General features: G+C 42.2%; 5 protein-coding genes across 9 annotated transcripts; 3 read left to right on the top strand and 2 right to left on the bottom strand.

The window, feature by feature from the left end:
- Positions 1–24,858: 24,858 nt before the first annotated feature.
- LOC307022752 (zinc finger MYM-type protein 1-like) lies at positions 24,859–36,863 on the bottom strand (the record flags this gene model as incomplete). Its single annotated transcript, XM_079655645.1, has 3 exons — positions 36,645–36,863; positions 34,625–36,300; positions 24,859–24,969 (listed from the first exon to the last, which is right to left on the bottom strand). The coding sequence occupies exons 1-3, from the start codon at positions 36,796–36,798 to the stop codon at positions 24,859–24,861; spliced, it is 1,941 nt and encodes a 646-aa protein (XP_079511771.1). The 5' UTR covers positions 36,799–36,863.
- A 5,348-nt stretch (positions 36,864–42,211) lies between these two features.
- On the top strand, positions 42,212–59,252 carry LOC307021325 (uncharacterized protein). 3 transcript variants are annotated; one of them, XM_079653340.1, is made up of 9 exons: positions 42,212–46,228; positions 47,543–47,642; positions 49,139–49,252; positions 49,605–49,661; positions 52,037–52,174; positions 53,383–53,430; positions 53,585–53,698; positions 56,160–56,249; positions 58,234–59,252. In XM_079653340.1, the coding sequence occupies exons 1-9, from the start codon at positions 46,008–46,010 to the stop codon at positions 58,339–58,341; spliced, it is 990 nt and encodes a 329-aa protein (XP_079509466.1). In that variant the 5' UTR covers positions 42,212–46,007; the 3' UTR covers positions 58,342–59,252. The 3 variants fall into 3 exon arrangements, with proteins under 3 accessions (XP_079509466.1, XP_079509465.1, XP_079509467.1); XM_079653339.1 differs by having other exon boundaries at positions 42,213–46,228; positions 47,540–47,642; XM_079653341.1 differs by lacking the exon at positions 53,383–53,430 and having other exon boundaries at positions 42,214–46,228; positions 47,540–47,642.
- Positions 59,253–71,547: 12,295 nt separating this feature from the next.
- On the top strand, positions 71,548–75,008 carry LOC307022232 (uncharacterized protein). The gene is made up of 9 exons (XM_079654923.1): positions 71,548–71,585; positions 71,679–71,725; positions 71,812–71,856; positions 71,972–72,036; positions 72,128–72,233; positions 72,386–72,424; positions 72,727–72,880; positions 72,973–73,074; positions 73,179–75,008. Exons 2-9 carry the CDS (start codon positions 71,723–71,725, stop codon positions 73,265–73,267), a joined length of 603 nt encoding a protein of 200 aa, XP_079511049.1. The 5' UTR covers positions 71,548–71,585; positions 71,679–71,722; the 3' UTR covers positions 73,268–75,008.
- Positions 75,009–81,348: 6,340 nt separating this feature from the next.
- LOC307022851 (zinc finger MYM-type protein 1-like) lies at positions 81,349–84,271 on the top strand. Its single transcript, XM_079655752.1, has 2 exons — positions 81,349–81,567; positions 81,920–84,271. The coding sequence occupies exons 1-2, from the start codon at positions 81,414–81,416 to the stop codon at positions 83,974–83,976; spliced, it is 2,211 nt and encodes a 736-aa protein (XP_079511878.1). The 5' UTR covers positions 81,349–81,413; the 3' UTR covers positions 83,977–84,271.
- A 21,245-nt stretch (positions 84,272–105,516) lies between these two features.
- On the bottom strand, positions 105,517–114,042 carry LOC307022143 (uncharacterized protein). Of its 3 annotated transcripts, XR_013803312.1 has the most exons (7): positions 113,522–114,042; positions 112,342–112,431; positions 109,754–109,918; positions 108,475–109,462; positions 107,611–107,769; positions 107,402–107,497; positions 105,517–106,561 (listed from the first exon to the last, which is right to left on the bottom strand). XR_013803312.1 is itself a non-coding variant. In XM_079654756.1 (6 exons), exons 3-6 carry the CDS (start codon positions 108,616–108,618, stop codon positions 106,259–106,261), a joined length of 702 nt encoding a protein of 233 aa, XP_079510882.1. In that variant the 5' UTR covers positions 108,619–109,462; positions 109,754–109,918; positions 112,342–114,025; the 3' UTR covers positions 105,517–106,258. The 3 variants fall into 3 exon arrangements, 1 of the variants encoding a protein (XP_079510882.1); XM_079654756.1 differs by having other exon boundaries at positions 112,342–114,025; XR_013803313.1 differs by lacking the exon at positions 109,754–109,918 and having other exon boundaries at positions 112,342–114,037.
- Positions 114,043–121,896: the final 7,854 nt, after the last annotated feature.

Below are 121,896 nucleotides of genomic sequence, written 5' to 3'. Positions count from 1 at the left end.
TCCAGTGTTTTTTTGGGTAGATTCAGCGTGTGGGCTGTGGCTCGCTGGAAAGCAGCCGACCCACGACCGCAGGGTTTGCTTATAGAAGCTACAGCTAAATGAGATAATGCAGTTAATAAATTTATTCCTGATATGGTTTAGCCTTCTCAGGCTACAACGTGGTTAAGTTTATGAATAATATTAAGGAATACGAATCCCTCTTTGCAATGTTTACCAGCCTCCTATAGGCTTTTCAATCACAATCGTTCAACTGGAATGAAAACAATATTGTTAACATAAAAATAGGATTTTATGTCCGTTGTTTAGAGTTATTCTAAGGCTTTACTCATTGGGAACTCGGTATGAGATAGAGCGCAACTGTTGAGATTTCCAATTTGCCTGTTTTACACGCTTTGACCAACAGGGGTTTATGTTCAAATGAAGCCCATGATGAAGCCTCATGACATGAACCCTTTGCGAACCAATTGCTGGAAAGCTTCAAAGCTTCATAAGGCTTCATCTCGCCATCACTACCTGCTTGCCACCTAAGACGCACTTAGAGACCAGTACTGCTACTGAGCCGGAAGGAGAAGTAGCTTCGATGAGATGTAGCTTGAGCCCTGCCTGCCTGCAAGAGGGGTTGTGGTTGAAGCCGGAAGTGGGTGAAGCTTCGCAAGCGATGAGGGCCCGTTCCGCGTGAAGGCCGGAAGCGCCGCATTTGAGCGGCCCTGATGCCAGTGATGCCCTCTCGAGAGACTGAAGGCGTGTGTCAATTGTTTGCCTGAAGTAGCCCTTTTCCATTAAGCCGGAGGAACTTCCGTGGAGCTCAGTATCCTTGTCTTTTCCTTCCGCATCCGGGTTTGCGGGGTGGCCGGCTAGAACCGCTGGCCAACTGGGGAACGCCCCCTGTAGCTTAATCCGCAAGACTGCGGAGCTGATGAATAAATACCCGGAGCTGGGACGAAGCCCTGCTGCTGCTTGCGCGTTGACACCTGGAAGACAGCTGATGGAAAAGGGGAGAGCATATATAGAGGGATTAACAGGTGCGATGATTAGGCTTGTGAATGGAGGGAAGTGATAGGTTAGCTGAGGAGTGGGGAGTGGCGCTCCCTATCCTTTATTGAAGGGAGCGAGTATTGCCATGACGCGCAATACGAAGTGATAGGTCTTCCTGCCTGAACTTGCGCTGAGCTTCATATATATATATATAAGCTATAAGATGGCCTGCTATAAGATAGTGTTCTTTATTAATAATATGACATAGCGACTCGTTTACGGTAATATGAGCCCTGGAGTGTTAAGAGGGGATTAAAAGGGTCATCTTGGCAAGTTTATTTAAAAAAGAAATCAAAAATATAAAAATCATATCTCCCCCTTTCTTTTTTCCTTCCTCCACCCCTGCTCCACCCCTGCTTGCTATCCCTCCCACCCTCTCTCTCTCTCACACACACCCCCTCACACACATCCCTCCCACTCTCTCTCTTGAGTCCGCCCTTCAAGGCTCTTGGAGCGGATAAAGAGAGGTGTATTTACTGGTATGTTTCCCTGGATGATGTAAATAGACTAAGTGCCATTTTTAGGGGACTTTACGGAGCTCATGAGGCCGCCCTTTGAGGCACTTGGAGCGGGGAAAGAGAGGTGTATTTACTGGTGTGTTTCCTTGGAAGATGTAAATCAGGGGTGGGGAACCTCCGGCCTCCGGGCCGTATATGGCCCGCGAGACCATTTGGTACGGCCCGCGAGGTAATTTATAAACACACGCAAAAAAGAAAAAAATTAAAGAAATCAAGACCGCAAAAAAACAAAACAAGCAAGTGCCTGTTTTTCCTGGCCAAGGTCAGGGTCCTTGAACACAACACGAGCCTAACGTGTCATCAGTGGCGGCGCCAGAGATTTTCTCTAGGGGGTGCTGCTTGACGTTTCATAGAGGGTGCTCAAACTTTAAGGGTTTCCCATTAATGCACCAGCGCTACAGTTGAATTTTCTACTGCAACCATACTTGTCAACCCTCCCGATTTTCGCGGGAGACTCCCGATTTCATTGCCCTCTCCCGGTTTCCTCCCGGGGTCATATTTCTCCCGCATTTCTCCCAATTTCTGACAAAATCTGATTTACTCAGGACTGTTTCCACTCGGACTTTAATACAGCTACACCATTGTTTGGTTTCCATGGTAACACATCTCTTTAGTAGTGCACGCAACTGAAAGTCTGAGAGGGTGAGGCAGATAGTCACAGAAAACAGAACAAAAATCAACAACTACTTTATTCTCTGCTCACTCCTTTCCTGCCCACACATATGCTCCATCAAGGATGGTGCTGCAGGCTGTAATATAAGCATGTTTATGTTAATCTAACAGCTCCGGCGATTTCTGAGGTCTCAAGGTTGGCAGTATGAATGCAACACTCCCCACACGCACACACAGTGTACCCGCGACTGTTACAATGAAGGCTCGGTAATCAGCTCACGGCATATAGGTGTAAGCAGGGGTAAAGTGCTATTTTTACAAGTGGGGAGTGACCTCACCTCCTTTAGGAGGGTCCTCACCTCCTCTAGTGGGGTCCGGGGGCATGCTCCCCTGGGAAGATTTTTTTTAAATATTGAAGTTAAAAGCATCAATCTGTTGCACTTTGAGAACAAAATGAAGATATCTATGGATACATCTCTCAACATACATATGAAACAGAACTGTAAACAGATTTACTATTTCTTTATAGATATTTTACAAATCACTCCTCTTTTAAAACAAACCGTTTGAGTCCCACTGAGATAACTAGACTAAAGTTAACTATCTAAACCCTGAGAGTCCTTTACTTCACCTGAGCTGAGGTTATCTGAGACTCTCAGTCTGACAGGAGAGAGTTCTCCCTCCACCTTGTTGTTGAAAAAGCTCCTTATATCCGTTAGCTTGGCTAGCTAGCACCAGATGCTAACCACAACGATCTCTGGTAGAGACCCACCGGTGCTTGTGCACGCACACAAAATGGCTTGTGCCACACTGACACACAGAGCAGAGCTTGAATGAAACACAGAGAGCCAGAAGTGAGCTACTTGTACTCACGAGGCCTATTATGTGCAGAATCCCTCTCGCTTTCAGGTGGTTTTGATTGAGTGTCCACACGTGGACGTTTAAGGACTAAAAAACGATCCATTTGTCACTTTGCTGTTAGCAAATAATTTGGCGCTCCAGCTAACGGGAAGTCACTCAAGTGTCACAAAGTAATTTAGCCTATGGGTCGGTCAAAAATCTAATGGGTGCTGGCCATTGGCCTAATCCTATCACCTGTGTTGGCTTTATGTTTTTGGTCAAACATTTGTTTGTTTCACATTTGCATTGATGTAATCAATACATTTTCTAATTTAATAAAAAACAAAATAATAATTTTCGAAAAAAAAGAAAAAACATATATTTCTTGGGGGTGCTTAGGGGTTGCTTTGACACCCCCTAGGGGGAGCTAGGGGGTGTCAAAGCAACCCCTAAGCACCCCCAAGAAATATATGTTTTTTCTTTTTTTTCGAAAATTATTATGGCCGTGCGTGTCATCACGTGGTATATCTCGTCTGACAGGGGTGCAGTTCTGACGGAGAGCACCAGAACACGGCTCCAACACTTCACAAATTGCAGTAGGCCTACCCATAAGGAGCCGTACACATGCCGCGGTTTTTGCGTGGCTCGGTGGCTGTGTCTTTAGTTGAAAGCCCAGAGGCGATCTGTTCATCTGTCATACCGATCATACAGTCAATAACTTTCTTGTTATTAGCATCTGGTTAGCTAGCTATGCTAACGAATATAAGAAGCTTTTTCTCCAACCAGTGAGGTAAAGGCACATCTTTATATGGTCATTATAGTTATCACAAAATAAGAGAATAAAGTAAACAGGTATAAAATACTATATGACAGTAAAAAAAATTGTTATTAATAAACAAGAATACAGTTTGAAAGGAGAGTGATTTGTAAAATATCCATAAAGAAAAATAAATCTGCTTACAGTTCTGTTTCATATGGGTGTTGAGAGATGTATCCATAGATCTCTTCATGTTGCTCTCAAAGTGCACCAGATTGATGCTTTTAACTTAAAAATAAAAAAATAAAAATCTTCCCGGGGGAGGATGGAACCCCCCTAGAGGAGGTTCGGTTCCCCCCCCCCCCCCCCCCCCACTTAAATCATGTTCACATGGATAGGATACTAAATACATTTGCACACTTGTGTTCATATCTTTCTGTTTTGGTGGTCATGCCACAACCGAGTCATGGTGAGATATCTGGATTCAGAGGTTGCTGTTTCTTTGCACAGCATGAAAGAAAGGCGAAATGAATGGGCTGTGATTTTAGTATTTTTAAGCAGAGGTCAATAATTTGTACGGCCCTCGGAGGATGTTGAAAAAATTGAAATGGCCCTTGAGAGGAAAAAGGTTCCCCACCCCTGATGTAAATAGTCTAAATCCCATGTTAGGGGACATTACGGAGCTCATGAGGCCACCCTTTGAAGCTTGAAGATCGGACAAAGAGAGTTGTATTTACTGGTGTTGATCCCTGGATGATGTACATAGTCTAAGTGTAATGTTAGGGGGACATTAAGTATCTCAGGAGTCAGCCATTTGATGCTTTGTTAACATTAATGCTTTTTTTGCTTTTAATTGTGTTACTAAGATACTTTTAGATACACTTTGAACTGTGCAACACTTTTACAACTGGTAGAATATGCAGTACTTTGTAAGGAATTTGGTTTCTTGGTAGAATATGAAGTACTATTTAAGGAATTGGGTTTCTTTAAAGGCAGTTTGTGATTTTTAGGGCTGTTTAAGTGAGACAATGCAGTTTTGATAATTTCAAGTTTCAAGGCTTTATTGTAATCTGCCCATTAGCTACAGTGTAGATATGTCAATGAAAAACGTAGGTCACAGGCTCCTCCAACAGCGCAACATATATATATATATATACATAAAACAGATACAATGCTGCAACAGAATGTTTTGAGATGACAGATGTGTGCGTAATTCTCTCACAAAGGAAATGTAAGATATACGTTTATGTATGCAAAAAGTTCAAACTAGAAAAATGAAATACTTTGTCAAAATAGATGTTATTTAAGAATGTGACTTTTATTGACAGTTTTTGATTTAAGTAAGACAATCCAGTTAAACAATGTATGTGAACCCTGTTAATATCTTACTAGGTCATGATCGGTCAATGATCAACCAAATAGTATAGCCTGCTATATGATGGCCTGCTATAAGATAGTGTTCTTTAATAATATGACATAGCGACTATTTTACGGTAATATCAGATCATACAGATGTAGCACCTAATTTCAGACTCCAGTTTACAGCTTCCTGCCTACGACCTGCCTAAGACCAGTATAGAGGAATGTTAAGCCCTCCCACTATTTTCCAAGAGGGCGTTGCCAGATTTTCTATTTCAGGTTTTAACCAGGAGATGGCGCTTCATTCACAAATACAGAAAGACAAGTTTCATGGACTTTCAGTTGTGTTTTGAAGAGCATTTGAACACATCAATATTTTAGATCAACTAAAGTATATCTAATCTTGTAATTCAATAACATATAGTCTTTATATATTAAATAATCATAATAATAATGTAAATGTCTACATTACACTTCTTTATGTGTTATGCTCATACTTTTACCTTTACAATCGTTTGCTTTAATATGAAGTATATTTTTTGTATATTTTTGTGTTTGCTTCCTCCTGCTCCCTTTCGGACACATACTGTATGATTTATTATTAATATGAAGATATTATTAAGATAAGATGTTACTTTATTGATTGAACATTTTAGTTTAGAATGTGCTGTCCCACGGTAATTAAGAAGGCTCACAGGTCACATTCCGACAATTATTTAAAACAATAGGTGCTTTCACACCGTCTATAGTTTGATTTGTATAGAGGGAGCTCTGTGGCTGAATGGCCAGCGATTAGGTGTGGCGCATTTATCATAGGTGATCAGAGCTAACTGCCTGCCGTCAGATTTCATTTAAAAAACAGATCTGAATTTAAGACTATTTCTGCGCTCATAAAGAATGATAAGAATAAGAATAATGTGTATTGAACTGGTTTAATTAATTAGTGAGTTTATTTAACACTAGAACCGCCAATCGGGTCAATTTGTGTGATGTGTGTTGTGTGTGTGCAATGTAACTTTTTTTCAATCAAATATTAAAGTCTCCCAGTCCGTGACTTTTCCTGAAAGTGTGTTATGTAGCACCCTATGTTGTTAAAAATTGCATTCTAATAGCGGGATTTGACGGGTTTAGGTAGGCCTATACAAAAACCTCTGGCGGTTCTAGTGTTAAGGTAATTAGGTACAGTAGAAGCCCTTTTTTATCAGTAACGAATTTAGCAGTTGAACATATAAGTCAACTAACTAAGGGTCACTTGCAATGACAGTGTTGTGTCTAACTGTAAGCTTTTCACTCAGAGTAACCTACAGTTAATTTAGCTGCTGGAGAAGAAAGATCAGGGCGGAGTATATTCATACTTGTGTGTGTGTGTGTGTGTGTGTGTGTGTGTGTGTGTGTGTGGGGGGGGGGGTGGGTGTTTGTGGGTGTGTGTGTGTGTGTGTGTGTATATGTGTATGTGTGTGTGTGTGTGTGTGTGTGTGTGTGTGTGTGTGTGTGTGTGTGTGTGTGTGTGTGTGTGTGTGTGTGTGTGTGTGTGTGTGTGTGTGTGTGTGTGTGTGTGTGTGTGTGTGTGTGTGTGTGTGTGGGGGGGGGGGTGTGTGTGGGTGTGTGTGTGTGTGTGTGTGTAGAGGTGTGTAGAGGTGTGTGTGGTTAAAACACTTTCATGAAGTGAAGGAGGTTTTCCTTCTATAAAACAGCTGTGGGCAGCAGTGAGTGTCATGGACATGAATTCATAGATCAAGGCAGACTAGTGCACACACTCTCCTGTCCTGCCAGGCGACACGCCTGTTCTAAGCCGTGTCCCTCACTCCTCACATCTCAAGCTGCATCCCCAAAAAGTGTATTATCTTGTTACATCGTTTCAGATGTTATGTTTCAGTTGTGCTCTGTCTAATGTTAAAAAGCCTCAGTCACCTTAATTCATGTAATAAAAACATCTCAGGTCAGTAACACTCAAAGCTAAATGTGCAATACCATGTTCAGCTATGTTACTATTTATAATGTTATTGTTGTTACATCCGAAGATGTACATATTGGAATGATTTATTAACTTACAGTAGGCTATTTTTTACAATGTGTGTTGGAAGGATTTATTAAATTACTATGAATATTGTCATTGTTGAAGGCTTTTAGAGAAGGGTGAACTATAAGCCTGAATTACATAACATTTTGTTCCTAAAAACATAAAAGCCACAATAAATAAATCACAATTATTCTAGTTATTTTTACCTCCCGTATTGCTTTCAACCCACCAGCTTTTATGGTGTTGTTACGTCACTAACTGTAAGCTTGTCACATACAGTCTATGGTCACTCAGAGTAACCTACAGTTAATTTAGCTGCTGGAGAAGAAAGATCAGGGGGGGAGGGGGGAGAGAGCTGCCGTTTCATTCAGACTGTTTAAAAAACGGTAACAACGGACTATTTTTCTTAGCGGATGCATGTCAATTTAAATCAATACATACAACTATTTTTTAAATCAATAAAAATATTTTCTAAATCCATAAAAGCATTTAAATTAATATTGGGAGTCATATCGTTACTTTGTTGAGAATGTGGTCATGTAATAAGCGGGATAATTTGCAGCGACTTGTTCCTTACGGGGAAAATAACACCCGTCATGCAGATCAGGATCCCTCCGCTACGCTTTGGGATCCTGATCTGCAGACGAGGCTCCATTAAAATATAAATATTTTTAGTGAATTACTGAGTTTAGGCACGTTAATAACGTTTTAATGAAGTTGAATACAGTATATTCATATGTGTCAGTGATTTCATGTCAATTCGGCGAACATAAACATAAATGATGGTGGTGCAGATGATTATTAAATTAGGATTAAAAATCGAGAGCCGGGCTGCATTTCCTCCCGTTCTTTTTTTTTCGACTAAACAACATTATTTTGTTAAATAACAACATGGTGATGTTTTCGTAAATGATTACATGTCTCTTATTTAGCACAGAGTATGATATCCGTGACATATGGATCTTAACAAAGTTCCGCTGTACATCCAGCGTACTGTATCTGACTTTATTTCACATGAGCTCCAGTGTGGAACCCCACTGCACACCCTGGTGGATCAATGATCCATTGCAGCTGGCTTCATTATAATTAAATGTATCTATCACGGGGGCGGTCTCAAGTCAAACCGGAGGTTTTCCCTTGAGCGAGGGCAGATCACGTACCAATCACGGCCCTCGCGTTTCAAACTGTCTGAAATGAATCGCTACATCTGTACTTTACCTGTACCTGCTTTTCTTTTTTTTGAAGGGTTCAAGGATATTTTGCACTTCGTGCATAAAACCACTCATCTTTCTTGAAACTGACATACATTTGAGAAAAAAGAGATGCTGTCCTTTTTACAAACAAGTTATTTTTCTGCTTCTTCCTCGCCCGTGTCTCTTCCTTCAAACAACCCAACAATCAAGTCAGATCTAGCAAATGAATCCTCTACCTCTTCCTTTCCCCCACCCTTGGGGCCAGAGTCAAAACACCTTCCCCTCCAGACCCTCCCCCTTCTTTTTATATCCCTTGCCTGTTTTATGGTCAGTCCCTGTGACTCTGTCTCTGGCAGGTATCCCCACACTGTTGGTTTAAACAAAAATAAGTAATCCTTCAGATAATCTAGTTCCTTTCTCACAGTATGGGTTTTAAAAAAGAAGAAGAATAGACTGTAAAATCACAGTTTTAGTGAAAATCCTTTCTTTACATGTCACAGTCTCTTTACTCACAATGTTTTTGAGATAACAGTGTCTCCCATTGTCCCCCCCCCCACACACACATACACACACACACACACACACACACCAAACACATGCAAACACACAAAAAGAAACAACAAACACTATACTGTGACTCTAAAGGCCCAGATACACCGGCCAGTCACCTGAGAAGTCGCCGACGCCGACACCGACACCGCCGTCGCCGGACTCTCCTGCGTATTTGCCGACTTCGCGCACTGGAACACACCGCACATCCGAGCCGAGCACGTATGAACTGCGTATGCGTGAGTGGCAATAACTCTCCTTACCAGCAGGCGGCGGTAGTGTGTATTCATCATTCAAAAGAGGCAACAACCGGAACAACCGGAAGACAGAGAAGAAGAACAGACTCCGTGATATAAACAAACAACAAATAGCGTTTTCTTTTCCATTTTCACTCTCGTCCATTGAAAACATGAACGAACAGGAGCTCTATAAACCGATGAGGTGAAATAGCCGTCCGTGTGTGTTCCATCTTCCATTTTAAATCATTTGTTTACCTCCCTCACTTCCGTTCACGCTTCTCATGCACTGATTCGCGAGCTGAACAGCCAATCAGTGTTATCCCTTTGTCCGACTTCCGGTGGTCTTCCCGACGCCGATTCAACATGTTGAATCGGCAAGAAAAGGCGTCAGGCCGGCAGAAAAGACCCAACGGTGCGGCGCACACCACTCCGAATAGAGCGTGTCCACGCTCATGTTCGGCCCGACTCCCATTTACTGCCGATTTCGGGCCGGTGTATCTGAGCCTTTAAAGGCTAGTTTGTGTGACCTTCTGAAATACCATACTATTATTAGAGCCAACTGTAACTTAAATCACCAATCTCCATAAGAGTTAGCCTATATTATTAACTCAACCTCATTTAAAGCTATTGCTTTCAAGCTTTTAACTTAAATACGCTATGCAATGTTGGCTAAATACTGAAAGGTATGGTGTGAATATAAAAACACCCCAGAAATAAAAGCTAGGTCAGAGCAAACGAAATGATAAGACCCCAATGTTATATGTTGTTAGAAAACACTTGCGACCACCAGAACATAAAAACTAAACATTTTGGCCACTGTCAGTCATCAGTTCCAAGATTCAAGCAGTTCGATATGTACAGACATATCCAAGATGCCCGACCACAAATACTTAAAGAAAATAGGCCATGATACCTGGATATACCACACTAGTACTTTTTAGTTTTTTTTGTTGATACATTCGAAAATATTATAATGAGTATTTGACATATACCAGGGTTATGCGATTGGCAGAGGTAATATATATACAGGCCCTTTGAGTAGAATGTTAAAAAGTAAGCTAGTTCCTGACTGTAGTGCCCACTCCTTAGGTTAGCTTCACTTAGGTTAAATTACTTTAGTTACAAATAGTGAAGTTCTAGCTATAGTTCAAATGGAGTAATTTAAGCTGTCTGATGCACTTTATAGTTTGACTTTTTTTAAAATACTGAAGTGTTTATTCAAAACCATAATGCACACTGGCCTGTTTTTTAGTTTAGTTTACTTTGCACTGGTGTGTGCACTAACATTGATGTTGATAGTTAAATGAGTTAATGGTTCACATGTACTGAGTTCTGAATGTCATCTAAATGTAGGAATGTCTTGGGCATGTGGTTCCCCGATTTTTGTGTCATGCTTTTACAACATACAATATAAGCAATCCTATGTTGTTGTTGTTGTAGTACACTACTTTATCTGTAGCTATTAACATGATTGCTCATATTTCAAGGCATATTTTTCTTGAGCCCTTATTTTGGATCAGTTCATCAACTGCCCCCATTCAAAAACTATTCAATAGCCCGGCTATATACTACGACTATTCTTTACTTATTTAGAAATATGGTTTGAATGGAGTAATTTGAGTTGTCTGATGCACTTGATACAATTTGACTTTTTAGCATGATGTGTTTATTCAAAACCATTTCAATCAGGAGAGACTTCATTTTGTACAAGAACATTTATTGACACATGTCACATGACAAATGTTAAGTCTTTGGCAATTAGACCCCGATCCTGAAATCGTAGATCTAAAGGGGGAAATGCAGCCGTGAGCATATAGGGAACCCCCCGGGGTCTAGACACTGGTGATGATGCTGAAGATCTGGATTTGATGAGGAGATGGGATGAAGAGGAGGTGTGATGAGGTCTTTGGATTAACTCTCCTGGCACTGGATATGATGAAAGGAGGTGGATGGGGAGGAGGCGGGCGGCAGCATGACAACCTGAAATCACAGCTGACTGCAGGAGAGAGGAGAACCATTTTAAAGTTTGGCTGCAGCACGGTGATTGGCTGCTGGAGAATGAGGTGAATGTGATAGGTTAAAGAGAACGCCCGTGATGAGCTGATTATAAGCAGCTGCGGACTGAATGTATACCAGTCTTCCTGAAAGAACTTACGCTAAGCTTCATTTCCACACACACAATGTCATGATTTTTTCAAGATCTTTTAGACAAACTATGACTTTCTTTAATATGTTTAGAAATCCTATACTGACATTACAGACAAACTATATAATATAATTCTTAACTACATACTATACTTGGACTTTTTTCAAGATACTTTTGACATACTATACTAGTACTTTTAAAATAAATGTTCAGACATTCTACACTGTGACTCTTTTTTAATTAAAAATATGAAATACTATACTATGAATAGGATTTGTTCAACATACTGGTGTATACAATAACCGTTTTCATATTTTGACCTCCTTCATGATATATTCATAATATTCTATTATTTTACCTCTTTTTCTCTATATTTTCAACACATTTTCTTTGTCATTTAATAATAAGATGTCCACAGGTTTTGTTTTTAATAATAATATTTTAAATTATACTATAATAATAATAGGATGGTATTGTAGTGCCGGTAAGAAGGAGTCGGAGGCGGAGTATTTAAGAAGGATTTCCACTCTTTATTTTCCATTAAGCAATAGTGATATCAGACATGTACTCAGTGATGAGAGTCAAGTTAGAGTGCCTTGCTAGCTCTAGCTTGGCAACCTAAATCTACGGTGTTACACTAAACAAAGTCCGTTTAGGAACTGTGACCCAAAAGTGAATTATGGTTAACTAGAGTCACCACACAAGTCCCCACAGAATTCACAGATAAACAAAGTCCGTGCGGCGGGGAGGAACAACACGCCGACCCCCTCTACTCCTGAGTATGGGGGCAGGCAAAACAACTCCTGAACGTGAGGTTCCCGGCAAAGTGGGAACCGGGACCACAGGACTCGAACCTGTAGCGGGAATCGAAGACGGGGGTCGAGCCCGTCGTGGTGGACGGGCCAACACCACCGGCTGCTCCAAGTCCAAATGAGCAGCCTTCACACGGTCCACCGAGACGGTCTCCGCCTTGCCACCCATGTCGACCACCAGGTGCTTGTCCCCCTGCTCCAAAACCCGGAAAGGCCCATCGTAAGGGGGCTATAGGGGGCCCCTGTGCGCGTCGTGGCAGATGAAAACGTGCCCAGCCGAGCGTAGCTCTTCATAGAGCGATGGAAGCGCTCTCAGAGGCCGTTAGCCTGTGGGTGGTAAGCGGTAGTCCTGTGCAGTTTGACCTCCAAACTGTCTGCAACCGAGCCCCAGAGCCCTGAAGTGAACTGTGAGCCCCTGTCCGAGGAAATGTCTGACGGGGTGCCAAAACGACACACCCACGTCGCAATAAAAGCCCTAGCCACGTCAGCGTTTGAAGTCGACACAAGAGGAACCGCCTCCGGCCAACGGGTCATCCTATCCACCATGGTGAGGAGGTAGGAAAAGCCCTGAGAGGAGGGCAACGGACCTACCAGGTCGATGTTAACATGATCAAATCTCCTCTCTGGCACTAGGAACCGCTCCAAAGGGGCCTTCGTGTGGCGGTGCACCTTAGCGCGTTGGCAAGCCACGCACCCCCCGGCCCAAGCCACGCACCCCCCGGCCCTTTTTCAGCCCACGCCAGACAAACTTCGAAATGTAGGAGAGCTGCCACTGCTGACGTGCCGACCAAGGCTCCGGCACCTTTGACATGGCGAAGGTGAGCGGTTTGTGGTCTACAAACGCGTGAACTCACGGCCTTCCAACAGAAAACGGAAGTGCCGCACAGCCAAATAAAGACCCAGGAGCTCCCGGTCAAAAGCGCTGTACTTGCATTCCCTCGGCGTCAGCTGCCTGCTGAAAAAGGCGAGCGGTTGCCAAGCTCCGTCCAGCCACTGTTCGTGCACCGCGCCGGCTGCGTAGTCCGAAGCATCAGTAGTGATGGAGATGGGAGCCGTGGACGAAGGGTGTGCCAGCAAAGCCGCTTGAGCCAGCGCGGTTTTAACTTCAGTGAAAGCGACTTCCGCCTCTGCTGTCCAGTCGATCGCCTGAACGGGGGTCTTGCCTTTCAGAGCCTCATATAATGGCCGCATGATGTGGGCGGCCCGGGGGATGAAACGGTGGTCGAAAGTCACCATCCCCAGGAACTCACGCAGCGACCGGGCTGTAAGCGGGCGAGGAAAAGCCGCAACCGCCTCCACCTTCACCGGCAGGGGTGTTGCACCGTCCTTGGTGACGCGGTGCCTGAGGAAGTTAATGTCAGACACCCCGAACTGGCACTTTGCAGGATTGATGATCAATCCATGTTCGCTGAGCCGCGTGAACAGGGCCCGGAGGTGAGACAGGTGCTCCTCCACTGAAACGCTGGCGACGGGGATGTCGTCCAGGTACACGAACACGAACGGCAGGTCCCGCAGCACCGAATCCATCAGGCGCTGGAACGTCTGGGCGGCATTCTTGAGCCCAAAAGGCATCCGCAGGAACTCAAAGAGTCGAAAAGGCGTTATTACTGCCGTTTTGGAAATGTCCAGGGGGTGCATGGGCACCTGGTGGTATCCACGCACCAGGTCCACCTTGGAGAAAACCTTTGTGCTGGCCAGATGCGCTGAAAAGTCCTGTATGTGCGGCACCGGGTAGCGGTCAGGTGTAGTGGCATCGTTGAGTCGGCGGTAATCCTCGCACGAGCGGAAACCGCCGTTCGGCTTGGGCACGACGTGCAGAGGAGAGGCCCAAGGGCTGTTGGAGCGGCGGACGATGCCCAGGCGTTCCATGGTTGCGAATTCCGCCCTCGCTACGGCTAGCTTAGAAGGGTTCAACCGTCGGGCCCTGGCGTAGACTGGAGGCCCCTCGGTGGTGACGTGGTGCTCCACGCCATGTTTGGTGGTGGTGAGCGCGGAGAGATCAGGAAACTCGGCCAAAAGTCTGAGAAAAATGTCCTCCCCCGACAGCGAGCCCGACAGCCCGTCGTACGCTGCGCTGCCGAGTGTGCACACGAGAGAAGAAAACGTTAAGGCATCCACTAAATGTTTATTTTTAATGTCCACCAACAGCCCATGAGCACACAAAAAGTCCGCCCCAAGAAGAGGAAAAGAAATGTCCGCTGTTACAAACTCCCAGCTGAAACGCTGTCCACCGATGCAAAAACACATAAGCCGTAATCCGTACGTGCGAATGGGTCCGCCGTTAGCTGTTGTTAATCGTTGGCCGTGCCCGCCTCGAGTGATGTCTTCTCTCGACGCGGGAACCACACTCCGCTGCGCACCCGTGTCGCACAGAAACAGGTTCCCTGAAACACTGTCTTTGACGAAAAGGAGCCTGCCCGTGCCGCCGACACTCAGAGCCACTACTGGGCGTCGGCACCCCTGTTTCCCGGAGGGTTGTAGCTGCATGGAGCGATGCACCTCTTTGCCATCGTCCCGAAACGTGCATGGTAGAAGCACTCACCGGTATCCCTTCGCCGACTCGGCGCCGCTGTGTCCGGCCTCCGCCATGCTTTCGTGCCCGCCGAAGGGCCGCTGTGCGCCACAGCCAACGCCTCCGCACCAGACTGTCGTGTAGCCAGGAAGAAACGGTCCGCTTCTCCGGCCAGCGCGCGGGGCTCCGTGATGGGTGTGTTGGCCAACGCCGTCTGGACCCGGGGAGGTAAGTGTTGAAGAAACATCTCCATGAACAAAATCTGGGTATCTTCCCCTCCTAGCAGGCTTAGCATCTTCTCCATTAACTGAGATGGCTTGCCATCTCCGAGGCCCTGAATGTCCATAATTTGGCAGGCTCTTTTTCTCGTCGATAAACCAAATGTCTTCAGGAGAAGAGCCTTGATAGCCTCGTATTTGCCGAGGCGTGGGGGTGCTGCGATGAAACCCATTAAGCTGGCTGAAGTAGAAACCCCCAGCGAAGCCACCACGTGGTAATATCTCAGCTCTTCGTCGTGGAGATGCTTGCAAGCGAAGTGAGCCTCCACGTGTGCAAACCATGCCTCCGTGGCATGCTCCCAAAACTCCGGCAGCTTAACAAAAACATCTCGTTCAGCCATGTTCAAATTTTTTTCGGAAACTATCTCCAAAAATGCAGGGTCACCTGCCAGTAAGAAGGAGTCGGAGGCGGAGTATTTAAGAAGGATTTCCATTCTTTATTTTCCATTAAGCAATATTGATATCAGACATGTACTCAGTGATGAGAGTCAAGTTAGAATGCCTTGCTAGCTCTATATTGGCAACCTAAATCTACGGTGTTACACTAAACAAGGTCCGTGGAGGAACTGTGACCCAAAAGTGAATTATGGTTAACTAGAGTCACCACAGTATATCAGAATTTCATAAAAATATTAATAAAAGGTCACACAAACTAGCCTTTTAGAGTCACAGTATAGTGTGTGTTGTTTTTTTTTGTGTGTATGCATGTTTTTGGTGTGTGTGTATGTGTGGGCGGGGGGGGACAATGGGAGACACTGTTATCTCAAAAACATTGTGAGTAAAGAAACTGTGACATGTAAAGAAAGGATTTTCACTAAAACTCTGATGTTACAGTCTATTCTTCTTCTTTTTTAAAACCCATACTGTGAGAAAGGAACTAGATTATCTGAAAGATTACTTATTTTTGTTTAAACCAACAGTGTGGGGATACCTGCCAGAGACAGAGTCACAGGGACTGAGCATAAAACAGGCAAGGGATATAAAAAGAAGGGGGAAGGTCTGGAGGAGAAGGTGTTTTGACTCTGGCCCCAAGGGTGGGGGAAAGGAAGAGGTAGAGGATTAATTTGATAGATCTCACTTGATTGTTGTGTTGGTTGAAGGAAGAGACACAGGCGAAGAAGAAGCAGAAAAATAACTTGTTTGTAAAAATGACAGCACGTCTTTTTTCTCAAATGTAGGTCAGTTTCAAGAAAGATGAGTGGTTTTATGCACGAAGTGCAAAATATCCTGGAACCCTTCAAAAAAAAAAAAAAGCAGGTACAGGTAAAGTATGTTGAAATATTTCACAAACAGCGAGTTGTATGTTGTAATAGTTGTATGTTGATAAAAATCTCTGTGTAGTTTTTAAAAATATAATGAACAAAGTCATAGAGGGGAAAAAATAGCACAGTATGTGGAAAATATGAAAACAGCATGTTGAAAAAGTAATGTAATGTTAGAATAACATGAAATAATTCACAGTAAAGCATCTAAAAACCATTTAAGAAAGTCAGGTTATTAAAGTTATCAAAACTGTATTGTTAAATCAGTGTTAAAATCACAAACTTTCCATTTAGAGTTTGATTCTTTAAGAAACTCAATTCATTACAAAATAATTCTTATTTTACCAAGTTGTAAAGTTTTGCATCAAATCTGTTCATAGTCTTAGTATAGTATTTCATATATATATATATAAAATTTTAAAAGAGTCACAGTGTAGAATGTACTAGTATAGTATGTCAAAAAGTATCTTTAAAAAAAAAAGTCCAAGTATAGTATGTAGTTAAGAATTGTATTATTTAGTTTGTCTGCAATGTCAGTGTAGGATTTTTAAAAAAAGAAAGAAAGTCATAGTATAGTTTGTCTAAAAGATCTTAAAATAAAGTCATGACATTGTGTGTTGAAATGGTTTTGAATAAACACATCACGTCAAATTGTATCAAGTGCATCAGACAACTCCAATTACTCCATTTGAACCATATTATAAATAAGAAAATAATGGTCATAGTATATAGCAGGGTTATTTAATAGTTCATTTAGAAATCACAAACGTGCCTTTTAGAGTCAGAGTCTTTAAGAAAATACATTTGTTACAAAGTAATTGACAATCTACCAGTTGAAAAATGTTCCTACATAAAAGTGTATCAAAAAAAGTATCTTGGTAGCAGAATAATAACTAAAATATGTAAGTTTATCAGAAAAAAACCTACATTGTTCAACTGAACAAGTGTTAAATAAAAAAACAGCCATTAAAAGAAACCCAATTATTTTCAAAGTACTTCATATTTTACCAGTTGTTAAGTGTTGCATTGATGTTAACATTGATTGTTCCACTGAAATAGCGCCTTTTAACGAAAATCTATTCAGACAAACTTTTAAAGAAAATCTATTCAGACACAGTATTTTTATTTTCTAGTTTTTTTAGGGTTTTGCATACATAAAAGTGTATCTTACAGTTCCTCTGTGAGAGAATTACACACAAATCTGCAGAGTGTCAGTAAAAAAAGTGTTAAAATCAGAAACTTGCCTTTTAGAGAAACAGTCTTTAAGAAAATCTATTCAGACCATGTACTTCATTTTCTAGTTTTAAGGTTTTGCATACCTCAAAGTGTATCTAAAAGTATCTTGGTGAGAGAAAAAAGCCAACATATGCCTAGTGTCAGTAAATAAGTGTTAAAATCACAAACTTGCCTTTTACAGTCAAAATAAATGTGTTACAAAGTGATTGACATTCTACCAGTTGTATGGTTTTACAAACTGTATCTGAAAGTATCTTCAAATTATTCCCTACAACAAAAGCTCCTCCTTTATGCTCACACAGAAGTCGGCCAGGGTGTGTGTGTGTGTGTGTGTGTGTGTGTGTGTGTGTGTGTGTGTGTGTGTGTGTGTGTGTGTGTGTGTGTGTGTGTGTGTGTGTGTGTGTATGTGTGTGTGTGGGGGTGTGTGTGTGTGTGTGTGTGTGTGTGTGTGTGTGTGTGTGTGTGTGTGTGTGTGTGTGTGTGTGTGTGTGTGTGTGTGTGTGTGTGTGTGTGTGTGTGTATGTGTGTGTGTGGGGGGGGGGGGGTGGGTGTGTGTGTGTGTGTGTGTGTGTGTGTGTGTGTGTGTGTGTGTGTGTGTGTGTGTGTGTGTGTGTGTGTGTGTGTGTGTGTGTGTGTGTGTGTGTGTGTGTGGGGGGGGTGGGTGTGTGTGTGTGTGTGTGTGTGTGTGTGTGTGTGTGTGTGTGTGTGTGTGTGTGTGTGTGTGTGTGTGTGTGTGTGTGTGTGTGTGTGTGTGTGTGTGTGTGTGTGTGTGTGTGTGTGTGTGTGTGTGTGTGTGTGTGAGAGAGAGAGAGAGAGAGAGAGGGTGGGATGGATAGCAAGCAGGGGTGGAGGAGGGAAAAAAGAAAGGAGGAGATATGATTTTTATTTTTATTTTTTTAAATAAACTAGCCAAGATGACCCTTTTAATCCCCTATTAACACTCCAGGGCTCATCTATGCTTACCTTCCTCTACAACTTTAAAATATCTACTTAAATCTCATATGATCTGATATTACCGTAAAATAGTCGCTATGTCATATTATTAAAGAACACTATCTTATAGCAGGCCATCATATAGCAGGCTATACTATTTGGTTGATCATTGACCGACCATGACCTAGTAAGATATTAACAGGGTTCACATACATTGTTTAACTGGATTGTCTTACTTAAATCAAAAACTGTCAATAAGAGTCACATTCTTAAATAACATCTATTTTGACAAAGTATATCATTTTTCTAGTTTGAACTTTTTGCATACATAAACGTATATCTTACATTTCCTTTGTAAGAGAATTACGCACACATCTGTCATCTCAAAACATTCTGTTGCAGCATTGTATCTGTTTTATGTGTATATATATATATATATATGTTGCGCTGTTGGAGGAGCCTGTGACCTACGTTTTTCATTGACATATCTACACTGTAGCTAATGGGCAGATTACAATAAAGCCTTGAAACTTGAAATGATCAAAACTGCATTGTCTCACTTAAACAGCCCTAAAAATCACAAACTGCCTTTAAAGAAACCCAATTCCTTACAAAGTACTTCATATTCTACCAAGAAATCAAATTCCTTACAAAGTACTTAATATTCTAACAGTTGCAAAGTGTTGCACAGTTCAAAGTGTATCTAAAAGTATCTTAGTAATAGGGGTGCAACAACTAATCGACTTAATCGATTAAAATCGATTACCAAATTAGTTGCCAACTAATTCAGTCGTCGATTCGTTGGTGACGTCATCACGTGTGTTTTACGCGCCGTTAAGCTCCAACGTTATTGGTCTTTTTATCGGTACTGGAGACATTTAAAAAATATTTGTCATGTAATATTGCTACATAAACATTATATCGCAGTCTGAGTGTCACCAACTCGTTTCTAATATGCAAAAAGACAAATAAATGCGTCTATGATGTATATTTTCGATCAGACGAGGGTTGCGTTCGGATAGTTTAAAAATCAGCTCCTAAGTTCTAACCGTTCTAACCCTATCTCCTATTCCTTGACCTCTGAGTGAAACGTCACGGGGTTAAGGGATAGTGGATACGAGAATTCAAAAGGATTTAGGAGAAGAGACTGCGGTACTTTAGAGAATCCGAATGCACTTTCACTATCCGACGTGTTTATGATGCGCCAGCGGACGTCATTGTGTGCGTCTGCTGCTATGGGGAAACTATGGAAACTACAGTTTTCTATACAGCGGACTACAACATGGATGTTTAATAAGAACGACGGACTCATCTAGAGACTGCACCGTGCTCTGATGCTGTTGCTTTATGCTTTATGAACAACCGAGAAACATATTCTTCATGACCAAAGTTGGAATTGAAATAAAAAAGTGAAACTTATGCTCCACAACAGCCACACCCTCTCCCAGAATGCACAGGGGTAGAGGAGACGTCCTCACCCTCCTGAAATCAATGACCATCTCTCTGGTCTTGGCCACATTCAGAATACTCACAACATTAGGCTGAGGTTCATCTTCCGCTCTTCTTGAAGTGGTTGTGCTTCTTGTTGCTTCCGGCTAAAATAAACATAATTAAAGACATTTTGAGTGTTTAAAATGTGCTGTAATACACAACACAATATTTATTCCTAAACTTGCAGAAAGAAAAACTTAAAGTGTGACATTTAAGCACATATTTATATATCAATCTTATACACCTTGAATTCTTGTTGGCCAATGATACACATACCCTTTGAAGATGAGCTGGGAAATTGAATACTGTTGGCACAACACCATCTTTAAGCCGGACAGTCTGCCCCGTCCTGTCAAAGTCCTCACTCCTGAAGTGCACTGCAGAGCAGTGTCCTGCCACAGGAAACAAAACCGTCCCTTATTTGGGCAACTTCCCACTGCCTCCTCCTCTCTCCGGTTTTGGGAAACCTTAAAAACATGAAAAAGGTAGCCAGATATATAAATTATTGTCAACATTGTCCTCCCTTCTTTCCTTTAACATTAAGGGTAAGGACAAAATACACACCGAAATTATCATATTTTTGGGGTAATTGTATGTATGTATGTATGTATGTATATATGTATGTATATACTTTAAGAATAATACAACCACACTAAGAGTTATAAAAAAGGTGTCAAAAAGAAACATTAAATAATTGTGTAAAGAAATGGTAGCAACATATTCTAAAGAGGCTGGGTCAAAAACAATCTTGCAATACTATTATCTCACATAGCCCCACTGATCCTGTGTAGCAGGACTTGTAATGTACATACATCCACTAAGTAATTAACGATTATCCTAATTATAGTCATAATATTGTCATATCTTACACGTGAAAGGTGATTCCACGGGTTCTTGTTTCCAGACTACGGTGATTAGAGCTGCACAAAAGTCAGGCATAGTCAGGTACTTCTGTAAACACAAAGCCAGCAATTTCCTGTATCATAATGTATCTAAATGTAAGAGTTTTAACAAGCAAAACCACTTGGAAGAAATCATGTGTAACTTAAGTTATGTTGAAAAGAAAGAGCAGTTCTACCACTCCCATTGGTGTAAAGTTGCTTGGTCAATTTTGTAATACTAGGTCTCACTCACAGCCTCTTGTTATTAGCCAGCTAATAAATACAACCACGGCACATAAACAAAGAAAAGCTGCAATTTCAACATGTCCAAGCATCATGTATCATAGCCATGCTAATAACGTTTATAATAAACCAAGCCGTTTGTAAATCAGTCAAGATTTCAGCGAGTTAAGAGTATTTTTGTTCAGATCGCTCACCTTACAACAGCTACAATAGCGCGTACCAGAGTAGCTGTTGACTGTAGCAAGATGGCGGCCGGTGAGCTACGCTGGAAAATCTCCCATGAGCCATCTAGTGTTTATATATATCTATGGGTTCCTAAGCTAAATGGACTATTCGACTGCAGCCGAGATCTCTCTCGCACTCATGGCCCCCCCCCCCCCCATCCACGTACCAACAAGTAGCACCACGCCTACCCAATCCTACCAACATGACCAATATTTAGAATTTTCAGTCAATCTGGCATGTCAAATCGCACACCTATTTGTCAAAAGCAGGGATGGAGCCACATAGTTCAACCAAAGTAGGTTTAGCCTTTTGCCCTTTCAGTCAAAAATCACAAGACCAAGATACAATGGATAAGATCTCAATACAGTGTATGGCTCAAGAACAGGGGCGGACTGGCTATCTGTAGAATCTAGAGAAGAAAAATATTTTTGGTGGGGCTATGGAAATGGTGACAAAACCATACTAGGGCATTTAAAATCAGGAGACTAAATACGAACGTGTGTGTGTGTGTGTGTGTGTGTGTGTGTGTGTGTGTGTGTGTGTGTGTGTGTGTGTGTGTGTGTGTGTGTGTGTGTGTGTGTGTGTGTGTGTGTGTGTGTGTGTGTGTGTGTGTGTGTGTGTGTCATACTTGCCTATGGCGTTATATTTGTGCCTCTATCCTGAGCACGCAATGAAACATGTTGCGCATAGAAAATGTGATTGAGCGCACACTTGAACATTTTTGAGCACAGAGAAATATATTTTCTTTCATAAAACTCCTGCTCCGTGCGCAAGCAGACCGCTGCACGCGCTCTCTCTCCCCCACTCGCTCGACCTCTCCACCCTGTGCGCGCTCAGCTTTGCCTGTGCTCGCTCAAGTTGTCACAGCGTTACAAATGTGCCACAAAACCAACCAATCGGAGAACTCGAGAAGGTCAATTGTGATTGGCTGGTCGTCTCCAATCATATCTTCTATCTGAGATGAGAGAGGGATTTTCGGTTGCCATCAGGCTGTTGACGTTCTTATTACACATCCGTCGTTGACATTACAGGACATGACAGACTCGAATGAAGAGAATAGCACACCACAGTGTCAGGTGAGTTATACATTTCTAGTTTTCTGATATCACGTTATTGTTTGCAATGCCTGAGTTTGCTAGCCGGCAACATAGCTATAGGGGTAGTTTAAGCAAACAGCTAACAAACCATAGCCTACATGTACGCCATGAACCCTTCTGAGCCTGAAGACCTGCAATGAGACCCTCACCCTGAGCCTGAGTCTCAACTCCCAGAGTTTTGCAAGCCTCTCCCTGTTCCTTATTTTTGATTAAAAAGACATTAAGCTTCCCAAGGGTGTGGTCTTCGTTTTGTGAAAAATATGATTACCTCACATATTTTGTTGCTGTTGTTGTCTTTTGTGATAGTTAAAAGGCTCCTGCTGACTTGAGCCAGCCATTCTTTCCTCCTCTCTGTGTCAGTGGGGAAGCCGTACATGTGTACTCCTTTCTATGAGTGATTGGAGCATCCCCCAGCAGCACAGCAAACCATGGGGGAGACTATATGCCAGGACAACACAGAGGAAAAGGCACAGACAAACTGCACGCATGCTATTGAATGTTTATTGAATTCCATTTATTTACAATGGATGTTCCTAAAACAACACATTTAACATCATCATGCTGCTGCTGCTGCTAGTGCTTTGACTCATTGTGCTGTCAGTTGACAATCATTGATAGGCACCTGTCGGTCTCCTGTCCTTTCTGAAAGTCATAAAGATTACATTAGTCATTTAGATGACTTATGTCCTCAATTACCAGAGGATTACTAAAACCACCATGAATTAAAGAAATGGTAGAAATGATTCTAATCAGAATTTTGAAACCTTCCTAAATATATCAATAAGGATGTGATGTTCTTGACTCATACAAGTTTAAGAAGATAATATTTGTTTTAAAGAATTAAAAGCAATAAACAACAGGAACAGGCTCTGTAACCAAGGCAACGTTAGCCTAACATGTATGTTAACAGGTAAGATAGCTGTTCACACTATCCATGTATATTTTCTACTTTTTGCAATGCTATGTTATTTCTATTTAAGATGTTTACATTTTCGATTGTTTAATTCTAGTCTTTTAACTGTCTAATGTACAATGCCTTGTCTTTTGCTGCTGCCGCGTTAACATTTCCCCAATTGGTATCAATAAAGTACTTCTTATTTTATCTTAATCCTCAAATATTAGCACATTTTACTTAAAAAAAAAAAACACATTGATGTAACTACATACACATATCGATATGTTGTATACATATTGTAAATCAAAACCTTTATTGACCAATAACTACCAAAAATTGCATTTCTATCCTGTTATTAATGCATTCAAATCGTGATTCAAATGGCCCGCCACAAACTTCCTGGAACTTTCTGAGTCTCTCTGAACCACGTGACAATCAAGCATTTTGGACTTCCGCTGTCGCAACTCTTCTCTACATGGTGCTGGACCAGCCAATCAGAATTGATCTTCTCGAGTTCTCCGATTGGTTGGTTTCGTGGCACATTTGTAACGCTGTGACAACTTGAGCGAGCAGGCAGGCAAAGCTGAGCGCACAATGGGTGGAGAGGTCGAGCGAGCGAGGGAGAGAGAGCGCGTGCAGCGGTCTGCTTGGGCACGGAGCAGGAGTTTTATGAGAGAAAATATATTTCTCTGTGCTCAAAAATGTTCAAGTGTGCACTCAATCGCATTTTCTAGGCTCAACATGTTTCATTGCGTGCTCAGGATAGAAGCACAAATATAACGCCGTACTTGCCAACCCTCCCGATTTTCGCGGGAGTCTCTGACTTTAATACAGCTACACCATTGTTTGGTTTCCATGGTAGCGCGTCTCTTTAGCAGCGCGCGCAACTCAAAGTCTGAGAGGGTGAGGAAGATGAAAACTGAACAAGAATCGACAACTTGACCCTCTGATCACTCCTTTCCTGTAAAATACAGGTCCAGCCCACACATATGCTACATGGTGCCACAGGCATTGCCCTTACAACTACAATAAGCATGTAAACAGGGCGCCCTTTGAGCATCATATCTGACGACGCTGATTGGCTGAAATTATGTTTCGGCGGCATAGTTTACAGATAGCAACAGTCAGCTTGTTGGCTGCTGCTGCTCTGGCTGAGGGCTCCTTTCTACCGCCCGGACGAGAGAGGGTAATGATACACGCTGCGGCCAGGCAGGAAACATGTGACTTATCAGTAACTTTAGACATCGTAAAACAATTTTAAACCAGATTTTATTGTAGATTATACATTTTACTGATACCAACTATATAATATTTACCTTGTTCTTTAAAAATAAAAATAAAAAATATATATTTTTGGGAAATATATTTTTTAATTTATTTTTCATTTTTAATGACAATCAAACATGTGGGAAGAGGGGGGGTGGCGTCCCTATGGGCCGGCCGCCACTGAGCGGACGCTAATGCAGTTGTGTGGTTCTTATCTGTCAAATAATCACACACGAAGAAGAAAAAAGACCGGCCACACGAAGAGAAGGGATTAGACGCCACGGCAGACAGGGAAAAGGAAAAAACATGGATAAAAATCAAAGAAAACAAAAAGAAAAAGGTGGGGCCGAGAAGACAAGAGAAAAAAAGGTGAAGTCACTCGCAGGTGAAGCATATAAATGTCGCAAATTGACAGACCTTTTTGGCAGCAGCGATGCTACAAGCACCATCAGCAGCAGCTTAGAACAAGTGCAAGATGATGAAGAGAATGATGAGGGTGCGAGTTAAAATAGACAGCCTCCTGCGTTCATGATGACGGACAGAGTTGAGCTGGTGGAAGAACCAGCTCAACTGGCACATACAAGTGCAGGGCAAGAGCAAGAGGTGCGTGAGAATTATCCCTTGAACTCAGTGGTGTTTTCTCCTGGAGGCCAAGGGAAGCCTAGGCTTCCCCTGTTTTTTTGGATTATAGTTATAATTTTAATAAATAAATAAAAACACTTCATTTAGTTTCGGTAATTATTCTGCCGGCCCATCTCTCCCCCATTCTCATTGAGTATTTTACAAAGAGTGAAACAGCGCCCCTCTAGATGTTATGATGAAACAGTAGATTGCACTCTCTGTTGCTAGAGGAGGTTAGCCGAAATTGGCTTCCCTTGGTGAAAAAAATCGAGGGATTGACCAATCAAATGAGGCTCAAGTCATGCCTCACAATCCAAACAAATCGCATCAACTTCATTTTGTACTATAACTGTCATCACCGCCCTTAAAAAGTAGCAAGCAACTGAAGCAAGTGCAATAATTATGGAGGGTGGAGATTTCAAGTATTTCATCAAAAATAATTTTAATAAACTTCCGCTACAGCAGTAACTGAAAATGAAATCTGATGACAGGCCAATTCCAAAACTGGAGCTGTGTACAGAGAGGAAAAAAGGAGTGAATCGGACGTAAAACTTTAAATAATAAACAGCGGATTTCTAACATTTGAAATTTCATGTGGCCGGACTGGGTCAGTTTCCAGGGCGGAATTTTAGTCCCAGTCCGCCCCTGCTCAAGAAGACCTACAGTAGGTGATATCAATCAAAACCTCAGAACAGCACCCAACTTAATGCCAAAATATGACTGGCTGGCTGCCAGTACAAGTACACAAGGAGTTCTATTTGTCACAAACATTGAGAGTTACAAAAGTAAAATATGTAGTGAAATTGTGTGGTTGCTCAAGGGTGGGGCTGTGATTCGGCTATACACCGCCGCCGCATAGTAATAAAGTTGAGCGCATACATAGTGAGACCTGCGGTACAGTGGCCTACAGTAATTTGACCCTATGGAAAAGCTGTGTTATTTATGGCGAAGAGTGAGTGTCATTTAAAACGATGTATGATGAGTGAGGTTGTAACCAAAAAAAAAAAAAAAAAAAGATTTTTTTATTTTTTTAATCTTGTCACTGAGGGCCCTCTTTGCTCAAGGGCCCCTGGACACTTGCCCAGGTTGCCCATATGGTTAATCCGGCCTTGGCTCCAAGGTGCGGTTAAACTTTAACCGTCTCGATGCTCGTTGCCTAAAGTGCAAAAAGAGTTTAGCATGTAAGGGCGGTAACACGAGCAATTTGTCTAAACATTTAGCAAGAGTGCACCACATTCAGACGGAAGAATGCACCGGGTTCGACTGTCTTTCTAGTAGCTCTGTAGCCCCATCCACGAGTAACGTTTCCACGTCAGGTGTTATGTATGCTAGCAGCAACACACAGAGTTAGCTCAATTATACAAACATGGGTTAATGATTAGAGGTAACTGAGTTATTTATTTTGTTAAAGTTTCAGCTATTCTGTTTACAGTTCTGTCATCAGATTATTTAATACGATTTGCTAAAACACTGTTGTTTCTTTTGATGTGAAATATTATTTATTTTATTTAAATAAAAAGCAATGTTAATTGTGTTCAAAATGTGTTTAGTTAATTTATTAATATATATATTTTTGAATCAAGTATTCATCTTTATTGTCTTCATTGTTAGTTTCCACATGCCTAAAACAACCTCAAGCTAAATCTAAAAGTTGATGGCTAAATAAGAGCGTTTGAGAAATTGTGCAAGGCATACAGCAATAGTCCGAATAGTCGATTAATCGTTTCATTAACCGATAGATTAATCGATTATCAAATTAGTCATTTGTTGCAGCCCTACTTACAGATGTAGCGATTCATTTCAGACAGTTTGAAACGCGAGGGCCGTGATTGGTACGTGATCTGCCCGCGCTCAAGGGAAAACCTCCAGCTTGACTTTAGACCGCCCCCGTGATAGATAAATGTAATTATAATGAAGCCAGCTGCAATGGATCATTGATCCACCAGGGGGTGCAGTGGGGTTCCACACTGGAGCTCATGTGAAATAAAGTCAGATACAGTACGCTGGATGTACAGCGGAACTTTGTTAAGATCCATATGTCACGGATATCATACTATTGTGCCAAATAAGAGACATGTAATCATTTACAAAACATCACCATGTTGTTATTTAACAAAATAATGTTGTTTAGTCGAAAAAAACGAACGGGAGGAAATGAAGCCCGGCTCTCGATTTTTAATCCTAATTTAATCATCATCTTCACCACGATCATTTATGTTTATGTTCGCCAAATTGACATAAAATCACTGACACATATGAATATACTGTATTCAACTTCATTAAAACGTTATTAACGTGCCTAAACTCAGGATCCCAACGCGCAGCGGAGGGATCTTGGTCTGCATGACGGGTGTTATTTTCCCCATAAGGAACAAGTCGCTGCAAATGATCCCGCCTATTACACGGCCACATTGTCAACAAAGTAACGACATGACTCCCAATATTAATTTAAATGCTTTTATGGATTTAGAAAATGTTTTTATTGATTTAAAAAATAGTTGTATGTATTGATTTAAATTGACATGCATCCGCTAAGAAAAATAGTCCGTTGTTACCGTTTTTTAAACAATGTGAATGAAACTGCAGCTCTCTCCCCCCTCCCCCCCTGATCTTTCTTCTCCAGCAGCTAAATTAACTGTAGGTTACTCTGAGTGACCATAGACTGTATATGACAAGCTTACAGTTATTGATGTAACAACACCATAAAAGCTGGTGGGTTGAAAGCAATACGGGAGGTAAAAATAACTAGAATAATTGTGATTTATTTATTGTGGCTTTTATGTTTTTAGGTATAAAATGTTATGTAATTCAGGCTTATAGTTCATCCTTCTCTAAAAGCCTTCAACAATGACAATATTCAAAGTAATTTAATAAATCCATTGTAAAAAATAGCCTACTGTAAGTTAATAAATCATTCCAATATGTACATCTTCGGATGTAACAACAATAACATTATAAATAGTAACATAGCTGAACATGGTATTGCACATTTAGCTTTGAGTGTTACTGACCTGAGATGTTTTTATTACATGAATTAAGGTGACTGAGGCTTTGGGATGCAAACTCATCTGTATGAAAAAGGTGACAAGGATCCGAGCCCCCGGCTCCCCCACCCCACGGAATATCGGCTTTAAAATGAGGAATAACAGACGATTTCAGCAGTCAGAACAACTAAAGCAGCAGTGTTAATAATAACAGAAACGCCAAAGAGTCACATCTAATAGAAATATATAAAAGCATTTATTTTAATTGTGTAGCAGTCAGTTTATAATTTTGGCAGCACTGTTGAGCATTTTGAAAATGTATTTTCATGCCTCTGTGCAAGGCTTAGTCTTTCTATCTTTATAGCCACATGGTGTAAAGTAACTAAGTTCATAAACTCAACAAGTACTATACTTGGGCACAATTTTGAGATACTTGTACTTTATTTAAGTATTTCAATGTTTTGCTACTTTGTTCTCCTACTCCACTACAGTTTAGAGGTACATGGTGTACTTCTATTCCCCTACATGTATTTAATACCTTTAGTTACTTTACAGATGTGGATGAATGATGTGAAATATAATCAAGTATTAAATCAGACTTTAGTTCCACTTGGAGTAAATCCACAAGCAGTATACAAAGTACAGTACAGTATACAAAGTCATTCAAACTAGCTGCACCTTTACCAGCTTTGAGAATACTTTCATGATCAATCATTATAAAACATATCATATATATTATTCTGAAATGGACCAATCTGCACAATGACTACTTTTACTGTCGCTACTTTCACTATATTTTGATGAGAATACTTTTCTACTTTCACTTGAGGAACATTTTGAATGCAGGACTTTTACTGTAACAGAGTATTCCTACACTCTGGTACTTCTACTTTTACACAAGTACAAGATCTGAGTACTTCTACTTTTACTCAAGTACAAGACCTGAGTACTTCTACTTTTACTCTACAAGATCTGTGTGCTTATACTTTTACTCAAGTACAAGACCTGAGTGCTTCTACTTTTACTCAAGTACAAGATCTGAGTATTTCTACTTTTATTCTAGTACAAGATCTGAGTGCTTCTACTTTTACTCAAGTACAATATATATATAAATATATATATATATATATATACTTATACCACCTCTGTTTATAGCCTATGAAAAAAACTATTAGAAATAGAAGGCTAAAGCTAACGTTAGCAGATAGTGACAATATATGCTAGCTAACTAGCTCAACGATTCCTTAAATAATATTGTCACAGAAACACTTTTCAGTTCACATCACGCTCTGCCGCTCCGACAGGGAGCTCTGCTCTGAACACCTGAACGGCCCATTCTAACAGCTGTTCACCAGCGGTCCAGTCTGTGCCACAGTGAATCCGGACGCACAGTTAATATTAATGCTTTACCAGCTTTGAGAATACTTTCATGATCAATCATTATAAAACATATCATATATATTATTCTGAAATGGACCAATCTGCACAATGACTACTTTTACTGTCGCTACTTTCACTATATTTTGATGAGAATACTTTTCTACTTTCACTTGAGGAACATTTTGAATGCAGGACTTTTACTGTAACAGAGTATTCCTACACTCTGGTACTTCTACTTTTACTCAAGTACAAGATCTGAGTACTTCTACTTTTACTCAAGTACAAGACCTGAGTACTTCTACTTTTACTCAAGTACAAGACCTGAGTACTTCTACTTTTACTCTACAAGATCTGTGTGCTTCTACTTTTACTCAAGTACAAGACCTGAGTGCTTCTACTTTTACTCAAGTACAAGATCTGAGTACTTCTACTTTTATTCTAGTACAAGATCTGAGTGCTTCTACTTTTACTCAAGTACAATATATATATATATATATATATATACTTATACCACCTCTGTTTATAGCCTATGAAAAAAACTATTAGAAATAGAAGGCTAAAGCTAACGTTAGCAGATAGTGACAATATATGCTAGCTAACTAGCTCAACGATTCCTTAAATAATATTGTCACAGAAACACTTTTCAGTTCACATCACACTCTGCCGCTCCGACAGGGAGCTCTAATCTGAACACCTGAACGGCCCGTTCTAACAGCTGTTCACCAGCGGTCCAGTCTGTGCCACAGTGAATCCGGACGCACATTTAATATTAATGAACGCACCCGTAGGTAATGTAGCTGCTGAAGCTAGACAAGGGGTCGGCAACCCGCGGCCCACGGGCCTCATGCGGCCCTTTAAGCCCTCTGCTCTGGCTCCCTTGAGCTTAGACAAAAATAAGAAGGAAATAAAATAAAAGTATTTGTAGGACTATTTATATTTTGTTGCATGGTTGAAAATATTTCATATCTTGTATTTTGAGGTGATACTGTGACACATAAATAAAAAACAAAACGGTTTTAATTAGGTCAACTAAAATATGCGTCACATCCTGCTACGGTCCCGCGCGAGCGGCCGAGCGCCTTTTCCTCCGGGTGAATAACCTGACCCCCGGCTCGATGACCGAACTATGGATAAATCAAAGTAAAGTACCGGAGGAACACAGGATTTAATTCTGTGTGGACTGAGTTATATGCTTTCACAGCAAACGATGCTGGTTTACCGGTATGTTTGATATGTAGAGAGAGAAGTTGTCAACGGTGTTGCAGCCTTTACATATCGAGGAACAACACGGGAGAGGAAGACAGCTGACAATCTTCCGTCATAATTCAATGGGGTATGTAATTTATTTCAGAAAACACTTTTTGTTATATTCCATGGAATGCTCATAACGTCCCGATAGCAATGAATATATTAAATGCGTTGACAATAAATACATACAAAAAGTAATCTCTGGAAGCCGTAGCGCTGTAAAAAGCACGACCAATCATTTTAGCCGGCCCAGCTAAAATAATTGGATGGCCTAACTGCCTGTCAGCCTTCCATCTGTGCACAAACTTATCTCGTGACCTCATTGATGATGCGCGTTCGTGTGTGTTGGAGGAGGGACTCTGTAAGAAAGTCTGAAGGAAGAGGCATATTTTTTCCGGTTGTGTATTTCCAAATTCTAGCGCACTCGAGCTGGTTTCTTCATTCTTAACTACTGTACCCTACCTTTAACTCTTTTTAGGGTGCAGCTATATGTTTTATTTATTTCAAAGTGGGCCCATTTTAATAATATTTGTTTTTCCTTCAAATGTGCAGAGGACTCCCCAAGTGCTGTGTTTAATTTATTTTAAAGTAGGCCTGTGTATTATTTTTAATTATCCTTTTAGGAGTTCTTTGTTTCTTATTAGAGGTTAACAGTTTTATATAATGTAATAAATAGCCTAATAAATCCAAAAAACTGTAGTTTTTGTCTGATATAACAATAAATACAACTGTATTAGCTATCAAGCTATGAAATATGTTTTGCGGCTCCAGACAAAAACATTTTTGGGAAAAAGGAGCAAAATGGCTCTTTTGGTCAAAAAGGTTGCAGACCCCTGAGCTAGACCATCATCTCGGAGCAGCAGAGCCTTATTATACATCCATGAGCAGAGCCGACAGGCAGGAAGACTCGAGCACACAGCTCGCACTTCATTATAATATATAAAAAAAGAACACCATGCGTGTCAATATGGCACATAACAGCTCACGGCCTCAGATTACTCCGGGTCCCAGACCCCCCCATACCCCAAAAAATATTTGTATTGCAGATCTACATGAAATGACATGAAATCACTGACAAATATGAATATACTGTATTCAACTTCATTAAAACGTTATTAACGTGCCTAAACTCAGTAAACACACTAAAAATATTTATATTTTAATGGAGCCTCGTCGTGAAAAATAGTCCGTTGTTACCATTTTTTAAACAGTCTGAATGAAACGGCAGCTCTCAGCTGTGTATTTACACAACTAATGGCCCATCAACCACAGCTCTCTCCCCCCCTGCCCCCTGATCTTTCTTCTCCAGCAGCTAAATTAACTGTAGGTTACTCTGAGTGAAAAGCTTACAGTAGACACAACACTTTCATTGCAAGTGACCCTCAGTTCGTTGACTTTTATGTTCAACTGCTAAATTCGTTACTGATAAAAAAGGGCTTCTACTGTACCTAATTACCTTAATACTAGAACCGCCAGAGGTTTTTGTATAGGCCTACCTAAAAAACCGTCAAATCCCGCTATTAGAATGCAATTTTTAACAACACACTTTCAGGAAAAGTCACGGACTGGGAGACTTTAATATTTTATTGAAAAAAAGTTACATTGCACACACACAACACACATCACACAAATTGACCCGATTGGTGGTTTTAGTGTTAAATAAACTCACTAATGAATTAAACCAGTTCAATACGCATTATTCTTATTCTTATCATTCTTTATGAGCGCAGAAATAGTCTTAAAATCAGATCTGTTTTTTAAATTAAATCTGACGGTAGGCAGTTAGCTCTGATCACCTATGATAAATGCGCCACACCTAATCGCTGGCCATTCAGCCACAGAGCTCCCTCTATACAAATCAAACTGTAGACGGTGTGAAAGTCTATTGTTTTAAATAATTGTCGGAATGTGACCTGTGAGCCTTCTGAATTACCGTGGGACAGCACATTCTAAACTAAAATGTTCAATCAATAAAGTAACATCTTATATTATCTTAATAATATCTTCATATTAATAATAATAATAAATCATACAGTATGTGTCCGAAAGGGAGCAGGAGGAAGCAAACACAAAAATATACAAAAAATATACTGCATATTAAAGCAAACGATTGTAAAGGTAAAAGTATGAGCATAACAAATAAAGAAGTGTAATGTAAACATTTACATTATTATTATGATTATTTAATATATAAAGACTATATATTATTGAATTACAAGATTAGATATACTTTAGTATAGTATCTAAAATATTGATGTGTTCAAATGCTCTTCAAAACACAACTGAAAGTCCATGAAACTTGTCTTTCTGTATTTGTGAATGAAGCGTCATCTCCTGGTTAAAACCTGAAATTGAAAATCTGGCAACGCCCTCTTGGAAAATAGTGGGAGGGCTTAACATTCCTCTATACTGGTCTTTGGCAGGTCGTAGGCAGGAAGCTGTAAGCTGGAGTCTGAAATGAAGTGCTACATCTGTAGTAACACAACCAAAAGCAAAAAAAAGCATTAATGTTAACAAAGCATCAAATGGCTGACTCCTGAGATCCTTAATGTCCCCCTAACATGACACTTAGACTATGTACATCATCCAGGGATCAACACCAGTAAATACAACTCTCTTTGTCCGATCTTCAAGCTTCAAAGGGGGGCCTCCTGAGCTCCGTAATGTCCCCCTAACATGGGATTTAGACTATTTACATCATCCAAGGAAACATACCTGTAAATGCACCTCTCTTTCCCCCCTCCAAGTGCCTGAAAGGGCGGCCTCATGAGCTCCGTAAAGTCCCCTAAAAATGGCACTTAGTCTATTTACATCATCCAGGGAAACACAAGAGTAAATATACCTCTCTTTATCCGCTCCAAGAGCCTTGAAGGGCGGACTCAAGAGAGAGAGTGGGAGGGAGGTGTGTGAGCAGGGGCGGACCTAGCACATTTGGTGCCCTAGGCGAGCTTCACCACTGCCCCCCCCCCCAAAAAAAATATCAAAACATCTTAACAGTTATACAGTAAAGTACTGCAGCTTTATTTATTACAAGCAAGAACAAGAGCTAAGAATAAATGTAAAGTGCACACTAAAGAATTAAAACAAATAAACAACTTAGCTAACAAACAATAATAATATCAATAACAAACAATAAAAGAATGTGCAAATTTGCTTTCAAAGAAAATTAAGAAGAAATGTAAAGTGCACACTAAAGAATTAAAACAAACAACTTAGCTAACAAACAATAATAATAATAACAATAACAAACAATAAAATAACGTGCACATTTGCTTTAAAAGAAAATTATGTATTGTAAAATATGTTACACATGACAAATAATCAAAATATAATATGCTAAATAAACAAACAAATACATAAAAATTACAAATTCACTTTGTCTCAAGAACTATTTACATTCCACTCCCTATCATCACACAAGGTTGGCCTACATATTAGCTCCTACTGGTTTCCATTTACAGTGCAATCCTTCTGGCCTTCCTCGCTGCAAAGTCATCAATCACATCATCATATGAAATCTGACCACCAACCTCATGGTTAATACTGATTACAGCCAGACCACTGAGGCGTTCTTGAGCCATGGTGGACCTCAGGTATGTTTTCAAGAGTTTTTATTTGGAAAAACTCCTCTCGGCTGAAGCTACTGTTACTGGTAGCGTTGCACTGATCCGCAGAGCAATACACAAGTTGGGATATATTTCGGTGAGCTGCTTTGTGTGTATGAATTTCAACAACTCAAGAGTTGTCATGCTCTTTGATGGCAAGTCAGGTACATTTTCCAACTCCTGAGCCAGCTCCTTCCCATCCAAATCAGATTGCCCTCCATGGCTTAAGGTGTGTGCAAGTGCCTCTGCTTGCTTCATCAGCTCTTGGTGTGGCAGGTCTGGGAAGTTGTACAGAATGCCAAACTTGTCTTGCACATGTTCAAGAGTGGTAAACCTCTCCTTTTGTGCTGACACTGCAGCATCTACCACCACGTTAAAGAACGTTACCTCCAGATTTTGCAAGGCATTCCTCAATGGCTCATCAGGAGACTCATATGAGAAGTGCCTCTTTGTTGACTTCAGCCGCTTTTGCACAAGGACTGCATCCACATTCATGTCTTCACACATGTCCTTGGCTGATGTTTGTGCAGCCACAAAGCCTGTGGCTCTGTAGGATTTGAGAGCTTTTTCAGTCTTTTTCAGTAGACTTACTGCTACATCCACTTGCATTGTTTGGGACTGCAGGACTTTGCTCACCTGCTGAATTTGACTTAACATGTCATACCAGACCACTGTGCACAGTGAAAAGCGGAATGACCCCACTTCTTCTGCCAGAGACTGGGCTTCAATCCTGATGATTGGGTCTTTGGCCTGGTTTCTCACCTCAAGCAGTGCCTCTCTCACAGCTGCGGCTTCATATCGCAGAGGCTCCACAGCTTTCACTCTGCTCTCCCATCTGGTTTCTGACCACATTTTGAGTGAAAGGTTGACGTGTTTCTTGAGGATGGCCCATCTCTGTGTAGAGGCAGAAAACAGGCAGTATAGCTTCTGCACAATGCCAAAAAATGATATGGCATCTTTGGAGCTTTTGGCAGCATCAGCAATGACCAAATTGAGTGTATGTGCCCCACAAGGCACAAACAAAGCTCTTGGGTTCAACTGCAGTAGCCTGGCCTGTACTCCCTTGTTCTTCCCTCTCATATTTGCGCCGTTGTCATATGACTGTCCTCTGCAGTCATCAAAGGCAATCTGCAACTCCTCCAGCCTCTTCAAAATCAGGGCGGACAAACTTTCACCAGTGGACTCCTCTGCTACTAGGAATCCCATGAAGTGCTCTTTAATCTGGGGGTCTTCTTCCAGTGTCACAATTCTGATGACTACTGACAGCTGTTCAGTGTGGCTAACATCCGGGGTGCAATCTAAAATGAGGGAAAAGTACTTGCATTTCTTTATTTCTTGCACTATTGTTGATAGAATCTTTCCACTGATGCATTCAATCAACTCATTCTGAATGGTTTTGCCCAAGTAGCTGTGGTGGGATGTTTGACTTTTAATCTTGTGGATGTGGTCTTTCATCACTGGGTCAAACTGCGCCAAAAGCTCAACCTCTTTCAAAAAGTTTCCATTTGAAGGAGAGTGGAGTATTTCTGTCTTTCCTCTCAATGCCATATTTCGCCCTGCCAGAGACTGTACAATAGCAACCAGTCGTGTCAGCACTGCTCTCCACCGACTCTTCTCTGCCTCAAGGAGGGCCTGCTCTTGTTTGTCTATTGTTGTACCTTGTTTTAATCGAACTGCCAATTCTTTCCATGACGCCAAATTGTTCAGGTGTTCCGGACTATTTTCATGGCTGGTCAAAGTAGCACTTGCATTTTTCCAATCCGACAGTCCTGCATTTGTTAAATGAATTTGTTTTGGAGATAAAAGTTGACAACAAAAACAAAAAAGACTGTTCTTCTTTTTTGAATATGTCACCCAACTTCTTTTGATCCTTTCTCCATTTACTAAGGTCCTGCTGAAGTACTGGTGGTGGCAACTTCTCCCATCATCTCTCCTTGGGAAAATGAAATCAGGTGTTATCTGATATGGTCCTCTCCGAACAAACTCTGTCCTCATTGTGTCTGTGAGATGTGAAGGGCAGTCAGCAGGATCGGTTGGTAGTGGATCGTCTGTCTTTGCTGCATCTGGAGGGCATGTGAAGCACATTTTCTCACCTCATATTCACAATATCTTCACACACACACACACACACACACACACACACACACACACACACACACACACACACACACACACACACACACACACACACACACACACACACACACACACACACACACACACACACACACACACACACACACACACACACACACACACACACACACACACACACACACACACAACCCCAATTCCAAAAAGGTTGGGACAGTGTGTAAAATGTAAATAAAAACAGAAAGCAATTATTTGAAAGCATGAGGACAATTAGGTTTATAGCTAAACATCTTTACATTCATCAGGCACACACCTGAGAAGAGTGTATGGGTGGAATCTGTGGTGCAATCAGGATGAGATGCAGCAGGCTGTTCTGACGTTCCTTGCAGTGGTTCTGGGCCTATACATATATAGAGAACACACAAGAGCAAATATATTGGCTGGATTAGAAATGGCACGACAGTCATTTTTACATTCAATTATTTATCATCACATCAGGAACATCTATTGACATATTGTACTCACCAGAACAAACAGACACAGCGGTCAGTGGCAGGGTGGAATCAGTGGTCATCTCATCAGGATGAGCAGCTTGCTGTTCTGACGTTCCTTCATGTGGTTCTAGGTCTATAAATATAGAAAGAACACACAAGAGCAAATATATTGACTGGATTTCACATTCAATTATTTATCATCAGGAACATCTATTGACACATTGCACTCACCTGAGGAAGCCGGCACAGCTGAGGTGCATGGCGGTTCCTTGTCAACTGATGCAGCAGATGGTCCCAGATATTTTAAAAGTGAATCTAAAATGATATAACAAAATGTGTATTATCAACATTGAATAATTTCCATTTGTTAAATGTAGCTATTATTTAGTTAGTAAGCATTAGGACAGCCTGACAGGTCTGATTCAACTAATCAAGAGCTATGCCTATCTTATTAGAACAGTTGAATCAGGTGTGTTAGTTCTGGGTTGGAACGAAAACATTCAACAGGACTGGAGTTGAGAACCACTGAGCTAGTTAGCTAACGTTAGCGCACATTATGACAGGGTTGAATTTGGCAAATGTTTGACTCGGATAGTCAATGTGCTTTCTGAGGTAAACTTAACGTTAGCTAACGTTACCAACTAACTAACATTCCATCACACTGGCTAGCTCGCTACACCAAAACTAACATTGTTATTATTACTAATATTTCTATTTCATGACACAAAGAAAATAGCCTTATGACAGTTTCGACTGAATGGCAATAACAAACGCTGGCTAGCTAACGTTGGCTTGGCTAACTAGCAAGATTACATGATCCATTCGCTAATGTTGACAATACAATCAAAATTGCATACCTTTCACCTTGGCACGTTTCTCTTCTTCTTCTTTTCTTCTGTTTTTATACTGCGCCCCAGATGGCTTTTGCCTCTTCATAGTTCTCTAACGTTAGTCTTTCTTTCCTCAACGCTCAATTTTATAAACACTTGACCGATACCCATCAATGCACATTGCTCTAGCATGTTCTGACTGTGAACACCTAAAGCCGAGGCTCTTAGACCGACCGACCGTTTTAGATTTTTGGCTCATTTTCCCTTATGTTAGAATTTTTTTTTTTATGTAAGAATAATGGTTGCAGATATAGAGGGGGGGCGCCAAAACTGCGCCAAGCAAAAAATAAATAAATAAATAAAAAAAAAATTGTTGCAATTTTTGGCGCCCCCCTCTGGGTGGCGCTCTAGGCAACCGCCTATATTGCCTGTAGGAAGCTCCGCCCCTGTGTGTGAGGGGGTGTGTGAGAGAGAGAGAGGGTGGGAAGGATTGCAAGCAGGATTGGAGCAGGGGTGGAGGAAGGAAAAAAGTAAGGGGGAGATATGATTTTTATATTTTGGATTTTTTTTTTAAATAAACTTGCCAAATGACACTTTTAATCCCCTCCAGGGCTCATATTACCGTAAACAAGTCGCTATATCATATTATTAATAAAGAACACTATCTTATAGCAGGCCATCTTATAGCTTATATATATATATATTAGGGCCTGGACTCGATTAAAAAAATTAATCTAATTAAATAGAGGTTTTGTAATTAATTAATCGAAATTAATCGCATTTTTAATCACATATAAATATTTGACCTGAGAACAGTGAGAAGATGTCAATAAAGTGTGCCGTCACACAGAGGTAATTTGAATTGCTTACCGAGGTCCAATGATCCCCAGCAACACATTCAGCTTTCTCCAATAAATTATCTTTATCTTCCTTTTCATTGTCATAAAGCTGCTGGATTCTTTTTGTCAATGTCTTTTTGCATGGCAGCTCATATGTTGTGTCAGACGATGCAATCTGTAGTACCTTTTGCAGCCCCTTATCTTCTACCACTCCAAGTGGTCTACAGTCGAGTGCAATCCAGTGAGCTGGTTATCTTTTCAGACGTGGACTTAGTTATCCTGGCCCTGAAACCAGTCATCTGGTTGAGTGTGGGTTGGGTGTGGGTCATACTTGTCAACACTCCCGATTTTCGCGGGAGACTCCCGATTTCATTGCCCTCTCCCGGTTTCCTCCCGGGGTCATATTTCTCCCGATTTCTGACAAAATCAGATTTACACTCGACTGTTTCCAGTCTGACTTTAATACAGCTACACCATTGTTTGGTTTCCATGGTAACACGTCTCTTTAGTAGCGCGCGCAACTCAAAAGTCTGAGAGGGGGAGGCAGATATTCACAGAAAACAGAACAAGAATCGACAACTACTCTACTCTCTGCTCACTCCTGTCCTGTAAAATGCAGGTCCAGTCCACACATATGCTCCATGAAGGACGGTGCTACAGGCCGCGAGGCAGTGCACTTACAACTACATGTTAATGTTAATCTAACAGCTCCGGCGATCCACCCCCCCCCCCCAATTTTGCATTTTGAAATGCTCCCGATTTCTGAGGGCAAGTATGGTGTGGGTCCTTGTACTCGGAGTCGGGCTAACGTCCACGCTAGCTTCCACGCTAGCTGCTATATGTTTTGCATTGAGATGATACTTGAGGCTTGATGTGCTGCGGTGATATGCAGCATAATTCCTTTTTGCATAATTTGCATACAACCGTGCTCTTATCGACGCTTCCATCCGTCCGTTTTTTAAAACAAAATGTCCCATCCACGGGGCCAACCAAAGCGGTCTCCTCAGCTTCTTCGTTCATGTTTGACTATTGTTCACTGTGGTTTGTTGTTGTCTGAAGTCATGAACGTTAGTTGGTGCTCCAGTATAATCGGTACGCCTGAAACTCATCCAGTGAGAAACGTTCCGCAGGGCAAAAATAAGTGCGATTAAAATGCGTTAATTTTTTTAACGCGTTAATGTTTGTGTAATTAATTAATCTTAATTAACGCGTTAAAGTCCCGGCCCTAATATATATATATATATTTATCTATCTATTATATATATATATATCTTTCTATTATATATATATATATAGCCATCTTATAGTAGGCTATACTATTTGGTTGATCATTGACCGATCGTGACCAAGTAAGATATTAACAGGGTTCACATGAAAGGGCTGATCAAGTCTTACATGTTGATATCAAGTCTTATCATCCCCTGTTGCGCCATATCCTTATCAGGGCTATATATGGTTTATCATTGACCGATCATGACCTAGTAAGATCATTGACCGAGCATGACCTAGTAAGATATTAACAGGGGGTTATATTTGGTTTATCATTGACCGATCATGACCTGAAAAAATATTAACAGGGTCACATCAAAGGGCTTAGCTATGGGGCAACATTTGCACAAACAAGTCATAAAAGATAAGGGGGGTTCAAAGGTGAGCTAGTAAAATATTAACAGGGTCACATCAAAGGGGCTTATCTGCCGATACAGGGCAATGTTCGCACAAACAAGTCATAAAAGATAAGGGGGTCAAAGGTCAGAATAGATAAGAGGGTCAAAGGTCTGATTTCAGAGCGACAGGTGACACTTCAAAGGGATTTTTGCTGGTTTTTGGGGGTGGGACTTCCGGTTTGGTAGGTGGGACTTCCGGTTTATAGGGTCATAAATCATTCCTTATCAGTCATTAATCAAAATCGGACAGAAGGCTGCGTCTTATAACAGAACCGAAATGTTTGTGAACCGTTACACCCCTACTTTCCACCGCTCCGTCTCATTCTCCCTCTCCTGGGGAGAGTGAAGCGAGAGCATCTGTCAGTCATCCTAGTGGCTCCGGATTGCGTCAGGGGTCCGTGGTACTCAGAGATGACACAGAGGAAGGTGGGCCAGCCCTGGGCAAATCCTCAGTTCTGGGGGGCGATGTCTCAAGAAGCAGGTGCAATCGGAGCGTTACCCACTCTGGACCAACCTCCCCAGGCTTGGCTCCTGAGAGGGACAGGCTGAGACAGGGTGGATTGTCTGACAGTGTTATTCGGTTTATCCAGGCAGCTAGAGCGGGATCCACCACAGCCTGTTACAGGCCGAAGTGGTTCGGTTTCCGGAAATGGTGTGAGGAGCGGAGAATAGAGCCCCCATGTTGTGAGTTGGGCTCTATTGTATCCTTCTTACATTTACTGGTGGACAGAAGGCTCGCTCATTCTACAGTGAAAGTGTATGCAGCAGCCATTTCGTCCTTCCATGAGGGATTTGACGGCAGGTCAGCCACTGATGTCGCAGTTTTTACAGGGGGTCAGGAGGCTGCGCCCGGTAGTGCACGCCTCCGCCCCGCAGTGGGACCTGCCGTTGGTGCTCGAGGCTTTGGTCACATAACCATTTGAGCCTCTGGAGCTTTCCTCCCTGAAAGCACTGTCGTGGAAGACAGCGCTGCTACTTGCCTTAACGTCAGCCAAGAAAGTGTCCGAGTTAACCGCTCTGTTGCCTGCCCTGCGGGGGTCCGTGCACACTCCACACGGGCTGTGGCTGCGTCAACAGCCTTATTCAACGGTGTGGGTGTGGAGGACATATGCACGGCAGCGTCTTGGTCAACGCCTATTTATCTTCGTCTGTGCTTGCTGGGGCAACACAGGACTGGTGAGGAGGGGGGGGGCTTTGGGTCAGTGGGCATCTGACCCCCTCCCCGGGTGTAATACGCTTACGTTTTTTCCGGGCACCCTGCAGGGTCCCGGGGGACGTGGTGCGCACTGGGCCCATACGGGGCTGGAGGGGAGAGCCCTCCACACTATAGTCCACGCACACTCGGCACGGGTCAGTGTCTGAGTGTGGGGGACATGGAGGCACTTGCGCTCTCCCCGTGCTCGTTCGGGACTCGGGAGAGGTAGTGCAGAGTGAGCCCATACAGGGCTGGGGACTTTCTCTGTCTGCCTATGGGTGGGGGGGAGCCCTCAACACTGTTTTCCGAGCACACTTTTTGCGAAGTAAGCGCGTCAGAGTGTGCTCTGTCAGCCGCAGCCCGGACTTCTCCACGGTTACAACCGAGGGAGAGGTGAGTGAGGCGCAGCGGCTGCTAAAGCCGGTCAGGGACAGTGAGGTGGAACGGTGTTGTTGGACGACAGTGCGTGTATACACTGTGAGAGATATAACAAGTGGTTACGTACGATAACCCTTGTTATTTGTTACTTGTTGACTTCCAGAAGTGAGGGACCGCTGGCAAGTTGCTGCCGCGCCTCCTCCGTTGTCTGTCAATTGTTTCGTGCTGTTTCATGCTGTTTCTGTTGAATGTTGTCTTGTGCAACTGGACTCCAAATCCATCAGCTACAAACCTATCTGTCCCATCTAAGATTGTGACGATTAATTTAGCCGTTTAACAATCTGTACACGCGCTAGCTACTGTGCTGTCACTCGGTAGCTTGAAGCTAGCCGCGCCGGTACACGGCTCACCGTACTGGACTACTTGGGTTGTGCTCTATTATTTCACCGGATAGCCTGATCTGGTGCGCCCTGCAAAGCACACCTGTTCGGATCTGTCCGATGCCATTCTGCCAGCTCTCCTGGGTGCAAATATCCCCCTGTGGATTGCTGCAGACGCCAACACAAAGGCCGCCCCACACAGGTTAGCGCTTGCTGTGTTGCACCGTGAAAACATTAAAGTCATTGCTGTCACTGTCCCCCATCACTCCTCTTTTGAATGCTTAGTTGTAAAACTCACTTGCCCAAAAACCCATCATCATTATTTCCATCTACAGACCGCCGAAGCCCTCTGCTGTTTTTCTCACTGAATTTTCATCACTACTAACATCTGTATGTGCAATGTCCCCTACTGTTATCCTCTTAGGCGACTTTAACATCCCATTGACGACCCATCCAATGTTTTTGCAAATGATTTCATCTCACTCCTGGACTGCCTCGATATTACACAACATGTCAACCTCCCAGCACATAACAAAGGTCACATACTGGACTTACTTTGCTGCACTGGCATCACTCCCATTAACCTTGCTGTCATTGAATTCCCCATTTCAGACCATAAATCTGTAATTTTTGATATCCATGCCCCCCTTTCCAAAGCCAAAGAACAACGGTCCATCACCTTCAGAAACATTAAAAACATTAACCCCACAGATCTCACCACTCTCATAAATTCCTACCCCAATCCTCCAACATCCACCCACCCTGCTGACCTGGTGAATCACTATAATAAATGTCCCTCCTCTTCCCTCACTGCCCTGGCTCCACTGAAAACTTGCAAAGTTTCATTCACCCACTCCGCCCCCTGGTTCACCTCTGAGCTACGTCAGCTCAAAACAACTGGCCGCCGACTGGAGCGGCTGTGCAAGAGCACCGGACTCTCAGGTCACATGCAAATGTACTCGGATCACCTTCACCTCTACAAGAACGCGTTTTCCAATGCCAAGTCCTCATATTACTCCAACCTCATCAGCACTGGTAACAACAGAGTTCTTTTCTCCACAGTCAGTCACCTACTTCAGCCTCCTCAAAGCCTCCCTCCAGATATCTTCATTGACCAATGTACTGACTTTCTGCAATTTTTTCACTCCAAAATTAACACCATTCACCTAGAGCTGGCCTCAGCATGCACCTCCTCAAGTGATCCACCCTGGATTGCTACCACTGGTCCATCACTCATCAGCTCCCTCTCTATCTTCACCGCAGCATCGGAATACACCATCTCAGAGCTCATCCGTAAAGCTAAAACCACCAACTGTCAGCTTGATCCTCTTCCCACCACCCTGGTCAAGGATTGCCTACCAGCCATATTACCCATGATCACTGACATAATTAACTCCTCCCTCACCTCTGGAATTGTACCCACCTCCCTCAAATTGGCTGCAATCACTCCCATCCTCAAAAAACCCGGTACTGACCCAGCCGATCTAAACCACTACAGGCCCATCTCCAACCTACCCTTCATTTCCAAGACCCTTGGTGGTTGCGGCACAGCTTCAGTCCCATCTTGACACAAACAACCTCCATGAACCCTTCCAATCTGGTTTCCGCCAAAAACACAGTACTGAAACAGCCCTGGTTAAAATCACCATCGAACTCCTCCGTGCAGCTGACTCCGGACTTCTCACCATCCTCATCCTCCTTGACCTCAGCGCTGCATTCGTTACCATCTCTCACCCACTACTCCTGGACCACCTGGGATCACTGGTGTTGCACTCACCTGGTTCTCATCATACCTCACTGACAGACAACAGTTTGTACAACTCGGTAATCACAAGTCACAAGAAAGTGCTATTTCACTGGGTGCCCCCCAGGAGTCAGTACTGGGTCCACTCCTATTCATCATATATCTCCTCCCCCTGGGCAAAATCCTCCGTCACCATGAGGTTAATTTTCACTGCTACGCCGACGACACACAGATCTACATTTCCTCCAAACCCACCACTGCCCTGCCCCCAACCTCCCTCACCACCTGCCTTGAGGACATCAGGAGCTGGATGAGCAGGAACCTCCTGAAACTTAACGGTAGCAAAACTGAGGCCCTGCTCATCGGCTCCAAATCCACCCTCACCAAGTCACATAAGACCCCAGCAACAAACATCACCATCGACGGCTTCCCTATACCATTCGCTGCCCAAGTGAAAAGCCTCGATCATTCTGGACGGCTCACTCTCATTCGCAACACAAATAAATAACATCACCCGCACTGCCTTCTTTCATCTTCGGAACATCTCCAGACTCCGCCCATCTCTGTCCCCACCCAGCACTGAAATCCTGGTCCACTCATTCGTCACAACCCGGATTGATTACTGCAATGCACTTCTGACTGGCCTTCCCATCAAACTCCTCAATAGACTGAAAATAATCCAGAACTCTGCTGTCCGGATCATCACCCGCACCAACTCATCCGACCACATCACCCCCATTCTCCCTCAGCTACACTGGCTTCTTGTACGCTACAAAAACCTTCTACTCACACATAACCTTGCCCCCATCTACATCACCGACCTCCTTCAGGAGTACACCCCCTCCCGCACCCTCCGCTCTTCGTCCGTAGGACTTCTCACCGTCCCTAGCTCTCGCCTCAAAACCATGGGTGCTCAAGCTTTCAGCTGCTCGGCTCCCAGACTCTGAAACTCCCTGCCACTACACATCCGACAGTCTGATTCCATAACAACATTCAAAACCCAACTCAAAACCCACCTGTTTAAACTGTACCCTGTGTCCTTTTGTGTCCTTCTATAGTCCATTTCCTGTTGTTTGTCTTGTCTTACCCCGGCTGATACTTCACTAAATCCACTGTTTTAATTGTTCCCTATATTGACCCTATGCCCTTTAAAGTATCCTTGGGTGTTATGAAAGGAGCCCCCCAAAAGAAATGTATTATTATATAAGTACAGGCGGAGCCCTCATTATGTCACTAAATGGCACTGTTGAAGAACCTGCGATCTAAGTTTTTCATACATTACATAATTACACAGTAGTTGTGTATATGTTATGACAATAAACCTTTGAATCTTGAATCTTGAAAAATTGAATTACTAAAAAACAGGTGGATCTATATGCTATGGATTACAATGGAAATAAGATGAAATGTGTTGTAGCCCCATGCTCTCTGATATTTTCTTACATGTTTGAAATCCTCTGTGGATTAAGAAGTGGAGTCCCATGATATCTAAAATCAAAGATGCACAAAATCAAATCCACCCTTTGTTGTTGGGTCAAAATAACACCATCATCCCTCCACTTCCTGTCTCACACCAGTGGATGTCAGCCAGCGACGTGCGGTCAGGGGAGGCAGGGGAGGCAGAGCCTCACCTGTCATACTCCAATGTAACAGAAAAACAACTAAAGAAAAACTAAATAGTAATAATAATAAAATGTCTCCACTGATCTATGATTTAAGTGTGATTAATGTATGATTCCAATCGCTTTTTAAAGTCAAAATCAGCAAATTTGCAGAGCTCCGCTACAACTACGGGTAGCGATGAGAAGTGAGGCAGGGACGAGCTCTGCCTCTCGTAAGCCCATAGTAATTTCCTGGAGCGCGGGCACTAATTTAACGCGGGCACTTCTTTTGTGAGCGCGCTCAAGCCAGTTACTGTGGGGTGAGGTGAGGCACAGATGAGCTCTGCCTCACCTCAGAATGCGTCACCCCACAGAAACTGGCTGTATCACGGGCACTAAGCGCATGCCTGTTACCATCTCACTGTAGGTCACCAATGTAATGTTTGTAGATCCCTTTATTACATTTATCCTCGCCATCCATAGTCTCTAAATAACTTATTTCACGTATATATGATATTTAGGCTCGCTGGTCTCATCATACAACGGCAATGAAAAAAGCACCAGGGGAGGCAGACATAACCTCTGCCGCACTGAAGGGGGCGCACATGAGCCCAGAGGTTCTTGTTGCTACTGTTATTCTACGCAGAGACAGTAGACACAAACAACAAGCTAGACTTTTCAAATTACAGGAAGATAAGGAGGACTTTTACAAAAAAGTAATAGAGATTGTTGTCCAGAAGGATAGCATGGACTTCATCTTCAAGTCAAGGTAAGACCACAATTGTAATGAAAATGGGATCTTACTAAGAAAGAACAATCTAATATTTAGATGTTGGGTATCCTTTTGTTGAACGGTCTGTTTAAAATGAATTGAAGCATCAGACTAAAAAAGCTTTTGAAAATAGCCGAATATTTCGATTAAGGTCAAAATATAATATTTGTAAATCTGACTCTGAAAGAGTCAGAGCCTCACCAGCCATGAACTTCACCGCATGTCACTGATGTCAGCATAGAGTCTTCTAAACCTGGCACACACACACACACACACACACACACACACACACACACACACACACACACACACACACACACACACACACACACACACACACACACACACACACACACACACACACAGACACACACACACACACACACACACACACACACACACACACACACACACACATACACACACACACACACACACACACACACACACACACACACACACACACACACACATGACCAGGCCTGTGTCTCTGAGACTCAAAGGGTTTCCTCCTCAAGAGATATTTGCAAACACAAAGTTAGAAACTGCAATGTTTACATCAATCAACTGGCAGGTTGATCCTCCTTTACATTTCTGCCTTCCAGTGCTAGGAAGTACTCAGATCAAATGCTATGGTCTTAAAAAACTACACTTCAAGTAAAAGTCCTGATTTCAAAATGTAACTTAAATAAGAAATCTCATACTCATTCTCACAAGGGACTATTTCAGAATAATATAAAGTACAGAGGTATTATCAGCTTTAGTGTACTTCAAGTAATAACAGTTAAAGTACTCATTATGCAGAATGAATATTATTTTTACGTCATTATTTAATGCTGTTTTTATACTTGTAGGTGCATTTTAGTATTGTATTTGTTAAAATGGTCAAAATGTAGATACTAGAAATACTGTGCAGATTAGTATTACAGTACTGCATTACACCATATCAGCTTATCGAGTGTTTATATATGAACAACTGTTCACAGTAACTGTGTTAAAATAAAGATAGTGGAAAAAAGTTCAATATTTGCCTCTGAGATGTAACGGAGTAGAAGTATAAAGCAGCAATATGTGGAAATACTCAAGTAAAGTACCAATATGACAAAAAAAGTTAATGTATTTAGTTCTTTTCCACCACAGCTGCCTTGCCTTTACCAACATATCAGTTGAATTAAGTCAAATACAGGGACATCATTGTCTCTGTCCATATCCTTTTGTCTTTATGGTCTTTATTTTCCCAAACCTTTAACTCTCCTATCAGCTGTATTCCGTCTCTGACTGAACCCTCTTCTATCCTCTGTCCACCAGCAGCACGATGTCTGTCAATGACAAAGACCCCATGCCTGCAGTGGCGTCCCTCTCCCCGGGACAACTGCAGTCCCTCCTCAAGATGGAGCCCAAGACCCTGGGGGTGAGTCCTGTACACCAGAACACACAACATGCATCCAGGCTGGGAGTAACAGATTACTTGTAAAGGGATTACTTGATCAGGATACAGAAAAATGTACTTACAGTTATATGGAAAAATATGAAATCAGATTACTGTTACATTTCAAAAAATAGTTGATAACTAGCAGGATTACAGTGTTAGCAAAACCTAAAAAGATCATAGTGTTTGTTGTAAAGGATCAGATGTTATCTCTTCTCTGTAAACTGTACTTTTCTGTAGGTTAATACTTTAAGTGTGAATCTATACTTCTACTGCCTGAATCTGCTTTATGGTTTTCACTTTCTTTGCTTCATTTGTTCTGTTTTTAATTCAGCAGGTGAACCTGTATGTTCATAAAATAGTGTGTGTGAGCTTAACTGTGTGTATTAAACTAAAACGGAGCATTTTCTGTCAGCTCAGATTGTATTTCTGCTTTTTTAAACTGTAGGATGTGCTCATGTGTTTCATTGTTGGTGTACAGGCTGCTGTCTGAATCTGCTGAGTGAAAGGAAGGTGTAGCCTACTGTTCTCACTAAATATGCCTGGCATCTAGCTATTCAGTCAGCATAAACATGAACTTCAAATAATTCCAGGAGAACGGGATTCTGAATTGGAGATTACTGAAGCTCCTGAATATTCTTATATTCTTTATTGTAAAACTGTAACACACAAGAAAAAGACATTGTTTTAGAGTTGCAATGAGATAAGTATACATGACAGGTATACAGGAGCACGACATAAATGACCATGCTATTGGTAATGCTAGGCTAGTTAGACAGCTTAGAAGGCTAACAAACTAATCTATTGTGAAGAGAAAACAAGAGTTTAGCAAAATGCTAACAGTGCTAAGCTAACAACAGACAATGCACTTAACAAGTCTCCAGAAGATGGATGGAGCTAACAAAACGAGATTGCCACATGTAATTTCCCAACTGACTGACGCAACTTCCTGTATGACTATTTCCTGTGATCGATAAGGCTGCGCTATTATCACTCGCCACTAGGGGCTCCCACAAACACACATCTCTACACAGAAAACAACAGAAGGTCTTCCTATAAATAAGATCATTTCTGAGCCTAAATATCTTGGTTTCTTCTTTCTCAAGGTCACATTGTTCTGTTGTCCTACATAACACACTCAAGTAAAAACAAAACATATTGATATTGACTTTTCTTATTTTATTATATCCATTGCATTTTATATTGAGGTAACAGAAAGTAATCAGGTTACATACCTTTATATTTTGTTTTCAGATTAGGGTACTGATTAACAATTGTGTACAGGTACCTAGTAATGGTAACAGGATACGTTTTGAATGTAAGCCAATCCTGCATGCATCCTTGGATTCTGACTTAAAAGTTTACTCCAGTGCAACTTCCTCCATAGAAGGCTCTGAATTTCAGATGTTTTGACATAATCTGAATGCACCTGTTGGACTCAAAGTGCTGATCACCTGTCCCCCCCCCCCCCCCTGTAGGCGATCCAGATCGTTATCGGGATTCTGATCCTCTGTCTGAGTGCCTCTGTGCTCCAAGTCCACGAGGTGCACTTCACAGGAGACGTGGCCCTCTTCCTGGTGGTTGTCATACAGGTGAGTGAGCGGTACATCACGCTCACATGCTTTCTCGTCTAGATTGAATTTAGGAACATGAACATGTAATTAATATGCACGCTGCAGCCCCCCCTCCCTCTGGAACTCCCTTCCCAGTCACATTCGAAAGGCCAACACTCTTGAATCCTTCTCAAGAGGATGTTACCCCCCCCCCTTTTTACTCCGTACTTGGATTAGGACTACTGTTTATGTTTTTTTGGTTTTCTTTGAATTGTTTCGGTTCTGATTTTATGTAAAGCGTCTTTGAGCATTAGGAAAAGCGCTATAAAAATCCCATGTATTATTATTAAACTCATGTTTCTTCTAAATGCCGTGCACTGTGACCCCCCAGGTGACCCTGTCTGGGTCAGTGCTGGTCCACAGTGGGAGGAGACCCACTCTGTTCTGGGTGAGTGACAACACGACACACTGCACAACACACAATCCTGACGCCTCTAGTGTGGGAGAGTGTGTTTGTTTACAAGAGTGTGTTGATGTGTTTTAATGAGTGTATGAGGGTGTGTTAAAGTGTTTGTAATGGCGCATTTCCACTACATGGCCTCGCTCGGCCTCGCTCAGTATGGCTAGGCCTCGTTAGGCCTTGTTAGGACTGGCTCACTTTATGGCGCATTTCCATTACGGTTTAGGAACTGGGGTAGTAACTATAGTAACGCACTGCAGGCGGAGCCGTGACGTCATCTTCAATGAGAACCCCAGAAAAAAAACATCAGCCGTTAGCTGTTAGCACTCAAGCTCACAGCTCCTCATATCGGTTCAGAAACTAGACAAAAGTTAAACAAGTACAAACCACAGACTGTCTGTGTCATGGCGAATACAGTCGCTGGTTCATTTATGTCTGTAGGCCGTTGTTGTGAGTGTGGACGGTCGGAGCATATAGTGCGTTAGCTTAGCCAATCTCCATGTAGAAAACACGCATTTTAAAAGGTTTTTCGCCTGCCGTCTGTCTGCAGAATTTTCAAAGCATTAATTCATGGTTTTTACTAACCGGTATCAGTATGTTGTTACTTCGGCATCATTTCCAAACGTGTATTATAAATAAATCACGGTCAAATATGTTCATTTTGTTGTAGTTGTAGCCCCCTTGCCAGCGATTCTCTCTCTAGTTTAGCATACTCAGCCCGACTCAGCCTGGTTGTTGGTCCGGAAAGAACCTCGATTTTATGGGGCCAGAAAAACTGTGAAATAGTACCCGCTAGCCGGTACTACGCTAAGTGGAAACGCAACCAAAAAAGGGCCCCACACGGCTCTGCACGCTTAAAGCGAGTTCCGCGCTGTAGTGGAAATGCGCCATAACTGTGTGAGTGTGAGTGTCGGAAACAACCGTGTTGGGACCCCCACATTTAATTTTGACCAATTATTCTGATGTGTATTATCGTGCACTGCTGTCATCAGCATTTGATCTCGCTTTGATTCATGAGTCATTGATCCTAATCAGAATTTAAACAGTTGTTATTGTTCCGGTCGCCAAGACGCTGACATCCATATTTACACTCTGACTGACATGACACCACAGGGAGGTGTGTGTTTGGGCCAGGGCTGTCCGGGGCTCAGCCCCGGCACATAGGACGATGCTCTGATGTCATCACCCTCGCACATTGGTGAACGAAAAACGAAATGTTAAACGGCCTACAGACAGAAATAAACCAGCGACTGTATTCGCCCTGACACAGACAGTCTGTGGTTTGTACTTGTTTAACTTTTTTAGCTCTGAGTGCAGCTAACGGCTGATGTTTTGGTTTTGTGGTTCAACGTCAGTGACGGCAGGCTGAGTTCCTCACCGCTGATTGGCTACCGCAAGATTGCGTCACACGAATTTCACGCTCGAGTTAAACAAATTTAACTGGAGCGTTTATCGCAGCCCCCTTCAATCGCGCCGCGGAATTCACATCAACCGCTTCATGCGCGCCGTCGGAGCGAATTTACTTCTGTCCGCGTCTCTACATTGACTTTACATGTAATCGCACCGCCCCCAAACATCGCATCGCGTCCGATGTGAACGCAGCATTAGACATTTTGTTCAGCAGGATAATCTCCACATATTAGCACCACTTTATGATTATTGAAAGGTAAACGTAATCGTCAAAGCTAATGTTAGGCTTTCAAAGAGCTAGTCACGGTCACATGGCTGCACATCACAACCGCTAAGCTAAAGGCGGCTAATGTTTTGGATGATGATTTTTAGTGGTCCCCTTTAGCCACTTGTTGGCAACTACTGTTTTGAAGACAAACATAAGCTTCAGACATTCACCAGCAGGGTATTTACTGATGTATTTTATGTTTAGTACAAAACATACAAATCTCTTCAGCTTGTGTTAACTATAGACTTTATTTCAGGCATTTCAAAAAAACTTTGGAAGAACATTTACACGATATGTGGGAACTGCTAAAATGTTAACCTATTTCCGTACAGATTCCTGTATAACTGTACAATCTGTTATCTTTTGAACATAGAAGATTTCATATTTGAAACATTGTTTTCAACAATGCGTTACTGTATTATGTGTTTGTCTGTGAAAATGATTTTCATAGTTGTGTAAGATGGAAGATGTTCAAATGGAAAACCAGCCCTGTTCCCTTATGTGTTGCCATTTCTAGGATCATTGTCTTTTATTGCAAAGTAAATTAAATACAGCGTTCTCATTATTACTGGCCAATGGAGGCCCAATGTGAAGCCTGCTGCAGAGTGCTGCCTGTAGATAGATGCAGCATCGGAGATCACTGTGTTTTGTGACATTATTGAACATGACACTTTCTGATCTGCAGGTGAAGGTTGTGCTAGTGCTGCACCTCATCAGTGCTGCGTTCTCCACCGCTGCCCTGGGTCTGATGTCCAAACACCTGCCGTACCGCCAGGACTCGTACCACTGTGAGCACTGCCACCGGCTGGAGCTGCACGCCGTGGTAATGTCGCCAAACCTGCAACCTGAGCACTTACATGTAGATTGAAGGTGTTAATGATGATCAAACAATCTGTGCTAAAAGAATATAGCTACTAATGTACCAAAAAAGTTATGTTTCAGCCTCAGGACTTAAATCCACATGAATGAACTACATCTCCAACATTAACTTGGATCATTGATACAAACTAGCCTCAGTGTGTCTGTCTTTGGGAGATGTGAGTCTTGCCTGGTGCAAGACTGAAACAATGTCTGCAGGACAGAAACAAAAGAATCCCTCTCAGATTATACTCTCATTCATTTTGATGAAACTCAAAAGGTGTTTCCATAGTTACAACAGTGACTAATAGGCAACACCTGTGCAGTCACACTGGACAATGTTAATTATTGGTCAGGGACACAAAACACTGTGCTCAAAATGCCAAACCCTTATTGCCAGCTGTTTGTCACGGATTAAGGTTGGACCCAAACGCAGTTAGAGAGGGGGGCAGGTTCGCGTAACCAAAATCAAGCTTTAATTAAGAAAAAGCTGATTTCACACAAAACACAAGGGGAACCATGCAAAGATACCAAATCAAAAAAACTCAACAAGGAGAGATTGGCTGTGGGAAACAAGTGGCAGAGAAACAGAAGGAACACTTGGAAACAGGCAGAGACAAAATACACCACACATGTAGGACCAACAGGACCAGAGAAGACGAACCAAGGGGAGTAGGGACTATATATACACACACACACACACACACACACACACACACACACACACACACACACACACACACACACACACACACACAATATTACACAATACATAACATTTGTGTAGACAAAACACAGCTGGAGAAGGGAGGCAGAAACACAGGACAGCAGGTGAACACAATCAGACACAAAGGCAGGAAAACTAGAAGACAGGATGTCAAACCAGAGAAGACACAAAGAGGAAATACATTAAATGTTAAAGTTAAAGTTTCAAAAAATGTGTCATTTGAAAAAAAAAAACTAATGAGGAGAGCTAACCTACTTTATAGGTGTGTAGGTAGATGTGAAAATGTTTCAAACTAACCTTAATTAATCAAGTCTTGATGGAAATTGTCATGCCGTAGGGCAGGCTACTGAGCCTCACTGACCCTTAGGATCACATGCTTTCATAGTTGACACTACATGTTGTGAAAAAGCAGACTCCATGTTTCTCTGTCTTTACGTCCACTGCAGCAACATTGTTTCAGGAAATGCACCGGGCTGATCGAGCAAAAGTGTAAAGTAAGTGACTGACTACTGTTATAACTCGTACTTAGTAGAGTGCATGAGAAGACAGAAATGAAACACTTGTGTTGAAGTTATTGTCACGGTCAGAGACACTCAGCTCCCCCTGACCCCCCCACTCCCCCCTCTGCTCTGGGGCTTCTCTCTGCAGCTGCTGATCGACGGGATCCTGGTGACCCTGGTGATCTTCCTGGTGCTGGAGCTGCTGATCTGCATCACAGCCATGCTCTTCGGGCTCAGTGTGCTGGCTGCGGGGGGGGCACAGGTATGCTCCTATTGATACTGCAGCATGTGGCGCAGTGGACTAGTACGTTGGTGTTCGGATCAGCGGAGCACAGGTTCAAACCCCACTGCAGTCATCATGTCGTTGTGTCCCTGAGACATTTCACCCCAAATTGCTCCTGTGGGGATTGTCCACAGTATTGAGTATGTAAGTCGCTTGGGATAAAAGCGTCTAACAAGTAACATGTAATGTAATGTTGAGGTGACTCAGATGGAAGGCCCAGGGGTTAAATTGGGCCAGGGCTGTCCGGGGCTCAGCCCCAGCACATAGGACGATGCTCTGATGTCATCACCCTCGCACATTTGTCATATGATTACGAAATGTTAAAAATGTTCTTGTTCTTAATAAATATATTTAAGGTTGATATGTGTTGACTTTATTTTAAAATAGCAGATCTCTGTGACCGGATATAGTTTTTTGGCTTCGTGAATGTGTGTCTCTGCTCCGATATGATACAGATAATGGAGCAGTTACTTAGGGCCTCACACAGTATAGCCCCCCCACATATCAAATCCCAATTTAACCCCTGGAAGTACCATTAACAAACGTAGATACATGCTTAACTAGAATAAGTAATATGGGGGAGATGTTGTGTCAGTGTTGAGAGGGTTACTTTAAAATCCTGATTACTTTCTCTTGCTGTAGATTACCTCAATATCAAATGTAAATAAATAAAAGAGGAAAGAAATATCAATAAGATGAGTATTATGTAATGTGTCCTTAAAAAAGAAGAAACCAAGATATTTAGGATCAGAAATGATTTGATTGATTGGGAAAGCTGCTTTTCACTCAGCATATTCAGGCAGCAGCCTATACACCAACACTGAAACACATGAGCACATCCTACAGTTTAAAAAAGAACAAGAAACCAAGATATTGCTAGACTTAAGCACCGGAGTACCACAAGGTTCAATACTTGGTCCACTTCTTTTTTCCCTATATATTAATGACCTGCCATCTGTCTGTCCTGATGTGGAAACACAGCTATACAGATGACACTGTGATATATGTGCATGCCAACACAAAGCAAAAGGCTGCTGATAAATTGACCTCAGCTTTAGTGCTGATCACTAGCTGGCTACACCACTCCTATCTTCAGCTTAATGTCAACAAAACAGTTGGAATGTTTTTCACAAAAAGAAAATGCAACATTGTGTCAAATATAAGCATCTCAGGTGAACATATTAACATTGTGCCTCAGGTTAAGTACCTTGGAATCATTATTGACTCTAATTTAACATTCAAAACACAAGTCAAAAAAGGGACCCAAAGAGTCAAGTTTAGCCTAGCAAATTTTAAATACATAAGAAACACAATGACATTGAATTTTGCCAAATTATACATGAATGCCATGATCATGTCACATCTTACATACTGTCTCACAAGCTGGGGGGAAACTAACAGCTCCACACTGAAGCCACTAGAAACCCTGTACAAACAAACCCTCAAAGTACTGGACCAGAAACCTAAACGCTCCCATCACTGTACCATCCTCAACAAGCATAACATCCTGACTTGGGAAGATTTAATAAAGTATAGGAACATCGTTCTGGTGTACAAAATCCTGCACAATACAGCCCCTCCACCTCTTAACTCATTGGTTACTCAACGTAACAACACCAGACTGACCACTAGAAGCTCCACACGTGGCGACCTATCAGTCCCATTCAGGATGAGTACTTTTGGTCATCATTCTTTGTCACAGCAATACAAAACTGGAACTCTCTACCCACTCAAATCAAAGACATACATACACATACCACCTTCACAGCTCACTTAAAAACATGGTTCACTGAGAACTACACCTGCACACACTAGTCTGTGTTGAGTATGGCGTGAGTGTTACATGTTGTGTTACATGTTGTGATCATGGATGTTGCCCCTCGTTTCTGTTATGTGATTGTGATGTGCTATATGTGACATGTACTGTATGCAGTAACGTGTGTTGTTTATTGTTCTCTTTTATCCTCACACCTGTATCTACTTGTCTTTCCTCCTTTTTATTTTACATATTTTCTTATAACTAATGCTGTTGATATATTGTAATTTTTAAGGGTGTCTATTACCATCTGGCCGGGGACAACAGCTGGAAATTAGCCATGTCGGATAAAGCTGCACCATTTAATGTTTTTGTGACAGTTTATCGATGGGGACTGTCCATGACACTATAAATAAATAAACTAATATTAAAAACGTGTCCTCTGGTAAGAGCAGCAGAGGTCACGACCTTATTACTGACTACTTATTCTGATATATTGTGTACCCCCATAGTTAAAATGTGTGTGTGTGTGTGTGTGTGTGTGTGTGTGTGTGTGTGTGTGTGTGTGTGTGTGTGTGTGTGTGTGTGTGTGTGTGTGTGTGTGTGTGTGTGTGTGTGTGTGTGTGTGTGTGTGTGTGTGTGTGTGTGTGTGTGTGTGTGTGTGTGTGTGTTCGTGTCCTGCAGGCTCCCAGACAGAAGCCTGTGTACCCCCAGACCCGCCCCCCCCCTGTTCCAGCTGTGCAGGTGTCTCCAGCTGTGGCCGAGACTTCTCAGGTAGCACACAGTCTTTGATACTGACATATTATTTGTTCAATAAACAATATGTTTATTGACTTTTGTTTTGTAAGCTAGAAATGTTAAATAGGTGCAATACAGTTTTATTTTAATTCTGAGAAAAAATACTTTAAAATGCTGACTTTAATCTCAGGATTCAGAAAATTCATTTTTGGTCAGATCTCAAAAGTTGTGGCTTTATCCTCCTCCATAAAAACTTATTTTTGCACTTGTATCATATATCTGGATTCATTTTCTAGACATGTGTAACTTCGCAGGAGTCGGACTATGTTTGCGCATCACCCAATTATACTGTAATAGTTTTATCAAGACTACATTTGTAAGATTCCTAAAAAAACTAAGGAGAAAGTTTATTTTTAAATCTCTCCTAGAATTTAGCAGGCAGTCCATCATGGCGTGACATACATGTTATCCTTTGCATTGGACATTTCCTTTACGGTTAGTTTATGTTCTTAGATTCTTGTGCAATTCATCGTCAAGCTATCTGAGGACCTGTGTCAACATGGTGCTTTTATTGGTGGTACTTGTATTTGGTTAATAACGCAAGGCGCTGATTAGTGTAAATGTTTCGGCATAGTACATCACCAAATGATGAATAAGTTTGGTTTCTGGAAGTGTTTGCATGACCTTGATGGTGGATAAATAAGAGTCCTGTATAGTCCCTCCAATCTCTGTTTAACATGTTGTTCAGTAGTAAGCACCATAACACAATGTTGGTTCAAAGGTTTTATTTTCAGGAGGTATTGAATGTGAGGGGAGTGATAGAGAAGGATGAGGGATGTCTTCTGTCAGTCAGGCAGAGGGACACTCAGGGTGGGGGGTCTCTGGCATGTTTCTGCCTGAGCAATTCAAGCCCCTCAAACGTTACCCAGAATGAGACAAACATATGTGCCAGATTAAATACACTGAACAAAAATATAAATGCAACACTTTTGTTTTTGCTCCCATTTTTCATGAGATGAACTCAAAGATCTAAAACATGTTCTATATACACAAAATAACCATTTCTCTCAAATATTGTTCACAAATCTGAAAAGATCTGTGATAGTGAGCACTTCTCCTTTGCCGAGATAATCCATCCCACCTCACAGGTGTGGCATATCAAGATGCTGATTAGACAGCATGATTATTGCACAGGTGTGCCTTAGGCTGGCCACAATAAAAGGCCACTCTGAAACGTGCAGTTTTGCTTTATTGGGGGGGTCTGGGGGGGTCCGAAAACCCTAGGGTTAAACCCTAACCCTAACATGTCACCCATTGAGCATGTTTGGGATGCTCTGGATCGGCGTATACGGCAGCGTGTTCCAATTCCTGCCAATATCCATCAACTTCGCACAGCCATTGAAGAGGAGTGGACCAACATTCCACAGGCCACAATCAACAACCTGATCAACTCTATGCGAAGGAGATGGGTGACATGTTAGGGTTAGGGTTTAACCCTTGGGTTTTTGGACCCCCCCAGACCCCCCCAATAAAGCAAAACTGCACGTTTCAGAGTGGCCTTTTATTGTGGCCAGCCTAAGGCACACCTGTGCAATAATCATGCTGTCTAATCAGCATTTTGATATGCCACACCTGTGAGGTGGGATGGATTATCTCGGCAAAGGAGAAGTGCTCACTATCACAGATTTTTTCAGATTTGTGAACAATATTTGAGAGAAATGGTTATTTTGTGTATATAGAAAATGTTTTAGATCTTTGAGTTCATCTCATGAAAAATGGGAGCAAAGACAAAAGTGTTGCATTTATATTTTTGTTCAGTGTAGAAAGAGATTAAGGGAGGCCAAAAGAGGGGATGAATGGTCCAGGGGGGGGGGAGTGATGAAGACAAACAAGGCCAGATGTGTTTACTGGAATAACTTAGCAGGTGATGAGAGGTGAGGTTGAGGAGGGATCCTGCTCCCAAACATCAGTTAACTTATTAACTTCATGTTCCTGTTTGATCTGCTTTCTGTGTCGACAGGTGGCTGTCATTGTAACTGAGGCCGATTCAGATCAGGTGGAGGAGATCTCCACCCCACCCACTGAACCCCAGGTGGAGCCCATTGAAGATGTGACCTCAGAGCCCTGAACTCAACACATACACCCCCCCCCCCCCCCCCCACACACACACACACACACACACACACACACACACACACACACACACACACACACACACACACACACACACACACACACACACACACACACACACACACACGCACACACACACACCTCCCTGTGGTGTCATGTCAGTCAGAGTGTAAATATGGAGGTCAGCCTCTTGGCGACCGGAACAATAAGAACTGTTTAAATTCTGATTAGGATCGATGACTCATGAATCAAAGTGAGAGCAAAAGCTGATGACAGCAGTGCACAATAATACACATCAGAAGAATTGGTCGAAATGAAATGTGGGGGTCCCAACACGGTGTCCAAGGTTTCCATCCTGCCCTTTCACTCCTGCCATGAGTACACACTAATTAGCACTGCTACACCTACACACTGAACAAACTGAAACGTTGACTTTAACTAAATGTATTATGTCAACATATTTCACATTAATGTATTAGGTTTGATGAAAGCATTCATATTAAGTTGAACCTAATATGTTTGATTCAAATGGAATGTTTTGGGTTTCTACTAACCTAATACAATTATGTGAATATCTGTTGACATAATTAATTTAATTAAAGTCAACGTTTCAGTGTGTTCAGTGCACTACAGTGTGTTGTGGTTCTGATGTTGATCAGTGTTACTGGTCATTTATTCTTCAAATAATATCGTCACTAAAATAAGTAGAGAGTAGAACACATCTTGAGACATAAAACCAGAGAAGAGGAAATGTTCACTCCACTGATACTCTGTGCACAATGTGTGTTAGTTACAGTGAAGGCCGATTCAATATGTAAGCTTGCACTTTGTTTTGCCTTTCAAATATCTCAAACTGCTCTTGCCATAATTGACTGTTGAAATAAAATGTTGTTGTCAAACCTTTAACCTTTTTAGTGTGTTCATGCACATTCAAACTGGCCTTGATACTATAACAGAATTCTTTGATACAAGAATATGACGACAGCAACTTTACTCTCTATTGTTCATTCATTGTTTGTTCTTTTTATTTTTAGACCTGTTATCTTGAAAGTTGGGAGAATTAAATCAGTCACCAGAGGGCGAAAGTATTCAGACGAATGAATGATTTTCCCCAAAAACTATCTATACTGTATCTTCTTCTTCTTCTTCTTCTTCTGGTGCATGCTGGGAGATTTTGGAGGGCGACAGAAAGAGAAGAGCGAGACTTTTTAGTCATATTTTCCCTTTAATTTTTGTGTAATGGGTGTTCATTTAATATAGTTTATCGGTGGTGGTTTGATTTGCTTTACTTTTTGTGCTTTTTGGTGGTGTTTGTGGGGTGTTTTGTGGGCTTCTCCTGCCGGTGTCTCAGTAGAGAACTGTCCAGACACTGGAAACTTGTTTCTCCAATGAAAAAGATGCTGTCTGGATGTAAGTCTCAGTTACTGAAACACGTAGTGTCTCACCGTAGACAAGTTTATATGGTGCTGAACAATCGAAATGCGGAGCTTAACCTCCGTTTTTACGTTAAAGTAGATGATTATGACTATGTGATTTTTGCAACATCATCAGTTATGAAGTGTTTTGGTTGCGGGGAGGAGGGGCACACCGTGAATGCCTGTCCGAGGCGCAGGGATCCGGTGTCGGTACCAGATGTATTCGGGGTACCAGATGTGTTCGGGGTCCGTCTCTAACCAGTGACGTCACGACGTACGACGTAATGACGTCAATGATGTCACGCATTGTGATTGGCTGTACGGTAATTTACCCACGCTGTCTAGTATAGACGGTTTTTTTATCATTACATTACATTGCATTTAGCTTAAAGAGCAACTTCCAGGTTAAAGACACCTGCGAATAAATGTGTAGGAAAATGATGAATAGACTACATTTTCCCAAAAATATACAGAAATATACACTACAGTGACATCTGGCGTCGTTTTTGTAAGAAATGTTCACTTCCGCATAAAAAAGCCTCGGCACGTGACCTCCCGCGTGTGACGTAACACGGGGGACACAAGGGGGAGAGCGGCCGGTGTAACGTATTAATAAACATGGATCCCAATGCTAGTTTCGACACAGAAGAAGTTGAACATGAATATTCGAATGCATATGACGGACCACAACCTTATAATTATGAGCCTGCTAGCTACCAAGAGACTTGGAGCAGCCCAAGGATTAAAATAAATAACGGCCATCGGAGAGAAATTGAGCTGTGGTGTGAGGAGAACCAGTGGAGAACTGGGCAGCTATCTTGGTGAGTGACCGGCGTTAGCTACAGAATGTTAGCCAACGTCACATCACAACATTGTAAAGTTAGCTATCATATATCAGGCTATAACTAAAGTAAGTAGCATTGATAATATAGTAACGTTACTGGCAGGACTGTTGATACTGATCCATAACAGAAACTAATGAGCAAGTATCAGCCGTATCTCGCGTTACCTAATGCAACTCCACACTACGGTGCTGTATACCGGAGGAGAGACGCGAGATACGGCTGATACTTGACGATCTGGCGGAGAAAGGTTGTGGAGCCTCCGTTGATATGTCGTTGTAAATGGCTTGATGGAAAGCAGGTGTGTAGTCGGGGAGGGTGCACAGCTGATTGCAGCAGGTGAGTGGAGGTTGAGCCGGGAGCCAGGAGTGACAGCCACCACGCACACACAAACAACACAGACAGGGGGAAACAAACAAACACAAAGGAGACGGCTGGAGCAGGACAGCCACCTGAGGTTACCTACTGTAACCCCAGCTTCTATGAGTAAATGGTGCAGCCCTCTAAGGCCATCGCTATTGGGTAATCCCCCTGCGCCCCCTCGCAGCACTGAAACACTTGTAGTCCACGCCCACCCGCAAGGTGGGCCCCACCCTCGGGCCTCCTTCCGGTATAAATAGGAAGGTGGCCCGGCAATCTGCTCCCATACAACATAACTTTTCTTCAGCTATTCGTAGAGCCAGTGGGGCCCAGCACTTAGAGGGCTACGCCATTTACTCATAGAAGCTGGGGTTACAGTAGGTAACCTCAGTTCTATTTCGTATATGGCTTCGCCCTCTTAGGCTATCGCTATTGGGCTAAGGGCGAAGCATGATGTAGTCTGCGCCCCACTGGGTCCGCCCGGCACTAGAAGCACAGACATACCTGCTCAATAACACCCCCCTGCCTGATGTGCCATGCGTAATGGCTCATCACCGTACCTGGAACATAGCAAAACATGCCTATCTTCCCGACGGGGTGAAGGCTGGGAACAATACATACCGGCCGCTGTGAGAAAGTAGAGACGAAAGTCCCACCTCGTCCTGCGATCGTAGTGGGGGAACAGCAGCTCTCTGCGTGTCAGACAGGTAGGAGAGCGCCCAGCTGGATCCCTGACGTCACTCACTCTGACCAGGCACTCCGTACAAAGTGTGTCAGAGGAAAAAGGAACATCCCTCCTATAAGAGGGGAAAAGGGCCGCTCTCCGCGTGCCGAGAGGCAGGAGAGAGGCGCACAGCTGGCTCCCTGACGTCACTCACTCCGACAGGACACCCAGTACAGGGTGTGTCAGAGAGGAATGGGAAACATCCCTCAAATAAAATTGAATAAACGAACAGGGGGAAGACCAAGATGCAGCCGTGCAAATATCTTCCACTCCACATTCCTCCGTGCAAAGCCGTGGAGGAGGACATTCCTCTGGTGGAGTGCGCATTGACGTTCTCCGGGAGCTCCACCCCAGAGGAGAAATGCCTGTGACACAGCCTCACCCAACCTGTGTGACAGCCGCTGTGCAGACAGAGGTTGCCCGATCGAGCGCTCTCTATAGTGCACAAACAGGCGCTGAGAATGGCGCAAGGCAGCCGTGCGCGCCACATAGCAGGACAGCGCGCGCACAGGACAGAGGAGATTTAGAAAAATAGCGGGGGTAAAAACCGCGTAAAACACTGTTCCTGGGATGACAGGAGTGTTTCTTGTATCCCATGGAACTGCTGGGGGGAGAGGCTTCTCTGTGAAGTGCCGTAATGGTCTTTCATGGTGACGAGCCACGCCATCGCCGCCGCTGCCCGTGAGGCAAAAGGGCTGCGAGGGAGTTTCCACACGCTGCCTTTCACTCCGTCTCTCCTCATGAGGCGCGTACACGCCCAGGGGATGAGAGGTGTGTGCATGCTGTCCACACGAGGCGTTATAACGGTGCTCGTGGTTATTATGACCGTGTGTAGGAGGCATATCTGGGACAGAGGAATGCCGCGAGTTCTGCAGTTTATAAACCAATAGGTTAAAACAGCAGGCTTCTGCAGCGAATGAACCACCTCTGGAGTGTCCCCCTGTTGGAAGAGACTCAGGGGGATCATCACGTGACCAGCTGATGCCAACGCCGAGCAGCTGCGTCACGGAGAGGGCTGTGTGGGTTGTGACACGCCGGAGGAGAGCTGTCAGTTCCTCCACTCGCTGCCGCGAGAGTCGCGCTCTCATGCTGGCTGAGTTTAACTCCACTCCCAGATAAACGATTGTCTGAGAGGGAAGAGGACAGCTCTTCTTCCAATTTATTATGAAACCCAGGCTTTGACAGATGCGATACGAGATGTACCGTCTGTAAAGCGACTTCCTCCCTGGGGCAAGCCAGCAAATAGCAGGTCGTCCAGAGGAAACACACTCTCATCCCTCCTCTGTGTAGTGGCTCCAGCCTTCTCTACACAAATGCGAGGAGCCAGGAAATATCCGAACGGCAGACGATTGTCTGGTCTGATATTCCCTGAATGGAAAACGCAGGAATTTCCTGTGTTTCGGGATGATGGGTACGTGGAAGTATGCATCCTTCAGGTGGAAGTGAACCAGTCATCCTGGTGAAACCATTCCAGCACCTGTTTGATCGTCAGCATGTGGAATACTGACAGATCCAGGATGTCTCATTCCCCCAGTCTTTTCCGGGATTAGAAAAATAACGGGAGTGAAAACCCCTGATTTTCCTCCCTTTGAGGAACCCTGGAAATATCCTCTTTCAACAGGAGTTCCAGCAGCTCGGATTGGAGCGCAATACATAGCTTCTGGGAGGACAGGAGTGTTTCCTGTATCCCATTGAACTGTGGGGGGGGGGGGGGGGGAGAGGCGAACTGCAGGACGTATCCTCTGCTGATCAGCCTGCTCATCCATCTGTCCATCAGACACACGGGCTGCCACTCTGAGAAACACTCTAAGAGCGGGCGCACATGCTCGAGATGTTCTGTGGTCGTCATGGCAACGAGCCACGCCAGGGAGTCTCCACACGCTGCGTTTCACTCCGGCTCTCATCATGAGGCGTGTACACGCTCAGGGGATGAATGGAGGTGTGTGCAGTGCTGTCCATACGAGGCGTTATAACAGCGCTCATGGGTTTATTATGACCGTGTGTAGGAGGCGTATCTCGGACAGAGGAATGCCGCGAGCTCTGCAGGTTATTAACCAAGGTTAAAACCGGCAGGCTTCTGCAGCGAGCCCTGCTGTCTACTTAATCAACAGATTAGTGGCAGCCGGCTTAATTAGCGAGCTCTGCAGGTTTATTAACCGATAGGTTAAAACCAGCAGGCTTCTTGCAGCGAGACCTGGCGCCGGGGCGCTGCGGGCGCTGCCGCTGGGGGCACTCAGCCTGGAATACTGCTCAGTCCCCCGTTCTGGCTTCTCTGTGATGCCATTGCCCTCGCCGCCACTGTGAGCCGAAAGGGCTGCGAGGAAGCCTCCACACACTGCGTTTCACTCCGACTCTCATCATGAGGCGCGTACACGCTCAGGGGATGGATGGAGGTGTGTGCAGTGCTGCCCACATGAGGCGTTATAACGGCGCTCATGGGTTTATTAAGGCCGTGTGTACGAGGCGTATTTCGGACAGAGGAATGCCGCGAGCTCTGCAGGTTATTAACCGAGGTTAAAACGGGCAGGCTTCTGCAGCGAGCCCTGCTGGTAATCAACAGATTAATGGCAGCCGGCTTAATTAGCGAGCTCTGCAGTTAATTAACCGATAGGTTAAAACCAGCAGGATTCTGCAGCGAGCCCTGGTGCCGTGGCGCTGCGGGCGCTTCCGCTGGGGGCACTCAGCCTGGAATATTGCTCATTCCCCCGTTCTGGCTTCTCTGTGACGTGCTGTAATGGTCGTCATGGTGACGAGCCACGCCATTGCCCTCGCCGCCGCTGCCAGTGAGGCGAAAGGGCTGCGAGGAAACCTCCACACGCTGCGTTTCACTCCGGCTGTCATCATGAGGCGTGTACACGCTCAGGGGATGAGTGGAGGTGTGTGCAGTGCTGTCCCCATGAGGCGTTAAACCGGCGCTCATGGGTTATTATGACCGTGTGTAGGAGGCGTATCTCGGACAGAGGAATACCGCGAGCTCTGCAGGTTTATTAACCGATAAAACCAGCAGGCTTCTGCAGGGAGCCCTGCTGTCTACTTAATCAACAGATTAGTGGCAGCCGGCTTAATTACCAGCTCCGCTTCCTCGGAGGCTCTCGCGGAGCAGACCAGGAGCGGGGAACTTCACTCCCCTTTGACTTGCAGCCGGGAGACCCTGTCTCTGGGGTGGTGGGGGAGCGGAGACGTGGGACCGAGCCCCTGCAGCCGCCGGGGCGGTTGCTGTGGGCGTCTCTCCGCTTGCGGCCTCCTGTGGCCGGCGTGGACGCCGCTGCTGCTGCGGGCGTTGGTGCCGCTGTGGCAGATCAGCCGACTAGAGCCAGCTGTACATGCTGGCGAATGCCGTCCACCTGTTCCGCGGCCGTCTTCATGGACTCCACCATTGCGTGGAACTGGGGTCCGAACAGCCCGTCCGGGCTGATTGGAGTGTCCAGTAGCACTTTTCTGGCCGTCTCCTTAACAGACGCCGCCGCGCTGTGGTGACGGAGAGGGGGAAAGCATGTTCGGCCGCCAAGCTGGCACCCTGCTCCGACTCTGTCTCCCCCGTCCGGGGGAGAGGAGGGAGGGGAGAACCGAACGGTGAACCGTGGAGGGAGGCGGGGCATTGCCCTCGCCGCCGCTGCCCGTGAGGCGAAAGGGCTGCGAGGAAACCTCCACACGCTGCGTTTCACTCCGGCTGTCATCATGAGACGTGTACACGCTCAGGGGATGAGTGGAGGTGTGTGCAGTGCTGTCCACATGAGGCGTTATACCGGCGCTCATGGGTTATTATGACCGTGTGTAGGAGGCGTATCTCGGACAGAGGAATGCCGCGAGCAGGCTTCTGCAGGGAGCCCTGCTGTCTACTTAATCAACAGATTAGATGCAGCCGGCTTAATTACCGGCTCCGCTTCCTCGGAGGCTCTCACGGAGCCGACCAGGAGCGGGGGAGCCTCACTCCCATTTGACTCGCCGCCGGGAGACCCTGTCTCTGGGGTGGCGGGGGAGCGGAGACGTGGGACGGAGCCCCTGCAGCCGCCGGGGCGGTTGCTGTGGGCGTCTCTCCGCTTGCGGCCTCCTGTGGCCGGCGTGGATGCCGCGGCTGCTGCGGGCGTTGCTGCCGCTGTGGCAGCTCAGCCGACTGCAGCCAGCTGTACATGCTGGCGAATGCCGTCCACCTGTTCCGCGGCCGTCTTCATGGACTCCACCATGGCGTGGAACTGGGGTCCGAACAGCCCGTCCGGGCTGATTGGAGCGTCCAGTAGCACTTTTCTGGCCGTCTCCGTAACAGACGCCGCCGCGCTGTGGTGACGGAGAGGGGGAAAGCATGTTCGGCCGCCAAGCTGGCACCCTGCTCCGACTCTGTCTCCCCCGTTCGGGGGAGAGGAGGGAGGGGAGCCGAACGGTGAACCGTGGAGGGAGGCGGGGCAGGAGTTGCTTCGGACTCCTGCCCGGCACTCTGCCCCAGGGACACGAGGCCCCGTCCGCGGGCTCGTAAGCCTGGACGGGCCAATCGTCCTCCTCGGCCACAGCAGCAAGAGTGTCCGCTCTCCGCTTCCTGTCGCCCGAGGGGAGACGAGCGCAGTGCATGCTACATCATGCTTCGCCCTTAGCCCAATAGCGATAGCCTTAGAGGGCGAAGCCATATACGAAATAGAACACAGCGTTACCTAATGCAATGTCTTACGGTGCCGTGTACCGGAGGGGAGAGAGAGAGAGAGAGCAGCGAAGGGGGGGGGGAGAGAAGTAATACGGTTTCCTGATAAAGCTGTGGAGAGTATGTGCTGCAGGGAGGTGGATGCACAACGCACCCAAGAACGAACGCTAGCTCCGGTCCTTTTTACTGTGCACTCGATGTCCTGACAGGCTGGTATTTGTGCAACCTGCACAAACACAATACTGCACCATGATTACAAATGGTGAAATACAATGTAAAACTACCGAAAAATACCAGCTCCTTAAAACACAACCGCTCTACTCAACGCAACTCTACTATACCCACGGTCAGAGAGCGGAGATGTGTCCCCTGCGTGATGTAATATGACGCGTTTGACGTATGACCTTAAAAAAAAGCCGTTTTTAAGAGAAGAGGTCAAAATTGCTCCTTTCCCTCTGAATTCCTGCCCTTATGTCTCGTAAAACATATCAAATCCTGCATTAACTTTTTTAATTGTAATTTTCAAGCAAGTTTAAGCATAAATGTAGAATAAATAAAAACCTGCAAGATGCTCTTTAAGTGCATTCGACCAACAACATAAAAACTTGAAGAAATACAATACAAATTTGAAGAAAAACAAAGACGAATGAGGAGAAGAATATGAGAAATCGAAGGTAATAAGTATATAACGTAATATGGTAGGTAATATGTAATATGTTCAGTGCCGTTGGTACGTTAGTTCAAACGGTAACAACGGACTATTTTTTTTATTTCGTTTTGATTGTTATATTTGATTATATTATATATTATCAAGAAATGATATATTATATATCAATATGATATACTTTTCTATATAATAGATTATCAAAAAAAGTATTTATTAAGTAAGGGATAAGGCGCAGCAATCACAATCCATGTAATATGTATATATACAACATTTTCGCGCCATAGGTAATATGTAATATGTTCTTTTGTTATGTTCAGTGCCGTTGGTACGTTAGTTCAAACAGTAACAACGGACTATTTTTCTTTGCGGATGCATGTAAATTTCAATCAATACATACAACTATTTTTAAATCAATAAAATCTTTTTCTAAATCCACAAAAGCATTTCAATTAATATTGGGAGTCATATCGTTACTTTGTTGAGAATGTGTCCATGTAATAAGCGGGATAATGTGCAGCGACTTGGTCATTATGGTTAAAAGAACACCTTCATGCCGATCTCGATCCCTCCGCTTCCCCATAATGACCGCGACATTTTCGCGCCATAGGTAGTATGTAATATTTTCTTTTGTTCTTAACTTTCATGACAGAAATGGAGAGCTTTCATACTGAGATAAAGCACTACGTGCTCAATGGTGGTTACCACGGTCTCACCATCGCCGCTGAAAAGCCTGATACAAGGAAGGCGTTAATACGGAGGGCATCCAAACAATACCTGATCAAAGGTAAGTAACATAATAAGGCCATTGTTAAGTCATGAACATACGTTTTTATTATGAGATATAAACCCCCTGTACATGTGACATCATCACATCCCTTTACTTTTAGGGATCAATAAAGTATATATCTATCTATCTATTTATCTAATGGTGTTTTTTGGTGCAAAAGTGATCATACCTCTAATGGTTTATCATATTGCAATTCCAAAAAAATTCAGTAAATCGCAAGGACTCCACAGCTTGTTTCTCCTTTTTCTTTTTATTAGTATACACACATATTACACATATTACATATTACATGTAAATTACATATTATTACACACATATTACTGTAGTTGTTACGTCTAAACCCCATTTGCCACTGGATTTCTTGAACAGCTTTTAGTCATAATGTCATCTCTACCCATGTCTAAATGATTGTTTTTTTGTTCCTGATGTGCCAGCTGGAGATTTGTACTACACGTACAAGGACAATGAGAGGATGGTTGTGTGCACCAAGGACCAAATTATCGATGTCCTGAAGGAGTGCCATGATAACCTGGATTCCGGAGGTCATGCAGGGAGAAGGCGCACCACCGAGAAGGTTTTGGCAACGTACCACTGGTCCACTATGCAGGAAGACGTGAAGAAATGGGTGGGAGTTTTTGACTGACAGATTATTGATCTATAGAAATGTGTTGTATGTGTACATTGAAACAGAGTGAGACAGTTTGAGCTACATCAGAGCTGTCTAAAAACATATTTCAGAACTTGAACAGTTTAATTCTGAAAGTTTTCTCTGTTCTATCATTTTTATACCTAAAGTTTTTAGTTTTGCTGATTGAAAATGTATGATATTTGCGAAGGTTGATGAGTGTCCCCGCTGCCAGCAACACGAGGCCATTAAAACGGTTGCACCCGTACTGCATCCGATTCATGTTCCCGAGGCATGGACTGTCCTTGGTGTGGATCTCATTGGCCCACTTCCCACCACTGCTAAGGGCAAAAGGTACTATCATGATGGGCTGAAGTATGTGTAACCTCCTTTAAATGTTCTAAACGTGAAGATTCTGGTTTAAAAAGAAAGGAAATAATTGACAGTTATTCTGTATGTATTTACAACATTCTGCATTTCATATTGCAGATACATTCTAACAGCGACCGATTTATTCACGAAGTGGGTGGTAGCAAAAACTCTCTACCAGAAAACAGCTGCTGAGGTCTCAAAAAAGATCATCAACATTCTTCTCGATTTCGGGCTTGTTGAGAAGATCATTACCGACCAAGGACGGGAATTTGTGAATGAGGTACAATAATCTATCTAATACAGTGTATGTGTTATGTGTAACAATGTAATACGATCAGGGTAATTGGTGTACACTAAACCACCTGCAGGCCAACCGTGGTGTTTTCGATGCACTGGGTGTAAAACACTGCATCACTTCAGCCTACCATCCCCAGTGCAATGGCTAAGATGAGCGTACCAACCAAACCATCAAAAAAGCACTTTCCAAGTACTGCGGAGAGGACCAGAATGACTGGGATGAACACTTGAGGGGCATTGTGGCCAGCATTAACACCTCAAAGCAGGTACAATGTTGTAACAAATGCAGATGGAAACAATGCTCAACAGAGATACTAAAAGGAATTTTTATGTTTTCAGAGGTCAACCAAGTGCACGCCCTATTTTGCCGAGTTTGGGAGGCACCCTCGCGTCCCGGGTTCAATAAATGCAACACACAATGACGGGGATGATACCTCTGTTTTGGTGCCTGCTGATGAGGCAGAACAGCAGCTTGAGGCAAAGGCTGCAACCGTTGCAGATTTGCACTCGAAGGTGAGAATAAAATGGCAATATTTAAAACATAATAACTCCAAAAAAATGCAAGCGTATTTTAAGGACTGTAAATGATAACTGTTACATATCTTTCTCAGATTTACCAGAACATTCAAACTGCACAACAGAGACAAAAAATCTGTTATGAAACAATCAAGTGAAAGAATGTAAAATCTTTCCTGATTAATGTTGGAGATGAGGTCCTAAGAGCGAATAAGAGGAAGGTGGGCCGAAAAGGTGGAAAACTGGAGTGCAACTGGTTTGGGCCTTATGTGGTTTCCTCAATCACCAACAAGGGTGTGGCAACCCTGTTGGGCTCAACAGGAGCTCAGCTGAGACAGGGTGTGAATGTGTCTCAGCTGAAGCCCTTTATCCAGCCTACGTTGAGAGGTATTTCGATTATCAATACAAGGACACATTTTAGGTATATTTCATGTGTGGTACTTGAATAATACTGTTTATTTTTTGTCTATCTATCTAATAACAGCTGAACCGAAGTTGGATTCGGAGGGATCAGTTGCTGACCACCAGTATGCCCTCTCTGGTGCGTAATACGCAAAGGATCTACATCCGATTCAATCCAAGCTGGTAGATACTATATGTTTACTTCATGCACAGTGATGGAGGTGCATTGTTTTGATTTAAATTTTTCTATGTTTTCTATTGGCTTGAAGTTTGTTTTGCAATCTGTTATTTGCAGCTCAGCTATGTGCTAGACCACGATAGGCCTGGAGCAGAGGTCATTGTGAAGGAAGGGGATGTGTGCCTGACCAGAGAGGACTTTTGGAGCCTGGGTCTTCCTCAGTGCATGGAGTCAAATGTAGGTATACTAGAGCTTTCCTGCCAACTTTATCTTGTATCAAATAAATGGCACAGGTAACTTAATGTTGTTACTGTTTCAGATTGGAAACACGTGCCTGAAGATGGTACAAGAAGCCACCCAAAGACATGTAAGGTTTTCAACAGACATCATTGGCCAGCTTTTTCTTTTGAATAACACATATTTTCTAAATAGCTGTTTAGTTGTGAAACTCCAATCTCGTGAAGTGTGGTTTTCTCTTGTTGTTGAACATACTTCTATGAAGATTTCATTTTTTTTGGAAAACTATCAATATAGGGCAAACATATACACATCGTGGACATGTATGTGGTTCCTACCTGGAAGTGCAAAACAGCTGACGCGTTGGCCAGTTTTCCAGTAAGTTCCTGTTGCTTGAGACCTTCTATGTTGCTTGACATTGATATACAGCAACTTAAAATCCCTTGTTTATAATACTAGGCTGACAAAATGGCCACCAAGGACATGGTTTTAATCCCTGCCTGGAGTCGACAGCAAGGAGAGGCAGATCACTATTTGCTTTGCGTGAGACTGTTCCAAATGATCTCACCAGCTGGTACAAAATGAACACAAGTTGTGCTGTGTGGTTTTCTTGTGGTGTTGGATTATGTCTAATTTCAGCTGTTTTGTGAATGGTTGACAGGTGATCAAGCCAGCAAAGAGAGAGTTGTATTTGCTCGACCCTCTTAAGCCAGATGGCTTTGGTTACAGTTCCTACAAGGACATCTTTAGGTTTTTGTAACATGATTACCCAGCCCCGTTCTGTGGCTTGTATGGGAATTCTAAATAGTTTATAGTATTCTAATACTGCAGTAACCATCTTGTAGACCAGGGGTCTGAATCTGATCAAATTCATTTACAATATATCTCCATTTCCACAAAGTCTGGTGTGTCCTTAGTGGAACCAAAAAAAAAAGTCTGTAACAGGATGCTATGAATTATAATGTTCATTTTGTTATAAGCCTTGTTCAAAGGTTGTTCTCAAGTTCAGCTTTGTTCAGAGGCTGGTAAACGTATTTTTGTTTGTTTTATTTTAGCCCCGTTTAGTGGCTTTTCCAAAAACATGAATTATATTGAGTATAAGCGTTCCTTCACCAAATCAATTCCCATGTCTTATAATTTATTTTGCTCCAGGTCAGTGGACAGTAAAGTTTGGCTTCGACGTCGAGGTACATTTCTCCACCATCTCATACACCTGCTTTCACATGTCTTTATTTTCCCTTTGACCATGGACATCACTGTTATATTCCCAATTCTTACAGGGTTTGCCTCACCAAACCGCAATGACTGTGGTGTCTTCATACTGATGGTAAATTCCTCTCTTAACACTTTTTTTTTAAGGGGTTTTGTTAATTTTTGAAACTCATAACTTAACAGATCTTTACCCTTTCACAGTATGCACTCAACCTCAGCACAGATGCTCCACTTTGGTTTACCGAGGTCAGTATTTATCCTCTGAGTTAATATTTCAGGGGGAAGAGGGGGCTAACATTGAGTAGACAAATGATGAGGTTCCATTCATTTTCAACTTTATTATTGTTACATTGTCTTGTAGCGGGACATAGCACAGATCCGGAAATGGTGGTGCATTATGCTGATGGGACGGTACCAGATTGAAGTGTAAATCATACCTTTTAAATGTTACTTTATAGACAACAGTTTCTTTGACACTGATTTACATTTTCATCCTGACATTATGTGATTTTTATAGCCACGGACAGAGGTTTTCTTACTTGACCAATGAGGCCGGAGAGCTGCTCAAAGGGGCACTGGAGCCAGTGTACAGGGTCCCAAAGAAACGGAAGACAGAACATGAGGTGAGCATGAGGCCGATAGGCACACTCCTGTTTGTGATAAACAAATGTAACAATCCAGATTATTTAACACATGCATACATATCAATATGGATAATTGTATACACATGTAATTAAACAATTACATGAACCACACCTTATATTTTCCTTCAAAGGTCCAGTCTCAAAAGTCCGACATGTGCTTCATATTGGAGGTAATATATTTTCAGTTAAGCAGTAACTGTTTTTTGTTTAAAAAACGACCTGTGATCACGGCAGAATTTCCAACTATTATGTCTCACTGCATTTTTAAACTTTATTGATAGCTGTTTTTTACCTCAAGGAGAAGAATAACAAAACATAAGAAAAATGTGTGTGATATATTCAACATTAATATTAAAAATGTGTATTTTTGCTACCTGAAGCCCAAAGAATCTTGGTATTTCGATTGTGCTGGCAACAGTCTAGTCAATGTGTTGTTAAATATGTTTGATCTAGTCTGACCAATACTTCACAGCTGCCAAACTGTCTTCTTTCGGACATTCTGATGGAAATGGTTCTCCAGGAAGGGGACAAAGCGTACTCAACACTCGCTCTAGTGTGTACCACCTTCAGAGACACAATATCCACTGTGTCTTTCAGAAGAGGGGCCCACTTTCGCTGGCTTGAGAGTAAGTGATTCAGTGAAGGTGCAGCAGTATACGACAGCGGTGGTGTCTATGCATATTTTTACTGGCTCTATTGAAATGCTTGTTTTACACAGGTGTTGCTACATGGAGTTGGTTCTCTGCTTCATACAAGCAGGATTTCCACATCATGTATACCATTGACGTCTGCTTGGAGCCTTACAAAAACTGCAAACCAGGTAGACTTCTTATTCTGGATAATATTGTTTATGTGTCATTACATATTTAGTGTGCTGTGGTCCTAGTGTGATTCAATTACAATATTTTCTTTCTCTATTCATAGGATATGTTGGGAAAGGTAAAAGAGGAGAATTGCAGGGCATTTACTCTGATGACCAACATCCAGGTTATTTCAGTCCCTTCTGCAACTAGATATCATAGGTGCGTGTGATGACACAGTATCATTCCATTTGGCTTGATAGCTATAACATCCACGCATAACCCAAACCAACAAGATATCATAGGTAAAGATTAACTCACACAATCAAATGTCAGAATAGACTAAATTATCACTGCAATTAATGAAGAAGGAGGCCTTGATGGTGGCACTCAAGAGAGAAGACCTTGATAATAAGGAGCCTTTCATGTTTGTTTTCAGGGGCACGGAGGATATGGAGGTTTTCCCCTGCGTGGGATGATAGAGTATCATTCCATTTGGCTTGAATGATTGAATGACATTTTTCTTCTTTTGTGTCTATATCGACGCCGGGATCTTGAATCGAGGCTGATCCTCTTGCTGTGGTCCCGCATCCTGGATCCTCTATCCTGAGTTCTGGATTAAGTCGTGGACTTCGGGTCGTGGCTAAACCTGTATCTGCGGTCCTGCCTGGGTCTCGTCATGCTGCCTCCCTGAAGGCTCCCACAGGATTGTTGACATCTTCGTGGATTCATCTTCTTATTACAGACATATGCATTTCCTAACATTTGGTCTACCTATGCTGTAAAATGTATTATCTCTTCGATTTACACACGGCATCTATTGCACGTCTGTCCGTCCTGGGAGAGGGGTCCCTCCTCTGTTGCTCTCCCCGAGGTTTCTCCCATTTTTCCCTTTAAACCAGGGGTGGGGAACCTTTTTCCTCTCAAGGGCCATTTCAATTTTTACAACATCCTCCGAGGGCCGTACAAATGATTGAACTCAACGTCTGCTTAAAAAACTAAAATCTCATCCCATTCATTTCGCCTTTCTTTCATGCTGTGCAAAGAAAAAGCAACCTCTTAATCCAGATATTTGACCATGACCCGCACATGCATGCACCGTGGCATGACCACCAAAACAGAAATATATGGACACAAGATGTGTGCAAATGTATTTAGTTTCATATCCATGTGGATATGATTTAAGTGGGGGGGAACGTTTGACCTCTGTCATTGCCAACAAAGGGTATATAACAAAGTATTGATATGAACTTTTGTTATTGACCAAATACTTATTTTTCCACCATAATTTGCAAATAACCAGGAAGATTTTTTTTTAATGTTGAAGTTAAAAGCATCAATCTCGTGCACTTTCAGAGTAAAATTAATAGATCTATGGATACATCTCTCAACACCCATATGAAACAAAACTGTAAGCAGATTTTTTTTCTTTATGGATATTCTTGGAATAAACGATAGACGCGTCCCGGCCCGGAACCGCGTTCTGGTGCTCTCCGTTAGAACTACACTCCTGTCAGACGAGACATATACCACGTGATGACACGTTAGACTTGTGTTGTGTTCAAAGACCCTGACCTTGGCCAGGAAAAACAGGCACTCGCTTGTTATTTTGCGGTCTAAATTTCTTGAATTTTTTTCTTTTTTGCGTGTGTTTATAAATTACCTCGAGGGCCATAGCAAATGTTCTCGCGGGCCATATACGGCCCGGAGGCCGGAGGTTCCCCACCCCTGCTTTAAACTGTGGGTTATCTCGGGAAGTTTTTCCTTGTACGATGTGAGGGTCTAAGGACAGAGGGAGTCGTTTTCTTCTCATACTGATATTCTGAACAAACTGCTATTGTACTAGCTGTAAAATGTCTTTATTGTAGGGTATTTTTTATTATTTGTACAGCACTTTGGCTAGACCAAAAATCGTTTAGAAATGTGCTATATAAATAAAACTTGATTTGATTGATTTGATTTGAAAGGGTGTGCGCCAAGGTTCCATATTAGAACCAATAATTTCGCCATATATGTAAATAATATCAAATAATTTTTCAAATGCTGCTTTCCATTTTTATGCAGATGATACTGTTATTTATTGTTCATCCTCTTCTATAGAGCAAAGTCTTGATTTCCTCCAGTCTGCCTTTGACGTTATTCCATCCCATTTATATCAAATCAAGTTAGTATTAAATGCAGACAACTCCAAACTCATGATATTCTCAAATGGCAAAAAGTGAACTTCTTTTCTCCCCAACATTTGTACTGTTCAAGGGACTGACATTGACATTGAAAGGGTCACTACATACACATATCTAGGTTTTATTATTGATCAGAACTTATCTTTCAAGTCACACACTGAAAATGTTGTTTTAAAATTAGGTTTCTCCTTTCAGAAAAGGAAACATTTGATCTCTGCAACGTTTTTACCAGTATTGGATTCTGGTGATCTGCTTTACATGAATGCCTCTGACCAGTGCCTAAAGAGTTTGGATACTGTGTACAATTGTACATTATGTTTTATTACATATATATATATATATATATATATATTGTGAGTTTGGAATAAATATGCACTTTATGAAAATTATTAGTTGGTTACTGTTAGTAAAAAATAGTAAGGTTAATACTGGATGTTTGTTACACTTGGATATGTTTTCTGTAACACTTGTAACATAATTATTCTCCAGTTTATGCATTTGAGTGACTTGCAGTTTATGCTCGACCTTCAATTCAAAACCTTTATTTATCCAGGTAAAATCCCATTGAGATCAATTATCTATTTTTCAAGGGAGACCTGCAGCAGTAGGTTCCACATGAAGACATAAAAACATAAACAACACAACAACAAAAGGACATCATACAGCAAAAATTACAGGGATTACAATTTACATATCTATCCACATGTACAGGTACCAACAGCATCTGACTGTGGAGCATCCAACCGAGCTTTAAAAACATGTAGTGGTACCAGCTTGGTAATTTTACATTCTTTTTGCGGACTGTTCCAAGTTAGTGGAGCTGCACATCTAAAAGCTTTCTTCCCTAAGACAGTCCTAGCACTTGGCACATTTAATAAAACCACAGCATGAGATCTCAGGCAATAAGTACTTTCAATTTGCCGAGAGATCAGGGAGCAGATATAAGATGGTACTTTATCCAACATGGCTTTGTAAATGAAAATGTACCAGTGACTGAGCCTCAGTACAGTAAGTGATGGCAAAACCGCCTTGGTTTACAGTGTACAGTGATGCGTAAGTGCTTTACAGTTTGTCACAAATCCCAGTGCACTGTGATAGTAAAATCTTATTGTGGTGTAATTATATATCCAAAGCAGTCAGAAGTCAGAAAATCATTAGTGATGTTTAACCACTCAGAAGACAGCCCATCCAAATGAACACATTGAGACCCTTCGGAGTGGTAGTTCACAAACCACCCTACTGCAAGGTAGGATAAGCCAATACTGACTAGCCTCTGCTTCCAGATGCGATGATCGACGGGATCAAACGCTTTGGAAAGGTCAATAAATAGAGCTGCACAACTCTGCTTATTATCTAAAATACTCGCCACATCATTCACCACTTTCATTGTGGCAGTGATGGTGCTGTGTTGCTTTCTGAAGCCTGACTGATGTTTAGACAGGATGTCATTTGTACATAAAAACACCTTTACCTGCTCACTCACTAGGCGTTCAAGAACCTTGGCCAGAACTGACAATTTAGAGATTGGTCTATTATTGTTTAATAAGCTGGCCTCCCCTCCTTTTATTGTGGCAGGACATAAGCTGACTTCCATACTTTTGGGATTTTGTTCGTGCTGAGAGAGAGGTTAAAAAGAGTAGTGAGAGGTGGAGCAATAACATCTGCAGCTATCTTTAAAAAGAAAGGTTCTACATTGTCCGGACCAGCCGGCTTTTTAGGATCTAACTTGGTTAAGACTTCACGAACAACATCAACAGTAAAAGGAGTAAAACTGAAAGGGTTTTCCAGACCACATTGTCCAGAGTCACCGACTGTGGTGTTCACAGAAGCAGAATTAGAAACAGAATCAAACAGAGAGCCACAGGACACAAAATGCTCATTAAAACAATTTAGTATGGTGGCCCTGTCCGATATAGAGCCAGATGCTGTGGTAATGCATGGAGGTAGCTCATTACGGCTATCACCGGTTGATATCGATTTTATGGCTTTCCAGAATTTTCTAGGGTTGTTCAGGTTGTTTGTGGTAACTGACTGATAATACTTAGATTTAGCACTTTTGACATGTGAAGTGAAGCTATTCCTTAGCTGCCTAAAAGGCAGCCATTCTACCTCTAAGCCTGATTTCCTAGCCTTTGCCCAGGCCTTGTTTCTCTCATGTAGGAGACTAGATAATTAATTCTTAAAATGTATTTAAGGTACAATAAATGTCTACTGAATGTGAAATTCAAGTGAAATATGTGTTTATCACAGAAAAGGGTAACTGACAGTGAATGTATGTTAGTGGAACTGTGTCAGGAAAGTGAAGTGTTAATTAAAGAATGTTAATGAACTGAAATGCATAGAACAGAAAGTTAATATACATGATTTTGTTGTGCAATAAAACAATCAGAGAAGCGATCTGCAAGGTGCTTAATACAGGTACCATCACTGCTAACGTGGTCATATCAGGGACCCGTTACAATAGTTGAGATGTGAAGGGGGTTATGTTTTTTGTCTGTGTTCTGGGTTCCTGCAGTTTTTTGAACAGACGCACGTTCAGAGGATGAAGCTGTTAACGTGCTGCTACCATAAACTGGCTGTAGCCCACAAACTGAAGCAGAATGATCAAGTTCAATAATAACAAGCTCCAGTATTATAATTCCATAATTCCATACTCATAAATAAAATGACATGCAATTAACATTTTCTTGGCTGTGGACTTGTACTGTACATAATTATGTTGAGCTCATCGTAATCCTAACCCTAACCCTGGGCGAGAGCTGTTGGTGTCTGAACTGCCAACTGTGAGGGATATCCTGAGGTATGGCAGCTACGCGAGGGATCAAACTAAAGATGGCAGGAGGAACTACCCAGTGGACCAGCTGGTGGGTGACATTTTCCCTCGTCTGATTGGTCAGTGTAGCAAAGCGAATGCTCTTTTCAAGCCACCTGTTATTAATGAAAAGGTGACCATCATGTCCAAGCTGAAGGAGGTCTGGAATCAGGCAGTGAAGTTTTCCCTTGGGAAGGGCAAACTTGATGCCAAGGAGAGGTTCAGAGTCAAGTTAGACAAATTATTTGAAATGTTCACTTGCAAGTGTCAGATTACCAGTTGTGAGGGGGGAGGCTGTGATGGCTGTGTGATCCAACCTCACATTAACTTTTCCTGCAGCAGAGGGAAAAGGATTCCTTTAAAAGATCTTGCATACATCAAGGGACAGAAAGAGAAGTTTGGAAGTAAAGGACCCCTTGCAGAGGGGGGCCTCATCTGAGGCGCACCTATGCGCTTATGTGGCGCAATTAGGGTAGAGCGGCACGGTTTCGCTGCTGCGAGGCTCCACTAGCACTCAAATTGGTTAGTCTTGAAAATACTTCATCTGCAATATCTTTTTGGGCCATAAATCAATATACTTATGTTATTATAATTTAATTTTAAGTTTGCACATCTTTATCATTTTTTCTAAATGTACATCTCTTCAGTTCAAACCCTGAACGCATAGTGTCCACCTGAGTGGACATATAAAAATGTCTTTGAAAAAACTAGATTTAAAAAAAGTTCAAATCTTGTTTTTCATGCCCCAAGATAAATAATAACACTCGGTAAAAAAAATCCTGACTGAGGCTTTCATAATTCAGGCGTGAAATGGTTAATAAAATACTCAGGGGAGTTTCCTGAATTTTCATGCCCAAAGCCAAGCACTAGGCCCTGGGTAAATTAAGAGGCTGATCTGGGGCACTTTTGTCCACTTTCCCTGGTGCTAGAAACTCAAGTCAGGCATCCCTCGAATCGTCTCAGAGAGTAGATGATCAGTGGGGCCTTCTTTTTACTGAAACATGATGTTTCAATGTATATTTCCATTGAAAATGCTAACCGCTAGCCGCAAAGCTAGCATCGCAGCCACTGCTCCGTTTTCGGAGACTTTGCACACTTTATTCACAAACATTTTCACACGCTAGGAGTATGGGAGTAGTAGTGTAAACATAATTATGTAAATAACCCAATTTGTGTTCTGTGAAACGGAAAAGGATTCTATGGAAAGAACATCACGGAGAAAAAAGTAATATTTTTTACATATAATAACGGACAAAGTAAAGAATGAAGTGTAGGCTATGTTTAAATATTCGGAATTTGACCGTGTATGATGGTCCTCTTGAGTTGCCGTACAGCCAATGGCGTACAGCCATTGCTCCGTTTTCATGTTTTTTTAACATGTTTTTCAGAAACATTGTCACACGCTAGGAGTATAGGAATACCTCAATTCGGTTCGTCATAATCTGTAGATGTGATTTTCCCCCGAGCACCCCTGGGTAAATTACCGTGCAGCCAATCACAATGCGTACAATGCATGACGTCATTGGTAAGAGAGGGCCCCCGAACACATCTGGTACCCCGAACACATCTGGTACCGACACCGGTTCTGCCTGGTCCGGATGACGCGCAGGCTGGGCCGTCCGCGGCTGCGCCGGGACCACCACCGGCTGTGCCAGGGCCGTCCGTTGCGCCGAAACCGCCCGTGGCTGCGCCGGGGTGTATGGAGTTTTACTGGAGCCTCAGTTCGATAAGAGATTATTTTCTGAGTTCTTTAAGGTACTCTCTCTCAAAATGGTAATGTCCATTATGTTTTAATTATACTTCTTATCATTCAGAAGCTTTTTGTGTGTGTGTATGTTTTACTGAGTGCTTATAGGCCATTTCCATCCGAGTATTCAGTTAACTATTTATTTTTCTGTGCACATTACATAGACTAGCTATCTAATATTATACCTACTGCTTGGGGCTTTGAGTCTTCAAAATGTCCAATGTCACAGACTGGGACTTACTTTAGAGTCAGCTGTATTTACATTCAGTATGACTTGTTATGATTCAATGTGAAAGAGTATACTGCTCAATCAGGGGCGGAGCTTCCTACAGGCAATATAGGCGGTTGCCTAGAGCGCCACCCAGAGGGGGGCGCCAAAAATTGCAACAATTTTTTTTTTATTTATTTATTTTTTTTTTGCTTGGCGCAGTTTTGGCGCCCCCCCTCTATATCTGCAACCATTATTCTTACATAAAAAAAAAAATTCTAACATAAGGGAAAATGAGCCAAAAATCTAAAACGGTCGGTCGGTCTAAGAGCCTCGGCTTTAGGTGTTCACAGTCAGAACATGCTAGAGCAATGTGCATTGATGGGTATCGGTCAAGTGTTTATAAAATTGAGCGTTGAGGAAAGAAAGACTAACGTTAGAGAACTATGAAGAGGCAAAAGCCATCTGGGGCGCAGTATAAAAACAGAAGAAAAGAAGAAGAAGAGAAACGTGCCAAGGTGAAAGGTATGCAATTTTGATTGTATTGTCAACATTAGCGAATGGATCATGTAATCTTGCTAGTTAGCCAAGCCAACGTTAGCTAGCCAGCGTTTGTTATTGCCATTCAGTCGAAACTGTCATAAGGCTATTTTCTTTGTGTCATGAAATAGAAATATTAGTAATAATAACAATGTTAGTTTTGGTGTAGCGAGCTAGCCAGTGTGATGGAATGTTAGTTAGTTGGTAACGTTAGCTAACGTTAAGTTTACCTCAGAAAGCACATTGACTATCCGAGTCAAACATTTGCCAAATTCAACCCTGTCATAATGTGCGCTAACGTTAGCTAACTAGCTCAGTGGTTCTCAACTCCAGTCCTGTTGAATGTTTTCGTTCCAACCCAGAACTAACACACCTGATTCAACTGTTCTAATAAGATAGGCATAGCTCTTGATTAGTTGAATCAGACCTGTCAGGCTGTCCTAATGCTTACTAACTAAATAATAGCTACATTTAACAAATGGAAATTATTCAATGTTGATAATACACATTTTGTTATATCATTTTAGATTCACTTTTAAAATATCTGGGACCATCTGCTGCATCAGTTGACAAGGAACCGCCATGCACCTCAGCTGTGCCGGCTTCCTCAGGTGAGTGCAATGTGTCAATAGATGTTCCTGATGATAAATAATTGAATGTGAAATCCAGTCAATATATTTGCTCTTGTGTGTTCTTTCTATATTTATAGACCTAGAACCACATGAAGGAACGTCAGAACAGCAAGCTGCTCATCCTGATGAGATGACCACTGATTCCACCCTGCCACTGACCGCTGTGTCTGTTTGTTCTGGTGAGTACAATATGTCAATAGATGTTCCTGATGTGATGATAAATAATTGAATGTAAAAATGACTGTCGTGCCATTTCTAATCCAGCCAATATATTTGCTCTTGTGTGTTCTCTATATATGTATAGGCCCAGAACCACTGCAAGGAACGTCAGAACAGCCTGCTGCATCTCATCCTGATTGCACCACAGATTCCACCCATACACTCTTCTCAGGTGTGTGCCTGATGAATGTAAAGATGTTTAGCTATAAACCTAATTGTCCTCATGCTTTCAAATAATTGCTTTCTGTTTTTATTTACATTTTACACACTGTCCCAACCTTTTTGGAATTGGGGTTGTGTGTGTGTGTGTGTGTGTGTGTGTGTGTGTGTGTGTGTGTGTGTGTGTGTGTGTGTGTGTGTGTGTGTGTGTGTGTGTGTGTGTGTGTGTGTGTGTGTGTGTGTGTGTGTGTGTGTGTGTGTGTGTGTGTGTGTGTGTGTGTGTGTGTGTGTGTGTGTGTGTGTGTGTGTGTGTGTGAAGATATTGTGAATATGAGGTGAGAAAATGTGCTTCACATGCCCTCCAGATGCAGCAAAGACAGACGATCCACTACCAACCGATCCTGCTGACTGCCCTTCACATCTCACAGACACAATGAGGACAGAGTTTGTTCGGAGAGGACCATATCAGATAACACCTGATTTCATTTTCCCAAGGAGAGATGATGGGAGAAGTTGCCACCACCAGTACTTCAGCAGGACCTTAGTAAATGGAGAAAGGATCAAAAGAAGTTGGGTGACATATTCAAAAAAGAAGAACAGTCTTTTTTGTTTTTGTTGTCAACTTTTATCTCCAAAACAAATTCATTTAACAAATGCAGGACTGTCGGATTGGAAAAATGCAAGTGCTACTTTGACCAGCCATGAAAATAGTCCGGAACACCTGAACAATTTGGCGTCATGGAAAGAATTGGCAGTTCGATTAAAACAAGGTACAACAATAGACAAACAAGAGCAGGCCCTCCTTGAGGCAGAGAAGAGTCGGTGGAGAGCAGTGCTGACACGACTGGTTGCTATTGTACAGTCTCTGGCAGGGCGAAATATGGCATTGAGAGGAAAGACAGAAATACTCCACTCTCCTTCAAATGGAAACTTTTTGAAAGAGGTTGAGCTTTTGGCGCAGTTTGACCCAGTGATGAAAGACCACATCCACAAGATTAAAAGTCAAACATCCCACCACAGCTACTTGGGCAAAACCATTCAGAATGAGTTGATTGAATGCATCAGTGGAAAGATTCTATCAACAATAGTGCAAGAAATAAAGAAATGCAAGTACTTTTCCCTCATTTTAGATTGCACCCCGGATGTTAGCCACACTGAACAGCTGTCAGTAGTCATCAGAATTGTGACACTGGAAGAAGACCCCCAGATTAAAGAGCACTTCATGGGATTCCTAGTAGCAGAGGAGTCCACTGGTGAAAGTTTGTCCGCCCTGATTTTGAAGAGGCTGGAGGAGTTGCAGATTGCCTTTGATGACTGCAGAGGACAGTCATATGACAACGGCGCAAATATGAGAGGGAAGAACAAGGGAGTACAGGCCAGGCTACTGCAGTTGAACCCAAGAGCTTTGTTTGTGCCTTGTGGGGCACATACACTCAATTTGGTCATTGCTGATGCTGCCAAAAGCTCCAAAGATGCCATATCATTTTTTGGCATTGTGCAGAAGCTATACTGCCTGTTTTCTGCCTCTACACAGAGATGGGCCATCCTCAAGAAACACGTCAACCTTTCACTCAAAATGTGGTCAGAAACCAGATGGGAGAGCAGAGTGAAAGCTGTGGAGCCTCTGCGATATGAAGCCGCAGCTGTGAGAGAGGCACTGCTTGAGGTGAGAAACCAGGCCAAAGACCCAATCATCAGGATTGAAGCCCAGTCTCTGGCAGAAGAAGTGGGGTCATTCCGCTTTTCACTGTGCACAGTGGTCTGGTATGACATGTTAAGTCAAATTCAGCAGGTGAGCAAAGTCCTGCAGTCCCAAACAATGCAAGTGGATGTAGCAGTAAGTCTACTGAAAAAGACTGAAAAAGCTCTCAAATCCTACAGAGCCACAGGCTTTGTGGCTGCACAAACATCAGCCAAGGACATGTGTGAAGACATGAATGTGGATGCAGTCCTTGTGCAAAAGCGGCTGAAGTCAACAAAGAGGCACTTCTCATATGAGTCTCCTGATGAGCCATTGAGGAATGCCTTGCAAAATCTGGAGGTAACGTTCTTTAACGTGGTGGTAGATGCTGCAGTGTCAGCACAAAAGGAGAGGTTTACCACTCTTGAACATGTGCAAGACAAGTTTGGCATTCTGTACAACTTCCCAGACCTGCCACACCAAGAGCTGATGAAGCAAGCAGAGGCACTTGCACACACCTTAAGCCATGGAGGGCAATCTGATTTGGATGGGAAGGAGCTGGCTCAGGAGTTGGAAAATGTACCTGACTTGCCATCAAAGAGCATGACAACTCTTGAGTTGTTGAAATTCATACACACAAAGCAGCTCACCGAAATATATCCCAACTTGTGTATTGCTCTGCGGATCAGTGCAACGCTACCAGTAACAGTAGCTTCAGCCGAGAGGAGTTTTTCCAAATAAAAACTCTTGAAAACATACCTGAGGTCCACCATGGCTCAAGAACGCCTCAGTGGTCTGGCTGTAATCAGTATTAACCATGAGGTTGGTGGTCAGATTTCATATGATGATGTGATTGATGACTTTGCAGCGAGGAAGGCCAGAAGGATTGCACTGTAAATGGAAACCAGTAGGAGCTAATATGTAGGCCAACCTTGTGTGATGATAGGGAGTGGAATGTAAATAGTTCTTGAGACAAAGTGAATTTGTAATTTTTATGTATTTGTTTGTTTATTTAGCATATTATATTTTGATTATTTGTCATGTGTAACATATTTTACAATACATAATTTTCTTTTAAAGCAAATGTGCACGTTATTTTATTGTTTGTTATTGTTATTATTATTATTGTTTGTTAGCTAAGTTGTTTGTTTTAATTCTTTAGTGTGCACTTTACATTTCTTCTTAATTTTCTTTGAAAGCAAATTTGCACATTCTTTTATTGTTTGTTATTGATATTATTATTGTTTGTTAGCTAAGTTGTTTATTTGTTTTAATTCTTTAGTGTGCACTTTACATTTATTCTTAGCTCTTGTTCTTGCTTGTAATAAATAAAGCTGCAGTACTTTACTGTATAACTGTTAAGATGTTTTGATATTTTTTTTGGGGGGGGGGGCAGTGGTGAAGCTCGCCTAGGGCACCAAATGTGCTAGGTCCGCCCCTGTGCTCAATAAATAATGATCACTTCACCACCTCTCTTGACATCTAAGCGCTTGAGAGTGAGTCAGAGGCAGAACACAGGGATAGTGGAGAGAGGTCCATTGCTGAGGTGAGTGATGAAAGGGAAATGACAGTTTAGAGTAAATTGTGATGTGGACTCTCATCCCAGAATGTTAAGGAAATCAGTGGGGATATTGAACAGGAAACATTTCAGTCAAGGGGCATCATATGACCAATATAGACAGAAGATAGACCCTCCAGAAAAACGCGGGCAAAAATCCTTGATTATGCGGGCTGAATTCCTTGATTATGCGGGCTAAAATCCTTGATTATGCGATTAAACATGCGGGGTTTTTATGTGATTTTATGCGGTGAAATTGCGGGAAGTTGCGAAATATGCGGAAAGTTGCGAAATATGCTAAATACGCGGGGGAAAAGAATAACAATTTTTTTAAATATTGGGCTGTCTTATTTATTCTCTATCACACACAACCTGCCACTAACGTTAAACCCCTTTACTATTCAATTAAACACATTCAATGTTTATTTATTGTAAAAGCAATTGGGCTATTTTAATCTCACACGCAAACAGTTCTCCGCCTCATTCTGTTTTCATTTACTCGTTCGTTATCTGACCAGCTTCAATCTTGTAGGCTACTCACTTCGTTTCTTGTAGTCCTCGAAAGAGTTTTGGAGGTTGTTGGAGATTTGGCGGATGTTTAAAACCAACCTTGTCTCCGCGTGTCGTTTGATAAACTGGATAAATTCGTAAAAAGGAAGGGATTAAGAAAACACCAGAATACAAGTGAAACAATAATCTTGCTTTAATGATACAAGGTAACAATACAAATACAAAGGAATCACGAAGCACTCTGCAGAGTACTCCGGGCTCAGGTTCTACCACGTGTGAGACAGGTCTCAGGAACGGCCGGTCAAAAACAAGAGCGCGAACCAAAGGAAAACACAGGCTTTCATACTAAAACACAGGAGGAGGTGTGTGCGTGCTTTCCCCCAGAGGTCATCTTATTGGGAGAGACCAACACATGGCCTGTCGCACCCAATCAGTGCGACACAGCAGAAGAAACCCGGAAACAAAAAGTCTCTTTCAGTTTGACGAAGACCAGACACCTTTTGGTGTCTGGTACGAACTTGCTCTCAACAACAAGTTTCCTTATCTTATTTCACATCTTGCAGCCAGCACACACACATCCCCTTTATGGCCCTTTGTCCCTGTGTCCATCTTCCCGCCTCAGGCTGCCACACACAAGTTAAAAGTATGTTTTAAGATATAGTTGTTATAGTTGGCTAAATATACGTAATACATGTTAATTACTTTCATATCAATAATAACGAGGAACACATTACCTATGCTCTTAAGCAGTATTAGAGATGCTTTTCAAATAGTCAAACTTCACACAGGCCTAATATAGAGAACACACTAATTTGTCCTACCGCCTTTCCATTTGTTTGAGCTATTGTTCACATCTTTACTTCAAATAAAAGGTTTCACATTGCATATTTCCAGCTTCCTTTACACATACTGTTATTATTAATACAAAGTAACTAACCACACACATCTATTGAAAACAAGTAGATTTCCCTGATAATTGACATGCTGAAAATGCTCTCTCGTCCCTATCATAAAAGCTGCTTCCATTTCATAGAGTAATAAAACATGTTTAAGCTAATTTCTCCACAATGTTTGTAGCCATTTAGTACCCACACATGAAAGAATAAAAACAGAGGTATAGTTGAACAGTAATCATGTAGCACATATATTTACTGCAATGAAAACACACATATTTGCCCCAAGCATGTGTAACGCACACTCTTCTTTTATGAGGGAAACATTCCAGAGTCTTGGAGCTATCCCCAAATTAGGATGTCCCCTGCTTGCATCCCTCTCTAAACACAAAGACTTCACCTCAATATATTGGGGAGGGAAAATATACTTTGTCCCTTCAAATTTAACACACATGAATATATATAAGGTGACATTAAAATGAATATACCAGATTTAACTTTCCTGCCATAACACGTTACTTTAATCCTTCAAATAATTCAAATAATCCTTCAAGGTTGATCCCACGGTGAACGTGAGTTGAATGGCTTTCTTGTCCGCAGCAGCAGGAAGCATTTTCGAATGTTTGAATGAATCAAAGTGGTTCGCCACCGTCGATTTTCTCTTATGCTCCAACACACAGTTGCACGGGGCGCAGAATAGTTTCCCCCCACTTTTTGCCCGGTCTTTAGTAGAAATGTTCGTTGGTAAATGAGCTCTATACAGTGTTGTTTACATTCTGTGATGCGCGAGCTGATGACGTCACGTCAAGACGAGTTAACTTTTTTTTTCTCTCAACTTTGTGTGGGAAAATGCGGGGATTATGCGGCCTTTTGATAAATATGCGGCCTTTTAAAAATCTACGCCATTTTGCTGATTATGCGGTCAATTCTGCGATCGCAGAATCGCGTTTTTCTGGAGGGTCTAAGAAGAGCAACATTTATTTGAACATTTAAGTCAATGATACCATTCCTAGGTGAACTTAAAATCTGTATGAAATCAGATCAGTCTCAATATTAATAAATGCTCACAGAAGGATTCACAAATGTATCTTGCGAGTTATATATAAATAACTCTCCACAACAATATCTCTCAATGCCATCACATATATTTATTGTTGTATATAAATGTACAAAAAATGGGCATTTAAACTGCTTTTTATTAATTCAAAGACGGCTCTGAATTAATAATCAAAAATGTAGCCATCATTTTCCTCATGCTAGTATAGCCACATAAAAGTATCAAACCACCTGTTATAATGCACCAGAATACAGGAAATCTATTTATTTTTTTCGTTGGGGGGATCCCCAAACCCCCCGTTAAAAATGTCCCCCCCACATTCAGGATGCTTCCTACGCCCATCATAGGGAAACACATATGGACAAAACGAGAGGAGAAGAAAACATGGGGTGAGCAGGCGGAGGTTGCTGAGATGGAGGAAGAGGAGCTGGCAGCAGAAATGATAAATTAAAAAAAGACTGCTACGAAACGCAGGAGAAATAAAAAAGATATATCAACCGTTGCAAAAAGCAGTAAAGTATGAGTGAGGGAAAGGAAGGAGGAGAGCAAGAAGAGGCGGATGAGAGTTGGGATGAATGTGTGTCTGACAGCAGCGATGTGCCAGGTTTTTTGAGAGGGGTCTGCCTGCAGGCCTGCACTCTCAGGACAGTTCCGGTGTAGGCTGCACTCTCAGGACACCTGCACTGTCAGTACAGGTGCCCCCCGAAAGACTCGTTTGATGGAAGTTTTCAAATCACAATGGAGACTCACCACGGAGGTGATGAGTCCGCCCACCGTGCACTTTGGGTCGGCCTTGGTCAAGCCCTTTTGACCCCCCCAGCCTGGTTCTCGTAAAAGTTGAGTTCGCTCAAATGACACCATGGAGGAATGTAACAGGAGTTGACAGGGGACTCTGCCCGCCTCACGAGTGCCTATTTTCTGACACTTTTTTTCCCTTTTCCCCTTATTTTCCCCGGTTTTTTTTTTTTTTTGGTATTTCACCCGGTTTTCACCCCCTCCCCCCCCCCCCCCACTCATCCATATATTAACGGATTTTGACAATTGTTGTTGCATTTTTCTCCTCTCCTCTCACTGATCGAATGGCAAACGCGACCCACTGTCGCAGGGCATCCGCGCCGGCCCGGCCTAGTGCCGGTGCTCTGGCGGTCGGTTCCTCCGAACTGCGGGTTCGACTCTGATGGCCGGGAGGGTGTGCTGCGTTGGGGTGGGGGACTTCCCCCACTCTGCGTGTCTCTTCCTTCCCGGGCCGGCCGATATGAAGCGTGACCAAGACGCACCGTCTGACTCAGGAGTCCCACGGGTCCCGCAGCGGGGTGGAGGTTCCCAGCTTTTTTGAGCAGTAGGCCTAGTCAAAAAAAAAAAATGCACTCAGCTGAAATGATAAAAAATTACATGGTGCAGACAAAAAACCAACATAACGTAATCATCGAAGAATATTTCCCAGATTTGGCTGTTTTTTGTGCCTCAGCAAGATTCCACATGAGCCGGAAAGAGCAGCCTGTCCTGGATGAGCTGGAAGCATACAGACTAAAAAGAATTGTAACTAAAGTAAGGAAGCAAATGGCCAGCTGTGATTTTAAAAACCTTAATGTCTGTGTTTAATTTATTTGTTTTTATTTTTGCTTTTAATATCTCACTCGCAATGGATACTTTTAGAGTGGCAAGTTTAAATGTAAATGGAGCCAGAGAGGAAAGAAAGAGGGCTTTAATATTTCAGACTGCAAAAATCAAACATGTCGATGTCCTCTTTTTACAAGAGACGCACAGCGACGTTTTTAATGAGACGGACTGGAGAAAGGAGTGGGAGGGGGAAGTCATTTTAAGCCACAACACCTCTCTCAGTGGGGGGGTGGGCTTCCTCCTCTCCAAGTCTTTTAATCCTGTCTCTCTGGAGGTCGAGCAGGTTACCTATTGGCATTTTAACTCGGTTTTAACATTTGATAAACATTTTAAAGAGGCCCTTATTTATTTCTGTGTGTTTTTAGGGAGAGGAAGTGAGATGTTAGCAGTCTTAGGCAGTGGTGGGACCATGGTAAGACTGAGATAAGATTGCTCTGCCAACAGCACACCCTCAATGTCACACAAGACATCATTAGATCTATGAAAGACCTGGAGAGTGATATAGTGGAACTAGAAACAATAAGTGAGACCACAGGAGATCGAGGATATATTCAAATCCTCAACGAGGAAAAAAATGGCTTTAGCAAACCTGCTGGACGTTAAAGTTCAGGGTGCACTAGTCAGGTCCCGGTTCCTCAACACTAATGAGATGGATGCTCCCCCTAGCTTCTTCTTCGGCCTGGAGAGAAAGAATGGGCAGAGGCGAGTGATCCACTCACTGCTGACAGACACAGGGCAGCAAATAACAGAGCCAAGCCAGATCAGGAGGCGAGCTGTGAGCTTTTATTCCACCCTCTACACAAGCGAGTATGAGGAGGGGGAAACTCTGTCCGAGGGGTTCTGCATCGAACTACCTCAGGTCTCCGAGGAGACCAACTCACAGCTCGAAGGGCCGTTAACGATCCAGGAGCTGCAGACCGCCTTGCAAGGCATGCAGGGACGGCGGGCTCCTGGTATCGATGGCCTCTCCGTAGAGTTTTTTAAAGCCTATACTGGGACATCTTGTCACATGACCTTTTAGACGTTTTTAATGAAAGTCTGGCCTCTGGCTCTATGCCGATGTCCTGCAGGAGAGCGGTGATCAAAAAAAGGAAACCTGCAGGACATCAAAAACTGGCGCCCTGTGTCTCTGCTGTGTGTGGATTACAAACTGCTGTCCAAGCCTTTGGCCACCAGGCTGGGGAGGGCTGTGGAGCAGGTCATCCACCGGGACCAGACCTACTGTGTGCCCGGCAGGTCCATGGTGGACAATGTCCACCTAATTCGAGATGTTTTAGAGGTCTCCAGCTCATTGGGCATTAATACTGGTCTGATTTCTCTAGATCAGGAAAAGGCTTTCGACCGCGTTGAGCTCAGCTTCCTCTGGAAAGTAATGGCGAATTTTGGGTTCAGCGCTGGTTTCATAGCCAAGATCAAGGTGTTGTACAATAAGATTGAGAGTGTGCTGAAGTTCAACGGTGGGCTGTGTGCTCCTTTTAGAGTGTGTAGAGGGGCCCGGCAGGGCTGTGCTCTGTCTGGCATGCTCTATGCACTCTCCCTGGAACCCCTCCTCAACAAAATACGCTCCAAACTGCAAGGGCTGTTTTTACCTGGTTTTAGTGGAGGCATGGTTTTATCAGCGTATGAAGATGACATCATTGTTTTTATTAGAGACCAAAAAGATACAGACATTTTATTTAACATCGTGAGGGAGTTTAGTTCAGCATCGGCAGCGAGGGTGAATTGGAAGAAAAGTGAGGCCCTAGCTGTCGGTGAGTGGAGTGGCGGTCTCCCAGTTCTTCCCTAGAACATGACATGGAAAAAAGATGGGCTAAAGTACCTGGGTGTGTTCTTGGGAAACACAAATATAGTCCTGAAGAACTGGGAGGACGTCATAGGAAAGATAGAGGGAAAGCTGTCCAAGTGGAAGTGGCTGCTTCCTCAGATGTCTTTTAAAGGTAGATTGTTGGTTTTAAACAACCTTGTGGCATCCCAGCTGTGGCACCGTCTTACCTGTGTGGACCCTCCCTCAGGCTTACTAGCCCAGATACAAAAGAAGTTGATAGATTTCTTTTGGGAGGGTCTACACTGGGTGCCACAGGGGGTGCTGTTTTTATCTAGAGAGGAGGGGGGACAGGGCCTTATCCACCTGGCCAGCCGATCAGCCACTTTTAGGATACAGCTTTTACAGGTATCTAGGTATCTAGAGATGTGAGCAGCTGCATTCTCAGACGCGTGAGTAACCTGGGGCTGGATGCTGCTCTGTTTTTAACTGATTTAAACATTTTAAAGTTAAGTGGGTTACCTCCTTTTTATAAGGGTGTTTTTAAATTTTGGGCCCTTTTTAACCATAAAAGGTGTCCAAAGACTGACTCTCTGTACTGGTTGTTGAAAGAGCCTCTGATTCACAAAGCCAGGTTGGACGCCAGCAGCAGTGAAACGCTCGGCCTGACGGTGGCGCTGTGCCGATCCAGGACCCTGTGCCTTCAGCAGCTGGTGGATGCAGTGGTGCCGGAGCTTAGTGATGCCCGGACCTTGGGCTCTCTGCTGGGTCTGCACTCTGTCCGGGTGGCCGAGAGGATCCTGCAACTCTGGAGCCAAATCCTCTCCCCTGATGACAAAATACTTTTAAGGAGCTACGGACAGGGAAGAGCCAAGCCAGACCCAGCAGACCCCTTCCTGGAGATCTACCTGAGGCCAGGGCTCGGAGAACTGACCGGCCTCCTGCTCAAGGTCGCAAACCAAGGACAAATGACAAGAAAACACTATACATGAACATTGTAAAGACGACCAACAAAAATGTGCTCAAGGACAGGGCCTCCACTGTGTGGAGCACCAGACTGGGTGCAGGAGGCGGACCAGGCCCACAGTGGAGGATTTTATACAAACCTCCCATTAAAAAACGTACTGCCGACCTCCAGTGGAGAATTGTACACGGTGCCATTGCCTGTACTTCTTTTATCTCCATTATTAATTATTAAAGTGTCCATTTTGTGGTTTTAGAGAGACTGTTTTCCATGTTTTCACAGAGGGCAAGAGACTCACAGGTTTCTTCTCTCTTTTAACATTGGTTTTTAGTCTTTTTAGTATAGCTTTTACCGAGAGTGTTTTTATCATTGGGGCTCCATATAAAAAGACAAGCAAGGAAAAGTGTCAGCTCCTGAATTACCTCTGGCGAAGCAAAAAATTGCCATTTATTTAAGCAGGAAAAACAGGGTTGAAAATAAGAAAGGGGAAGAGGCAAAAGCGATCTGGCTGGGTTATGATGACATTGTGTGTTCTGTAATCAATGAAGATTTGCATTTTGCACAAGTTTTTAAGACATAGCTTTTAATGTATTATTTTAAGTGATTTGTTTTTTTAGTGCACAATGATGCACTTTATTTGAAGAATGTATAATTGATCGTATGTAAATAAAGTGTTTTTGCAAAAGTCAAAAAATTGTTATTCTTCTTCTTCTGGGCTCTGACATTACCCTGGAGGAACTGACCTTTGCGGTGACACAGATGGCCTCCGGCAAGGGTCCCGGCATAGACGGTTTACCTGCAGACTTTTTAAAACATTTCTGGAGTATTCTAGGACATGACTTGCTCGACGTATTGATATAGTCCTTTGGGAAAGGGACTCTGCCGGCTTCCTGTAGGTGTATTCCTGTATTCACTGTTGCCTAAGAAAGGAGATCTAACCCTGCTGAAGAATTGAAGACCTGTGGCTCTCTTATGTACGGACTATAAGATACTGTCAAAGGTTTTAGCCAACAGACTGAAGTGTTTTATTGACTTTCTTATTGGTAGCCTACTGATCAGACATATTGCATCCCTGGTAGATCAATTGTGGACAATTTGTTTGACGTTTGCAAACTGTATAACATAAATGTTGGCATTATTTCTATTGACCAGGAGAAGGTTTTTGATTGTGTGGATCACACTTTTCTGGCTGCCACATTGCAGGCTTTTGGTGTTGGCGAGCATTTTTTGTCTTGGGTGAAGTGTTTGTACAGTGATGCATGTTGTGAAGGTGGGGGGAGGGCTGAGCAGACCTGTACCAGTTAAAAGGGGGATCAGGCAGGGCTGCCCTATCTCAGGCCTATTATAAAGTATTGCCATCGAGCCCCTTTTGTGCAGACTTAGAAACCGGCTGAGCGGCCTGTGTCTGCCAGAGTCAGCTCAGGCCCCCCCGGTGTTTGTATTAGCTTATGCTGATGATGTCAGTGTTTTTATCCAGGGTCAGCGGGATATCCAGGAGATACAGGACAGTTTAGTGTTGTATAGGAAGGCTGCTTCAGCCAAAGTTAACTGGGAGAAGAGTGAGGCAGTTTTGGTAGGTCAGCGGAGTGTAGGAAATAGGCCCAGTCTTCCTGGTAACCTCAGCTGGGGAAACAAGGGTTTAAAGGTCCTGGGAGTTTGGTTGGGGTCTGAGGACATTGCTGGGAAAGGTGCAAGCTAAATTAGCTACATGGAGATGGCTGCTACCCCAGCTGTCCTACAGGGGAAGAGTTCTTATAGCCAACAATCTGGTTGCCTCGTCTCTGTGGCACAGACTCCAGGTGTTAACCCCACCGCCGGGCCTCATGAAACAACTGCAGCGGCTCCGTGTGGATTTCTTCTGGTCGGGTCATCACTGGGTGCCAGCATCGGTCCTATACCTACCTGTGGCGGAGGTGGGGCAGGGCCTTGTGGACATTACTGCAAGGACTGTTGCTTTTAGACTGCAGGCAGCTCAGCGGCTGTTATATTGGTCCTCTCCCTGCTGGCTGGCTATGGCCCGGCTGTTGCTCTGGAGGGCAGGGGGCTTTGGTTTGGATAAAAACCTGTTTCAGCTGAAGGCCCCCTGCGTACAAGATAACTGGACTTACACCTTTTTACCGCTCAGTCATCCATGCCTGGAAGATTCTGAGTTTTACCAGACCATCCGACCCCCGGCCTCAGATGTGGCTGTTTGAGGAGCCACTGTTTGACACTGGTTTTCTTTCTGGAACCCTTTTCTCTTCAGCCACCCTAAAAATTGCGTTTATTGAAGCGGGAGTGGTAAAACTTAGCCATTTGATGGGGGTCTCCACAGAAAAACTGGCTGAGGTGACGGGCATTCGATCAACCCGAGTTCTGGAGAACTTGGTAGATGAAGTGTGGCAGTCGCTGTCGCCATCCCACCGGACTTTTGCTCCGGATGCAGATCTGGCTGACCAGTTGAGAAAGGGACATGATTATGTCTTTCCTGCCTTGAGTGTGGGTCCTGCGGTGGGGGAATGGAGAGAGGAGGATGGTCTCCTGCTATCACTGGGGACTCTAACACCTGGAAAGTTCAGCTCCTGCAATGGGAAGAAGCTATATCTTAGCTGGGTAAAGGTGCTAAACCTCAGCTCGCTCGCAGGCGTCAGAGTCGAGGTGGACGGATGTGTTTGGCTTGGGCTTTTCCCCTCAGGGCAGCTGGCGGATCCTGTATAAATCTCCGGTTGAGAAACGGATGTCTAGGTTTGGGTGTTTTGCTGTTCTCCCTGTCATGTTTTCCTCCTGGTTTATTATCTGGTCCTTTTCCCTGTGTTTTTTCTCCTGTTGTTAGTTTCCCTGGTTTGTCTAATTTAGTGGGAATGCTGTTAACAGCATTCCCACTAAATAACTTTCATAATTCCAGAGATACATCCCATAATACATCACATTTTTAACATTGAAGTCAATGGAGGAAATCGTCAGACTTCAACAAATCTTCATGCGACTTCAACTGCTAACTGTTCATTCATACTTTCACTCAGAAACCTCATTCCAACTTTAAAATGTTACACATCTTTCTGACATAATTCGTGTAAAACAACTTTTAAATCTGATTCTTACTTTTAGAGATATTAAACATTGTTCAGACCTTTTTTTAGAGGTTTTCTTCACATGTTAACATTAACTAGAGTGTGTGATGTCACAGCTAGAGTGGAGGACAGCTTGAAATTCACATTCATATTTTTTTTTAAAACTGCCATAATTCCCAAACCCTACATTCCTGAGACATAATTTATCATGACAAACGTAGGAAAACATCTCGTAGCTTGAAAAATGACAAATAATGAAGCAAAAATAATGAAACAAAATGCTTTTTGAGGGCATGAAGTGACAAAAACGTTCAACATTCCTCCATTAAACCCCATGGTAATTTCAGGCAGATATTTCCTCACGGCAGCAGCCGCACACCTTTAGTTAAACTGCCAAAAAGGCCACAATATTAACCCGAAACTACACAAACATTACATTTCAGATACTCAACTTCCTTGACATGCTTCACGTTTTGAAATTTCACAGATATCTGTTACGGTTCTTCCACAAAACGTTCACATGTAAGAGGTTTATCTCTCATTCAGAACAATGAAGCCTTTGATCTCTAAAGAGCTCGTTAGCTCAACTATAAACACCTGTGTAATGGAACACGATGATGTCATCACTCCAACTGACATGCTCAGAGCAGCAGACTTCAGATAGCAGTGTGCTAACAGTCCAGCCGTGAAGACATCTACAGGACAGTTTTGAGATTTCTTCAAATGCCGTTGCCATGGCCACACAATGCTCGCCTTGAAACACGGTTTTCTCATAACTTCAGTGAAAATACTCATAACAGCCTAGAACTTCACAGGTTTGGTAACGATGCAGCCATCAACGCATCTAAGCGTAGTATGGGCTGTCATCAAATGCCGTTGCCATGGCGACGGACCACTCGCCATGAAACACGATGTGGCTGTGAATCCAATCGACACGGTCCAATCGTTCCCCAATCTTCCCTTGTATATCACCGGTCCATGCCTCAACAGCTCTACGCCAAATCTGAGATCTCACCATATGCCGTTTCCATGGAAACGCATCCCTCGCCATAAAACATGATGTCGCTATAACTCCTATGAAAATGTTTAAAAAGTGCTCAAACTTCACATGTGTACTAACAGTCCAGCCATGAAGACATCTACAGGACAGTTTTGAGATTTCTTCGAATGCCGTTGCCATGGCAACACAATGCTCGCCTTGAAAAACGGTTTTCAAAAAACTTCAGTGAAAATACTCCAAACAGCCCAAAACTTCACAGGTTTGGTAACGATGCAGCCATCAACGCATCTAAGCGTATTAAGGGGTGTCGTCAAATGCCGTTGCCATGGCGACAGATCATTCGCCATCAAGTTAGTTCACAAGTTTGCAGTTAAAATATTCTGTGGCTTCTCCAAGCCTTTTTACTTTCTTTTCTTCTCTCATCACACATTCAAGCCCCCGCTGTTCCTGTATCATTTTAATCTAAATTCTTCACTTTCTTCTTACACATTACATTTCAGCATAGCAGTTTAGCATCACATTTTCAGCATAAAGCATTCCCACTGGCAATTTCTTCAGGAATTGCATTCTCTAGTTGTCTGATTGTGTTCACCTGTGGCCCTTGTGTTTCTCCTCCCCTGCCCGGCTGTTTCTCGTCTTGTGATTACCCCTCCCTGTATTTAGTCTTGTCTCTTCCTGTGTTCGGTGTCGGTTCATTGTTTTTCTTTCCCTTCATGTCACGCTCCATGTTTGTCCTTGAAGTTTTGGTCCTGGATTATTTAGTGGGAATGCTGTTAACAGCATTCCAACTAACTGTTCTTCTACGGACAACATTTTTATTATTATTCCGCCGGGTTATTTTGGCCCTCTTCTCCTCCCGCATTGAAGATCGCAGAAACTCCGTTCGAACATCAAAACGTTCAGCTCGGTCGGGAATCGATTGCTATTACTTTTCTCATTCATAACGTTCATAAATCCAGAGATACATCCCACAATACATCACATTTTTAACATTGAAGTCAATGGAGGAAATCGTCAGACTTCAACAAATCTTCATGCGACTTCAACTGCAACTGTTCATTCATACTTTCACTCAGAAACCTCATTCCAATTTTAAAATGTTACAGATCTTTCTTACATAATTCGTGTAACACAACTTTTAAATCTGATTCTTACTTTTAGAGATATTAAACATAGTTCAGACCTTGTTTTAGATGTTTTCTTCACATTTTAACATTAACTAGAGTGTGAGATGTCACAGCTAGAGTGGAGGACAGCTTGAAATTCGCACTCATATATATTTTTTAAACTGCCATAATTCCCAAACCCCTACATTCCTGAGACAATTTATCATGACAAACGGAGGAAAACATCTCGTGGCTTGAAAAATGATAAATAATTAAGCAAAAATAATTAAACAAAGTGCCTCTTGAGGGCATGAAGTGACAAAAACGTTCAACATTCCTCCATTAAAGCCCATTGTAATTTCAGGCAGATATTTCCTCACGGCAGCAGCCGCACACCTTTAGTTAAACTGCCAAAAAGGCCACAATATTAACCCGAAACTACACAAACATTACATTTCAGATACTCAACTTCCTTGACATGCTTCACGTTTTGAAATTTCACAGATATCTGTTACGGTTCTTCCACAAAACGTTCACATGTAAGAGGTTTATCTCTCATTCAGAACAATGAAGCCTTTGATCTCTAAAGAGCTCGTTAGCTCAACTATAAACACCTGTGTAATGGAACACGATGATGTCATCACTCCAACTGACATGCTCAGAGCAGCAGACTTCAGATAGCAGTGTGCTAACAGTCCAGCCGTGAAGACATCTACAGGACAGTTTTGAGATTTCTTCAAATGCCGTTGCCATGGCCACACAATGCTCGCCTTGAAACACGGTTTTCTCATAACTTCAGTGAAAATACTCATAACAGCCTAGAACTTCACAGGTTTGGTAACGATGCAGCCATCAACGCATCTAAGCGTAGTATGGGCTGTCATCAAATGCCGTTGCCATGGCGACGGACCACTCGCCATGAAACACGATGTGGCTGTGAATCCAATCGACACGGTCCAATCGTTCCCCAATCTTCCCTTGTATATCACCGGTCCATGCCTCAACAGCTCTACGCCAAATCTGAGATCTCACCATATGCCGTTTCCATGGAAACGCATCCCTCGCCATAAAACATGATGTCGCTATAACTCCTATGAAAATGTTTAAAAAGTGCTCAAACTTCACATGTGTACTAACAGTCCAGCCATGAAGACATCTACAGGACAGTTTTGAGATTTCTTCGAATGCCGTTGCCATGGCAACACAATGCTCGCCTTGAAAAACGGTTTTCAAAAAACTTCAGTGAAAATACTCCAAACAGCCCAAAACTTCACAGGTTTGGTAACGATGCAGCCATCAACGCATCTAAGCGTATTAAGGGGTGTCGTCAAATGCCGTTGCCATGGCGACAGATCATTCGCCATCAAGTTAGTTCACAAGTTTGCAGTTAAAATATTCTGTGGCTTCTCCAAGCCTTTTTACTTTCTTTTCTTCTCTCATCACACATTCAAGCCCCCGCTGTTCCTGTATCATTTTAATCTAAATTCTTCACTTTCTTCTTACACATTACATTTCAGCATAGCAGTTTAGCATCACATTTTCAGCATAAAGCATTCCCACTGGCAATTTCTTCAGGAATTGCATTCTCTAGTTGTCTGATTGTGTTCACCTGTGGCCCTTGTGTTTCTCCTCCCCTGCCCGGCTGTTTCTCGTCTTGTGATTACCCCTCCCTGTATTTAGTCTTGTCTCTTCCTGTGTTCGGTGTCGGTTCATTGTTTTTCTTTCCCTTCATGTCACGCTCCATGTTTGTCCTTGAAGTTTTGGTCCTGGATTATTTAGTGGGAATGCTGTTAACAGCATTCCAACTAACTGTTCTTCTACGGACAACATTTTTATTATTATTCCGCCGGGTTATTTTGGCCCTCTTCTCCTCCCGCATTGAAGATCGCAGAAACTCCGTTCGAACATCAAAACGTTCAGCTCGGTTGGGAATCGATTGCTATTACTTTTCTCATTCATAACGTTCATAAATCCAGAGATACATCCCACAATACATCACATTTTTAACATTGAAGTCAATGGAGGAAATCGTCAGACTTCAACAAATCTTCATGCGACTTCAACTGCAACTGTTCATTCATACTTTCACTCAGAAACCTCATTCCAATTTTAAAATGTTACAGATCTTTCTTACATAATTCGTGTAACACAACTTTTAAATCTGATTCTTACTTTTAGAGATATTAAACATAGTTCAGACCTTGTTTTAGATGTTTTCTTCACATTTTAACATTAACTAGAGTGTGAGATGTCACAGCTAGAGTGGAGGACAGCTTGAAATTCGCACTCATATATATTTTTTAAACTGCCATAATTCCCAAACCCCTACATTCCTGAGACAATTTATCATGACAAACGGAGGAAAACATCTCGTGGCTTGAAAAATGATAAATAATTAAGCAAAAATAATTAAACAAAGTGCCTCTTGAGGGCATGAAGTGACAAAAACGTTCAACATTCCTCCATTAAAGCCCATTGTAATTTCAGGCTGATATTTCCTCACAGCAGCAGCCGCACACCTTTAGTTAAACTGCCAAAAAGGCCACATTATTAACCCGAAAGTAAACAAACATTACACTTCAGATACTCAACTTCCTTGACATGCTTCACGTTTTGAAATTTCACAGATATCTGTTATCGTTCATCCACAAAATGAAACAAGGTTTTCTCATAACTTCAGTGAAACTGCTCCAAACGCCCCAAAACTTCACAGGTTTGGTAACGATGCAGCCATCAACGCATCTAAGCGTAGTATGGGGTGTCGACAAATGCCGTTGCCATGGGGACAGATCATTCGCCATCAAGTTAGTTCAGAAGTTTGCAGTTCAAATATTCTGCTGATTTTCAAAGCCTTTTTACTTTCTTTTCTTCTCTCATCACATATTCAAGCCCCCAGTGTTCATGTATTATTTCAATCTAAATTCGTCACTTTCTTCTTACACATTACATTTCAGCATAGCAGTTTAGCGTCAGATTTTCAGCATAAAGCATTACCACTAGCAATTTCTTCAGGAATTGCATTCTCTAGTTTACTCGTGCTCCCCTGTTTTTGGTAATACTAACTTTGTCTCTTGTATTCTTTTGTCATCGGCTTTTTTTGTAAATTAAAGCTCGCTTTTTGTTAATACTGCTTTTGGGTCCTACCTTTTCCACACATCCTGACAGTCTGAGGGTGGAGCATGTGTACTACACGCTGATCAATTATCTACAGGGGTTTCTGGATGTGTGGGCTGTTGGGCAGGTTCTGTGCTCACTGGAGGAGAATGACTCTCTTTTATTGAAGTTTTAAAAATTAGGTGTAGTCTTTGTTTTTAAAGTGTGTAAAAGAGGATGTTTTTAAATGGGTAATATGTTGCAAATTATATTTATTTTGATAGTAATGAAAATCTGGTTATTTATTTGAAATTGTAATGTATTAGGGTGTGTGTATAGTTAAAACAAATGTAAATACAATTTGTTTTAAATAAAAATTCTTCTTCTTCCTCTTCCTCTTTTATCTTAGTAAAAGTTTCTATCTCTCACATCAGCTGACTCAGGGAGCTCTACAGCCTGTCTAGCATCTGACACTCCCTGTCCTTAGTCTTTTGGAGGTAAAAATCCACCCCAAAATGCTTTGAAAGTATAAAATGTAAATACAAATAAAAGAACAGTGGAGGATCCCTCTCCCTGGATGGACAGATGTGCAAAAGATGTCATGCGTAGGTAATAACAACCAAATAACCCTGATTCTAGATTAGTTTTGTGTCCCTAAAAACGTATAATGATATTGATGAAGAGAATTCTGAAAATCTGGATTGAGTGTGCTTCTTGGCAATGGTGGACATAATGACTAGAGGTGAAGGGTCTTGTCTTATACAACCTGAAGGACAGAGAAACCACATGATAAACGTAGGTGCTGCTAATACAACAGGTCAATATGCCATGCCGTTGTGCTCTTTGTCTGCTGACTTATGTGCAGCAAGCTCTACTTCGAATGTCCAACAGCTTTTGATACATTAAACACAGTATTTACCTTTGTATGAATATGGATTAAACCTATGCACTCTAACCCTTAAGGCCCGGACACACCAAGAAGATTTTGGCCGTCGATGGGTGTAGAAACGCCCTACTCAGATTGGTGTGTCCCGCACCGTTGTGTCTTTTCAGCCGCGCCGACACCTTTTCGGCCGAAAACCCACCGATTCGACATGTTGAATCGACATGTTGAATTCGACATGTTGAATCGACATGTTGAATTGGTGGGTTTTCGGCCGAAAAAGTGTCGGCGCGGTTGAAAAGACACAACGGTGCGGGACACACCAATCTGAGTAGGGCGTGTCTACGCCCATCGACGGCCAAAGGCAGTCGGCAAAATAAATCACTCTGATTGGCTGTTCAGCTAGTGAATCAGTGCATGAGAAGCGAAATGGAAGTAAGGGACCCAAACAAATGATTAAGAAGGCAAATCTGAGATATCACACTAAACTCCAGCTCTCGACACAGGTTCGGGAAAGCCCCATGAGCTTCTCGTTGTAGAGTGAAGTGAAGTGAATGGAACGCACACGCTATTTGTTGTTTGTTTATATCATGAAGTCTGTTCTTCTTTTCTCGGTTATCACGCAGTCTGTCTTCCGGTTGCCTCTTTTGAATGACACATTTTAAGCTATCCCAATCCAAAAGGTGGGATCAGTTTATTTGAAGAAAAATAGGTCCAAACCAAGCGGCAAACTCTGGGGAAGAGCCGGGACGCCAATGCGGAAGTGCCTCAAACTGCAGTTCATCTAGTGGCCAGTAGGAGCAGTCTGCAGAAGGGAGCAATTTCCATAAACCCCAATGTTAAAATGCCCAACTTTAGAGCAGAATTAAACATGTTTACATCGTGGTTCAAAAAAACATATTCTCTGTATAGTTAGATCCCCCCTTCATGATTATGGATTGGGGGGGTGAATTTTTTCTCAAGTGATCTGTTTATATTAAGCCTTAAAGCTTTTGCATAAATTAGGGCGTGGTCACTTTGATGGACATGTACATGCCTCACTGTCAGCTAACAGTGTTAGAAATTAAAATCAATGTTTTGATGGTATAATGTAGCTTAAACATACCGTCAGTTTAAACGCTCTTTTATACTGAAAAACCAGAAATTCTTGTGCACAAGCAGTTAAGCTTTTATTCTGAAAATCCTTCATCTACAGTTAGCATTTAGCATGTGGCTAATATACGATTTCCTAAAGAGGTGAATTGAGTAGCGAAATGACATGGAGTGGTGCAAACCGAAACCTACTGATTTAACACTGCAACTATAGATGTCGAGATACTACCATGCTGAATATTAAATGAAAGTACAGTTTATTTGAATACATTATTGTTTACAGACGAGAGTAGCATGTGACAACATCCGGAAACCAAACCAGCCGTGAAGTATTTTCTGTATGTTTTAGAGTATTGTTTACAGCGTTTAGAATGTGTTACATGAAAAGTGATGAAAGAGAATATGAGGAGAAAAGGCGTGTTAAGCATATGTTGAAGGTGAAAAGTACCAATCCTCTGTTTAAATGCAACAACGGACATTAGAGGCGAGGCGAGCCGGCTGGCGGGGAGGAGCCAGCAGAGGATATATAACGGCACCGAACGGGGGATGGGCCTTCTCTTCTTGCTCAGGAGAGCCAGATCACAGCTGTTTTCTGTCGGAACAATATTCTGTCTGTAACACTACCGCGCCTTTTTTAATTAAAGTATCCCATTCGAATCTTTTCAGAGACTCCATTTAGTCTCATTTTAAAGCTTCTCTCCTGGACGCGAGAATAAAGAACATATTTAACAATTGGTGACCCTGACGTGATCTCGTTTCAGCGGGAGAGCAGTTGCAGTTTTCAAAGGAGCTTGAACAATGCTGGCAGACATACACTCGGGCCCATACAGAAAGGTAAAGAAGTACCTGTTTATTCAAAATCTTCAATAGATAACATAGTGAACAATAGGAGTGTGTGTCTGTCTGGTAAGTTGGACACCTGAGAAAGACTGCCTAAATTTAAGTTAAAACAAGCCTAAATTGATAAACATTGGTATCCTACCACGTGGCGTTGCTTTGTTACAGGCAGGGTGAGTTCAATTTCTTTTTTTCCTATTTAACCCTGCATGCTATTCGTTTGTCTGTTATTACATGTCGGCTAGAGGCCAATCACTTATATTGGTGTCTTTTGTTGCGTTTTACGTTTTACGTGAATGGTTTTAGGCCATTAAGCAGTCGGGACTGCTTGAGGCAAAGACACAGCCAAAGTTTGAGGCTAAGGTTATTGGAGTGAGTGTTTTGTGTTAACAACAGTGTGAGGCTGTTTTAAAAAAAGTCATTTTTCAAGGAAAAGGCCTGAGGAGTTTGAAGCTTTCAATGGTTACTTTATTTCTGTTTTCAAAAAGACATTGCGTTGTGGATTACGGCAGGAAGTGCGACATTCGTGCGTTAGATAGACGATATTCTTCTGATTGTGTTTGGATAGCGTCCCATTTTGTCCCATAAATAGCATGTTTAAACAGAAGAGATGACCATACTGGCTCTTAAAGTCAAAACATTTACGTACATGGGTAGAGGGCTATGACGTAAGGGTATAAGGCCCATTTATCATTGTAAACTAAATAGAAATGTTATTTTAAACTACAGTGTTTTGTGTTGAATTTACTAGACAAAATATCACCTCACCATTATTTCAACTCCAGGTGTTTTCTCAAATCCCTTTGTTCTTCAGGTCAAAGGTTGGAAAACCAGTTGCCATCTTGTCTTGACCTCATGTTCACAGTGAGCCACACGGCAGTCGCCATTTCATGAAATGCTAATTGAAGTACTCTGTTTGCTTTAACACACTGAGGCTAGGCATTCCATCTTCTAAAGAACATCATACTTCTTGTTAGAGTTAGAACTATTGGAAGTACTTCTGTTGATAAATGTGTATTGGCGGTTTTGTGAATATTCTTGTTTGCAAATGTGTTTTGGCGGTTATGTGCTGTGTTGTTTAACCATAGTGTAATGTTCTTCCTATTTTAAAGATATTTTTAAGGAAACTAAGTTTCTCCTTGTTAAAAACGAGTCAGTTTTGCAACAGCTATTCCCTAGCGGATTAAGCTGGAAATTAAAATAGCGCAATCTGGTGGTAGTACAGAATTATTACCCAAATAGAAGAAACACCATAACATTGTGAAGTATAATTTTAAGTGTTATAAATAAACACATGCTTGATCGCCAAGACAGAATTGCAAGTGGTTTCTAATTATAAGAGAAGAAACTTTACATAATACTTTTTCAAACACCAATTTATTGAAGCTAACACAAGTGGTGACATTAGCATAATTTCATACATTTCGGTATGCACTGTACACAGGAGATTTGGATTTGAACCAAATTCATATTTCAAAGTCAAAACCATACACGGTACAACTTTATTTTAACATTTCATATTTTAATTTTGCATATTTTTTATATATTAATTAACTTTATTAATATTTTACCTTAAACTTAAAAAAAATAAAATAATCTATAATTAAAAATGTTTTAATAAAACCTTGAGCAAAAAAAAAAAAAAAAAAGATTTAAAGTTCGGACGAACAGCAACGAAGGTGCTAGTCAGAAGATTAGTGCTTCATCTTTGATAAGTTCATAAATAATTAGAGAACATGTCACCAAAACAAACTAAGTTGAGACTAGACGCAGGGCCAGGCTCAACAGCAGATATCAAGGGAAGGATACAAATCAGATCAGATGCTTAACAGTTCCAAATCTTAGACAAAAGACATGGAACCACATGGAGAAACTGTTGGAACAATGGCAAACGAGAGGACTGTATCCAGCTGATGATCAACCAACACCAACGAAAGCCCATAGAAAAGCACTAATTGACCATGAAAATTGAAAATACCTGCGAGAACAACAAGCATGGATCAAAGCCGGACAACCCCCTTGGTATGGACCTGCTAAAAGCGCTATAAACAGAGCTGAAAAAAGAAAATCTAGAGTTACAAGTCTGGTACTCCATCTAAAATATGTCAGCCAAGAATCAATGAACGGCATGTATGTGGCTCAAGGAGCAGTGCTCACAGCAAAGGAAGATAAGAAAGAAAAGACAGAAGAAGCTCCAGTAATCCAACCTTCAAAGCTCCTTCCAAGCCTGACAGGTGCGCCTCCTCCCTACATGACAGAAGAATACAGTTTCTTTCAACCCCCAATACAAGCTCCAACTCTAGGTGTTTTAGGAGGAGTATTGGAGTTGGACAGTCTCCCCACAGCTACACGTGTCAAAGACTTTGAGTATGAGGTAAGACTCCTACACTGTAAAAAAGAAAAAGTTGAGAAAACTTAAAATATCAAGGCAACATGATGCAAGAGATTTTTGAGTTTTCTCAACTTTTGCCAGCTGTTGTTGACTTAACTAAGGTTTTTAAGTTTTGCCAAGAGTTCTGCCAACTTGGATCTTTTTGTTCACTTTATGAGGATAATACTGTGAGACTAATTAAGAATTTCTTGCTTGAATGCGATGTATTTCTACCTTCACCAAACACAGATTTTTGTGTTGAATTAATAAACAATTTTTCCCATCAATGTCATGTATTTCTACTTTCTTTAAATATAAATATTCTTGTTGTATAAATACACAATTATTCCTCCAATGGCATTCATTCCTTGATTCACCTAACACAAATATTCTTGTTGAATAAATAATACAATTTATTTTGGCTATAATTTTACATTCAAAACTGCTCAATATATGGATAATTAATAATACACACTACAGCTGAATGTTGTCAAGATTTTTTTTATTCAGTTTACCAGTGAACAACAGTAAAACCATCATTAATGCATGTGTAAAAAAACAATATACATACTGTTCTATTAGTCTAATATTAACATTTGGAGTGAATCTTCCTCCATGCTGAGAATTTGAAATTGACACTGAACTGAAATGTAAATGTTTACATGTGAACAGCCATTCTAGCCATTTGGTTACTTTTTTTTTGCATATACACATCCAAGCTTAAAGATTACTTAAACTGTAATGTATTTAACAGTTGAAACACTATATGCACCCCTTGGCAACTGCCAAATGATTATATATTCCAGAGGTCAAAGACATTAACTTGTTTGTTGCAGATTATGAAACGTGCATACTGTTCTATAGTCTAGTAACATTTGGGGTGAATCTTCCTCAATGCTGAGTATTTTAAATCAATGCTAGTCTTACTGAACACGTACTGTATATAATGATTACCCTCCACCCCCCCTCATGGTTGGCGGCTTCTGAATTTACACATTAACACTGAATTACTTTGTGCCATTTGTTGACTTTACATGTGAACAGCCATTTTTCTTGTTTTTTGCATATACACATTCAAGCTTTACTTAACAATAATGAATTTAACAGTTGAAACACTAGACACCCTTTGGCAACTGCTGAATTATTATATAATCCAGAGGTGAAGCATATGAACTTTGTTTTGTTTTACATGAGTGTAACAACAATGCACTTAAACTTCAATAACAGTCACAGTACAAGCTTCGCTTTCAGTGACCTTGTGCGCTGTGAGCATCGAGAGCCACCGAGCGAAAAAAAGATGGTCTGAATTGCCTCAAAGGAGTACCTCATCTGTTTTGGAAAATCAATGTTGAGGGCATACAGGAGGCCGAAGAGGTATGCCATGGCAGTAGAGAGGTTTGGAATATTATGAAGCACAATGTCCCCTTCCAACACAACCGCCTGGTCTCGCACAGTGTTGTCGGCTTCATCATGTAGCACAGAGAGGATGGCAACAGATGCACCTTGCACTGGTGCCAAAATGTCGGTGTCCTGAGGAAGGAGAACAGGTACATTATTAAGAGCTTAGAAAAAGTAAGACAGTAGAAAGAGTCATTTTATGAAAAAAAAAATATGTGTGAATTCTGAAAAGGTTAATGCTAAAGCTGAAAAGTATAACTTGTAAGCAGAGATGATTGGCTTCATAACGGCTAAAAGAAGTTGAAATGTTAAAAAAAAAGGCAGAAGAACATGGGCAGCTATAAACTGAAATCTGACAGCCAATGAAAACTGCTAAAGCCAAGAATAGATTTAGTAGTTTAAGGAGGGTGATTTACATGAAGTAAACAAGTTGGTGTAAAGGAAGTAGTGAAGCTGTGCAAAGAGCCCATTGTAACAATGGTTCTGCTTTTAAAACAAACAAAAATGACAGCCAAAAAAAGCCTTACTCTTAGAGGATCATCTTTCAAATTTTGTCTCTCAGCTTTCAAATTAATGATTTGTTTAAGAAAGATTAAAAAAGATAAAAAAACATTCAGACTAAATACATTTATACTGATGAAATTAATTATTTAGTACCACGCTATACTAATTTGCCATTTAACTTGTGGAGGTATTAACCAGAAAAAATAAATCTCTTTCTTTAATCAATGTAACCCACCAACCTTGTGCTGAAACACCACCCAAAATGACCAACTGTTCCCCTCAGCAGAAAAAAAGGGATCTGAAGTGGAAAAGTCCAACCCTCACCCCAAAATCATCTGGACTGATAAACTGCCCTGGGGAGGTGTACTTACATTTTGGATTAACTACTCCTTAAAAACATCTTGTGAGAATAAGTAATTAGCTGCATGACCTGAATTATTTGTCTTTCCTGCAGTTACTTTTACTTACCAAGCACTTCAGGAAAAACGTGGTTGCATCTTCGCGGAGGTAGATAGGCAGGCCTCTCAGTGCTGCTGTTTTCCGGTGGGACACAATGTCGGATGTCTAAAAGTGGAAAACATAAGTAGTTCAATTAGTATAGTACTGTAATGTTGTCATTCCTAATAAGTATATTCATGCTCTTCTAAAACTGCCAGGCAAAAGAGCAGTTCACTGACCTGATCATCAAGTTGATCAAGGAGGTCCTCCATCTCCTGACCAAAAGCTCCTTTCTTAGACCTGTAGATTTTCAGCAGGCCAGGCCCAAACTTGTCAAGGGATGCATTGAAAGTCCCCAGGAGGTCTTTGCTCGTGATACGATGAAATTCCTTAGATATCTTAACAAGAAAACCAAAAAAATATTATCAATTTTCAAACCATAATGTCAGAATTTCTTACAGGAAGTTCCTGGGTAACTTGTTATGAGTCTGCACCATGTTAAATATCTGACCATTTTTCTGTGACCTGTGAAAAAGTGGATTACATACTAAAATGCACCACAGGAAATAAAGAACCTCATTTTTAACCATGGATTTTGAGGATTAAAAATTAAATAAAAAGGGTGACTATGCCACATCCATAAATTGCAGAAAGTGAATTACTCCTTGGAAGACATAAAAAAAAAACACACATTCTTACCTGATTAAACATTTTACTTTTGTCTTCTTGTTATTATTGCAATTTATTTCTACTGTTTAGACAAGCAAGTAAAAAAGGATGTTACCATGACAGTTTCAACTGAGACGTCGTCGTCTTCATCAGAGGTGTCATCCAACGTTCTGCTGATGTGTCATTCATCAGCTGGCCTCTGGTCTCTGAAGGAGGGAATCCCAGGTATGTCATACCTGGGATTCCTTCCTCCAGAGACCACCCAGGATGGAAGGTGCGTGGCCAACTCGGCAGACCAGCTGGTAAATGACACGTCAGCAGCACGTTGGATGACGCTTCTGAGGAAGAATGAAGTCTCAGTAGAAAATGTCAACATAACATCTTCTTTTACTCGCTTGTCTGAACAGTAGAAATAAAAAAGAATAGATCCTTACCTCTTCACAAGAAAACAGAGCAGGCCACCTTTCCTGGATCTCAGATACCATCGGCTGACACTCTACCACCTCCCTTCGCCTGAGGGAAAACGTCAGCTCCATCTTCTGTTCTATCAATGTTGTGTTCCTGTTCTTCTTCTTCATTTCATCGACCAGAGATACTCTTTCCTCTTCAAGGGTAGAATCATCATGGTGTTGTGGGTAATCTGGCACATGATTGACCTCTCCACGTTTGGGCTTTTTCAGGGTAAATGGACTGTCATCTTCCCCTCCACCTTTTCTTTTCTTGTTTACATTTTACCTCATTGCATCCTGCCTGGCGAAGCTTTGACCTGTAGTTTCCAAGTTTGTACTTGATACTTGTTCTCCATCCCTCGTAGCCTGTGACGCCAAATGGCTCTTTCAGACATGGATACTTCTGAATGAGCGCAGCGGCAACTGACTCAAGCTCATCTTTCTCAGGGTAGCTTTTGATTTCAAAAATTGCTTGTGCAATTTTATCCAATATCTCCATCTTCATGTCTCTTGTCACTTCAACGCCCTTCTTTGTCTTTTCATGTGTGTCATTGGCCTTAGACAATTTCAGCTCCACATCATATGCAAACTTGGGGATTGGGAATGGAGATGGCCACTCTGCGACTTGCCTTAATGTGGTCTGGATAGAATCGGTCCAACTAGGCCTGAAATCCTCAGAGTGAACACTGATTGTGTCCTGAGAGGAGACTGAACTAGTGGATTGGTTAAGTGGAGACAAATCACAGTTCCACATGACATGCAAGACTGCACGCACAGCTGGTAATTCTGACATCTCTGTTAAGTTGCAGAGTGCATTTCCAAACTCCGGATCCTCAAACTGTAGTGAGAAATCTTCTTGAAGATTGAGTCTCTCTTTAAGCATATTAATCAGGCCCTCCACAGATGTTGGGACTTCTGGAAGCTGGATTCGCCGGGCATCTCTGGAGGAAAGAACGACCCGAAGTAACATAGTCTGAAAAGAGGGGAGAGAGAAAAGTGGGAGAAAATGATTAGTCAAACCTAATTAGAAGACAGATTACACCAATGTTGTAGAAAGCTGAAAATTTGAATTTACACAAATTGGGCCCTTCTGGTCCCAAACAGCAAATACAGTTTTTTTTTATGTTGAGATAATCCCAGTGTCCTCATATGAGGACATCATTTTTTGCAAAAACTACTTCCTGTACAAAGACAAACTTTAGGTATTGTACTTATTAGGTCCTACTTATCCCAGATAGCAAGGAGAAATAAAAAAAATGCACACCAGAAAAAACGCTCGGTCTCAGGAGGTTAATGGAGAAGGAATGTCCTCGGAGTCACCATAAGCTTCCCACCAAATGTGTACGCTGCTAGAGGATGGTAATCCGTCAGCACATCTGGATCCAGGACAAGAAGGTCTGCACAGGTGTTTTCAACAAGTTCATAGGACCTGTAATGTTCCATGTACCAAGAAGAAAGTTTTTTACAAATGAATGCCACCTCCTCTGCATTGACAAGAATGTTTGCAATCTTATGGAACTCAGGGAGGCCACTGCACTGCCCAGAAGACAAAATCATGCCTGCCGCATACTGTGTCCCATCCAGGTGAACCGTTTTAGACAGGGACACACTGTCTAGATGTGGGTACTTCTTCTGTATTTCATACTTGAGAGATGGATCCAATTCTGAAACCCTGACCACCTTCACATTTTCAACATACAGTTTTGGCTTGAAAAGGATCCCACTGTCCAGGTGGTAGGCTATCATTTGCTGATGTTTCGTGGACAGAGTGAGCAGCACATCTTTCCAGTTGCGAGTGTCATGGACAACCTTTTTAAAGTAGCTATGCTTAGCCTCATATCGCATTGTCCATAATTCAATCAAAGGCCCATAGCAGCGAATAAGTTGCGGGTAGTGGTCGATAAAATGATGTTTCGGCCTCAGTCTGAACTCTGGAAAGGTACTGGTGAGCAACTTGCGATGATCGAGTAGTTTATAAGATAAATAACACAGTGCTTCTTCAGAAAGCCTACTTGACACAACAATGTCAAGAATTTCCTTGAGGTCCATTAAAATCACCCAAGCTGGCTCCTGTTCTGGTATCTTGCGTCCAATCACAAAAGGAAGTAAACGAAGCAGTGTCCAGTTTTCATGCCCGTTTCCCCCCACTGTCCCCTTTTCAAAGCTTGCTTTTGGAATTTTGTGGGGCTTGTTTACTTTGTCTTCATACTTGTAGGGAAATGATGTTATGCAGTCATTTAACTCATCAAATGTAATAAAGCGTTTTGAAATCAGATTTTTCAAACATAAGGATAATTCCACAGGGATGACCCCTTCCAAAAGATCATGCAACAGATCTGGAGGAAATCCAGTTATTGGGTGAAAAAACAAGAGATGTTTGCCCAGTACACATTCACTTTTGACCCCCTTAACACTTTTGAGGTTGCCCCCCTGCTTAAGCTCTTCCAGAAACAAGTTATGCTGATCAACACTTCTCAATTGAAAATCATTAACCTCAGTGGTTGCAATTTGGCCCCGACTAATCAAACAAAACCGACAGAAATTTTCAACATTAAAACTTTCAGAAAAGCCAGCAAGACCATGCGCACCGAGGTTGTCAGCACATACACAATACACAGTGCTTTTAACAAACTGGCCCACAACTTCAACAAAAATTCCCTCTTGTTCTAGGCACTTTATATCTTTAAGCAATGGCTCAAGAAACTTTTCATAACCATATTTTTTTTATGTCTACACTTTTACCCAAGACAGCCAACTGAATTGAAGTGAGACTCGATCTGAACCTGGCTGGTAAATTTAGAACCACCCAATATACTGCCGTAATCTTATGAACTTTTCTAGAGGTCCCCAATGGATTACACACTTCAAATTCATCAATGTATAATCCCAAACTGATACAAGTGTTTTGTTCTCCCAGTAGCTTATTCTCCTTGTAATACTTGCCGTCCTGAAAAGACTTAAAGTGCCCAGATAAAGCTTCTTGATTAAATACAATTTTGTCAAAAAAATCTGTACACCCAAGTAAAGTCTCAAGTACCTTAGTGACAGATATATATACAAAATAGTTTTTATGGGCTGCGTTGTACAGATATTCTGTGGGTTCGATAACAGGAAAGTGCCCTTTGAAGTATATATTCCTTCTGTGATCTGTAGATAGGGAACCTTTCTCTGATATTGTTAAAAGGAGTGGATTAGTTTGAGCTATAGCACTTGAAATTTCTTGCAAAACACAATCATTTACTTCAATTTTATGTTTAGAAAGGATCTCTTTGACACTGTTGAAAGTTTGAGTGTTAGAGAAAGACAGCAGGTTATGCAAATGTTCTACAATCTTTTGTGTTGCACTTCGAGAAACGTGCAACACAGTTTGCATAGACAAAAAGAGAGAGGCTAATTTGTGCTCAAGTGTCTCACTATCTACATCCTCCACAGTATCTACAACCTCATTTAGTCCCACAACATCATGAGCTGATGTCCCTGCTTCACTATCAGCTTGTTCACCATCAATTATCTCATCTTCAGTAACAGTTCTTTGTATTGTTCGGAAATCCTTAAGTGTCCAGTTTTTATGGTTTCGACTTTTGTGAGAACTGAAGGTTGGGCGAGTGTTTGTTTTAAAGGTACACCTTAGAAAGGGACATTGTACAGTTTCTCTGTTCTTTAAATGATGTCCGAGATGGTTCCAAAACGTTTTTTCACTGCAAATCTCTTTAAAATCACACAACTCGCAGTGAAATGTTACACACTCCTGGATTTTCACTGACGCGTGTGATCTCGAGAGGTGTGATCTCAATGAACCAAGTGTTTTAAATACACAAACACAGTTGGTGTGTGTGCAAGGCCAGTGTGCACCTTGACCGTGGCGAAGGCGAAGATGTTTCAAGAGGGTCACTTGACTGGAGCTGGAGAATTTACAAAGCCGGCACTGCATGGAATCCACCACTGAAACACAAGAGACACAAATAGCATGAATAGCATTTTCACAACAGCCTCTACACGTAATTTAAGATAGAATACTGATATGAAAAACTTAAAAGTTAGTCTGATAATAATTATTGTAATAACACCAAGCTGTACTGGTCTGAAAGCCAACTGCAACAGCCGTTATATAAAAAAATAAATAAAACAACCATACATAACACAGAAGGAATCCCTTGTTGCAGGAGCTCAATAGCCTACATCAACAAGCCAAAAATAGAGACAAGAAAAAAGTCTATTGGGAATTGTCTTTCATTCATGAATATAATCTGTAAATTAATTTTAAAATGTAAATTTGATTTTAAATTATAACTAGGCCTATGACAAGCAACAAAAATGCAAACATGAATTCAAACATTTGTTTTTAAAAACACCAACCATAACCATGTTATAACTTCATAAAATAAAACAACATTTAAAATAATGCATTCTGATCGGTACATTGTAAAACATTATTGATGTAAATGTGGTGATTTCTGTACAGCGCTGCTCCTCTCCTCCTTCACACAGCTTTAACTTACTCTTGATTCAAACTAATGCAGCTGCCCAATTGTTAGATTACACCAGTGAGACCAACAGCCTATCTCCTAAAAAAGAATCGAGCAACCCGGCGACAAACCTCTAAAAACCTGCGGATGAGTTAATTAACGACCGTTACCACCCCGGCAGAACTACGTAGTTCGGCCGGCCAACGGAGCTCTCCAGGCGGCTTGCTGCCTCTGCGAGGTCCCCCACCTCGGGGGGGCCTTGCCACAACGTGGAGGTTCTCAACTTCGGAGCAAACTTCTAAACAGCCGTCATTTAGACAAACTAACCGCACAATGGGGATCTAAACCCTTACTTTCTCGCATGAAAAATTATTAAAACTTTAAAAAGTGACGAAATAACAGCGCTACAGCAGAAAATAAAACAACAAGTAATGGCGGCGCCGCGGAGAGGTCGCGATAAACGAACACCATCGTTTGCCGCCTTGTTTAACTTACCCAGTGTTGCACCGGATAAAAAATGCACAACGTTGGCTTTTCATAATGAATATAGTTCCCGAATTACTTACACCACTGAAATGACAGCCCACATGCCTGCATAGCTACATAGCTGCATAGCTGCATAGCTACCCCATGTGAAAGCGTCTGCATGACGACGAGGCGCATGCGAAAAAGTTACCAACAACAACAGACAATGACCCTACAGTAAAAACAAAGTCAACCATGCACTAATTCAGCGTGATGGAAGTAAAAACACGCTTATCTTACCTGCTGGAGCGAAAGTTTGGCCAGCTCCCACCACGCGGTTTCTGCTCCACAAAATGTCGGACGGGCACACCTTCAGCAAAGCGCGGTTCAAACTGGTCCAGGCTTGTGTGCGCATGCGCAAAAGAGCAAATGACGGAGTTGGCCCAACTCAACTCAAAAATCTGCTTATAGATTTACAATTTCTTGTTGAGCTGACTTAAAAATAGTAGTTAAGTCAACAATGGGAAAAATTTGCTGGGCAGACAAGAGTTTATAGATTACTTATTGCAAAGCCATATTTCTGAGTCAGTTTAATTTCAAAATTGTAATGAGATCAACAATTGCTAGTTATCGTTTTTACAGTGTATCTGGTGAGCTCAACAGAAGATTGGAAGAACTAGGCATAAGAATGGAAGAGGAGCTCAACAGAAAGATGGAAGAACTCAGCAAACGTATGGAAGCACAACTCAAGAGAAGAGAAGGCGAAGGTTCTCCAGACACCACAACCGTAACTGAAGCTGGAAGACTCAAGAACTGCTCAACACTCATGCTACCGGTGATAGCGGCTGGAGAAGGAGGATTGAAATACCAATCATGGACTCACAGAGACATGGAAGCATTAGCGGCAAAACTACCTCCACTTAAACAAGGAGGTCAGAAGTGGGTGAATGATCTGGAGAAATACACAGTCCAAGACCACCTGTGCTTGGGAGACATGAGGGCACTGCTTGGACGGATAGAAGGAAGACTAGAGGCAAGAGCAGTGGATTCCAAGGCCAAATGCACCAACTCTCCAGATTACATTTTCTTCAACAAAGTCAGGTCGAGGTATTGGGCTGCCATTCGTCAAATCTACCCAACAACACGGAGTTTACATGCCCTCAACAGCCTGAGAAAAGAACCGGGGGAAGACATGTATGCCTTCCTGAAGAGATGTGAAGGAGTGTGGGAGGACTGCACTGGAGAACGACATGACGTTTCACCGTCTGTCGTAATGCTGTGGAAGAACGCGGTCATTAACGCCCTTCCCCAATCAGTGCAGGCAAGCCTGGGAGATGTGGTGGCATTAGACGCTATACCCATTGAAGAATGGAGACAACATCTCATTTACCACGATATGAAATACCAAGCAACCCAGAGATGTCAAAGACGTACAGGATTTCCAAACATGAACCAAATGCCACAGACAGCCTGGTATCAACCACAACAATGAGGAAGCTTAGAGGACCAGACCATCAGGTGATGCATCTTCAGCACTAGAGTATTTTGAAATCCAGCTACATAGAGCCACATATGTCACCACAGGAGGGAGAGGTTGAATGTTATTTAAAAGATAGTGAGTAGAATATTGCATTTACACAGAGCATCCACAGATTAGAAGTAGCAGAGTAGAACATTTAGCAGACTATTTTTGTAATTATGAGAAGGAAAATACATTACGAGTGATGTTGTTCCCCCACACAGAAAACTATTGTGTCCACACAACTAGTGAGGTCAAGAAGATGGGCTTCCACCCAAAATATGCAAGGGGCGGCGATACACCTGACGTGAAGCTGTCCAGACCTGAAAACAGAAACTCGATTCTGCTGTGGTGAAGTCTGGCTACAAAGGGAGGTGTCCGATAGGGTCGCTTGTCTCAAACCAGTGAAGAAGTCAACAAGAACCCAGCTGAACTAGAGAGTGACTGTTAGCGGGAGAACAGTGACGGAGCGACAGAGACTGGCCCAACATTTTCCAGCCAGTACATAGATAGACCCCGTCAGAAGACCGGGGCTGTGTTTAAAGGGGAACTTCATTTATTGTTAGCCAGAAGTACAGTTTTTAATCAAACAATTATGTGATTAATGGAGTCAGATTACATTTTTCTCATAAACACAATTTTATAATGGGTCTGAAGTATCTGTTTTAAGGCGTGAGCTGCAGATTAAATAACATAACACTGATTAAGAGCTTGGATGAAGAAGTTGTAGGGTTTTTACAACAGTTTCAAGAATCAGTCTTTATTTAGTTATTCTTGAGTAACTTTACTGATTTATAGTGTAGTGCGTAAGGCAATATCTCATTTGAGTGAGGGGCACCAGCCCTTCATGCAGGTCACTCTCTGTGAGTATAGTTCATATTTTCCCTCCAGTTTGGAGAAATATTATTTTATCATATGTTAGTTCAGCAGTGTCAACCAATCCTCTAATCCTAGAATTATTGAGATGCATTAGCGACACCAGGGGTATTGTTTTTCGCAGCAACGATGATGCATAATACCATTACAAAAGCCATTATTGAAACAAGTAAACTATTAGAAGTGCTAATTGCTGATTTTTTTTTGTGAATATGCATTTATACCATCAGAAAACCATAAATCATACGATATTTTTGTACCCCTTGTGGGTACACGGAGAAGTTATATTTATTTAATGCAACGTTATGGGTTTTACATGTCCTGTTCAGAATAGGGTAATCATTGTAATATTAATTGAGCATTTTATGCTCAAAGGAGGGAGTGTCATGATTATACAGATATGTTGATTTCAGTGACGTTGTAGTTAATAAATAATAACATGTAGTCAACAACAGGTCTCATAACAACAAGAGGTATGCCGAAGCTTGGGCCTTCTCCAAGGAGGGAGTGGTCCAGTTTTAGATATTAGACAAATACAAGTGGATGAATATGTCAGAACTCTGAGTAATATTATGCAAGTTTTGTCTACACAGCAGGCTAGGAAAACTACAGAGATACCAGACGAGACACCAGAAGAGACTCCGGTTCGGCCAGGTGATTTGGTTAGGGTGAAAGTTCACAAAAGACAGTGGGCTCATCCCCGGTGAACGGAAGCGTGAAAAGTTGTAACAAACTTCACACGCGCTCCGGTTTAAAGGTAAAGAAAAAGGAGCAAATTGACACCACCTCACACATTGTCACCCTTCACTGGCAACTTCCAGAACATTATTGGGAGTTAGGACTGATTTGGCAGAGCTGGAACAAAACAATAAATAGAAATAAGATAAAGACAGAAACAGCTCAAAAGACAAATTGTCTATAGATTTTTATGGATTGTACATTAATGTGAAAACCTATTTTTTGTTTTACATCTGAAAAAGAGTCCAATTTTTTATGTTATTTTTGTACTCATTATTTAAATTCTGTAACGGACACAACCAGGGATAAAATAGAGATGATGACAAGAACAAAGCCAAACCAATTGTGGGGTCCCCTAGGGATAAGAGTCAGAATAGCATTGTTGATTGTGCTCATTACACTTGGCACCTTTCTGGTTGGAAGGGGAGTACAATATCAAGTAAAACATGGAACCATTAGTTCACTCATAGAGAATGCCCACATCACTAACAAGACTCCAGCTGTGTTTCACAGACTTTCACTTATCCCCAGAGCCAAAAGATCAGCTGAGCAACAAGAGGAGGAGTTAGAAATACTCGGTCCCAAACAAGAGGCGGTTATAATCAAGATGATTCACCCCCCTATATGCAGTTCTTGTATCAAATGATGAGATGGGTTTAAGTGATCGGGATATGTAAGTGATGGGGATTTACAGATTAGGGGAATCTCTAAATACACTGGATCCATGTTTTAGTCCGTACCAGAAACACCCCCTGTTAAGCTATGAACAACCGATCGGTGACCTGAGCACAATTATTGAAAATGATTGTTAGACACAGGCTACTAACCCACAAGTACAGCTTTGTATGTACAAACTCTATGAACAAGATTCCCCAGCAGATAGTGGCGACATTGCAGATATGTCCAGTCACAAAAGTTACTACGGTTCTAGATAACAGTGAGATTTAAAGTGATGGAGAAAATATGGAGACGTTCTTTTATAGTGTGTGAAATATGCGGTGCTTGAAACATGTAGGTATTTAAATGTATAGAAGAAAATGGTTTCCTGAAAGAATTAATTGGAGTAAACATGTTACAGTGGGTGAAAGCAATGTTTAGGGATATGGTAAAATTATTAGTAGACATGAATTGTGTTTAGATGACATTTAACAACTAAGATAGATAGTATGATTAGGAAAATAGAGTGGAAAAGGTTGGATTTATTTTACCTCAAGTGTGTTAGAATTAACTATAGATAATGCGTCCCGAGATCTCTCTCTCTCTCTATCTATCCGCCTGTCAGACCGCTACGACCCCAACTTCCAAGCAGACAAAAGACCTCACCACGGAAGACTCCTCCTCCTCCATCGAACAGACAGAGAAGCAGAGCTGAACCATCTCCACCTGAGGAATCCAGAACTACAGGTGACATAAAAAGGCACACTCTCATCGGTCCCCCACAGGACATGAAGTTCCAAGCTGAGCCACAAGATTTGGGCACAAGAGCAGAGTGTGGGACATGAGAGCGGAATACGCCCTCCATGCAACCAGTAGAGACTGTAAAGGAGGAGAAGAAATGCAAAGCAGTTGGGCCACTCAAAAGAGTTACAGCGGAAGGATCTAAGAGCAGATGGGCTGAGGAGAAGGTCGACGGAGGAGAGGAAAGGACGGAGGAGTTGGCATGGTACGGCGGAACGTGAGGGGGTCGTGGCTTGACAACCAGAGGGGGAGAGAAGGAAAACGGGAGTGAGTGAGTTTACACATAAACACACTTATTCACCAACGAGAAATACGTAAAGAAAAATATTTATTAGCCATGAATGAATCAATTGGTGAATTTATAAAGAAAGAAAGAGGAAACTATTAAATAACCCTAAAAACACACTGAGGGTAGAACATATTATTCAATCTTTTCATCATATGAACAAATTATTCTTTAAGAGTTTTTTATTCATGTGTGAATTCGGGGAAGATTTAATTTGTTACAGTATAGACCTACAGTTTAAAGGGATGGTTTTAGTAACCACTCTATAAAAGCAGACAAATCTTTATTTGTATGGAAAATGTTAAAGGTAGAGCTAGTACCAAGCCAAAGATAGTATTCCAATCTAAAGTATTGATTTCTCCATTGTAGCATGGTTATTACCTCAGGAGGGAAGATTAAGGTGGAAATAACATTTGTTTTTCGTCCAAGATGTAAAGTTTTAAAAAGACACTGGGCAAAGAGCGATAGCAAAGTTAAATTTTTTAAAAACTAATGTAGTTGGGAGCAATACATGCAGGGCCTTGGAGCACTCATTGTGATGGTGCATATTTGTTACAACAAACATCGTTCAGGGAGAAGGGGTCGCTCAACCCACCCTGCAGATGTTTTAAATCTTACTTGCAGCTTCAGAGGGAGCGCACGGCACCAGAGTATGAGTTTTAAAAGACAAGCGCCACCAGCTCCTAAAGGTCATCCATTCACCAGATGACCTGACATTTAGAGATGTTATTTAAAGGAGAAACATATCTGCCATAAGTGTAAATTCCGGAATTGAACTACAAACCATTAAATAAAACGACTTCTGTTTTAAAATCCTTGTTAAAGGAGGAAGTAATTATCACATGCTCGGGCACCCAAGGTTCCACACACTGTAAAAGGGGTTAGCATAGTTATTTAAGTAGACCAGAATTGAAAATAAATGAGTATAATGAGTTATTGATATTCCACGAGTTTTCACACCATTTCAAGGACTTTATCACTGCATTAGAACAGACCACCCAAAGGTACTTAGTAGGAACTTTTAAGTGATGAAATTCTACAACTGTTGTAACTGACCAAAATCTTCTCCCAGAAATGACTGTCTAGAAAGCCGTACCCCAGAGTAGAACGCACAACGGCCCTTTCTAGAGAACATATTACTTTCATACCTTAAATGGTATGAAAGGAGGGAGGGTACATTTCTCATGAGGAGACAGTTACAAATGCTAGCAGAACAAGACGACCCACCCCCGTATACAGATGTGGATGACAATGATGAGTTAGTTTAAATGATATGGATGTTCGGAGATGAGATTGATCAATGAATGTCCAGCCGATGTGATTCTTTAAATGATATCATGTGAAGAAGTGAGCAAAATTAAAATGGAGTGAATCCATTTAAATTTACTTCATACTATTCTAAGATAGTATATTTTTATTATTCCAATTATTTTATACTATTCTAATATGGTAGATTTCATGTTGTATAAATCATTGCTATTCTAAAATGGTTTGTTTCTTTTCACTTTGTAAAAACAAGTGCCTTAACACTGAGCGTGGTATGAGAATGGTTTCTGTGAAAGGAGGGAGGAAGAAATGTTCTGATACCAAGCCATTGCTGCTATTTTGAAGAATGATATTGAATGCAAACACTAGAAGTTATACACAAGGGACAACTTTTAGGTTTGAACCAGGCAAATCATTTATTTTGTATTTTTGTCAAATTAAGCCTATTGAACCATTCCATTTGATTGTATGTTTGTAATATGAGATATGTACTATGCGAAGTTCAGATGAAGAACTCATTGATTTCAGTATTATACACACCTTTTAGGTGTGTAAGGAGGGACTGTTAGAAATTAAAATCAATGTTTTGATGGTATAATGTAGCTTAAACATACCGTCAGTTTAAACGCTCTTTTATACTGAAAAAACAGAAATTTGTGTGCACAAGCAGTTAAGCTTTTATTCTGAAAATCCTTCATCTACGGTTAGCATTTAGCATGTGGCTAATATACGATTTCCTAAAGAGGTGAATTGAGTAGCGAAATGACATGGAGTGGTGCAAACCGAAACCTACTGATTTAACACTACAACTATAGATGTCGAGATACTACCATGCTGAATATTAAATGAAAGTACAGTTTATTTGAATACATTATTGTTTACAGACGAGAGTAGCATGTGACAACATCCGGAAACCAAACCAGCCGTGAAGTATTTTCTGTATGTTTTAGAGTATTGATTACAGCGTTTAGAATGTGTTACATGAAAAGTGATGAAAGAGAATATGAGGAGAAAAGGCGTGTTAAGCATATGTTGAAGGTGAAAAGTACCAATCCTCTGTTTAAATGCAACAACGGACATTAGAGGCCAGGCGAGCCGGCTGGCGGGGAGGAGCCAGCAGAGGATATATAACGGCACCGAACGGGGGATGGGCCTTCTCTTCTTGCTCAGGAGAGCCAGATCACAGCTGTTTTTTGGCGGAACAATATTCTGTCTGTAACACTACCGCGCCTTTTTTAATTAAAGTATCCCATTTGAATCTTTTCAGAGACTCCATTTAGTCTCATTTTAAAGCTTCTCTCCTGGACGCGAGAATAAAGAACATATTTAACAACAGCAACTTGTCCACTCTGCTAGGCTACAACCATAGAGGCTACAACATTAGTTAGTTGTAGTTACTGTACTTGACCCTTTAGCTTTAGCCGTGTTCGTGGTGATTGTGCCTTTTAGGGAATATTGTGCTGTGCGCTTGAATGTGCTAACAGAACTTCCAAGAAGTCTAAAATGATAATATTATACATGTCCCGTTCGCAGGTGTTTGTGTGCTTGGTAGCTTAGCTTGTTACTTATTAGCCAGCTAAGGACGTAAACCTTTATACATACATATACATTTTAGTTTATGATTCAGCCTTGTGTAAGACTTTTATAGGCTAGGGCTATGACGTCCATAATGCTAAACGGGAGCAAATGTTAATAGGGGACCCAATTATCCTAACGGAGCCGCAGGGGGCTAGCTCCAGCTGGCGTCCCGGAGCTAGCCCACTGCGGCTCCGTTAGGTCCGGGGCCGGGCGGTGGAGTCCGTCTTTTCTTAACGTGTGAATGACAAGCATTAAGAATAACAAAACATAGCTAATTCTCTTGCAGATTGTCTCATTTGATTATGAATGTAACATTTATATAGGGGAACTACACTGTTAGCAGTAACTTGGTATGCACGTATTTCATGTTAGTGTAACAGGCCCCGCTATGCAGGGCGCGATGACAGATAGTATTCCTGCAAAACAGGAGAAATGATGAACAACAAAATCCTTAGCTGCTCGTTTGGCGGGTCTTGCCAGAATTTATTATTCAATTGGCACACACACAATTGTTAATGTCCTTAACCATTTGACACAACACACACACAATTGTTAATGCCCTTTTCTGTCTTCAATATAAACACTTGTCCATATATATATATTCATGTCTTCAATATATTTGAAATAAACACCATGACTTAAAATAAGAATTTCTCTCTTCAGATATTGATGTTGTAATCAAACCCTTTTAAATACCTTCCCAGGTAAAGCATCAGAATCTAATCTGTGCTAGCATTAACATCCCACAAGCATTT

This window comes from Notothenia rossii (genome assembly GCF_949606895.1).
Source record: "Notothenia rossii genome assembly, chromosome: 10".
In the NCBI taxonomy this organism is placed as follows: Eukaryota; Metazoa; Chordata; class Actinopteri; order Perciformes; family Nototheniidae; genus Notothenia; species Notothenia rossii.
Note: the sequence above shows the minus strand (reverse complement) of the source record. Positions and strands in the feature narration are given on the sequence as shown.

What these genes read in the sequence shown, in the direction of transcription:
- LOC307021325 (XM_079653339.1), top strand. Translation starts at nt 46,008, where the DNA reads ATGAAAAAAGCACCAGGGGAGGCAGACATAACCTCTGCCGCACTGAAG. An exon ending in GGAGACCCACTCTGTTCTGG is followed by an intron (nt 49,662 to 52,036) that starts GTGAGTGACAAC and finishes TCTGATCTGCAG; the next exon opens with GTGAAGGTTGTGCTAGTGCT. An exon ending in CTGTGGCCGAGACTTCTCAG is followed by an intron (nt 56,250 to 58,233) that starts GTAGCACACAGT and finishes CTGTGTCGACAG; the next exon opens with GTGGCTGTCATTGTAACTGA.
- LOC307022232 (XM_079654923.1), top strand. An exon ending in CTCCACTTTGGTTTACCGAG is followed by an intron (nt 71,857 to 71,971) that starts GTCAGTATTTAT and finishes ATTGTCTTGTAG; the next exon opens with CGGGACATAGCACAGATCCG. An exon ending in AACGGAAGACAGAACATGAG is followed by an intron (nt 72,234 to 72,385) that starts GTGAGCATGAGG and finishes TTTCCTTCAAAG; the next exon opens with GTCCAGTCTCAAAAGTCCGA.
- LOC307022851 (XM_079655752.1), top strand. Translation starts at nt 81,414, where the DNA reads ATGACTGTCGTGCCATTTCTAATCCAGCCAATATATTTGCTCTTGTGT. An exon ending in CACCCATACACTCTTCTCAG is followed by an intron (nt 81,568 to 81,919) that starts GTGTGTGCCTGA and finishes CATGCCCTCCAG; the next exon opens with ATGCAGCAAAGACAGACGAT.
- LOC307022143 (XM_079654756.1), bottom strand. Translation starts at nt 108,618, where the DNA reads ATGAAGAAGAAGAACAGGAACACAACATTGATAGAACAGAAGATGGAG. An exon ending in CTCTGTTTTCTTGTGAAGAG is followed by an intron (nt 107,770 to 108,474) that starts GTAAGGATCTAT and finishes TTTCTTGTTAAG; the next exon opens with ATATCTAAGGAATTTCATCG. An exon ending in TTGATCAACTTGATGATCAG is followed by an intron (nt 107,498 to 107,610) that starts GTCAGTGAACTG and finishes TTCCACTTTTAG; the next exon opens with ACATCCGACATTGTGTCCCA.